This window comes from Oncorhynchus keta, unplaced genomic scaffold (genome assembly GCF_023373465.1).
Source record: "Oncorhynchus keta strain PuntledgeMale-10-30-2019 unplaced genomic scaffold, Oket_V2 Un_contig_5909_pilon_pilon, whole genome shotgun sequence".
Lineage (NCBI taxonomy): Eukaryota > Metazoa > Chordata > Actinopteri > Salmoniformes > Salmonidae > Oncorhynchus > Oncorhynchus keta.
This window is the reverse complement of record NW_026288578.1, coordinates 1,028-145,206: the sequence shown is the minus strand read 5'-3', so window position 1 is coordinate 145,206 and position 144,179 is coordinate 1,028. Positions and strand designations below refer to the sequence as shown.

The 144,179-nt window shown below is 43.3% G+C and overlaps 2 long non-coding RNA genes and 1 pseudogene across 2 annotated transcripts; 1 reads left to right on the top strand and 2 right to left on the bottom strand.

Annotated features, from left to right (window-relative positions):
- Positions 1-53,240: 53,240 nt before the first annotated feature.
- On the bottom strand, positions 53,241-54,168 carry LOC127925598 (uncharacterized). The gene is made up of 3 exons (XR_008121513.1): positions 54,055-54,168; positions 53,839-53,946; positions 53,241-53,600 (listed from the first exon to the last, which is right to left on the bottom strand). It is a non-coding gene; the product is annotated as an uncharacterized LOC127925598 (long non-coding RNA).
- Positions 54,169-63,627: 9,459 nt separating this feature from the next.
- Positions 63,628-67,528, bottom strand: LOC127925597 (uncharacterized). Its single transcript, XR_008121512.1, has 2 exons — positions 67,268-67,528; positions 63,628-64,539 (listed from the first exon to the last, which is right to left on the bottom strand). It is a non-coding gene; the product is annotated as an uncharacterized LOC127925597 (long non-coding RNA).
- Positions 67,529-68,063: 535 nt separating this feature from the next.
- On the top strand, positions 68,064-118,508 carry LOC127925595 (leucine-rich repeat-containing protein 4C-like; annotated as a pseudogene).
- The last annotated feature ends 25,671 nt before the right edge of the window (positions 118,509-144,179 follow it).

Here is a 144,179-nt window from a genome sequence, read left to right as displayed (position 1 = left end):
AATGTTGTTGATCCATCCTCAGTTTTCTCCTACCACAGCCATTAAACTCTGTAACTGTTTTAAAGTCACCATTGGCATCTTTGTGAAATCCCTGAGCGTTTTCCTTCCTCTCCGTCAACTGAGTTAGGAAGGACACCTGCATCTTTGTGAAATCCCTGAGCGTTTTCCTTCCTCTCCGTCAACTGAGTTAGGAAGGACACCTGCATCTTTGTGAAATCCCTGAGCGTTTTCCTTCCTCTCCATCAACTGAGTTAGGAAGGACACCTGCATCTTTGTGAAATCCCTGAGCGTTTTCCTTCCTCTCCAGTAATTGAATTAGGAAGGACACCTGCATCTTTGTGAAATCCCTGAGCGTTTTCCTTCCTCTCTAGTAATTGAATTAGGAAGGAGGCCTGTATCTTTGTAGTAACTGGGTGTATTGATACACCATCCAAAGTGTATTAAATAACTTCACAGCTCAAAGGGATGTCTGTTTTTGTTGTTGTTGTTGACCAATCTACCAATAGGTGATCTTCTTTGCTTGGCATTGGAAAACCTCCCTGGTCTTTGTGGTTAAATCTGTGTTTGAAATTCACTGAGCGACCTTATAGATAATTGCATGTGAGGGGTACAGCGATGAGGTAGTTATTTTAAAATCTGGTTAAGTGTGCCTTGAATTTTAATAAATCCCTGACGGTGTCACCAGCAAAGCACCCCAACACCATGATGTCCTGATTCACGCAGTCTCCTCTGAACAGTTGATGTGGAGATGTATCTGTTACTTGAACTCTGTGAAGCATTTATTTAGGCTACAATCTGAGGCGCTGTTAACTCTAATGAACATATCCTCTGCAGCAGAGGTAACTCTGGATCTTCCTTTGCTGTGGCGGTCTTCATGAGAGGTACTTTCATCATAGCGATTGATGGTTTTTGCGAGTGCACTTGAAGAAACTTTCAAAGTTCTTGAAATGTTTCATTGACTGACCTTGATATCTTAAAGTCGATGATGGACTGTTGTTTCTCTTTGTTTATTTGAGCTGTTCTTGCCATAATATGGACTTGGTCTTTTTCCAAATAGGGCTGGCTACCTTCTGTATACCAACTGTACCTTGTCACAACACAACTGATTGGCTCAAACGCATTAATTGAAATGCATTCCAGGTGACTACCTCATGAAGGTGGTTGAGAGAATGCCAAAAGTGTGCAAAGCTGTCATCAAGGCAAAGGGTCACTACTTTGAAGAATCTCAAATATAAAATATATTTAGATTTGTTTAACACTTTTTTGGTTACTACATGATTCCATGTGTTATTTCATAGTTTTGATGTCTCTACTATCATTCTACAATATATAAAATAGTATAAATAAATAAAAACACTTGAATGGGTAGGTGTGTCCACACTTTTGACTGGTGCTGGATATCAGACCAGGTTTTATTCTACAGTAAGTAGGGATGTAGAATGTGTCTAAATTGACAATGAGATAAAGTACAGCCTTGATATTCTTCTGAGGATATGCTTCTGCCAGCCTGGAATCATTATTTATTTAGACTGGAGAGAATCTGGTTTCTCCTCTGCATTAGACTTTCAACACTACCTGATATGTTTTAGAAGTTAGTTTTAGTTTGCTCCACAGAACGTGTAGATCAGGACTGTTTTGATCTACGTTAACTGATCTCCTACCAGATCTCCCAGGTGATAAATGAAACATTACACACGCGCCCAACACATAGGGCTGACTGTCAGTCAACCTCACAGCCAGTCGTCTCCTGAGGACACTCCCCTGTGTAGTGGCAAAATGGAAGTCCCAGCGCTCCTGCCAGCGCTGCTTCCTTTCATTTCCATCATGGAATTCCACCTTGGCCTGCGTGTGCCACGCCGCCTCCAGTAACATCAGACAGACGGTGCCTGTGGATCCCACCTCTGTGGGCGCCGCCACTCTCCTGCTCTCATCCCTGTTCATCATCACACACCAGCGGGGAGTTCTTACAAGATGCTTCTCCATAAGCCCTACTGACTTCCCTCGTCTTGTCTGCTGTGTTGTGCTGAAAATATACCACTGGATTCAGAAGATCCCCTCTGTGTTGCTTAGCTAATGCTGTTAGAAATACACATTGTGATGGGCACATCACTGCTTGAAAATCCTGAAGAAATTCTTGTTTTGACAATGTATTACACAAATGGATTTGTTAGCAATCCTTTATTCAGAAATGGTATTTTTTTTTAAAAATGTATATACAGTATGTCCATGTCCACTGCAAGAGCTACTCCTTCTTGAAAGACCATAAACAGAGTTTGAGTGAAACATTATATTTTTAGAATATGGAAAAGGCTGAATTGTTTGTCTGTCTTGGGCTCTTTGAACATGTGTGTTACAGGAGCTGAATACATTGTGGATCACCTACAGGAGGGGGTAACCTCAGTTCAGTGCTTTGTGGATCACCTACAGGAGGGGGTAACCTCAGTTCAGTGCTTTGTGGATCACCTACAGGAGGGGGTAACCTCAGTTCAGTGCTTTGTGGATCACCTACAGGAGGGGGTAACCTCAGTTCAGTGCTTTGTGGATCACCTACAGGAGGGGGTAACCTCAGTTCAGTGCTTTGTGGATCACCTACAGGAGGGGGTAACCTCAGTTCAGTGCTTTGTGGATCACCTACAGGAGGGGTAACCTCAGTTCAGTGCTTTGTGGATCACCTACAGGAGGGGGTAACCTCAGTTCAGTGCTTTGTGGATCACCTACAGGAGGGGGTAACCTCAGTTCAGTGCTTTGTGGGTCACCTACAGGAGGGGGTAACCTCAGTTCAGTGCTTTGTGGGTCACCTGGAGGGGTAACCTCAGTTCAGTGCTTTGTGGATCACCTACAGGAGGGGGTAACCTCAGTTCAGTGCTTTGTGGGTCACCTACAGGAGGGGTAACCTCAGTTCAGTGCTTTGTGGGTCACCTACAGGAGGGGGTAACCTCAGTTCAGTGCTTTGTGGGTCACCTACAGGAGGGGGTAACCTCAGTTCAGTGCTTTGTGGGTCACCTACAGGAGGGGTAACCTCAGTTCAGTGCTTTGTGGGTCACCTACAGGAGGGGTAACCTCAGTTCAGTGCTTTGTGGGTCACCTACAGGAGGGGTAACCTCAGTTCAGTGCTTTGTGGATCACCTACAGGAGGGGGTAACCTCAGTTCAGTGCTTTGTTGGTCACCTACAGGAGGGGGTAACCTCAGTTCAGTGCTTTGTGGGTCACCTACAGGAGGGGGTAACCTCAGTTCAGTGCTTTGTGGGTCACCTACAGGAGGGGGTAACCTCAGTTCAGTGCTTTGTGGGTCACCTACAGGAGGGGGTAACCTCAGTTCAGTGCTTTGTGGGTCACCTACAGGAGGGGGTAACCTCAGTTCAGTGCTTTGTGGGTCACCTACAGGAGGGGGTAACCTCAGTTCAGTGCTTTGTGGGTCACCTACAGGAGGGGGTAACCTCAGTTCAGTGCTTTGTGGGTCACCTACAGGAGGGGGTAACCTCAGTTCAGTGCTTTGTGGGTCACCTACAGGAGGGGGTAACCTCAGTTCAGTGCTTTGTGGGTCACCTACAGGAGGGGGTAACCTCAGTTCAGTGCTTTGTGGATCACCTACAGGAGGGGGTAACCTCAGTTCAGTGCTTTGTGGGTCACCTACAGGAGGGGGTAACCTCAGTTCAGTGCTTTGTGGATCACCTACAGGAGGGGGTAACCTCAGTTCAGTGCTTTGTGGATCACCTACAGGAGGGGTAACCTCAGTTCAGTGCTTTGTGGGTCACCTACAGGAGGGGGTAACCTCAGTTCAGTGCTTTGTGGGTCACCTACAGGAGGGGTAACCTCAGTTCAGTGCTTTGTGGATCACCTACAGGAGGGGGTAACCTCAGTTCAGTGCTTTGTGGATCACCTACAGGAGGGGGTAACCTCAGTTCAGTGCTTTGTGGGTCACCTACAGGAGGGGGTAACCTCAGTTGAGTGCTTTGTGGATCACCTACAGGAGGGGTAACCTCAGTTCAGTGCTTTGTGGGTCACCTACAGGAGGGGGTAACCTCAGTTCAGTGCTTTGTGGGTCACCTACAGGAGGGGGTAACCTCAGTTCAGTGCTTTGTGGATCACCTACAGGAGGGGTAACCTCAGTTCAGTGCTTTGTGGATCACCTACAGGAGGGGGTAACCTCAGTTCAGTGCTTTGTGGATCACCTACAGGAGGGGTAACCTCAGTTCAGTGCTTTGTGGATCACCTACAGGAGGGGTAACCTCAGTTCAGTGCTTTGTGGATCACCTACAGGAAGGGGTAACCTCAGTTCAGTGCTTTGTGGATCACCTACAGGAGGGGTAACCTCAGTTCAGTGCTTTGTGGATCACCTACAGGAGGGGTAACCTCAGTTCAGTGCTTTGTGGATCACCTACAGGAGGGGGTAACCTCAGTTCAGTGCTTTGTGGATCACCTACAGGAGGGGGTAACCTCAGTTCAGTGCTTTGTGGATCACCTACAGGAGGGGGTAACCTCAGTTCAGTGCTTTGTGGATCACCTACAGGAGGGGGTAACCTCAGTTCAGTGCTTTGTGGATCACCTACAGGAGGGGGTAACCTCAGTTCAGTGCTTTGTGGATCACCTACAGGAGGGGGTAACCTCAGTTCAGTGCTTTGTGGATCACCTACAGGAGGGGGTAACCTCAGTTCAGTGCTTTGTGGATCACCTACAGGAGGGGGTAACCTCAGTTCAGTGCTTTGTGGGTCACCTACAGGAGGGGGTAACCTCAGTTCAGTGCTTTGTGGATCACCTACAGGAGGGGGTAACCTCAGTTCAGTGCTTTGTGGATCACCTACAGGAGGGGGTAACCTCAGTTCAGTGCTTTGTGGGTCACCTACAGGAGGGGGTAACCTCAGTTCAGTGCTTTGTGGATCACCTACAGGAGGGGGTAACCTCAGGTGTTGTGCTTTGCAAGAGTTGTGTTCAAATAACTGAACTTAACTAATTGGGTTTGACTTTCATTTGTCATTCGTGTGCATTTTCTTCCTGCTTAGGGTCCTGAGCTATACAGCCAACCAAATATTATCTCACTGTGCAATTATCAGCAGCACACATAAAACACACATCAGACAGTTTGAAGTCTGTGATGGAACGAAACCAAACCAAATATTAATCACACTTGGCAAAATTAGCAAGCACAGGAATAATATTAATAATTCATGATTTTAGGATAATGGTTTTGCTGACAACAAATACGTTTTCATTGGCAATCATGTTTCCTTCAGACCTAGGAGCACAAGGAAGCCGTTAGCAATTACTGTGAAGCATGTTTCCTTCAGACCGAGGAGCACAGGGAAGCCGTTAGCAATTACTGTGAAGCATGTTTCCTTCAGACCGAGGAGCACAGGGAAGCCGTTAGCAATCACTGTGAAGCATGTTTCCTTCAGACCGAGGAGCACAGGGAAGCCGTTAGCAATTACTGTGAAGCATGTTTCCTTCAGACCGAGGAGCACAGGGAAGCCGTTAGCAATTACTGTGAAGCATGTTTCCTTCAGACCTAGGAGCACAGGGAAGCCGTTAGCAATTACTGTGAAGCATGTTTCCTTCAGACCGAGGAGCACAGGGAAGCCGTTAGCAATCACTGTGAAGCATGTTTCCTTCAGACCGAGGAGCACAGGGAAGCCGTTAGCAATTACTGTGAAGCATGTTTCCTTCAGACCGAGGAGCACAGGGAAGCAGTCAGCAATCACTGTGAAGCATGTTTCCTTCAGACCGAGGAGCACAGGGAAGCAGTCAGCAATCACTGTGAAGCATGTTTCCTTCAGACCTAGGAGCACAGGGAAGCAGTTAGCAATTACTGTGAAGCATGTTTCCTTCAGACCTAGGAGCACAGGGAAGCAGTTAGCAATTACTGTGAAGCATGTTTCCTTCAGACCTAGGAGCACAGGGAAGCCGTTAGCAATCGCTGTGAAGCATGTTTCCTTCAGACCGAGGAGCACAGGGAAGCAGTTAGCAATTACTGTGAAGCATGTTTCCTTCAGACCTAGGAGCACAGGGAAGCAGTTAGCAATTACTGTGAAGCATGTTTCCTTCAGACCGAGGAGCACAGGGAAGCAGTAAGCAATTACTGTGAAGCATGTTTCCTTCAGACCTAGGAGCACAGGGAAGCAGTTAGCAATTACTGTGAAGCATGTTTCCTTCAGACCTAGGAGCACAGGGAAGCCGTTAGCAATCGCTGTGAAGCATGTTTCCTTCAGACCTAGGAGCACAGGGAAGCCGTTAGCAATCGCTGTGAAGCATGTTTCCTTCAGACCTAGGAGCACAGGGAAGCCGTTAGCAATCGCTGTGAAGCATGTTTCCTTCAGACCTAGGAGCACAGGGAAGCCGTTAGCAATCGCTGTGAAGCATGTTTCCTTCAGACCTAGGAGCACAGGGAAGCCGTTACCAATCGCTGTGAAGCATGTTTCCCTCAGACCTAGGACCACAGGGAAGCCGTTAGCAATCACTGTGAAGCATGTTTCCTTCAGACCTAGGACCACAGGGAAGCCGTTAGCAATCACTGTGAAGCATGTTTCCTTCAGACCTAGGAGCACAGGGACGCAGTTATAAGTGATATAAGATACATACTTCTACAGAAAAGTACTTTCTCTGCCAGCTTTTCCCCAGTGTCATCAGCCTCCATCGTCCTCATAGACAAAAGAGAAAGGCTGGATAAATGCACTGACCAAATGAATATGCAGAGTAATCAGTATAGCCTCTAGCGGGGTGCATACTGCCATATCAACAAAGTAAATCAAGCCTTCTCTTGATGAGCTGTCTGCATAGACCAGGGGTGTCAAACAAATTTTCTCCACAGGAGCGCAATCGTTATTCCCAGAGGTCCGCATTTAAAATGTTATATTTCTTCGCTGTCAAAAACACAAAATAAAAATGTATGCTCCCTGACTGTCTAGCTTTCGTTTCTATGACTGTTAGCAAGCTGGACAGAGTGAAGAGGCTATAAATATAGGTATATTATGATTTTTACAACATTGTTCCGCAGGCCGGATTGAATGAGCCTTGAGTTTGCCACCTGGCATAGACTATCCCTTGGCTAAAGGTGAGCAGTCTGCATAGACTATCCCTTGGCTAATGATGAGCAGACTGCATAGACTATCCCTTGGCTAATGATGAGCAGACTGCATAGACTATCCCTTGGCTAATGATGAGCAGACTGCATAGACTATCCCTTGGCTAATGATGAGCAGACTGCATAGACTATCCCTTGGCTAATGATGAGCAGACTGCATAGACTATCCCTTGGCTAATGATGAGCAGACTGCATAGACTATCCCTTGGCTAATGATGAGCAGACTGCATAGACTATCCCTTGGCTAATGATGAGCAGACTGCATAGACTATCCCTTGGCTAATGATGAGCAGACTGCATAGACTATCCCTTGGCTAATGATGAGCAGACTGCATAGACTATCCCTTGGCTAATGATGAGCAGAATGCATAGACTATCCCTTGACTAATGATGAGCAGAATGCATAGACTATCCCTTGGCTAATGATGAGCAGTCTGCATAGACTATCCCTTGGCTAAAGGTGAGCAGTCTGCATAGACTATCCCTTGGCTAATGATGAGCAGACTGCATAGACTATCCGTTGGCTAAAGGTGAACAGTCTGCATAGACTATGCCTTGGCTAATGATGAGCAGTCTGCATAGACTATCCCTTGGCTAATGATGAGCAGTCTGCATAGACTATCCCTTGGCTAATGATGAACAGACTAAATAGACATCAGAGTATTAGTATGTCCTTCTGTCTCTGCCCATATCGTCTGGTTGCTTCCGGCGATGTACCATCGCTCCAGCTTTTGCCTAGTTTACGTTGCTCCAAGGTCTGGGATACCTGAGACTACTCCCCAGAGGAGACTAATAATAATAACAGAGGAGACTACTCCCCAGAGGAGACCACTGCCCAGAGTAGACTACTCCCCAGAGGAGACCACTGCCCAGAGTAGACTACTGCCCAGAAGAGACTACTCCCCAGAGGAGACTACTGCCCAGAGTAGACTACTGCGCAGAGGAGACTACTGCCCAGAGTAGACTACTGCCCAGAAGAGACTACTCCCCAGAGGAGACTACTCCCCAGAGGAGACTACTGCCCAGAGGAGACTACTCCCCAGAGGAGACTACTGCCCAGAAGAGACTACTCCCCAGAGGAGACTACTCCCCAGAGGAGACTACTGCCCAGAGGAGACTACTGCCCAGAGTAGACTACTCCCCAGAGGAGACTACTGCCCAGAAGAGACTACTCCCCAGAGGAAACTGCTCCCCAGAGGAGACTACTGCCCAGAGGAGACTACTCCCCAGAGTAGACTACTGCCCAGAAGAGACTACTGCCCAGAGGAGACTACTGCCCAGAGGAGACTACTGCCCAGAGGAGACTACTGCCCAGAGGAGACTACTCCCCAGAGGAGACTACTGCCCAGAGGAGACTACTGCCCAGAGGAGACTACTCCCCAAAGGAGACCACTGCCCAGAGTAGACTACTGCCCAGAAGAGACTACTCCCCAGAGGAGACTACTGCCCAGAGGAGACTACTGCCCAGAGGAGACTACTGCCCAGAGGAGACTACTCCCCAGAGGAGACTACTGCCCAGAGGAGACTACTGCCCAGAGGAAACTACTCCCCAGAGGAGACTACTGCCCAGAGGAGACTACTCCCCAGAGTAGACTACTGCCCAGAGGAGACTACTGCCCAGAGGAGACTACTGCCCAGAGTAGACTACTGCCCAGAGTAGACTACTGCCCAGAGTAGACTACTGCCCAGAGGAGACTACTGCCCAGAGGAGACTACTCCCCAGAGGAGACTACTGCCCAGAGGAGACTACTCCCCAGAGAAGACTACTCCCCAGAGTAGACTACTGCCCAGAAGTGACTACTCCCCAGAGGAGACTACTGCCCAGAAGAGACTACTCCCCAGAGGAGACTACTGCCCAGAAGAGACTACTCCCCAGAGGAGACTACTGCCCAGAAGAGACTACTCCCCAGAGTAGACTACTGCCCAGAAGAGACTACTCCCCAGAGGAGACTACTCCCCAGAGGAGACTACTGCCCAGAGGAGACTACTGCCCAGAGGAGACTACTCCCCAGAGAAGACTACTCCCCAGAGTAGACTACTGCCCAGAAGTGACTACTCCCCAGAGGAGACTACTGCCCAGAAGAGACTACTCCCCAGAGGAGACTACTGCCCAGAAGAGACTACTCCCCAGAGTAGACTACTGCCCAGAAGAGACTACTCCCCAGAGGAGACTACTCCCCAGAGGAGACTACTCCCCAGAGGAGACTACTCCCCAGAGGAGACTACTCCCCAGAGGAGACTACTCCCCAGAGGAGACTACTGCCCAGAGGAGACTACTCCCCAGAGGAGACTACTCCCCAGAGGAGACTACTGCCCAGAGGAGACTACTCCCCAGAGGAGACTACTCCCCAGAGGAGACTACTCCCCAGAGTAGACTACTACCCAGAGGAGACTACTCCCCAGAGTCTGGCATAACCTGGAATAGTCTGTCATAGTCTGTCATAGTCTGATATAGTCTGTCATAGTTTGATATAGTCTGTCATAGTTTGATATAGTCTGTCATAGTCTGTTATAGTCTGTCATAGTCTGATATAGTCTGTCATAGTTTGATATAGTCTGTCATAGTCTGATATAGTCTGTCATAGTCTGCCATAGTCTGATATAGTCTGTCATAGTCTGATATAGTCTGATATAGTCTGTCATAGTCTGATATAGTCTGATATAGTCTGTCATAGTCTGATATAGTCTGTCATAGACTGTCATAGGCTGATATAGACTGTCATAGTTTGATATAGTCTGGCATAACCTGGAATAGTCTGTCATAGTCTGTCATAGTCTGATATAGTCTGTCATAGTTTGATATAGTCTGGCATAACCTGGAATAGTCTGTCATAGTCTGATATAGTCTGTCATAGGCTGATATAGTCTGTCATAGTTTGATATAGTCTGGCATAACCTGGAATAGTCTGTCATAGTCTGATATAGTCTGTCATAGTCTGATATAGTCTGTCATAGGCTGATATAGTCTGCCATAGCCTAATATAGGCTGTCATATCTGATATAGTTTGTCATAGTTTGATATAGTCTGTCATAGTCTGATATAGTCTGTCATAGTCTGATATAGTCTGATATAGTCTGTCATAGTTTGATATAGTCTGGCATAACCTGGAATAGTCTGTCATAGTCTGATATAGTCTGTCATAGTCTGATATAGTCTGTCATAGGCTGATATAGTCTGCCATAGCCTAATATAGTCTGTCATATCTGATATAGTCTGTCATAGTTTGATATAGTCTGGCATAACCTGGAATAGTCTGTCATAGTCTGATATAGTCTGTCATAGTTTGATATAGTCTGGCATAACCTGGAATAGTCTGTCATAGTCTGATATAGTCTGTCATAGTCTGATATAGTCTGTCATAGGCTGATATAGTCTGCCATAGCCTAATATAGTCTGTCATATCTGATATAGTCTGTCATAGTTTGATATAGTCTGTCATAGTCTGATATAGTCTGTCATAGTCTGATATAGTCTGATATAGTCTGTCATAAGCTGATATAGTCTGTCATAGTCTGATATAGTCTGTCATAGTCTGCCATATTCTGATATAGTCTGATATAGTCTGTCATAGGCTGATATAGTCTGTCATAGTCTGATATAGTCTGTCATAGTTTGATATAGTCTGGCATAACCTGGAATAGTCTGTCATAGTCTGATATAGTCTGTCATAGTCTGATATAGTCTGTCATAGGCTGATATAGTCTGTCATAGTCTGTTATAGTCTGCCATAGCCTAATATAGTCTGTCATATCTGATATAGTCTGTCATAGTTTGATATAGTCTGTCATAGTCTGATATAGTCTGTCATAGTCTGATATAGTCTGTCATAGTCTGATATAGTCTGTCATAGTCTGCCATATTCTGATATAGTCTGATATAGTCTGTCATAGGCTGATATAGTTTGTCATAGGCTGATATAGTCTGTCATAGTCTGATATAGTCTGTCATAGTCTGTTATAGTCTGTCATAGTCTGATATAGTCTGATATAGTCTGTCATAGGCTGATATAGTCTGTCATAGTCTGATATAGTCTGTCATAGTCTGATATAGTCTGCCATAGTCTGATATAGTCTGTCATAGTCTGATATAGTCTGATATAGTCTGTCATAGTCTGATATAGTCTGTCATAGTCTGTTATAGTCTGTCATAGTCTGATGTAGTCTGATATAGTCTGTCATAAGCTGATATAGTCTGTCATAGTCTGATATAGTCTGTCATAGTCTGCCATATTCTGATATAGTCTGATATAGTCTGTCATAGGCTGATATAGTCTGTCATAGGCTGATATAGTCTGTCATAGTCTGATATAGTCTGTCATAGTCTGATATAGTCTGTTATAGTCTGTCATAGTCTGATATAGTCTGATATAGTCTGTCATAGGCTGATATAGTCTGTCATAGTCTGATATAGTCTGTCATAGTCTGATATAGTCTGCCATAGTCTGATATAGTCTGTCATAGTCTGATATAGTCTGTCATAGTCTGATATAGTCTGTCATAGTCTGATATAGTCTGTCATAGTCTGATATAGTCTGATATAGTCTTTCATAGTCTGTCATAGTCTGATATAGTCTGATATAGTCTGTTATAGTCTGCCATAGTCTGTCATAGTCTGCCATAGTCTGTCATAGTCTGTCATAGTCTGTCATAGTCTGATATAGTCTGATATAGTCTGATATAGTCTGATATAGTCTGCCATAGTCTGTCATAGTCTGATATAGTCTGTCATAGTCTGATATAGTCTGTCATAGTCTGTCATAGTCTGATATAGTCTGTCATAGTCTGATATAGTCTGCCATAGTCTGATATAGTCTGTCATAGTCTGTCATAGTCTGATATAGTCTGATATAGTCTGATATAGTCTGTCATAGTCTGATATAGTCTGTCATAGTCTGATATAGTCTGATATAGTCTGTCATAGTCTGATATAGTCTGCCATAGTCTGATATAGTCTGTCATAGTCTGATATAGTCTGTCATAGTCTGATATAGTCTGATATAGTCTGTCATAGTCTGTCATAGTCTGATATAGTCTGATATAGTCTGTCATAGTCTGATATAGTCTGCCATAGTCTGATATAGTCTGTCATAGTCTGATATAGTCTGTCATAGTCTGGCAGAGTCTGGCATAGTCTTGTCACAGTCTTTCATAGTCTTTCGTAGTCTGGCATAGTCTGGCAGAGTCTGGCATAGTCTTCTCAAAGTCTTTCATAGTCTTGTCCTAGTCTGGCAGTCTTTTATAGCCTTGTCATAGTCTGGCATAGTCTTGTCATAGTCTGGTATATTCTTGTCATAGTCTGGTATATTCTTGGTGTAGTCTGGTATATAGTATTGGCATAGTCTTTTATAGCCTTGTCATAGTCTGGTATATTCTTGTCATAGTCTGGTATATTCTTGTCATAGTCTGGTATATTCTTGGTGTAGTCTGGTATAGTATTGGCATAGTCTTGTCATAGTCTGGCATAGTCTGGTATATTCTTGTCATAGTCTGGTATATTCTTGGTGTAGTCTGGTATAGTATTGGCATAGTCTTGGCATAGTCTTGTCATAGTCTGGTATATTCTTGGTGTAGTCTGGTATAGTATTGGCATAGTCTTGGCATAGTCTGGCATAGTCTTGTCATAGTCTCGTCATAGTCTTTCATTGTCTTGTCATATAATGGTATGGTTTATCTACTGTATAGTAGGGTATGGTGTACCGTCTTGGCCAAAAGTTTTGAGAATGACACAAATATTAATTTTCACAAAGTCTGCTGCCTCAGTTTGTAAGATGTCAATTTGCATATACTCCAGAATGTTATGAAGAGTAATCAGATGATAATAATTGCAAAGTCCCTCTTTGCCATGCAAATGAACCGAATCCCCCCCAAAACATTTCCACTGCATTTTAGCGCTGCCAGAAAATGACAAACTAACATCATGTCAATGATTCTCTCATTAACACAGATGTGAGTGTTGACGAGGACAAGGCTGGAGATCACTCTTTCTTGCTGATTGAGTTTGAATAACAGACTGGAAGCTTCAAAAGGAGGGTGGTGCTTGGAATCATTGTTCTTCCTCTGTCAACCATGGTTACCTGCAAGGAAACACGTGCCCTCATCATTGCTTTGCACAAAAAGGGCTTCACAGGCAAGGATATTGCTGCCAGTAAGATTGCACCTAAATCAACCATTTATCGGATCATCACGAACTTCAAGGAGAGCAGTTCAATTGTTGTGAAGAAGGCTTCAGGGCGCCCAAGAAAGTCCAGCCAGCACCAGGAATGTCTCCTAAAGTTGATTCAGCTGCAGGATCGGGGCACCACCAGTACAGAGCTTTCTCAGTAATGGCAGCAGGCAGGTGTGAGTGAATCTGCATGCACAGTGATGCGAAGACTTTTGGAGGATGGCCTGGTGTCAAGAAGGGCAGCAAAGAAGCCACTTCTCTCCAGGAAAAACATCAGGGACAGGCTGATTTTCTGCAAAAGGTACAGGGATTGGACTACTGAGGACTGGGGTAAAGTCATTTTATCTGACAAATCCCCTTTACGATTGTTTGGGGCATCCGGAAAAAAGCTTGTCCGGAGAAGACAAGGTGAGCGCTACCATCAGTCCTGTGTCATGCCAACAGTAAAGCATCCTGAGACCATTCATGTGTGGGGCTGCTTCTCAGCCAAGGGAGTGAGCTCACTCACAATTTTGTCTATGAACACAGCCATGAATAAGGAATGGTACCATCACATCCTCCGAGAGCAATTTCTCCCAACCATCCAGGAACAGTTTGGTGACGAACAATGCCTCTTCCAGCATGATGGATCACCTTGCCATAAGGCAAAAGTGATAACTAAGTGGCTCGGGGAACAAAACATCGATATTTTGGGTCCATGGCCAGGAAACTCCCCAGACCTAATACCATTGAGAACTTGTGGTCAATCCTCAAGAGGCGGGCGGACAAACAAAAACCCACAAATCCTGACAAACTCCAAGCATTGATTATGCAAGAATGGGCTGCTATCAGTCAGGATGTGGCCCAGAAGTTAATTGACAGCATGCCAGTGCGGATTGCAGAGGTCTTGAAAAAGAATGGTCAACACTGCAAATATTGACTCTTTGCATCAACTTCATGTAATTGACACTTATGAAATGCTTGTAATTACACTTCAGTATTCCATAGTAACATCTGACAAAAATATCTAAAGACACTGAAGCAGCAAACTTTGTGGAAATTAATATTTGTGTCATTCTCAAAACATTTGGCCACAACTGTATCTACTGTATAGAAGGGTATGATTTATCTACTGTATAGTAGGGTATGGTATATCTACTGTATAGTAGGGTATGGTATATCTACTGTATAGTAGGGTATGGTGTATCTACTGTATATTAGGGTATGGTATATCTACTGTATAGTAGGGTATGGTATATCTACTGTATAGTAGGGTATGGTGTATCTACTGTATAGTAGGGTATGGTATATCTACTGTATAGTAGGGTATGGTGTATCTACTGTATAGTAGGGTATGGTGTATCTACTGTATAGAAGGGTATGATTTATCTACTGTATAGTAGGGTATGGTGTATCTACTGTATAGTAGGGTATGGTATATCTACTGTATAGTAGGGTATGGTGTATCTACTGTATATTAGGGTATGGTATATCTACTGTATAGTAGGGTATGGTATATCTACTGTATAGTAGGGTATGGTGTATCTACTGTATAGTAGGGTATGGTATATCTACTGTATAGTAGGGTATGGTGTATCTACTGTATAGTAGGGTATGGTGTATCTACTGTATAGAAGGGTATGATTTATCTACTGTATAGTAGGGTATGGCGTATCTACTGTATAGTAGGGTATGGTGTATCTACTGTATAGTAGGGTATGGTATATCTACTGTATAGTAGGGTATGGTATATCTACTGTATAGTAGGGTATGGTGTATCTACTGTATAGTAGGGTATGGTGTATCTACTGTATAGAAGGGTATGATTTATCTACTGTATAGTAGGGTATGGCGTATCTACTGTATAGTAGGGTATGGTATATCTACTGTATAGTAGGGTATGGCATATATACTGTATAGTAGGGTATGGTATATCTACTGTATAGTAGGGTATGGTATATCTACTGTATAGTAGGGTATGGTATATCTACTGTATAGTAGGGTATGGTGTATCTACTGTATAGTAGGGTATGGTATATCTACTGTATAGTAGGGTATGGCATATATACTGTATAGTAGGGTATGGTATATCTACTGTATAGTAGGGTATGGTATATCTACTGTATAGTAGGGTATGGTGTATCTACTGTATAGTAGGGTATGGTGTATCTACTGTATAGTAGGGTATGGTGTATCTACTGTATAGAAGGGTATGATTTATCTACTGTATAGTAGGGTATGGTATATCTACTGTATAGTAGGGTATGGTATATCTACTGTATAGTAGGGTATGGTGTATCTACTGTATAGTAGGGTATGGTGTATCTACTGTATAGTAGGGTATGGTATATCTACTGTATAGTAGGGTATGGTATATCTACTGTATAGTAGGGTATGGTATATCTACTGTATAGTAGGGTATGGTATATCTACTGTATAGTAGGGTATGGTATATCTACTGTATAGTAGGGTATGGTGTATCTACTGTATAGAAGGGTAAACTGTTTTCCTCAGTCTTTTCACTATTTTCTCATTCCTCAGATAGGCCCTTCTGACTGTCGTCTGGGATTTAGTTAGAAACAATATTCATCTTGACACTCAATTGTGATGTCATGCGCCTGGTGTTTTCTGGTGTCGCGTCAGACTGCATTATCCTGTGAACAGTGTGAGCATGTTAAACGTTAAAGGGGCACTCTGCAGTTGAAACAATAACAAAACGATGAGGGATGTGGCTGGAGAAATATAACCACTTTCAAAATTCATAGACAGAGCGATGGATGCAAGGACCGACCATCCATGATACCAACATCTTCATTTTAGCCATGTTTTGAGTACAATGTTAGTTTAAAATGACTTTATTCACAAACAATGGCGTTAAACAAGCTCATATTCTTGGTTCTGATGCGGTACGACAATTGAACTAAGCTCATGAGGCATCAATGAGGTATAATATCATCAATTTAAAAGTCAAAACATTGTATGCAGCAATCAAAGATTTCCCCTTTATGGTTGAAAGTGAATCTGAATCCAACCAGATTCAGTCCTTCTGAGATTCTGTGTGCTGTGCAGCACCTCTAGTGAGACTCTTTTTACAACACCCCACCTCATTGCTTTTTCATGAGGGAGAAGTAGAAGACTCAGAGGCCCTAACCTCTACAAAGTGCTGTAGGAACACCCAGGTGGTATTGCATGGAGAGTGAACTGGAGACTTGGAGCAGCATCGTTTTCCTGGTCTACTGCCAAGGCTTGGCCCGATGGATGACACTGTTGGAGGACAAATTCACTTCTCACTGTGCTGTATGACAATAACTGTGCCAAAACACGTATCTTGTTCTAAAAACAGGACAGTTTCAAAGTACGCCTCAATGATTTGGTTTTACAAGAAGAAACACGTGTTACTACATAAGTACTGCGGTGTGAATTTGTTGGAGTTGTAACCTCCAGTCTAGGTAGGACCAAAACCAATTAGCCTCTACATTAGGACCAAAACCAATTAGCCTCTACATTAGGACCAAAACCAATTAGCCTCTACATTAGGACCAAAACCAATTAGCCTCTACATTAAGACCAAACCAATTAGCCTCTACATTAGGACCAAAACCAATTAGCCTCTACATTAAGACCAAACCAATTAGCCTCTACATTAGGACCAAAACCAATTAGCCTCTACATTAAGACCAAACCAATTAGCCTCTACATTAGGACCAAAACCAATTAGCCTCTACATTAGGACCAAAACCAATTAGCCTCTACATTAGGACCAAAACCAATTAGCCTCTACATTAAGACCAAACCAATTAGCCTCTACATTAGGACCAAAACCAATTAGCCTCTACATTAGGACCAAAACCAATTAGTCTCTACATTAGGACCAAAACCAATTAGCCTCTACATTAAGACCAAACCAATTAGCCTCTACATTAGGACCAAAACCAATTAGCCTCTACATTAAGACCAAACCAATTAGCCTCTACATTAGGACCAAAACCAATTAGCCTCTACATTAGGACCAAAACCAATTAGTCTCTACATTAGGACCAAAACCAATTAGTCTCTACATTAGGACCAAAACCAATTAGCTTCTACATTGGGACCAAAACCAATTAGCCTCTACATTAGGACCAAAACCAATTAGCTTCTACATTGGGACCAAAACCAATTAGCCTCTACATTAGGACCAAAACCAATTTTCCCCTCTTGCTGAATGCCGTCCCTCCCTATGGTTTAAAAAATATATATATTTAGTTACATAAATTGACAAGTTCATCATCAACTAACAATTTGTTAATCAAATGTCACATATGTTGTCCAGCAACAAGAAATCAAGCCAAGACTTTTATGACCTTTTATCTTTCAAAATACCACATAGATGATTTCCCAATCTCAAACCATTACCAGTCCCTTGATGACTGGCTTCATTACTAATTATGCATTAGATCAGTTGATTAGAAATGCAGGAAAGGTTAATTGGCTGTGCTTAATAAATCTAGCGTGAGACGCGTGGAAACCACAGAGCCTCAGTGGTGCCGCTCAGCCAGTGAATTATGGGTAAGTCGTGTGGAAGGGTTTGTCATCCAGACCTCAGGGGAGAAGGAGCACTCATTGCTGTGTCATATTTTTTGGAAGTATTGATTATGAGGTAAATGTGTTTATGATTTTTAGGTTCAGTAAAAGCATCCTGACAGGCCAAATGGTGATATAAATTAATGTTTACGACGATCAGACACACACACACACACAGGCTCCCTTTCTCACACACACACACACAGGCTCCCTTTCTCACACACACACACACACACACACTCTTCAGGCTGACTGATGTATTAGTAAGTTATGTTATTTCTTCATAAGTCACTGTTTAGAGAGGTGTGATAGACCAAATACTGTAGTGTGGTACCTGTTTAAATCAAGCCGTGTGGTGTGTAGTTGTACTTATTCTTCATTTGACAGATCTTAGACCAGTTCAAAATACAAGATCTTCAATCTAAGACCATTTCAAAATACAAGATCTTTGTCACACCCTGGCCTTAGTATTTTGTGTTTTCTTTATTATTGTGGTTAGGCCAGGGTGTGACATGGGTGATTATGTGTTTTTCTTGTCTAGGGGTTTTGTAGATTGATGGGGTTGTGTTCAGTGTAGTATTCTAGGTAAGTCTATGGTTGCCTAGAGTGGTTCTCAATCAGAGGAAGGTGTGTATCGTTGTCTCTGATTGTGAACCATATTTAGGCAGCCATATTCTTTGAGTATTTTGTGGGTGATTGTTCCTGTCTCTGTGTTTTGCACCAGTTAGGACTGTTTCGGTTTTTCTAAGTTTTCTTGTTTTGTATATGTAAACTGTTCACGTTATCATCTTTATTAAAGATGTTCAACCATAACCACGCTGCATTTTGGTCCTCCTCTCCTTCCCAGGAAGAAAACAGTAACAATCTTCAATCTAAGACCAGTCCAAAATACAAGATCTTCAATCTAAGACCAGTTCAAAATACAAGATCTTCAATCTAAGACCAGTTCAAAATACAAGATCTTCAATCTAAGACCAGTCCAAAATACAAGATCTTCAATCTAAGACCAGTTCAAAATACAAGATCTTCAATCTAAGACCAGTTCAAAATACAAGATCTTTAATCTAAGACCAGTTCAAAATACAAGATCTTCAATCTAAGACCAGTTCAAAATACAAGATCTTCAATCTAAGACCAGTTCAAAATACAAGATCTTTAATCTAAGACCAGTTCAAAATACAAGATCTTCAATCTAAGACCAGTTCAAAATACAAGTCCTTCATTCTAAGACCAGTTAAACATACAATAAATCATGACGAGAGCCACTGAGTTCTCTATACTACCCACATGACTTGCTTTTTGCAGGCACGTCTACTCCAGAGTTGTCTCACTCACTCAAATAAAGCACATTGCAACTTCCAGCTACAACGCCTGTTGCCATGGTGAACATGTGAAATGTTTAGTTGAGGCTTTTCGATGCCCAGAGTTTTCAATTATGAATGAGTGGAGGTAGATCCTGCACTGGCGTGGGTATTTCAGTGGCTAATTGTTGATTGTGTGATTCCTACACTGGGCGTGGGTATTTCAGTGACTAATTGTTTATTGTGTGAATCCTGCACTGGTGTGGATATTTCAGTGACTGATTGTGTGAATCCTGCACTGGTGTGGATATTTCAGTGACTGATTGTGTGAATCCTGCACTGGTGTAGATATTTCAGTGACTGATTGTTGATTGTGTGAATCCTGCACTGGCGTGGGTATTTCAGTGACTAATTGTTTATTGTGTGAATCCTGCACTGGTGTGGGTATTTCAGTGACTAATTGTTGATTGTGTGAATCCTGCACTGGCGTGGATATTTCAGTGGCTAATTGTTGATTGTGTGAATCCTACACTGGTGTGGATATTTCAGTGACTAATTGTTGATTGTGTGAATCCTGCACTGGCGTAGATATTTCAGTGACAAATTGTTGATTGTGTGAATCCTACACTGGTGTGGGTATTTCAGTGACTAATTGTTGATTGTGTGAATCCTGCACTGGTGTGGATATTTCAGTGACTAATTGTTGATTGTGTGAATCCTACACTGGCGTAGATATTTCAGTGACTAATTGTTGATTGTGTGAATCCTACACTGGTGTGGATATTTCAGTGACTAATTGTTGATTGTGTGAATCCTGCACTGGCGTGGGTATTTCAGTGACTGATTGTGTGAATCCTGCACTGGCGTGGGTATTTCAGTGACTGATTGTGTGAATCCTGCACTGTTGTGGATATTTCAGTGACTAATTGTTGATTGTGTGAATCCTACACTGGTGTGGATATTTCAGTGACTGATTGTTGATTGTGTGAATCCTACACTGGTGTGGATATTTCAGTGACTGATTGTTGATTGTGTGAATCCTGCACTGGCGTGGATATTTCAGTGACTAATTGTTGATTGTGTGAATCCTACACTGGTGTGGATATTTCAGTGACTGATTGTTGATTGTGTGAATCCTACACTGGTGTGGATATTTCAGTGACTGATTGTTGATTGTGTGAATCCTGCACTGGTGTGGATATTTCAGTGACTGATTGTTGATTGTGTGAATCCTGCACTGGTGTGGATATTTCAGTGACTGATTGTTGATTGTGTGAATCCTGCACTGGCGTGGATATTTCAGTGACTAATTGTTGATTGTGTGAATCCTGCACTGGCGTGGATATTTCAGTGACTGATTGTTGATTGTGTGAATCCTGCACTGGCGTGGATATTTCAGTGACTGATTGTTGATTGTGTGAATCCTGCACTGGTGTGGATATTTCAGTGACTGATTGTTGATTGTGTGAATCCTGCACTGGTGTGGATATTTCAGTGACTGATTGTTGATTGTGTGAATCCTGCACTGGCGTGGATATTTCAGTGACTAATTGTTGATTGTGTGAATCCTGCACTGGCGTGGATATTTCAGTGACTGATTGTTGATTGTGTGAATCCTGCACTGGCGTGGATATTTCAGTGACTGATTGTTGATTGTGTGAATCCTGCACTGGCGTGGATATTTCAGTGACTGATTGTTGATTGTGTGAATCCTGCACTGGTGTGGATATTTCAGTGACTGATTGTTGATTGTGTGAATCCTACACTGGTGTGGATATTTCAGTGACTGATTGTTGATTGTGTGAATCCTGCACTGGTGTGGATATTTCAGTGACTGATTGTTGATTGTGTGAATCCTGCACTGGTGTGGATATTTCAGTGACTGATTGTTGATTGTGTGAATCCTGCACTGGCGTGGATATTTCAGTGACTAATTGTTGATTGTGTGAATCCTGCACTGGCGTGGATATTTCAGTGACTGATTGTTGATTGTGTGAATCCTACACTGGTGTGGATATTTCAGTGACTGATTGTTGATTGTGTGAATCCTACACTGGTGTGGATATTTCAGTGACTGATTGTGTGAATCCTGCACTGGTGTGGATATTTCAGTGACTGATTGTTGATTGTGTGAATCCTGCACTGGTGTGGATATTTCAGTGACTGATTGTTGATTGTGTGAATCCTGCACTGGTGTGGATATTTCAGTGACTAATTGTTGATTGTGTGAATCCTGCACTGGTGTGGATATTTCAGTGACTGATTGTTGATTGTGTGAATCCTACACTGGTGTGGATATTTCAGTGACTGATTGTTGATTGTGTGAATCCTACACTGGTGTGGATATTTCAGTGACTGATTGTGTGAATCCTGCACTGGTGTGGATATTTCAGTGACTGATTGTTGATTGTGTGAATCCTGCACTGGTGTGGATATTTCAGTGACTGATTGTTGATTGTGTGAATCCTGCACTGGTGTGGATATTTCAGTGACTGATTGTTGATTGTGTGAATCCTGCACTGTTGTGGATATTTCAGTGACTAATTGTTGATTGTGTGAATCCTACACTGTGTGGGTATTTCAGTGACTAATTGTGTGGGTATTTCAGTGACTGATTGTTGATTGTGTGAATCCTGCACTGGTGTGGATATTTCAGTGACTGATTGTTGATTGTGTGAATCCTACACTGGTGTGGATATTTCAGTGACTGATTGTTGATTGTGTGAATCCTACACTGGTGTGGATATTTCAGTGACTAAATGCAACAAAAAAAAACATTTAAAATGCAGATAAAATTTCCAGTTGATTAGTGTATGTTCATGATTCATTATTTATTTTAAATTCAGTATGCAAGTAAGGAAGACTGTTATTATAGTTTGTCTACATAGTCATGGACTCACAGTCAAACTGTCAAGTGTCTGTGTTCAGCGGGTAGGACGGAGTCAGACGCAGGACACAGAACTGAGTAAAAACGTACTTTAGTCGAAATAAGGCAAAAACTAATTCCATACAAGGGAATAACGATCCAGCTCTACACAAACAACCGAACACTCAACAAAGAACAAACACGCACAAAACCTTGTGGGAACCAGAGGGTTTAATAAACGGAATAAATTATAACCTAGTGGAAACCAGGTGTGTACAATCAAGACAAAACAAATGGACAAAGAAAAGTAGATCGTGGCAGTTAGAAAGCCCGTGACGTAGACCGCCGAACGCCGCCCGAACAAGGAGAGGCACCAACTTCGGTGCAAGTCGTGACAGTACCCCCCTTTCCTTGTGACGGAGGAAGATCCGTCACAAAATCCACCGATAGGTGTGACCACGGCCGTTGTGGAATGGGTAGGGTTTGTAATTTCCCTCTGGGCAGGTGTCTAGGTGCCTTGCACTGGGCGCACACCGAGCAGGAGGAAACATAAACCCTCACGTCCTTAGCTAAAGTGGGCCACCAGTACTTCCCACTAAGACGGCGCACTGTCTGACCGATACCAGGATGACCTGAGGAGGGTGACGTGTGGGCACAACAGATCAAACGAACATCGCGGACATCAAGACAAAACAAATGGACAAAGTAAAGTAGATCGGTGGCAGCTAGAAAGCCGGTGATGTCGACCGCCGAATGCCGCCCGAACAAGGAGAGGCACCAACTTCGGCGGAAGTCGTGACACAAACAAACTAAAAGTGGCCTCAATGGTTGGCAGCGCCATTAAAGATCCCGTTGGCCCAAATGACATTCCTACATTTTGCATATGACAAATATTGTAACCACCATAGTAGATGTTGTTTTTCAAAGGTTTCAGAAGGCATCAGAGACACTGTAAGCTTGTCGGGGTGAAATGTCATGCTAGTTGTCTGTAACAATGGGCAATGTCAGGTGGACCCTCTAGAGACCAAAGTGGTTTGACCACGCTAGGTAAAATGGAGACCATTACTGCACAGCAGACCTGTAATTACTGTGGCCTGCCTCTAACACTCCTGCCAGTCCGTCAGTCATTGAAAAAGCAGCTATCCTCACTCAATTTGAACCATTTTTGTCATGTATTAGTAGTACTGCTACGATTGCCTATAGCACCTGCTATACTCTCCTTGTGCAATTGATGTGAGGCTATGGAAAGCTTTATTCAAAGGCATGACTGAAAGCGCTCATATCAAATCCATCAATGTGACTCTTGTTAGATATATCTGAATGTGGTACATCACAAGATGCTCCGTTTCAATTTGTGACTCCCTGGAGGAGGTTCCAGAGAAAGCTCAGTTCAAACATGGCAAGTTCATTACCGCTGTGTCTCTCAGTTCAAACACGGGGAGTTCATTACCACTGTGTCTCTCAGTTCAAACACGGGGAGTTCATTACCACTGTGTCTCTCAGTTCAAACACGGGGAGTTCATTACCACTGTGTCTCTCAGTTCAAACACGGGGAGTTCATTACCACTGTGTCTCTCAGTTCAAACACGGGGAGTTCATTACCACTGTGTCTCTCAGTTCAAACACGGGGAGTTCATTACCACTGTGTCTTTGTTCAAACATGGGGAGTTCATTACCACTGTGTCTCTCAGTTCCTGGGCAGACCCTCTCTGTTTACTACTGTCTGTTTCCAGAGGGCTCCAGGGCCTGGGCAGATCTTCATTCAAAGAGATGACAGGATGTGGATTTCACTCTTTGAAAGGAGTCAGCGTTTCTCAAAATGGTTGTGGAGCTCTGACATTGCATAGTATATAGATGCGCCTCGTGAGCTCTGACATTGCATAGTATATAGATGCGTCTCATGAGCTCTGACATTGCATAGTATATAGATGCATCTCGTGTGCTCTGACATTGCATAGTATATAGATGCGTCTCGTGAGCTCTGACATTGCATAGTATATAGATGCATCTCATGAGCTCTGACATTGCATAGTATATAGATGCGTCTCGTGAAGTCACATGTGCAAAGTTGTCATTATGGAAAAGTTGAGCACCACCATGTGGGACATGAAGAAAAGCACTTATTTCTTCCTTCAGTGTTTATGGTATTGAATAGTTTTGGTCTTGTAGTGGTTTGCTAGCTCTGACATTTTGCATAGTCTTGTATATAGATGCTCTGCATGAGCTCTGACTTGTATTTGCATAGTATATAGATGCTATAGTCTCGTGAGCTCTGACATTGCATAGTATTGTAGATTTGCTATAGTCTTGTGTGCTCTGACATTGCATAGTATTAGATAGTCTGAGCTCTGACATTGCATAGTATATCTCGTGGTTTGCTATAGTCTGACATTGTGGTTTGCTATAGTCTTGTAGTGGTTTGCTATAGTCTTGTAGTGGTTTGCTATAGTCTCTGACAGTGGTTTAGATAGTCTCGTAGTCTGTTTGCTATAGTCTTGTAGTGGTTTGCTATAGTCTTGTAGTGGTTTGCTATAGTCTTGTAGTGGTTTGCAAAGTAGTGTCATTATGGAGTGGTTTGCTATGAGTCTTGCAAGTGGTTTGCTGTAGTTGAATAGTTTTGGTCTTGTAGTGGTTTGCTATAGTCTTGTAGTGGTTTGCTATAGTCTTGTAGTGGTTTGCTATAGTCTCATAGTGGTTTGCTATAGTCTTGTAGTGGTTTGCTATAGTCTTGTAGTGGTTTGCTATAGTCTTGTAGTGGTTTGCTATAGTCTTGTAGTGGTTTGCTATAGTCTTGTAGTGGTTTGCTATAGTCTTGTAGTGGTTTCTGCTATAGTCTTGTAGTGGTTTGCTATAGTCTTGTAGTGGTTTGCTATAGTCTTGTAGTGGTTTGCTATAGTCTTGTAGTGGTTTATATCTATAGTCTTGTAGTGGTTTGCTATAGTCTCGTAGTGGTTTGCTATAGTCTTGTAGTGGTTTGCTATAGTCTTTTGCTATAGTCTTGTAGTGGTTTGCTATAGTCTTGTAGTGGTTTGCTATAGTCTCGTAGTGGTTTGCTATAGTCTTGTAGTGGTTTGCTATAGTCTTGTAGTGGTTTGCTATAGTCTCGTGTAGTGGTTTGCTATAGTCTTGTAGTGGTTTGCTCTAGTGGTTTGCATAGTCTTGTAGTGGTTTGCTATAGTCTTGTAGTGGTTTGCTATAGTCTAGTGGTTTGCTATAGTCTTGTAGTGGTTAGTGGTTTGCTATAGTCTTGTAGTGGTTTGCTATAGTCTTGTAGTGGTTTGCTATAGGCTTGTAGTGGTTTGCTATAGTCTCGTAGTGGTTTGCTATAGTCTTGTAGTGGTTTGCTATAGTCTTGTAGTGGTTTGCTATAGTCTTGTAGTGGTTTGCTATAGTCTTGTAGTGGTTTGCTGTAGTCTTGTAGTGGTTTGCTATAGTCTCGTAGTGGTTTGCTATAGTCTTGTAGTGGTTTGCTATAGTCTTGTAGTGGTTTGCTATAGTCTTGTAGTGGTTTGCTATAGTCTTGTAGTGGTTTGCTATAGTCTTGTAGTGGTTTGCTATAGTCTTGTAGTGGTTTGCTATAGTCTTGTAGTGGTTTGCTATAGTCTTGTAGTGGTTTGCTATAGTCTTGTAGTGGTTTGCTATAGTCTTGTAGTGGTTTGCTATAGTCTTGTAGTGGTTTGCTATAGTCTTGTAGTGGTTTGCTATAGTCTCGTAGTGGTTTGTTATAGTCTTGTAGTGGTTTGCTATAGTCTCGTAGTGGTTTGCATAGTAGTCTTAGTCTTGTAGTGGTTTGCTATAGTCTCGTAGTGGTTTGCTATAGTCTTGTAGTGGTTTGCTATAGTCTTGTAGTGGTTTGCTATAGTCTTGTAGTGGTTTGCTATAGTCTTGTCTTGTAGTGGTTTGCTATAGTCTTGTAGTGGTTTGCTATAGTCTTGTAGTGGTTTGCTATAGTCTTGTAGTGGTTTGCTATAGTCTTGTAGTGGTTTGCTATAGTCTTGTAGTGGTTTGCTATAGTCTTGTAGTGGTTTGCTATAGTCTTGTAGTGGTTTGCTATAGTCTTGTAGTGGTTTGCTATAGTCTTGTAGTGGTTTGCTATAGTCTTGTAGTGGTTTGCTATAGTCTTGTAGTGGTTTGCTATAGTCTTGTAGTGGTTTGCTATAGTCTTGTAGTGGTTTGCTATAGTCTTGTAGTGGTTTGCTATAGTCTTGTAGTGGTTTGCTATAGTCTTGTAGTGGTTTGCTATAGTCTTGTAGTGGTTTGCTATAGTCTCGTAGTGGTTTGCTGTAGTCTCATAGTGGTTTGCTATAGTCTTGTAGTGGTTTGCTATAGTCTTGTAGTGGTTTGCTGTAGTCTTGTAGTGGTTTGCTATAGTCTTGTAGTGGTTTGCTATAGTCTCGTAGTGGTTTGCTATAGTCTTGTAGTGGTTTGCTATAGTCTCGTAGTGGTTTGCTATAGTCTTGTAGTGGTTTGCTATAGTCTTGTAGTGGTTTGCTAGTGGTTTGCTAGTCTTGTAGTGGTTTTGCTATAGTCTTGTAGTGGTTTGCTATAGTCTTGTGGTTTGCTAGTCTCGGTGGTTTGCTATAGTCTTGTAGTGGTTTGCTATAGTCTCGTAGTGGTTTGCTAGTAGTCTTGTAGTGGTTTGCTATAGTCTCGTAGTGGTTTGCTATAGTCTTGTAGTGGTTTGCTATAGTCTCGTAGTGGTTTGCTATAGTCTCGTAGTGGTTTGCTGTAGTCTTTGTAGTGGTTTGCTATAGTCTTGTAGTGGTTTGCTATAGTCTTGTAGTGGTTTGCTATAGTCTTGTGGTTTGCTAGTGGTTTGCTATAGTCTTGTAGTGGTTTGCTATAGTCTTGTAGTGGTTTGCTATAGTCTTGTAGTGGTTTGCTATAGTCTTGTAGTGGTTTGCTATAGTCTTGTAGTGGTTTGCTATAGTCTTGTAGTGGTTTGCTATAGTCTTGTAGTGGTTTGCTATAGTCTTGTAGTGGTTTGCTATAGTCTTGTAGTGGTTTGCTATAGTCTTGTAGTGGTTTGCTATAGTCTTGTAGTGGTTTGCTATAGTCTTGTAGTGGTTTGCTATAGTCTCGTAGTGGTTTGCTATAGTCTTGTAGTGGTTTGCTATAGTCTTGTAGTGGTTTGCTATAGTCTCGTAGTGGTTTGCTATAGTCTCGTAGTGGTTTGCTATAGTCTTGTAGTGGTTTGCTATAGTCTTGTAGTGGTTTGCTATAGTCTTGTAGTGGTTTGCTATAGTCTTGTAGTGGTTTGCTATAGTCTCATAGTGGTTTGCTGTAGTCTCATAGTGGTTTGCTATAGTCTTGTAGTGGTTTGCTATAGTCTTGTAGTGGTTTGCTATAGTCTTGTAGTGGTTTGCTATAGTCTTGTAGTGGTTTGCTATAGTCTTGTAGTGGTTTGCTATAGTCTTGTAGTGGTTTGCTATAGTCTTGTAGTGGTTTGCTGTAGTCTTGTAGTGGTTTGCTATAGTCTTGTAGTGGTTTGCTATAGTCTTGTAGTGGTTTGCTATAGTCTTGTAGTGGTTTGCTATAGTCTTGTAGTGGTTTGCTATAGTCTTGTAGTGGTTTGCTATAGTCTTGTAGTGGTTTGCTAGTCTTGTAGTGGTTTGCTATAGTCTTGTAGTGGTTTGCTATAGTCTTGTAGTGGTTTGCTATAGTCTTGTAGTGGTTTGCTATAGTCTTGTAGTGGTTTGCTATAGTCTTGTAGTGGTTTGCTATAGTCTTGTAGTGGTTTGCTATAGTCTTGTAGTGGTTTGCTATAGTCTTGTAGTGTAGTGGTTTGCTATAGTCTTGTAGTGGTTTGCTATAGTCTCGTAGTGGTTTGCTGTAGTCTTGTAGTGGTTTGCTATAGTCTTGTAGTGGTTTGCTGTAGTCTTGTAGTGGTTTGCTATAGTCTTGTAGTGGTTTGCTATTGTCTTGTAGTCTTGTAGTGGTTTGCTATAGTCTTGTAGTGGTTTGCTATAGTCTTGTAGTGGTTTGCTATAGTCTCGTAGTGGTTTGCTGTAGTCTTGTAGTGGTTTGCTATAGTCTTGTAGTGGTTTGCTATAGTCTTGTAGTGGTTTGCTGTAGTCTTGTAGTGGTTTGCTATAGTCTTGTAGTGGTTTGCTATAGTCTTGTAGTGGTTTGCTGTAGTCTTGTAGTGGTTTGCTGTAGTCTTGTAGTGGTTTGCTATAGTCTTGTAGTGGTTTGCTATAGTCTTGTAGTGGTTTGCTATAGTCTTGTAGTGGTTTGCTGTAGTCTTGTAGTGGTTTGCTATAGTCTTGTAGTGGTTTGCTATAGTCTCGTAGTGGTTTGCTATAGTCTCGTAGTGGTTTGCTATAGTCTTGTAGTGGTTTGCTATAGTCTCGTAGTGGTTTGTTACATTTACATTTACATTTAAGTCATTTAGCAGACGCTCTTATCCAGAGCGACTTACAAATTGGTGCATTCACCTTATGACATCCAGTGGAACAGCCACTTTACAATAGTGCATCTAAATCTTTTAGGGGGGTGAGAAGGATTACTGATCCTATCCTAGGTATTCCTTAAAGAGGTGGGGTTTCAGGTGTCTCCGGAAGGTGGTGATTGACTCCGCTGTCCTGGCGTCGTGAGGGAGTTTGTTCCACCATTGGGGGCCAGAGCAGCGAACAGTTTTGACTGGGCTGAGCGGGAACTGTACTTCCTCAGTGGTAGGGAGGCGAGCAGGCCAGAGGTGGATGAACGCAGTGCCCTTGTTTGGGTGTAGGGCCTGATCAGAGCCTGGAGGTACTGAGGTGCCGTTCCCCTCACAGCTCCGTAGGCAAGCACCATGGTCTTGTAGCGGATGCGAGCTTCAACTGGAAGCCAGTGGAGAGAGCGGAGGAGCGGGGTGACGTGAGAGAACTTGGGAAGGTTGAACACCAGACGGGCTGCGGCGTTCTGGATGAGTTGTAGGGGTTTAATGGCACAGGCAGGGAGCCCAGCCAACAGCGAGTTGCAGTAATCCAGACGGGAGATGACAAGTGCCTGGATTAGGACCTGCGCCGCTTCCTGTGTGAGGCAGGGTCGTACTCTGCGGATGTTGTAGAGCATGAACCTACAGGAACGGGCCACCGCCTTGATGTTAGTTGAGAACGACAGGGTGTTGTCCAGGATCACGCCAAGGTTCTTAGCGCTCTGGGAGGAGGACACAATGGAGTTGTCAACCGTGATGGCGAGATCATGGAACGGGCAGTCCTTCCCCGGGAGGAAGAGCAGCTCCGTCTTGCCGAGGTTCAGCTTGAGGTGGTGATCCGTCATCCACACTGATATGTCTGCCAGACATGCAGAGATGCGATTCACCACCTGGTCATCAGAAGGGGGAAAGGAGAAGATTAATTGTGTGTCGTCTGCATAGCAATGATAGGAGAGACCATGTGAGGTTATGACAGAGCCAAGTGACTTGGTGTATAGCGAGAATAGGAGAGGGCCTAGAACAGAGCCCTGGGGGACACCAGTGGTGAGAGCGCGTGGTGAGGAGACAGATTCTCGCCACGCCACCTGGTAGGAGCGACCTGTCAGGTAGGACGCAATCCAAGCGTGGGCCGCGCCGGAGATGCCCAACTCGGAGAGGGTGGAGAGGAGGATCTGATGGTTCACAGTATCGAAGGCAGCCGATAGGTCTAGAAGGATGAGAGCAGAGGAGAGAGAGTTAGCTTTAGCAGTGCGCAGCGCCTCCGTGATACAGAGAAGAGCAGTCTCAGTTGAATGACTAGTCTTGAAACCTGACTAGTCTTGAAACCTTGTTCCCATGACATCCTTGCTCACCACATATCAGAGAAACAGACATTTCTGGGAGACCGAAGTGGTTTTTGAGTTTGTATCAATCCAGCATCCAAGGAGACAACCAAACTCTCTGGGTGTCCCTGAAGTGACTCTCCATATCCTTTGAATAAATACTATAATCCAGGTACCTCCTACAGCATTCTCCCAGACAACTCTTTCAAGACATGTGTCAAAGTGTCTGGAAGGTATCAGGTGTGTTTGTAAGTCTGAAAGACGTGACCCTGGGATTGTATTGTGATCCCCATTAGCTGTTGTCATAGCAGCAGATACTCTTCCTGGGGTCCACACAGAACATGAAACATGACAATACAGAACATGAATAGACAGCTAAAGGACAGAACTTACATACATTTTAAACGTCACACGTAGCCTACATATGAATACAATGAAACAACATATCAAGGTCAAATAGGGGAGAGGCGTTGAGCTCGTCAGGTGTTGCTTTATGGTTTTTTAAAACCAGGTTTTCTCGTCACTTGAGCAATCTGAGATGGGTTGAATAGAACCCAAAGAACCAGATAAAAAGGCCATGCACTTCATACTGATTATATACTATCAGTAAATGACTCAATGTTATGAGAACACTTCATACTGATTATATACTATCAGTAAATGACTCAATGTTATGAGAACACTACATACTGATTATATACTATCAGTAAATGACTCAATGTTATGAGAACACTTCATACTGATTATATACTATCAGTAAATGACTCAATGTTATGAGAACACTACATACTGATTATATACTATCAGTAAATGACTCAATGTTATGAGAACACTACATACTGATTATATACTATCAGTAAATGACTCAATGTTATGAGAACACTACATACTGATTATATACTATCAGTAAATGACTCAATGTTATGAGAACACTACATACTGATTATATACTATCAGTAAATGACTCAATGTTATGAGAACACTACTTACTGATTATATACTATCAGTAAATGACTCAATGTTATGAGAACACTACATACTGATTATATACTATCAGTAAATGACTCAATGTTATGAGAACACTACATACTGATTATATACTATCAGTAAATGACTCAATGTTATGAGAACACTACATACTGATTATATACTATCAGTAAATGACTCAATGTTATGAGAACACTACATACTGATTATATACTATCAGTAAATGACTCAATGTTATGAGAACACTACATACTGATTATATACTATCAGTAAATGACTCAATGTTATGAGAACACTACATACTGATTATATACTATCAGTAAATGACTCAATGTTATGAGAACACTACATACTGATTATATACTATCAGTAAATGACTCAATGTTATGAGAACACTACATACTGATTATATACTATCAGTAAATGACTCAATGTTATGAGAACACTTCATACTGATTATATACTATCAGTAAATGACTCAATGTTATGAGAACACTACATACTGATTATATACTATCAGTAAATGACTCAATGTTATGAGAACACTACATACTGATTATATACTATCAGTAAATGACTCAATGTTATGAGAACACTACATACTGATTATATACTATCAGTAAATGACTCAATGTTATGAGAACACTTCATACTGATTATATACTATCAGTAAATGACTCAATGTTATGAGAACACTACATACTGATTATATACTATCAGTAAATGACTCAATGTTATGAGAACACTACATACTGATTATATACTATCAGTAAATGACTCAATGTTATGAGAACACTACATACTGATTATATACTATCAGTAAATGACTCAATGTTATGAGAACACTACATACTGATTATATACTATCAGTAAATGACTCAATGTTATGAGAACACTACATACTGATTATATACTATCAGTTATGAGAACACTTCATACTGATTATATACTATCAGTAAATGACTCAATGTTATGAGAACACTTCATACTGATTATATACTATCAGTAAATGACTAATCAGTAAATACTCAATGTTATGAACACTACATACTGATTATATACTATCAGTAAATGACTCAATGTTATGAGAACACTTCATACTGATTATATACTATCAGTAAATGACTCAATGTTATGAGAACACTACATACTGATTATATACTATCAGTAAATGACTCAATGTTATGAGAACACTACATACTGATTATATACTATCAGTAAATGACTCAATGTTATGAGAACACTACATACTGATTATATACTATCAGTAAATGACTCAATGTTATGAGAACACTTCATACTGATTATATACTATCAGTAAATGACTCAATGTTATGAGAACACTACATACTGATTATATACTATCAGTAAATGACTCAATGTTATGAGAACACTACATACTGATTATATACTATCAGTAAATGACTCAATGTTATGAGAACACTACATACTGAACACTTCATACTGATTATATACTATCAGTAAATGACTCAATGTTATGAGAACACTTCATACTGATTATATACTATCAGTAAATGACTCAATGTTATGAGAACACTACATACTGATTATATACTATCAGTAAATGACTCAATGTTATGAGAACACTACATACTGATTATATACTATCAGTAAATGACTCAATGTTATGAGAACACTTCATACTGATTATATACTATCAGTAAATGACTCAATGTTATGAGAACACTACATACTGATTATATACTATCAGTAAATGACTCAATGTTATGAGAACACTACATACTGATTATATACTATCAGTAAATGACTCAATGTTATGAGAACACTACATACTGATTATATACTATCAGTAAATGACTCAATGTTATGAGAACACTACATACTGATTATATACTATCAGTAAATGACTCAATGTTATGAGAACACTACATACTGATTATATACTATCAGTAAATGACTCAATGTTATAAATGACTCAATGTTAGAACACTACATACTGATTATATACTATCAGTAAATGACTCAATGTTATGAGAAACACTACATACTGATTATATACTATCAGATTATATACTATCAGTAAATGACTCAATGTTATGAGAACACTACATGACTCAAAAGTATGTGGACAAACATCTCATTCCAAAATCATGGGCATTAATATGGAGTTTGTCCCCCCTTTTCTTCTATAACAACCTCCACTCTTCTGGGAAGGCTTTCCACTGGATGTTGGAACATTGTTGTTGGGGACTTGCTTCAATTCAGCCACAAGAGCATTAGTGAGGTCAGGCACTGATGTTGGGCGATTAGGCCTGGCTCGCAGTCTGCGTTTCAATTCATCCAAAAGGTGTCCGATGGCGTTGAGGTCAGGGCTCTGTACAGGTCAGTCAAGTTCTTCCACACCAATCTCGACAAACCATTTCTATATAGACCTCGCTTTGTGCACAGGGCATTGTCATGCTGAAACAGGAAATCGGGCCTTCCCCAAACTCTTTCCACAAAGTTGTAAGCACAGAATTGTCTAGAATGTCATTGTATGCTGTATACGTTAAGACTATCAGTAAATGACTATCACTTCATACTGATTATATACTATCAGTAAATGACCTTCACTGGAACTAAGGGGTCTAGCTCAGTAAATGAACAATGAAAAACAGCCCCAGAACATTACTCCTCCTCCCCAAACTTTACAAACTTTACAGGCACTAAGCATTGGGGCAGGTAGCGTTCTGCTGGCATCCACCAAACCCATATTCGTCCGTCGGACTGCCAGGTGGTGAAGCGTGATTAATCACTCCAGAGAATGCATTTTCAATGGCTGCGAGCTTTACTAAGCCGGTTATGATTTGGAACTCAGTAGTGAGTGTTGTAACAGAGGACTGTCAAGTTTTACGTGCTACGCTCTTCAGCACTCGGCGGTCCCATTCTGTGAGCTTGTGTAGCCTACCACTTAGCAGCTAAGCCGTTGTTGCTCCTTGATGTTTTCAAGCCTACCACTTCACGGCTGAGCCGTTGTTGCTCCTAGATGTTTCCACTTCACAATAACAGCACTTACAGTTTACCTGGACAGCTCTAGAACGGCAGAAATTTGACAAACTGACTTGTTGGAAAGGTCATCCTATGACCGTGCCACGTTGAAAGTCACTGAGCTCGTCAGTAAGGTTATTCTACTGTCAATGTTTGTCTCTGGAGATTGCATGGCTGTGTGCTCGGTTTTATACACCTGTCAGCAACAGGTGTGGCTGAAATATCCAAACCCACTCATTTGAAAGGATGTCCACATGCTTTTGTAAAAATAATGTATCTAGCTGTAGTCTACATACAATCTACAGAAAGCCTTCTCATGTATAGAAAGACAGCATGTTCTCTTATGGTATTATTACCGTACTGTGTTTTGGGCCTGATTGGGCCTGATTGGGCCTGTCACAGGGTTAAAGAGTGATGTCGTTCACAGAGCCTGGGATAACCTCTTTTTTGAAATAATGAATGTTCAGCTACCCGACCATGAAGCCGCTGTGTGTTGGCACAACACAAGAGAAGCCATAATTGAAGTGCCTGCCTACCTTTCATTTGGCTTTGTGAAAACTAATAAAAAAACGACACACTTCTGAACCATCATAAGAATCCTCTCCTCCTGGCTGGTTCCTTTATGTTTCATAAGAATCCGGTCTATCTGTCTGGTTCCTTTAGGTTTCATAAGAATCCTCTCCTCCTGGCTGGTTCCTTTATGTTTCATAAGAATCCTCTCCTCCTGGCTGGTTCCTTTATGTTTCATAAGAATCCTGTCTATCTGTCTGGTTCCTTTATGTTTCATAAGAATCCTGTCTATCTGGCTGGTTCCTTTATGTTTCATAAGAATCCTGTCTATCTGTCTGGTTCCTTTATGTTTCATAAGAATCCTCTCCTCCTGGCTGGTTCCTTTATGTTTCATAAGAATCCTCTCCTCCTGGCTGGTTCCTTTATGTTTCATAAGAATCCTCTCCTCCTGGCTGGTTCCTTTATGTTTCATAAGAATCCTCTCCTCCTGGCTGGTTCCTTTATGTTTCATAAGAATCCTGTCTATCTGTCTGGTTCCTTTATGTTTCATAAGAATCCTGTCTATCTGGCTGGTTCCTTTATGTTTCATAAGAATCCTCTCCTCCTGGCTGGTTCCTTTATGTTTCATAAGAATCCTGTCTATCTGTCTGGTTCCTTTATGTTTCATAAGAATCCTCTCCTCCTGGCTGGTTCCTTTATGTTTCATAAGAATCCTCTCCTCCTGGCTGGTTCCTTTATGTTTCATAAGAATCCTGTCTATCTGTCTGGTTCCTTTATGTTTCATAAGAATCCTGTCTATCTGTCTGGTTCCTTTATGTTTCATAAGAATCCTCTCCTCCTGGCTGGTTCCTTTATGTTTCATAAGAATCCTGTCTATCTGTCTGGTTCCTTTATGTTTCATAAGAATCCTGTCTATCTGGCTGGTTCCTTTATGTTTCATAAGAATCCTGTCTATCTGTCTGGTTCCTTTATGTTTCATAAGAATCCTCTCCTCCTGGCTGGTTCCTTTATGTTTCATAAGAATCCTGTCTATCTGTCTGGTTCCTTTATGTTTCATAAGAATCCTGTCTATCTGTCTGGTTCCTTTATGTTTCATAAGAATCCTCTCCTCCTGGCTGGTTCCTTTATGTTTCATAAGAATCCTCTCCTCCTGGCTGGTTCCTTTATGTTTCATAAGAATCCTCTCCTCCTGGCTGGTTCCTTTATGTTTCATAAGAATCCTCTCCTCCTGGCTGGTTCCTTTATGTTTCATAAGAATCCTGTCTATCTGTCTGGTTCCTTTATGTTTCATAAGAATCCTCTCCTCCTGGCTGGTTCCTTTATGTTTCATAAGAATCCTGTCTATCTGTCTGGTTCCTTTATGTTTCATAAGAATCCTCTCCTCCTGGCTGGTTCCTTTATGTTTCATAAGAATCCTGTCTATCTGTCTGGTTCCTTTATGTTTCATAAGAATCCTTTATGTTTCTCTCTCTCCTGGCTGGTTCCTTTATGTTTCATAAGAATTCTCTCCTCCTGGCTGGTTCCTTTATGTTTCATAAAAATCCTGTCCATCTGTCTGGTTCCTTTAGGTTTCATAAGAATCCTGTCTATTTGTCTGGTTCCTTTATGTTTCATAAGAATCCTGTCTATCTGTCTGGTTCCTTTAGGTTTCATAAGAATCCTCTCCTCCTGGCTGGTTCCTTTATGTTTCATATGGATCCTGTCTATCTGTCTGGTTCCTTTAGGTTTCATAATAATCCTGTCTATCTGACTGGTTCCTTTAGATTTCAGAGTAATCCTGTCTATCTGTCTGGTTCCTTTAGGTTTCATAATAATCCTGTCTATCTGACTGGTTCCTTTAGGTTTCAGAGTAATCCTGTCTATCTGTCTGGTTCCTTTAGGTTTCATAGTAATCCTGTCTATCTGTCTGGTTCCATTAGGTTTCATAATAATCCTGTCTATCTGTCTGGTTCCATTAGGTTTCATAATAATCCTGTCTATCTGTCTGGTTCCATTAGGTTTCATAATAATCCTGTCTATCTGTCTGGTTCCTTTAGGTTTCATAATAATCCTGTCTATCTGTCTGGTTCCATTAGGTTTCATAAGAATCCTGTCTACCTGTCTGGTTCCATTAGGTTTCATAAGAATCCTGTCTATCTGTCTGGTTCCATTAGGTTTCATAAGAATCCTGTCTACCTGTCTGGTTCCATTAGGTTTCATAAGAATCCTGTATTTAATAATAATAATAATATATGCCATTTAGCAGACGCTTTTATCCAAAGCGACTTACAGTCATGTGTGCATACATTCTACGTATGGGTGGTCCTGGGAATCGAACCCACTACCCTGGCGTTACAAGCGCCATGCTCTACCAACTGTGCTACAGAAGGACTGTCTGGTTCCTTTAGGTTTCATAATAATCCTGTCTATCTGACTGGTTCCTTTAGGTTTCAGAGTAATCCTGTCTATCTGTCTGGTTCCTTTAGTGTTTCATAAGAATCCTCTCGCCCTGGCTGGTTCCTTTAGGTTTCTGAGCACGTGCCTCAATCAACTCCCCCTCAATTGGCACCCTCTCCGGCTCATGGCTTTGGCATATGAAGGCGCTTTTTGCTAAATAAAATATGAATGGATGGGAGGGGATGACAGCCTCTCCTTAGTGAATGGATTCACCAGGGACCTCGTTCCACTAAGTGTTGTGCTACTGAGCATGTTCATCAGCTCGACAAACGTACATGAGAGACCTAAGATCCAATCAGCTGCAGCATTAGCTCTCTGGTATTGATGACGAGTCTATGAAAGATGTACTAATGATGACAGCTCATATCAAGCTGGTATCATGGATGATTATTTATAAAATCCCTATGTTAGACTGCCTGACCTCCCCAAGACAAGGTCATGGTGGACACTTCTATTATACAGATAGGTGCCGACTTTGCTTCCTGTTTCCTGTCTTAGCAACTTTGACTGGCAAAGCTTAGGTCCTTTATCGCTCTGTCCCCCTGTCTTTCTGCCTCTGCAGAACAAGGATCACTTAGAGACTGACACACACACACACACACACACACACACACACACACACACACACACACACACACACACACACACACACACACACACACACACACACACACACACACACACACACACACACACGTTGAGAAACACAGGTTCAACAGCAGTGCAGAGCTCCTATTGGGGAGCAGTTGTGGGGTCTTAAGTGCCTTGCTCAAGGGCACAAAGGCAGAAGATAGTAGATGAGATCAGAGACCAGCAGCCTTCCAGTTGTCAGCTCAGTTCCATTCCCATTGTTATGTTACCCGGCCCGGAGCTTTAACCAGCAACCTTCCAACTGTCAGTTCAGTTCCATTCCCATTGTTATGTTACCCGGCCCGGGGCTTTAACCAGCAACCTTCCAGTTGTCAGCTCAGTTCCATTCCCATTGTTATGTTACCCGGCCCGGGGCTTTAACCAGCAACCTTGTTGATACTGGTCCGCCTCTCTAACCTCCAGGATCAGCGTACCTTCCCCCATTCCTGACCTTAACTTTGGAAGTGGTCCAAAAGGCAGCTTCCTCCTACTCCCCCGCAGAAAGCCTGAGAAGTATCTGTCATAGTGTAGCAGAGAACATCGTATTACATTTAACCTTCTCTTCACCTGTTGGACAAGCTGTTACAAGGCCTGAACTTGATACAGGGACGGACCGAGGCGCTGAAGCTCAGCTACCCCTGGCACGCTATGCGGGTACTCAATGTAGCAACAGAAGTGTAACCATTTCCTCAAGGCAGAGGTGGTGTTACGTATTCAGAGACTTTGGTGTTTATTATGCAATGAAGCCTTGACCTTGCTGGTGGTTTTAGTCACTACATTGTTATTCAAGGCTGTAGAGATCAAGTGCCAGAGTAGCAGAATCCCAGTGACAGTGTGGCTGAACATTCCCACCTTTTGTTTAAAAAAAAGAAGATTGGCTGTTGGTTCTATTACCCAGAGATGCTTTGCCAGCAGTTTCTACAGGTCCATGGCCAATGGCTAGGATTATGTGTGGGATCATAACAGATAATTACAAATGAATATTCATAGTTATTTGCACAGTCGGTGTTTCCTTATGGGGGTGCCCGTGCTAATATGTTGGTGGTCATGGTGAGTGGTGCCCTGATTGGCGATAGCCCCCTACCTCCAGGAATGCTTGTAATTACAATCCAAAAGAAATTCATCCAGTAGATTAAAATACAACTTGCCAAGAGTTTAGACTGTTTCCAGTACAAGGAAAGGGAAAATGGGATACCTCATCAGTTCAAATGTGTCTTCCACATTTATCCCAACCTCTCTGAATCAGGAGGTTGCCTTAGAGGTAAATGCCTCTCAGAATACAGACGAATGAAGGGAGACCTGTGCATTAAGACTACCAGTACATGTTATATTAATTCACCTCATTAAAATAAAATATTTGTATTTTTTTTTACATAAAAACATTATGATTCTTTTGAAAGCAATGATTGCAAAGTACTTTTAATTGGTAAAGCTTAATCACTAATCCACTGAACTACCAAGTAGGTACAGACTAAGTAATGACAGATATTTAAATGACCTTTTAGATGTTTATATATAATGAGTACATGAGGGATATTCAGTCAGGCTCCGACCTCTGGCTGACTAAGGCTGGGCCCCAGTGTGGCAGGTAGCCGAGCATTTAAAAGTGTTGGGCCAGTAACCTCTGGAAAGGGGTCTGCTGGTTCTCTCTGAATCCCTGAGCTGACTAGGTGAACAAATCTTCTGATATGCTGTTGAGAAAGGCACTTAACCCTAATTGTTCCTGTAAGTCTCTCTGGATAAGAGTGTCTGCTAAATGACTAACATTTACATTTAAATGACTAACATGTAAGTCTCTCTGGATAAGAGCGTCTGCTAAATGACTAACATGTAAGTCTCTCTGGATAAGAAATGACTAACATGTAAGTCTCTGGATAAGAGCGTCTGCTAAATGACTAACATGTAAGTCTCTCTGGATAAGAGCTGCTCTGCTAAATGACTAACATGTAAGTCTCTCTGGATAAGAGCGTCTGCTAAATGACTAACATGTAAGTCTCTCTGGATAAGAGCGTCTGCTAAATGACTAACATGTAAGTCTCTCTGGATAAGAGTGTCTGGATAAGAGTGTCTGCTAAATGACTAACATGTAAGTCTCTCTGGATAAGAGTCTGCTCTGTAAGTCTCTCTGGATAATGACTAACATGTAAGTCTCTCTGGATAAGAGTGTCTGCTGAAATGACTAACATGTAAGTCTCTCTGGATAAGAGCATCTGCTGAATGACTAACATGTAAGTCTCTCTGGATAAGAGCGTCTGCTGAATGACGAACATGTAAGTCTCTCTGGATAAGAGCATCTGCTGAATGACTAACATGTAAGTCTCTCTGGATAAGAGCGTCTGCTGAATGACTAACATGTAAGTCTCTCTGGATAAGAGTGTCTGCTAAATGACTAACATGTAAGTCTCTCTGGATAAGAGCGTCTGCTGAATGACTAACATGTAAGTCTCTCTGGATAAGAGCGTCTGCTAAATGACTAACATGTAAGTCTCTCTGGATAAGAGCGTCTGCTGAATGACTAACATGTAAGTCTCTCTCTCTAGAAGCACTGGTTTGACTGCAACCTTTATGTGTTCACTAATTAACTACCGTTGTATAATTCTCCATTTCCTTGTGCCAGGATGTCTCCACACTGTTGTATTTTGGTCTGTGCAGCTGGCCTACTTTTCCCTGCACTAAGCTGGCATACATAAACACCCACTCCACTCTAGCCCACAGAATGAGGCATAGGGTTGGGTGACATGGCCTAAAAATCTGATCTCCATTTTTTTCTAACTTATGGGCGATTCACTATATATATATATATATATATATATATATATATATTATATATATACATACACACATATATATTTATATATACAGTTGTTTTTTAAATGTTTTCTCTCAATAAGCTTTGTTGTACAATTAAAAGGTCAAATACACAGCATTTCAAACAATCAGCAATAATCTAATGGATTCAGGGCTTGTGAAGTTATACCTAGTTTAAATATAAGCCTTCCACAATCATAAGACTCACTAATCATTTAATGTAAATTATACCTAGGCTAAATATAAGCCTTCCACAATCATAAGACAAACTAATAATAATAAAATATTTTTTTCAAATTAGTGTAACCAGTTTTTTTTGTTGCAATAATCACTGATCTTGCTTTCAAGCCTGGCGATGAAAATACCCTTTTTGTTACAAGCAGAACCACACATAATGCACGTTGTCACGTTCTGACCACGTTCACTTGTTGTAGCAGGCATTATAGAACACTAACACAGGGCTCATAAAGGATCTCTCCAAGCACAAGCCCACACGCTAGTGAGAAACCAGATAATCTTTTATAGGAATCTTTAGATTTCAACTTCGGTCAACTTGGATCTATTAGCTAGTCAATAGGTTGAGCAGTTGAATTGTTATGGACACACTTCTGTCTGTCTCCAACTGTTTAAACTGCATGTCAGTCTGTCCACTTTGTTCAGAGGTTGAAGTCAAGTGGCCTAGCTTATTTCTGAGAATGAGAACGAGTTGCCAATTCCTTATATAATTGTGTTTTACGCTTATTGCACCTTTATAAAACACAGACTAGACAGCTAGTAGTATAACAGTGTTTGGCTGAAATGCTGCTAGCGGTACGTGGCAACCCCATGACTCACGTCACAAACTAAGCATTACTTTTACAGAATCAATATTTTGATATTGATATTGATACTCCTGTTTTGGTAGTGTCTTCTCTGCGCACAATTTGATTCGTTGAGACATGAAAAGGGTGTGGTTAGAAAGGTTATCTTCTCCTCTATTACAGTAAAATAATGCCTCCATGTGTTGTGGTGTCAATATGACACATTCTGTTGGACCAAACCCGAAATGCAAATAGGGAGTTGAAACTGCTTGTCAGAGAGGAAGAAGCGATCTCTCAACTTTGTTGTTGTGAGTGGCAGGGAGAGAGGTGTGTGTCCGTGTGTGCTTGTCTGTGTGTACTATAGAGGGAGAAGCAAAGCGAGAGGTTTCACTCTTGCTAAAATCTGTCCAAAACAAGCCAAATGCATTTCTGTTGGCTTGTTTTGAGCCTAAGCTTGTCGCCTGCTTTCCCGTCTTCGGAACAACAACTCCCATTGTCAGGGCGGAGACATGAGCATCTCCTCATTACAGATCTCTGGTGTAAATGGGAAAGTGCAATGAGAACAAGAGTGAAACACAAAAAACAGACACAGATTTTAAATGAGATATGTCTCCCAGCCCTAGTTAGGAGGGTCTTGTGTCTCGCCTACAAGACAACATGAGAACAGCAGGATGAGTTCAGGAATGATTTTCTAATGAGTGGCAACAGAACACAAGACACATGAGTCTAAAAACACAAGACAGACGGATGAGTCTACAGAACACAAGACAGATGGATGAGTCTCGCCTACAGAACACAAGACAGATGGATGAGTCTACAGAACACAAGACAGATGGATGAGTCTACAGAACACAAGACAGATGGATGAGTCTACAGAACACAAGACAGATGGATGAGTCTACAGAACACAAGACAGATGGATGAGTCTACAAAACACAAGACAGATGGATGAGTCTACAGAACACAAGACAGATGGATGAGTCTACAGTACACAAGACAGATGGATGAGTCTACAGAACACAAGACAGATGGATGAGTCTACAGTGCAAATCACAGATGGATGAATTTACTGTACAAATCACAGATGGAATAGTCTACAGAACACAAGACAGATGGATTAGTCTACAGTACACAAGACAGATGGATGAGTCTACAGAACACAAGACAGATGGATGAGTCTACAGTACACAAGACAAATCACAGATGGATGAATTTACTGTACAAATCACAGATGGAATAGTCTACAGAACACAAGACAGATGGATGAGTCTACAGAATGCAATACAGATGGATGAGTCAGATGGATGAGTCTACAGTACACAAAGACAGATGGATGAGTCTACAGTACACAAGACAGATGGATGAGTCTACAGTACACAAGACAGATGGATGAGTCTACAGTACACAAGACAGATGGATGAGTCTACAGTACACAAGACAGATGGATGAGTCTACAGAATGCAAATACAGATGGATGAGTCAAATACAAATGGAATAGTCTACAGAACACAAGACAGATGGATGAGTCTACAGAACACAAGACAGATGGATGAGTCTACAGTACACAAGACAGATGGATGAGTCTACAGTACACAAGACAGATGGATGAGTCTACAGTACACAAGACAGATGGATGAGTCTACAGTACACAAGACATATGGATGAGTCTACAGAACACAAGACAGATGGATGAGTCTACAGAATGCAATACAGATGGATGAGTCTACAAAACGCAAGACATATGGATGAGTCTACAGAACACAAGACATATGGATGAGTCTACAGTACACAAGACAGATGGATGACCGGTGTTGAGGTAATTGAGATAATTATGTACATGTAGGTAGAGTTATTAAAGCGGCTATGCAAAGATAATAAAAGAGTAGCAGCAGCGTGCAGGGGGTGCAATGTAATAAGTTTATAAAGCCCTTTTTACATCAGCCGATGTCACAAAGTGCTATACAGAAACCAAGCCTACAACCCTAAACAGCAAGCAATGCAGATGTAGAAGCACGGTGGCCAGGAAAAACTCCCTAGAAATGCAGGAACCTAGAGGAACCAGGCTCTGAGGGGTGGTCAGTCCTCTTCTGGCTGTGCCGGGTGGAGATTATAACAGTACATGGCCAAGATGTTCAAATGTTCATAGATGACCAGCAGGGTCAAATAATAATAGTTGTAGAGGGTGCAACAGGTCAGCACCTCAGGAGTAAATGTCAGTTGGCTTTTCATAGCTGATCATACAGAGTTAGAGACGACAGGTGCGGTAGAGAGAGAGTTGAAAACAGCAGGTCTGGGACAAGGTAGCACATCCGGTGAACAGGTCAGGGTTCCATATCCGCAGGCAGAACAGTTGAAACTGGAGCAGCAGCACGACCAGGTGGACTGGGCACAGCAAAGAGTCATCAGGCCAGGTAGTCCTGGAGCATGGTCCTCGATTAACCTGTACCCATGCACATTGACTCGGTACCGGTACCCCCTGAATATAGCCTCGTTACTGTTATGTAAATGTAATGTTACCTATTGATTGATTTGATTTTTTTTTTACTTCAGTTTATTTAGTAAATATTTTTTCTAACTCTATTTCTTGAACTGCTGTTAAGGTTTTCTTCCGGTGAAGGAGAGGCGGACCAAAATGCAGTGTGGTTATTTCGATACATGTTTAATAAAAGATAAACACGAACAATACAAAACAATTAACGTGAAAACCTAAACAGCCTTATCTGGTGCAAACAAACACTGAGACAGGAACAATCACCCACCAAAACACTCAAAGAATATGGCTGCCTAAATATGGTTCCCAATCAGAGACAACGATAAACACCTGCCTCTGATTGAGAACCACTCTAGGCAACCATAGACTTACCTAGACAAGTATACTACACCACAATCCCATAACCTACAAAACCCCAAGACAAAACACACCACAATAAATAACCCATGTCACACCCTGGCCTGACCAAAATAATAAAGAAAACACAAAAACTTAGACCAGGGCGTGACAACTGCATTGTTGGTTAAGGGCTTGTAAGTAAGCATTTCAGAGTAAGGTCTATTGCAGTTGTTGTATTCGGTGCATGTGACAAATACGATTTGATTTGACAGGGAACAGAACAATCCTCATAGCTCTGTACTGTACAGAGGGAGCATACTTCAATTCACACAGGATACCAGATAAGACAGGAGAATGACACCAGATATAACAGACTGACCCTAGTCCCCTGGCACATAGACTATTACAGCATAGATACTGGAGGCTGAGACAGGGGTGGGGCTTAGGACACTGTGGCCCCGTCTGACGATACCCCCGGACAGGGCCAACCAGGCAGGATATAACCCAGCCCACTTTGCCAAAGCACAGCCACCACACCACTAGAGGGATATCAACAGTCCACGAAATTACTACCCTGAGACAAGGCTGAATATAGCCCACAAAGATCTCCCCCACCGCATAAGCCTGAGGGAGAGCAAAACCGGACAGGAAGATCACATCTGTGACTCAACCCTCCTAGGGACGGCATGGAAGAGCACTAGTAAGCCAGTGACTCAACCCCCTTAATAGGGTCAGAGGCAGAGAATCCCAGTGGAGAGAGGGCAGCCGGCCAGGCAGAGACAGCAAGGGCGGTTCGTAGCTCCAGTGCCTTTCCGTTCACCTTCACACTCCTGGGCCAGACTACACTCAATCATATGACCTACTGAAGAGATGAGTATTCAGTAATGACTTAAAGGTTGAGACCGAGTCTGCGTCTCTCACATGGATAAAAATGGAGCTCTATAGGAGAAAGCCCTGCCTCCAGCTGTTTGTTTAGAAATTCTAGGGACAATCAGGAGGCTTGGGCCTTGTGACCGTAGCGTACGTGTAAGTATGTACCACAGGACCAAATCGGAGACATAGGTGGGAACAAGCCTTGAAACCTTGAAATCAACCCGAGCCTTAACAGGAAGCCAGTGTAGAGAGACTATCACTGGAGTAATATGATCAAATATTTTGGTTCTAGTCAGGATTCTAGCAGCCATGTTTTGCACTAACTGAAGTTATTTAGTGCATTATCCAGGTAGCCAGAGAGTAGAGCATTGCAGTAGTCTAATTTAGAAGTGGCAAAAGCATGGATTAGCTTTTCTGCATCGGTTTTGAGCAAAATGTTTCTGATTTTAGCAATGTTACGAAGATGGAAAAAAAGCTGTCCTTGAAGTCTTATTGATATGTTCGTGAAAAGAGAGATCAGGGCCCAGAGTAACGCCGAGGTGCTTCAGTTTTATTTTAAACAAATGTACAACCATCAAGATTAATTGTCAGATCCAACATTCGATATCTTTGTTTCTTTGGACATAGAACTAGCATATTGTCACGGTTTTCATATGGTGAAGGAGAGTCGGACCAAACTGCAGCGTGTATATTGCGATCCATGTTTAATCAAACAACGTAAACACGAATAAACACAAACACTACAAAACAATAAACTAAACGAAAACCGAAAACAGCCTATACTTGTGTCAACTAACACAGCACAAGGACATCAAGACACTCAGGACAATCACCCACAATACAACCAAAGAATATGGCTGCCTAAATATGGTTCCCAATCAGAGACAACGATAAACACCTGCCTCTGATTGAGAACCACTTCAGACAGCCATAGACTAACCTAGAACACCCCACTAAGCTACAATCCCACTATCTACACACCACATACAAAAACCCATGTCACACCCTGGCCTGACCAAATACATGAAGAAAAACACAAAATACTACGACCAGGGCGTGACACATATCTGTTTTGTCAGAGTTTAAAAGTAAAAAAATTGCCGCCGTCCACTTCCTTATTTTGGAAACACAGGCTTCCATGGTAGGTCATTTTTGGGCTTTACCATGTTTAATCGAAATGTACAGCTGTCTGTCATCCATATTATGTTTCTGAGTGACATCACCAAGAGGGAGAATATATAGTGAAAGCAATAGTGGTCCTAAAACGGAACCTTGAGGAACGCCTAAATGGAAATTGATCTGTCAGAGGACAAACCATCCACAGAGACGAACTGATATCTTTCCAACAGATAGGAACTTGTCCATGTAGACCAATTAGGGTTTCTAGTCTCTCCAAAATAATGTGGTGATCGATGGTGTCAAAAACAGCATGAAGGTCTAGGAGCACAAGGACAGATGCAGAGCCTTGATCTGACGCTATTAAATGTCATTTACCACCTTGACGAGTGCAGTCTCAGTGCTATGATGGGGTCTAAAACCAGACTGAAGCATTTCATATACATTATTTGTCTTCAGGAAGAAAGTGAGTTGCTATGCAACAGATTTTTCAAAAAAGGGTTAGAGGAACTGGAAATCGTTTTTGACATTTTTCTGGTCAAGGTTTGGGGTTTTCAAGAGAGGCTTTATTGCTGCCACTTTAAGTGAGTTTGGTTGAGTCTACAGTACACAAGACAGATGGATGGATGAGTCTACAGTACACAAGACAGATCTCTTACAGACCTCCGTTGAGTCTTCAGTAGTGAAAACTTGATAAGCTAAGGGAGCAGGTCTCCCCAGACCAGATGGTAGGTGAGGGGGAAGGGACTGTAACAAAGGCAAAGACATTGAGCGCATTAAACCGATTGGGAATTTAAACCGGTTTGTCAGCGCAGTTCAATACCTTGTTAGCCCTCTGAGCTAAAGCCTATAGGCATTCAACATGATTCTTACAGTACTCATGAGAATACGTTATCTCAGCCTCTCTCTCAGTTGGCTAAGTGATTTTACACTGCATTCATCATTTGCTGTTGTATTTCAAGCCACCCAACCTGCTGAAAGGCACCGTACATACATGTGCAAATCTAACAATAATGATATCCACCACCTGCAGGATTCAGTGTAAGCTAAGCCTACAGGTACAATGTTAGTTGGCCTGGTCGGGGAGGGACTTGGTCAGGCCAGCTCATCATTTAGACACACTGCCTGTCGACAGATCGCACTGTGCTCTGAGGAAGCTGAACACTTCCTCATTCATCATGCTATCATCCCCGCATCCCCCCCCCCCATCCTCTCTCCATCCTCCCCCGCCCGGTCTGACTCTCTCCCCTCCCAACGTTGCTTAAATGATGGATGAGGTGAACATCCACAAGCCTTACTCTCTCGTCAAAGGCCAAAAGACACAGACAGAGAGTTCATGCCCAGGCAATGGGTCACTTTTTATGGCTGGCAAGGGAAGGTCTACGTAACGTAGCTGCAGAGCCTTTGTAAGGGGCAATTCTGAAGGAAATTATATGCTGCTAGGTACCACTTGACAGTGAGTGCCCTTAATACCTGTGTCTTTTCATGGTAGTTACCATGGCACACTCATTCTTACATACTGTAGTACTTTTAGGGTGAGATGTTCAGCCATCATTTTCAGTTAATCTACAAATCTAATGCACGTGAAAAATGTCATGTGAAATGTCAAAAGGAAACTTATAACTTATTAAAATAGATACATGGTTGTTCCATTTGATATCAATCTCTTTTGACCTGAACCTTTTTGATGAGAACCAAACTTTCCATATGTAGTATATACATATTATATATATATTATATACGTATTATATACATATTATATACCTATTATATACATATTATATGCATATTATATACATATTATATTATATACATATTATATACGTATTATATACGTATTATATACATATTATATGCATATTATATACATATTATATACCTATTATATACATATTATATGCATATTATATACATATTATATACATATTATGTACATATTATATTATATACGTATTATATACCTATTATATATATATACTTATTATATTATGTACATATTATATACATATACTTATACTTATTATATACATATTATATACATATATATATTATATACATATATATTTATATACGTATTATATATATTATATAATACGTATATATATATATATACATATTATATACATATTATATACATATTATATACATATTATATACATATTATATACATATATATATACGTATTATATACATATTATATACATATTATATATGTATTATATATACATATTATATTCGTATATATATGTAATATATACATATTATATACATATTATATATGTAATATATACATATTATATACATATTATATACATATTATATACATATTATATACATATTATATACGTATTATATACTTATTATATATATAGTATATACATATTATACACATATTATATACATATATACATATATACATATTATATACATATTATATACAGCGAGTACCAGTACCAGATCAATGTGGAGCTATATACAGGGAGAACCAGTACCAGATCAATGTGGAGCTATATACAGGGAGAACCAGTACGAGATTAATGTGGAGCTATATACAGGGTGTACCAGTACCAGATCAATGTGGAGCTATATACAGGGAGTACCAATACCAGATGAATGTGGAGCTATATACAGGGAGAACCAGTACCAGATCAATGTGGAGCTATATACAGGGAGAACCAGTACCAGATCAACGTGGAGCTATATACAGGGAGAACCAGTACCAGATCAATGTGGAGCTATATACAGGAAGTACCAGTACGAGATCAATGTGGAGCTATATACAGGGAGTACCAATACCAGATTAATGTGGAGCTGTATACAGGAAGTACCAGTACCAGATTAATGTGGAGCTGTATACAGGGGGTACCAGTACCAGATCAATGTGGAGCTGTATACAGGAAGTACCAGTACCAGATCAATGTGGAGCTATATACAGGGAGTACCAGTACCAGATTAATGTGGAGCTGTATACAGCGGGTACCAGTACCAGATCAATGTGCAGCTAAATACAGGGAGTACCAGTACCAGATCAGTGTAAAGCTATATACAGGGAGTACCAGTACCAGATCAATGTGGAGCTATATACAGGGAGTACCAGTACCAGATCAATGTTGAGCTATATACAGGGGTGTAAAGCTATATACAGGGAGTACCAGTACCAGATCAATGTGGAGCTATATACAGGGAGTACCAGTACCAGATCAATGTTGAGCTATATACAGGGGGTACCAGTACCAGATCAATGTGGAGCTATATACAGGGAGTACCAGTACCAGATCAATGTGGAGCCATATACAGCGAGTACCAGTACCAGATCAATGTGGAGCTATATACAGGGAGTACCAGTACCAGATCAATGTGGAGCCATATACAGGAAAGTATTCAGACCTCTTGACTTTTTCCACATTTTGTTACATTACAGCCTTATTCTAAAACGTATTAAATGACAAAGCAAAAACAGGTTTTTAGAAATGGAAATATCACATTTACGTAAGTATTCAGACCCTTCACTCAGTACTTTGTTGATGCACCGTTGGCAGCGATTACAGCCTTGTGTCTTCTTCAGTATGATGCTACAATCTTAGCACACCTGTAAATGGGGAGTTTCTCCCATTCTTCTCTGAAGATCCTCTCAACCTCTGTCAGGTTGGATGGGGGAGCATTCCTGCACAGCTATTTTCAGGTCTCTCCAGAGATGTTCGATCGGGTTCAAGTCCGGGCTCTGGCTGGGTCACTCAAGGACGTTCAGAGACTTGTCCCAAGGCCACTCCTGGGTTGCAGTGGTTGTGTGAAGAATCTCAATTATAAAATGTAGTCACTTTTTTGGTTACTACAATGTAGAAAATAATAAAAATAAAGAAAACCCCTAGAATGAGTAGATATGTCCAAACTTTTGACTGTTGGAAGGTGAGCTGTTCTTGCCATGATATTTTTTATTTATTTCACCTTTATTTAACCAGGTGGACTTGGTCTTTTACCAAATTGGGCTATCTTCTGTATACCACCCCCACCTTGTCACAACACAACTGATTGGCTCAAACGCATTAAGAAGCAAAGGAATTCCACAAATTAACTTTTAGATGTGTAGATGTGTCCAAACCTTTGACGTGTACTGTACATGAAGGCAGGGTAAAGTGACTAGGCATCAGGATAGATAATAATAAGGTATTTGAGGTAGATATGTACATGAAGGCAGGGTAAAGTGACTAGGCATCAGGATAGATAATAATAAGGTATTTGAGGTAGATATGTACATGAAGGCAGGATAAAGTGACTAGGCATCAGGATAGATAATAATAAGGTATTTGAGGTAGATATGTACATGAAGGCAGGGTAAAGTGACTAGGCATCAGGATAGATAATAATAAGGTATTTGAGGTAGATATGTACATGAAGGCAGGATAAAGCAGGCATAATAGTGACTAAGGCATCAGGATAGATAATAATAAGGTATTTGAGGTAGATATGTACATGAAGGCAGGATAAAGTGACTAGGCATCAGGATAGATAATAATAAGGTATTTGAGGTAGATATGTACATGAAGGCAGGATAAAGTGACTAGGCATCAGGATAGATAATAATAAGGTATTTGAGGTAGATATGTACATGAAGGCAGGGTAAAGTGACTAAGGATCAGGATAGATAATAATAATAAGGTATTTGAGGTAGATATTGTTGGTTCCGTTTTTCTGGGCTCCGTTTTATTTACTTAACAAATAAGGAACACTCAAAATGTGCACTTATAAATCATAATAATTTTAATCAAAATACAGCTGTAGACAGAAGTCAAAGATCAAACATCAGACATACAACTAATGTCTCACCTGAGTTCTGCCAAATAGGAAAAGTCCCAAGTTATTTTATTAAGCCCGAAGTCCAGCCCTAGTGATGTCACTGCATATGTCATTACCTTCTACTCATCAGACTAAGCCCATGCATGCACAGCTATACAAACTTGCAAGAGAGATACAATAGTTCCAGCATTTTCTAAGGGCTCAGCAGTAAATGTCCCCAAGTTGATTTATAGAGGTATGTCTGACTAGTCTCTTATCTCCCCTGCAGGGTTATGTATTTATATTTGAGATGCTTTTCTCACAGACCGTTTCTTTATAGGAGGCAGAGACTAGAAAAGAACTGTGAGACAATGTTAAACCTTATAATGTATATATATATTCTTAATCAGTAGTCTAGGACCCTATACATGTAATGTGGGAGGGTATTATAGCCCTTCCCCTTCTATTAATACAACATAAGCATAATCAATTATAATAATACATCACACATTTGGTGCAGCCCCTATCATGACCCCAATTTGACCCCATCAATATGTACGTACATGAAGGCAGGGTAAAGTGACCAGGCACCAGGATATATAATAATAAGGTATTTGAGGTAGATATGTACATGAAGGCAGGGTAAAGTGACTAGGCATCAGGATAGATAATAATAAGGTATTTGAGGTAAATATGTACATGAAGGCAGGGTAAAGTGACTAGGCATCAGGATAGATAATAATAAGGTATTTGAGGTAAATATGTACATGAAGGCAGGGTAAAGTGACTAGGCATCAGGATAGATAATAATAAGGTATTTGAGGTAAATATGTACATGAAAGCAGGGTAAAGTGACCAGGCATCAGGATAGATAATAATTAGGTATTTGAGGTAAATATGTACATGAAGGCAGGGTAAAGTGACTAGGCATCAGGATAGATAATAATTAGGTATTTGAGGTAAATATGTACATGAAAGCAGGGTAAAGTGACCAGGCATCAGGATAGATCATAATAAGAGAAAACTAAAGAACAGAGTAGCAGCAGAATATGATGAGGGTAAAGGTGTGTGTGTGTTTGTTGTGTTGTGTGTGTGTAAGTGTAGTGTGTGTGAGTGGGTGATTGTGTATGTATAGTGTCTACACTAATTTTACAAAACATCCTCTTTCCATGACCAGGTGAATCCAGGTGAAAGATATGATCCTTTATTGATGTAACTTGTTAAATCCACTTCAATCAGTGTAGATGAAGGGGAGGAGACAGGTAAAATAAGGATTTTTAGGCCTTGAGACAATTGGGACATGGATTGTATATGTGTGCCATGCAGAGGGTGACTGGGCAAGACAAAATATTTAAGTGCCTTTGAACGTTGTAGGGCAGTTGGTGCCAGGCGCACCGTTTTGAGTGTGTCAAGAACTGCAACGATGCTGTGTTTTTCACACTCAACAGTTTCCCTTGTGTTCCACTACCCAAAGGACATTCAGCCAACTTGACACAACTGTGGGAAGCATTGGAGTTAACATGGGCCAGCATCCCTGTGGAATCCCTTTTGACCCCTAATAGAGTCCAAGTCTCGACGAATTGAGGCTGTTCTGAGGGAAAAGGGGGGTGCAACTCAATATTAGGAAGGTGTTCCTAATGTTTTGTACACTCAGTGTATAGTCGTATGTGTGTTCATAGAGTCAGTGCAAGATGGGGTAGCTGCAGATAGTCCGTAATCGTTTAAGGAACAATTTAGCAGTCTTATGGCTATTTCGCAGTTTTATGGCTTGGGGCTTGAAGCTGTCTGGGAGCCTGTTGGTCTGGGAGCCAATGCTCCAGGACCTGTTAGTCGGATGGTAGCAGAGTGAACAGTCTTATGGCTTGGGGCTTGAAGCTGTCTCAGAGCCTGTTGGTCTGGGAGCCGATGCTCCAGGATCTGTTAGTCGGATGGTAGCAGAGTGAACAGTCTATGGCTTGGGGCTTGAAGCTGTCTCGGAGCCTGTTGGTCTGGGAGCCGATGCTCCAGGATCTGTTAGACGGATGGTAGCAGAGTGAGCAGTCTTATGGCTTGGGGCTTGAAGCTGTCTCAGAGCCTGTTGGTCCGGAAGCCAATGCTCCAGGACCTGTTAGTCGGGTGGTAGCAGAGTGAACAGTCTATGGCTTGGGTGGCTGGAGTCGTTGGCAATTTAGAGGTACTGGATGGCAGGGAGCTCGGTCCCAGTGATGTACTCGGCTGTCCGCACCACCATCTGTAGAGCTTTGCGGTCGAGGGCGGTGCATTTGCCATACCAAGAGGTGATGCAGCCAGACAAAATGCTCTCGAAGGTGCAGCTGTAGAACTTTTTGAAAATCTGATGACCCATGATAAATCTTTTCAGCCTGACTGTGTGTGTGTGTGTGTGTGTGTGTGTGTGTGTGTGTGTGTGTGTGTGTGTGTGTGTGTGTGTGTGTGTGTGTGTGTGTGTGTGTGTGTGTGTGTGTGTGTGTGTGTGTGTGTGTGTGTGTGTGTGTGTGTGTGTGTGTGTGTGTGTGTGTGGACCATGTCCTTAGTGATGTGGACGCCAAGGAACTTGATGCTCCCTTCAGACCACTTCAATTTAGCTGGTACATCATTGACATTTAAATTGAATTGACATTTTTACTTTCAATTACTACTACAAAGATGGCCGCCGGTCCACCCACCATCAAATGTCAATTTAAATAGGAATGTCTATTCTGTTATCTACAGTTCTGATTTCAATAGTTTTCCAATGGAAGATTGACAGTCTAATGTAAAACCAATATTAGGAAGGTATTGATATTGATATTCTTAGTCGACATTCTCTGATGTGTGGACCTCCAACCATCTTCGTCCCACCATAGTCAAGTCGACATTCTCTGATGTGTGGACCTCCAACCATCTTCCTCCCACCATAGTCAAGTCAACATTCTCTGATGTGTGGACCTCCAACCATCTTCGTCCCACCATAGTCAAGTCGACATTCTCTGATGTGTGGACCTCCAACCATCTTCGTCCCACCATAGTCAAGTCGACATTCTCTGATGTGTGGACCTCCAACCATCTTCGTCCCACCATAGTCAAGTCGACATTCTCTGATGTGTGGACCTCCAACCATCTTCGTCCCACCATAGTCAAGTCGACATTCTCTGATGTGTGGACCTCCAACCATCTTCGTCCCCACCATAGTCCCACCATAGTCAAGTCGACATTCTCTGATGTGTGGACCTCCAACCATCTTCGTCCCACCATAGTCAAGTCGACATTCTCTGATGTGGACCTGGAGTCAAGTCTCCAACCATCTTCGTCCCACCATAGTCAAGTCAACATTCTCTGATGTGTGGACCTCCAACCATCTTCGTCCCACCATAGTCAAGTCAACATTCTCTGATGTGTGGACCTCCAACCATCTTCGTCCCACCATAGTCAAGTCGACATTCTCTGATGTGTGGACCTCCAACCATCTTCGTCCCACCATAGTCAAGTCGACATTCTCTGATGTGTGGACCTCCAACCATCTTCGTCCCACCATAGTCAAGTTGACATTCTCTGATGTGTGGACCTCCAACCATCTTCGTCCCACCATAGTCAAGTCAACATTCTCTGATGTGTGGACCTCCAACCATCTTCGTCCCACCATAGTCAAGTCGACATTCTCTGATGTGTGGACCTCCAACCATCTTCGTCCCACCATAGTCAAGTCAACATTCTCTGATGTGTGGACCTCCAACCATCTTCGTCCCACCATTTGAAAGTTGACATTTCAATCATACAGCTGTTTTAGTACATTTATCAGCCAAAACATGACACCCAGCCTGTATTCAAGAGTATGCTGTGTTTCAACCGATGGTCTACACAACACAAACACCTCAAATGATGTCAAATAGGGTCAAAGCTACAACATATGTGGAGGAAAAATGTTGTTTGCATTTAAAAAAAAAAATGTTTTGTTAAAGGTAAAAAATAAAAAAATTTCCATTAAACTTTTAAATAAATATTGTTTGACAAACCTGTTTGTAAGGTTTTAAATGATATCAACCTCAACCGTTTATATTTTCTAGTGATGAAGACATGGATGTCTCATGGTGGGGTATGCAAAATGGTCAACATTGAGCACCTCTATCTCCTAAATGTTTTGTCATTTATGTCCAAAAATATACTTCTGATCACTTCTACCCCGGGCAAATACATATTGAACATTTGGTGGAAACCAAAAGGAGTGCTGTCAAAAAGTGATTGAAATCAATGGAATGACCCTGTAATAGTTGTGATTTCCGTGCAACACTGTCTGTCTCTACACTGTAATTACACTGCCGTTGTACCTGCCAGGTAAATACTAAAGTATTACGGACATTTGTTAGTTAAAGTGGGACTCCTCTATGTTTTAATAGTGAACAGCTAAGAGTTTCATCAGATCATGTTTCCCATCACTCCAAGCTGAGTAATGACTGTGAAGAGTACTGTCCATCAACCAGTACTCTGAACTCTATCTTTATTCATTGACTTCTGACTTAAAATGAAGGTAGCTTGAAATGTTGTCATTTAGCGGTGTTGAAAGGCCACTTCAATGAGAAATTAGTCATCATTGTTTACAGTTATTCACCCAGAAGCTTTCATTAAAAAAGCCTGGAAGTGTGCAACAGCAAAACTGTGAAGCGTGCAACAGCCAAACTGTGAAGTGTGCAACAGCCAAACTGTGAAGTGTGCAACAGCCAAACTGTGAAGCGTGCAACAGCCAAACTGTGAAGTGTGCAACAGCCAAACTGTGAAGTGTGCAACAGCCAAACTGTGAAGTGTGCAACAGCCAAACTGTGAAGTGTGCAACAGCCAAACTGTGAAGTGTGCAACAGCCAAACTGTGAAGTGTGCAACAGCCAAACTGTGAAGTGTGCAACAGCCAAACTGTGAAGCGTGCAACAGCCAAACTGTGAAGTGTGCAACAGCCAAACTGTGAAGTGTGCAACAGCCAAACTGTGAAGCGTGCAACAGCCAAACTGTGAAGTGTGCAACAGCCAAACTGTGAAGCGTGCAACAGCCAAACTGTGAAGTGTGCAACAGCCAAACTGTGAAGCGTGCAACAGCCAAACTGTGAAGTGTGCAACAGCCAAACTGTGAAGTGTGCAACAGCCAAACTGTGAAGTGTGCAACAGCCAAACTGTGAAGTGTGCAACAGCCAAACTGTGAAGCGTGCAACAGCCAAACTGTGAAGTGTGCAACAGCCAAACTGTGAAGTGTGCAACAGCCAAACTGTGAAGTGTGCAACAGCCAAACTGTGAAGTGTGCAACAGCCAAACTGTGAAGTGTGCAACAGCCAAACTGTGAAGTGTGCAACAGCCAAACTGTGAAGTGTGCAAACTGTGAAGTGTGCAACAGCCAAACTGTGAAGTGTGCAACAGCCAAACTGTGAAGCGTGCAACAGCCAAACTGTGAAGCGTGCAACAGCCAAACTGTGAAGTGTGCAACAGCCAAACTGTGAAGTGTGCAACAGCCAAACTGTGAAGTGTGCAACAGCCAAACTGTGAAGTGTGCAACAGCCAAACTGTGAAGCGTGCAACAGCCAAACTGTGCAACAGCCAAACTGTGAAGTGTGCAACAGCCAAACTGTGAAGTGTGCAACAGCCAAACTGTGAAGTGTGCAACAGCCAAACTGTGAAGTGTGCAACAGCCAAACTGTGAAGTGTGCAACAGCCAAACTGTGAAGTGCAACAGCCAAACTGTGAAGTGTGCAACAGCCAAACTGTGAAGTGTGCAACAGCCAAACTGTGAAGTGTGCAACAGCCAAACTGTGAAATGTGCAACAGCCAAACTGTGAAGTGAAGCCAAACTGAAGCAACAGCCAAACTGTGAAATGTGCAACAGCCAAACTGTGAAATGTGCAACAGCCAAACTGTGAAGTGTGCAACAGCCAAAGTGTGAAGTGTGCAACAGCCAAACTGTGAAGTGTGCAACAGCCAAACTGTGAAGTGTGCAACAGCCAAACTGTGAAGTGTGCAACAGCCAAAGTGTGGAGTGTGTGTCTGGACTGCTGCATTTTTTTGGAGTGAGACAGTTTTTTTTTGTCAGGTTCATAATTTGAACTTAAAGATGGAACTCGAGGAAACAGCAGCATGTTCGCCCCGACGCCTTTGTTCGAGTTTTGGTTTTGATGATGTAACGGAGGAGAAACGGAGGAGAAACGGAGGAGAGGAACGTGATAAGCATGGTTACATATTCTGCTGTTCTATGGAGCGTGCAGTGATGTCCGAGGGGGAAACCGTTTGTTGTCTCTGTAACTTATTTGTTGTTGTAATGTCCCAAACGGACGTGTGGTTCCACCAAATAAGGATTGTAGCTGTAAGCAGCCAAAACAGCTATTATATGTAGTCAAATATCAACATGTTTTTGAAGTGGCCAGATCTATCTGCAGTAAGCTACTCATTTTACAGTAAGCAAACCACCCAGCAACAGCAGTTATCATTTCATCTTCATGTGTCAAACAGAGGTTTTCTAACAAAGTCTTTGACACAGTCGACACAGCCCCTGACACTCGCCCTGACATTAGCCCACTGGCCCTGACACTAGCCCTGACATTAACCCACTAGCCCACTAGCCCTCACACTAGCCCACTAGCCATACCACTAACCCTGACATTAGCCCACTAGTCCTGATCTTAGCCCACTCGCCCTGACATTAGCCCACTGGCCCTGACACTAGCCCTGACATTAGCCCACTAGCCCACTAGCCCTCACACTAGCCATACCACTAACCCTGACATTAGCCCACTAGTCTTAGCCCACTCCCTGACATTAGCCCACTTTCCCTGACATTAGCCCACTGCCCTGACATTAGTCCACTAGCCCTGACATTAGCCACTTTCCCACTGCCCTGACATTCGTCCACTAGCCCTGACATTAGTCCACTAGCCCTGACATTCGTCCACTAGCCCTGACATTAGCCCACTCCCTGACATTAGCCCACTAGCCCTGACATTAGTCCATTAGCCACTTGACATTAGCCCACTAGCCCTGAAACCATTAGCCTTGACTCTCCAAACCGTTTGCATGAATTTAGTTTAATTCATTTTCTACTTCTATTTAGCCAGGGAGTCTTACCCATCAGCTAACTGAATAATATGGGCTCCACCTTTCCAGCTTGCAAATTTACTTCATTAACATAAGAGCCAAGCGAGTGGCATCCGTCCATTTTGGGCATTAGTGGCATCAGTCCATATAACAAGATAATGGTATGGGTGGAGATGTGAGGTATGAAGCCAAATATATGATCTCTCTGCAAACAGGCAGCAATGAATGGATGATAGTCTAGGTATTGAAACTACAGGTTTATAACACAAGTTGCATTGTTCCCTGGAGTCTATGTGAACAGTTGTGTTCCTCTGCAAGAATCTATTGGAATCAATAAGACCAGATTCAAGGTCAAATGCAAAAACTGTATCTAAAAATACAGTCACAAAGAGAAAGCCAACTGTATGAACGGTGTTGGTTATTAACACCAACTGTTTCAGTCTGCTTTTTGTGCTACACCAAGTATAAGACTTCACATCCCTCTAGTGCTTCAGTGCCGGCCTTCTTGTTGATTTCATGATTTTGTGCTGATCCGCGTATTGATTGGCTGGTCCCGGGAGCAGCAGAGGCAGGCAGGTTGGTGGGCGCGTGGGCGTTTTATGATCTGTCCTCATCCTCTTTCCATCCTGTAAAGTGCTTAACCACAATCAATCTTTACGCCGCTCTTCAGAGATAGTGTTGGCTGCGAGGGCTGGTATTGATCAGCAAAGTCTCCAGGTAATCTTTACTCAAAATACAAACTTCACCTTTTCCCTGACTGAGGAGAAAGCAATGTAAAAAGAGCTGTATAACAGTCCGGTGCAATGATATATACAAGACATTCTACCACCATCTCTGGTTAGGTCCTCTTAGTGGAGTATCAAGACCTAAACCATCTGTAAGAGTCAAGGCCTGAATCATGACTCCACCAACAATAAGAAACGCTATCAACAGAGGTAGGCCTTCTAGGTGAAACGCTGATTTCAGTTCAGTAGTGAGATGACCTTTCTTTGTTCCCTCCCTTTGTTTTCCTCTCCTCTGTGTTGAAGGGAGGTCAAAGTTCAGTTCAGTAGTGAGATGACCTTTCTTTGTTCCCTCCCTTTGTTTTCCTCTCCTCTGTGTTGAAGGGAGGTCAAAGTTCAGTTCAGTAGTGAGATGACCTTTCTTTGTTCTGTACCTTTGATTTCCTCTCCTCTGTGTTGAAGGGAGGTCAAAGTTCAGTTCAGTAGTGAGATGACCTTTCTTTGTTCCCTCCCTTTGTTTTCCTCTCCTCTGTGTTGAAGGGAGGTCAAAGAACAGAGATCGTTGCAAGATGAAACCTGACAGACAGAACGAGTCCATTCCGTGTTCAGGAAGGCCTTGGGGTGACCGTCACTGACAGACATCGGGATAAGTGTCAGGTCTTTGTTCGGAGACCTGCTTTTCTTCTGTTTGTCATCCTCCACCAAACTGACAGGAACGCTGAGGTCATCCTATAACTTGTCATCCTCCACCAAACTGACAGGAAGGCTGAGGTCATCCTATAACTTGTCATCCTCCACCAAACTGACAGGAACGCTGAGGTCATCCTATAACCTGTCATCCTCCACCAAACTGACAGGAACGCTGAGGTCATCCTATAACCTGTCATCCTCCACCAAACTGACAGGAACGCTGAGGTCATCCTATAACTTGTCATCCTCCACCAAACTGACAGGAACGCTGAGGTCATCCTCCTGTCATCCTCCACCAAACTGACAGGAACAGAGGTCATCCTATAACTTGACATCCTCCACCAAACTGTCAGGAACGCTGAGGTCATCCTATAACTTGTCATCCTCCACCAAACTGACAGGAACGCTGAGGTCATCCTATAACTTGTCATCCTCCACCAAACTGACAGGAACGCTGAGGTCATCCTATAACTTGACATCCTCCACCAAACTGTCAGGAACGCTGAGGTCATCCTATAACTTGTCATCCTCCACCAAACTGACAGGAACGCTGAGGTCATCCTATAACCTGTCATCCTCCACCAAACTGACAGGAACGCTGAGGTCATCCTATAACTTGTCATCCTCCACCAAACTGACAGGAACGCTGAGGTCATCCTATAACCTGTCATCCTCCACCAAACTGTCAGGAACGCTGAGGTCATCCTATAACCTGTCATCCTCCACCAAACTGTCAGGAACGCTGAGGTCATCCTATAACCTGTCATCCTCCACCAAACTGACAGGAACGCTGAGGTCATCCTATAACCTGTCATCCTCCACCAAACTGACAGGAACGCTGAGGTCATCCTATAACTTGTCATCCTCCACCAAACTGACAGGAACGAATCCTATAACTTGACATCCTCCACCAAACTGACAGGAACACTGAGGTCATCCTATAACCTGTCATCCTCCACCAAACTGACAGGAACGCTGAGGTCATCCTATAACTTGTCATCCTCCACCAAACTGACAGGAACGCTGAGGTCATCCTATAACCTGTCATCCTCCACCAAACTGACAGGAACGCTGAGGTCATCCTATAACCTGTCATCCTCCACCAAACTGACAGGAACGCTGAGGTCATCCTATAACCTGTCATCCTCCACCAAACTGACAGGAACGCTGAGGTCATCCTATAACTTGTCATCCTCCACCAAACTGACAGGAACGCTGAGGTCATCCTATAACCTGTCATCCTCCACCAAACTGACAGGAACGCTGAGGTCATCCTATAACTTGTCATCCTCCACCAAACTGACAGGAACGCTGAGGTCATCCTATAACCTGTCATCCTCCACCAAACTGACAGGAACACTGAGGTCATCCTATAACCTGTCATCCTCCACCAAACTGACAGGAACGCTGAGGTCATCCTATAACTTGTCATCCTCCACCAAACTGACAGGAACGCTCATCCTATAACTTGTCATCCTCCACCAAACTGACAGGAACAGGTCATCCTATAACCTGTCATCCTCCACCAAACTGACAGGAACACTGAGGTCATCCTATAACTTGTCATCCTCCACCCTGACAGGAACGCTGAGGTCATCCTATAACTTGTCATCCTCCACCAAACTGACAGGAACGCTGAGGTCATCCTATAACCTGTCATCCTCCACCAAACTGACAGGAACGCTGAGGTCATCCTATAACTTGTCATCCTCCACCAAACTGAAGGAACGCTGAGGTCATCCTATAACCATCCTCCACCAAACTGACAGGAACACTGAGGTCATCCTATAACTTGTCATCCTCCACCAAACTGACAGGAACGCTGAGGTCATCCTATAACCTGTCATCCTCCACCAAACTGACAGGAACGCTGAGGTCATCCTATAACCTGTCATCCTCCACCAAACTGACAGGAACACTGAGGTCATCCTATAACTTGACATCCTCCACCAAACTGACAGGAACACTGAGGTCATCCTATAACCTGTCATCCTCCACCAAACTGACAGGAACACTGAGGTCATCCTATAACTTGTCATCCTCCACCAAACTGACAGGAACGCTGAGGTCATCCTATAACTTGTCATCCTCCACCAAACTGACAGGAACGCTGAGGTCATCCTATAACCTGTCATCCTCCACCAAACTGACAGGAACACTGAGGTCATCCTATAACTTGTCATCCTCCACCAAACTGACAGGAACACTGAGGTCATCCTATAACTTGACATCCTCCACCAAACTGACAGGAACGCTGAGGTCATCCTATAACTTGTCATCCTCCACCAAACTGACAGGAACGCTGAGGTCATCCTATAACCTGTCATCCTCCACCAAACTGACAGGAACGCTGAGGTCATCCTATAACTTGTCATCCTCCACCAAACTGACAGGAACGCTGAGGTCATCCTATAACTTGTCATCCTCCACCAAACTGACAGGAACGTCATGAGGTCATCCTATAACCTGTCATCCTCCACCAAACTGACAGGAACGCTGAGGTCATCCTATAACTTGTCATCCTCCACCAAACTGACAGGAACGCTGAGGTCATCCTATAACCTGTCATCCTCCACCAAACTGACAGGAACGCTGAGGTCATCCTATAACCTGTCATCCTATAACCATCCTCCACCAAACTGACAGGAACGCTGAGGTCATCCTATAACTTGTCATCCTCCACCAAACTGACAGGAACGCTGACATCCTATAACCTGTCATCCTCCACCAAACTGACAGGAACGCTGAGGTCATCCTATAACTTGTCATCCTCCACCAAACTGACAGGAACACTGAGGTCATCCTATAGCTTGTCATCCTCCACCAAACTGACTGAGGTCATCCTATAACTTGTCATCCTCCACCAAACTGACAGGAACGCTGAGGTCATCCTATAACTTGTCATCCTCCACCAAACTGACAGGAACGCTGAGGTCATCCTATAACTTCCCTCCTCTGTCATCACGGCCCTGAAGCATGATCACTCATCTTCACCGCTCTCTTGTTTGATTTTGCGTGCAGCAAGTTCAAGTAGGATGGCAATGGAATGAAACTGGAGGAACTTAGCCAGAGGTGGGCGAAACATGCCAACCCAAATCACAGAAGTAGTATAACTCATAGTGTACAACAGGGAGAGCCTCTCTTCTTCTTCTCTCTCTTCATGTTTATGCTAATGAGCCTCATTACCATGCTTTGTAGAAATCTGGGGCTGTACTGGAAGTCATGTGATCAGCACTCAGTACAGTTTTTGGAGGTCATTCAAATCCAATGGGGATCCAGTGCAATTAATCAAAATAATGTATTCGGGAAAAACAACGCAGTAGGACAGCAAAGTTCACCGTCGATGGGAGGTGGAGTGTATTTGACGGCGCGCCAGGTATTGGCATGGAGACCGAGGGAGTTTTGGATAATTCTTCATGTACATTGTTTGACTTCTCCTTGCCTATCCCAGAGAGGCCAAGAGAAGAGTAAAATAATTCAGATGCTGGAATACTTCATCTTAAAGAGTATTTTCATGTTGTCTGGATATTGCCTGTGTGTTGAAGAGTGAAGTGATTGAGTGGAAAATATGTAGAAAGCACAGGATGTTGGGTCATTGAATGAGGGCCTGGGGTGTCTTTGTGAGTTACAGCGGCTGTCATGTAGTCTGGCTGACACGAGCTCTCTAAGTCTTCTTGCTGTGTGGTCACGTGGGGAGGGCGTCCGTCAGGCTAGATGTCATGAAGCTTAGCGCAAATAATGATAAGGATTCTGTTTAAGAATAACAAGTAAATGATGATAAGGATTCTGTTTATGAATAACAAGTAAATGATGATAAGGATTCTGTTTATGAATAACAAGTAAATGATGATAAGGATTCTGTGTAGGAATAACAAGTTAATAAGGATTCTGTTGAGGAATATGATAAGGATTCTGTTTATGAATAACAAGTAAATGATGATAAGGATTCTGTGTAGGAATAACAAGTAAATTATGATAAGGATTCTGTTGAGGAATAACAAGCAAATGAGGAAAATTGTTTAGGATTTACTCATACACGTATGCTCAAGAAAGACGCAAGCTCAAGGATGTCACGTGCTCAATGATGACAAGGTGCTTTACATAAAATATGTGAGTTTTGTATAGGACAAGGGCCTCACAACCTGAAGTATCGGTGTGTTCAGTGGAATAGGAAAAAAGGAGAGTGAATAAGGGTCTACCCATCAAGTCAGTTCAATTCCTACTTAATTGCCAATAAGTAATGTTTAATTTAAAAAAAAATATATCCTCTATTCAAATCAATCAAATCAAATGAAATGGTCAAGTAAATGAAAGGGTAAATATGCTGTTATGTTTCTACCTTTATACGAAGGCTGTAAAACGACTAAAACATATTGAATTAATTGCATGATTTGCTCTGATTATCGGGACTAATCTCAAATTCAGAATTTGCTCGAATTGAGCTGTAATTTTAAGATTTTTTTATACAGAAAAAGCATTATAAGAATATTGACAACTTGATTTTGTCCAAACTCAAGAAACGGTTCGCAAAATCTGGTGAATTGATAAAGTAACCCTTTCTTTAACTTTAATGTCAACTTATTTTGATAATGCTTTGTTGTTTTTACCTGTACTGAGTATGTACTAAAAAATTGTGCACTAAAATGACAAAAAAGTGCATTTGAATTGACTGATGATGTCACGGCTGTTGAAGGAGGAGGACCAAGGTGCAGCGTGGTGAGGGTACATATTCTTTATTTAAGATGACGCCGACAAAAACAATAAACACTACAAACAAACCGTGAAGCTAAAGGCTCTGTGCCCTAAACAAAGCCAACTTCCCACAAAGAAAGGAGAGAAAAAGGGCTACCTAAGTATGGTTCCCAATCAGAGACAACGATAGACAGCTGTCCCTGATTGAGAACCATACCCGGCCAAAACATAGAAATACAAAATCATAGATAACAAAACATACAATGCCCACCCCAAATCACACCTTGACCAAACCAAATAGAGACATTAAAAGGCTCTCTAAGGTCAGAGGTTGACAGATGAACTCTTGACAGCCCCACGTTATACACTACTGGTCAGTGGATTCAACTGCTTTGTCCTGTAGACTCATAGACTACACTTAAGAGTTTTTTTCTGTTATCTTTCTGGGTTTTGCATCCTTTCAAACCACTAAATAGTTTAAAACCACCACAAACTCAGACAGAAATAGGCATCGCCCTACTTCTGGGACATGGAGGCGCAGACACTCTCCACATTACCTGGGACATGGTAATAGCGCCGCCTCGCTCCTCCCTCCTAAGAGAATTTAGCCCAGATGTGACAGGCATTCTCTGCAGTTGCGTTGAAAGGCTCGGCTTCGTCTTCTGCTGGGACTCAGGGAGAGGAGTTGATGCCGACTCAGCCTTTAGTCTCTGCATGGGCCTCATCTTATGGATCTCTTATGTTGGGGGTGGCCACTTAAAATGCAATCAAGGCTGGGAGAAGAAGTGCATTGGGGGTAGCCATCTTAATAATTGAAGGACAGCCTTGGTACAGTAGCTATGGAAAATCCTTGGAAGTTTTTTTTCTTCTGGCTCTTGAAGTTTGTCCCAGAAAGCTGTGAGACTTGTTTTTTTCAAGACAGCTGATCCCAAACTCCCTATAGGCAGATATAGAAAGAGATGAACGAGGAAGAAACAGACAATGCATTGGCCAACATAAAATACAGTGTGACAGTGCAGTGGCTGTGGGCCAAACTGAAGGAGATTAACCAACGGAAGGCATTTTACCTCAGGGATTTGTTAACACTTGTCGCTTTCCTCCGTGTCCTTCAATTTATTTGGCAGTTTACTGCTTCAGGTATTTAAAGGTTCTGAAAATTACATTTGGCTACCTTCCAGGAAGCTTGAAAAGACAGGCTGAGTGGGCGGGGAGCTTATATTCATGAATTCGCCTTGACTGACAGCTCTTTGAAACGCCTATTTCAAGCAGTGAGCAATGTTACAGTTAAATCATCTCAAGCTAATTTGGTGAAACACAAAGCAACTCAAACAACATTGAAATTGCGTCAATGATATCCATTTATTTTATATTAATCTCCCATTTGGCATGTCTCTTGGGATGCGGTTCACAGCACCACTGACTGATGTGTTGACTTGACAACTGCGTCTGTGTTTTGAATGACCCATCGCCTCCTTTTGTTTCATGCTGTCTGAAGACCGTGCTAGCCAGCAACGTGCTAACACCAGACGCAGAGGAAAGGGGTGACAAATAAATATATTTGCCATAGATGAATATAGGGTAAACTTTGAGTTATATTTGCTGACACTCTACAGTAAAATTTGGGAACCAGTAGAGTTGCTATCTATCCATATATACCACGCCCCTCTGCAGGCGTGCCTTCTCCGATATTGGTTACAAGGCCGTACTTATTTAAATTAGGTAAGAGAATGACGTTACCATTGGTGTATTAAAATGAGCGTCAAGGTGATGTCACCTTGTCCCCTTAATAATGAATCCAGTTGTTTGACATGGGGGAGGGGACCAGTAACTTTATGATCAAACTTTATCAATGTAGAAGCAACAGTCATGTTTCATACTTTAGTCATCATACTTTGATCTGTTTTCATCAAAATATCATCAATTTCCTGAAAAACATGATTTTGACATGGTCATGATGCACCAGGCTTGTCATTGGCGTCGCATGAACCACAGTTAAGGATTTTATTTTATTTTATTTTATTAGGATCTCTTTTAGTCCACATTTGGACTAATCTTCCAAGAGTCCTTAACATTAAAATACAATTTATAATACAAACACACTTTCACATATAACACACTATTACAAACATACATAATACGCTAGCATAATGAGCCAATAAATACTCAATCTAAAAAAATATTGATTCTTCATCTACTATAGTCCCACAACATTTCTATATACTATATTTAAATTGTTTTAAAATCATGTTTAAACTTATATAGTGAAAGGTTTCTAGTTTGCTCAGTTCATTTATTCCATTTCTTTATTGCGCTAAATCGAAATGTTATTTTGCCCATTTCTTTTTTCTGTCTGGATAACGCATAGAAGGATGAACTGACTAAGCAATTCCCCAAAATAAAAAGGTTCGGTGCTTGATGCCACGATGTGACCTAGAACACATTCCCATTCGGGTCCCAAACTAACGAAAACGTATTACATCTTTATAGAGTGTTCATAAAGTCTTCATAAGCACTACACATATTATTTATAAATACTTTAGAAGCAGTCACTGCCACTTGATAAAGTACATAGAAGATCCATTAAAGTGGGTTCTTTGGCACCCTAGCATGGATTTTGCCAAGACCCGTAAAGCCTCATTTAAAACCTCATTTAAAACCTCATTAAAAGTTTTTTTTGTTTAAAGTAGGAGCCAAATATTTAATGTTGGCTGTCATGTCAGGTGGAATTTCTATGATGTTTAATTTGACCATGTAACTAAATCAATGGAAGTATTCGGAGCAAAACTGTTGACATGGAAGTAGCTTGTAGTTTTTATTACAGTGTTCTACTACAGTACTTAGATGTATTCAGAAGAATACTTGCTGCAACTAATCACTTTTACAACGTCACATTTCATCCATCCCTCCCTTCAACCATCCCACTGATATAGTTTTAGATTTATTTTCGGCTCTCAAAGACATCTCTCCGAATTTAAATTCATGTTTCATCAAAGCCTGTATAAAATGCTGATTACAGAAAATATATCAAAATGAATCCGCCGTGTCTGAAGATGAAAGTGTTCTAATCTTTCATGGTTATGTGACCATTACGTCATTACTGTGACTTACTTTATATATTTAAAAAAATCAGTTTTACATTAAAGGAAAGTATATGCAATTATGACCACCTTAACATTGTTCTAAACACTTCTCTCCCGGCACGTGTTGATGAATCCAACTTACAGTATATTTATGACGTGTAGTGTAATCTAATGTAATACAATAGTTGGTGAAATTAAATATTGTTGGTTTGTGTGCTAGTGTTCAGCTTTTCCTTGTACGCCACAACTGGATCTAACCATTTAAACCGGTTGTGTGGACTCTTTGAAAAATGACATTGATCAGTAAGGCTAAGAAGAAAACATAACAATACACTGGGTGCTATAAGACTTAATAAGACCCTCTGTGTTGCTGTTACTCCCATAACTAGGCCTTCTTTAAGATTGCCAGCCCTTTCATGTATTTTAATCTAACCATGCTGAGATCACGATCTCTTTCGCAGACGAGCCCTGCATCAACACATCAATAAACAATTAGTACACTATACATACCTATATAGACATAAATTACACAAAACACTAAAAGCAAAGCACAAGCATATATAACATCAGGCTTCTAGGACTGACCGTAGTCTTGCGGTGCTGAATTTCAAAATTCAGATTCCGTCGCTGTCCTTTTTCAGTCGGTGCTGAATCGCCTGAACGCGTGTGCGTGTGCCCGCGCCTGCGCCTGTTTCTCTATGTGTTTGTGTCAGGTTACGACGATACATTTTCACCGCAACGATGAGCACCAAATGGTTTCTAGTAACAATGTAGAGCTGTTGAATTGCATGTGGCCTAGACCAGAGCAATACATGTGTTGTACGTATGGCTCTGGCCTCTGCTCGATCCATTCAACTCTACACAATGCATCCAGTCAAACAGCCTACAGTCATTGCCGTCTCATTTCTATGAAGCTTCTCACAAAGTGCCACATGTCTGAGGTCACACCGGAATCGGACGTCCTGTTACGTGCTCAGACATCCTTGTAAGTCACTGAAAATGCAACTACCTATAATGTAGAAAGGTGCAGATGCAGGTGATTTAAACACTACTGAAGTGTATCATTTTGATTAGGCAGGACACCCTGTGAAATGACTGATTATTGTCAATATTTGAATTGAGAGGGGCAAACGCCTGTAGGTGGCAACCCTGCCTCATCAAGTAAACACACACACACACACACACACACACACACACACACACACACACACACACACACACACACACACACACACACACACACACACACACACACACACACACACACACACACACACACACACACACACACACCCCCTCTGGCCTTTATGTGTTAATGCTATTGATCAGTCAATAATTAATGAGTTCAGAGATATGTAACCCAAATGGAAGGTCGGTAGAATGAGACGATGGATTGTAGGCGAATACTAGAGAGGTTGCAGTCTATAGCATACCACACACGGCAGTGGTATTTTTTACATCGCTGAGCTCGGACCATGCAGTCTAATGAATTCCATGTGCTCCCTCCCTATTCGAGCCATGGACTGCAGCAAGCGCAAGAGCGATTAGAACACAGTGGCTCTCCGGTGGATATGGAACACACGGAATATTGATGGTGCTGATATTACACGGATCCCATAAATCCCCCTGACAACGCAAAAATTGTTATCAATAGTTACGCTTATGTTAAATAGGTGGCCTACCGGACTGCATCGAAAACCAGCTTCTGGTGGATATTTAGTAAATACAGAGCGCATATAGGCTACATTCCGCGCGCTCATATGCCATTGGTTTGCGTATTAGGCTCTGCGTTATTTCCCAGGGAATCAAGTTGATGGATTGGCTATGGATGCATTGGGTGGTTGTTTGACGAATCTGGATCAGAACATTCGAATAAGAATGGCTGCGTCCTTTTGAGACATGTATGTACACACCTCGACTGCATCCGTGCATATACTTCTATATTTTTTTTATTCTACGCTTGCTACATCGATCATGTTCGGGAATATTGCCTGGACATGTGACCCTTTATGATAACTGACATTATACCTCTGCAAATCCTCCAGTAGTCTATCAGAGAACTGCACCAATAAGGGATGAACATCAATCGAAATGTGGATAGTCCATTTCAATCTCGGTTTATGGCATTAACTGTGTGCGCTCAAGAATAATTTCACTGAGAAATCCTATATAGGGCACCACGTTCAGTTCCACTGGAAAGGGCTATATGAAGAAATAGCCACAGACTTATCGCTCTCTCACAAACTCGGCAGCATTTCCTCCCATCGGAATACAAAGTCAAAAGCTACCGGCACCCCGCGGGTTTTCTCCACTGTGGCCACAGGAATGGTGGATTCATCCCAATTTCATGCACCTCTTTTTGATCATTTGTATATATTTTTTTATTGCGTTCGAGGTTCGTTTTCTTACGTTTTTGATTCTGCTGCTGTCGATGTAGACTACGTGTGGTTGCCTCGAATCCTTTCACATGGGTGAGAATTGTGCATCGCTCTTACAGCCAATCCAATCGGATACCTTGGCCCTGGTGTGTTTCATTTTTTTGCTTCATTTTGAGCACAAGCCCATATCTTCGAGAAAATGCGTAAGTATCTTTTATTTGATTTATTCACCTCTTATATCTACATTAAGTTAGGCACTTTAATCTTTCTTATCCATCTCGGCTACTCTTCACGACAGAGTGGTCATTCGGGTGTTCAACACGACACCGTTTTCCGCTATAGACTAATGTCGCTATAATGTCGCTTTAGGCTACATGTGCAATAGTTGATGTTAATTCACATTTTTAAAGACATAATTAAACCATGTGAAGCTCTCTCTCGCGCGCGCTTGCGTGTGTGTATATGTGCATGTGTGTTTAAGAGAGAGAGAGAGAGAGAGAGAGAGAGAGAGAGAGAGAGAGAGAGAGAAAGATACATAGTAAGTGGTTAGATAAATATATACGTAAAGATAGGCTTTATTTATTTAATGATGGGGTATGGCCTAAACCGTTTGGTGAGACAGTGTGTTTAGGTAGATTCGGGATTCTGTAAATCCCTGTATAGCCATTATACCAATGTTGCTAGAATACGTCATATGGTCATTCATATTCAGCTCAGGTGTGGTTCGTCATGCCGCTTAGTAATGACACATTTGCAGCACGGGGGCCACCAGATTGACCCACCAAATTCTTCAGGTGAGTTCTACAATAAGGTTTCTTTGATTTAGGATGTTTTGAGATATATCTCTCAACTGACTCGGCCCCCCAATTAGCTAATAACCACTAACTCTGTATCCGTGCATGTTAAATCCACCGTGATATTTATGACGTTCAAAGCAATTGACTCGAGCAGAGTGTCAGGCCACATGAGACTGCTTGTGTCTCAACCCCAGTGGTCTTCCGGTGGCACAGCTGCTAATGGAATGTGATGGAGGTGCATTAGTGTTGATTTCCCCCAATCGGATTCCCGAGCACTGTTGACCAGAAGGAGCATGATGTCTAACCAGGAGTTATGTAATTTGGTGCTGATTCAGATTCTAAATAGTGGGTGTTATATTATAGCTGCGGTGCCTCAACAGGGCGTCACGCTTGGGTGAGTTACATGTTGATGTGAGCTGTCCATTGGAAGGTGGTGCTGAAAATACTACCCGCGTTAGGATACTGGAGGGCGATACCTTGTTAGGCCTCCTATATAGATTTACCCGAGCATGAAAGCATATTCCCTAGAACATGAAAGCACATTTCTTTAGATAGTAATACTGTGTTCATGTAAGTTTCTTCATTATAAATAACCATTAACCTGTATGTCATGTTCATTAGCAGGTTTTAAGGCAACTGTGCATTGAGAAAACATGAATGTTTCAATTGGCATGGACTTTCATTTCAATGGTTTCTCACTGTAAACATTGTTTCTTCAGAACATTCATTCAAATATGCATGAAGTATATTATCTCTTCACATGTTGTTGCATATTCACCATTTGCCAAAAGACCAGCAGCTCAAGAAAAATGATATTTACTTTTTGTCTCATGCTGGTAATAGGAAACCCCTGTCATGTTTTGCCAAAGGCAAACATTACCTTAAATCCCATTTATATTTTGTTCAATAATGGCATGTCTGCTGTATGCGTAATATACCACTTTAAATTAGTCATGTTCAACTAATCACTATGATGGAAGCTGTTTGGTCTTCTTCTTGAATTACTTCAACCTGAAACTGACTGTTACTATTCCATAGCACTGAATATGTTTAGCAGTGCAAAGCATGGAAGCAGATTGCACTCATGGTGTGAAGTGACACGTCTGTTGGGTCCTGTGAGCATGGAATCAATACAATGTTACATTTCACAGTCTAATGCCTTGATTTATCGACTTAAATCACAGTCTAGGTTTCTCACTGACTTCTGGCCTTAAGCATCTTCAAATATATTAAGTATCAAGGTCTGGCTTGAATGAGTTGCCAAGAGTTTGGTTTGGATGACATAGAAATTCATATAAATGTTGTGTGATGTTCTCATTTCTCAAAAGAGTTCTCGGGTCGAGCTGAGTTGGTATTCCACACCTTCTGTGGTCTAGATCACATGATATTCATTTAGAGAAATGTCCACGCCTCAATCCTAAATGAGTCAGAAAGATTGATACCATCTAATAATGTGGTGCCAATCTTCTCCCCCCCCAATCTTTCTTCGTCATTTGTTATTGAGAGGATGAACTTTCTTTTAAAGGTCATTCATTAACATTGGACTATCAGTGTCCTCCAGTGGAGGCTTGTGAAGATCTCAGTCAGCATTGTTCAGTGATAATACTGTAGATTACATGGGGGGCTAAATGACCACACTGGGGCTAAATGCACCCCGGGCAGCCTAAATTCACACTGGGGGGCTGTGTCAGAATGTAACTATTACCTACAGTTTACTGAAGGTATTTTTTACAGTATTGTACTAACAATACTGCATGCTGTTTAGAAAAATATATGCAATAATTACAATATGACCATGCTATGTCTCATTCATACTGAGGAGTTGAAATAAGAGGAAGTAGACACATGGGCCTCCACTGTCTCATACTTCTACTGTAGTCCATACACTGCCTCATACTTCTACTGTAGTCCATACACTGCCTCATACTCTACTGTAGTCCATACACTGCCTCATACTTCTACTGTAGTCCATACACTGCCTCATACTTCTACTGTAGTCCATACACTGCCTCATACTTCTACTGTAGTCCATCCCCTGCCCTCATACTTCTACTGTAGTCCATCCCCTGCCCTCATACTTCTACTGTAGTCCATACACTGCCTCATACTTCTACTGTAGTCCATACACTGCCTCATACTTCTACTGTAGTCCATCCCCTGCCCTCATACTTCTACTGTAGTCCATCCCCTGCCTCATACTTCTACTGATACACTGCCTCATATTCTACTGTCGTTGATAGATTGACTGTTACTTCTACTGTAGTCCATACACTGCCTCATACTTCTACTGTAGTTGATACACTGCCTCATATTCTACTGTAGTCAATACACTATCTCATATTTATACTGTAGTCCATACACAACCTCATACTTCTACTGTCGTTGATTCACTTGCCTCATACTTCTACTGTCATCAATACACTGCCTCATACTTCTACTGTAGTCCATACACTGCCTCATACCTCTACTGTAGTTGATACAATGCCTCATATTCTAAAGCAGTTGATACATTGCCTCTTACTTTTACTTTAGTCGATGCATTGCCTCATGCTTCTACTATAGTCGATATACTGCCTCATACTTCTACTGTAGTCAATATACTGTCTCATACTTATACTGTAGTCAATATACTGACTCATACTTCTACTATAGTCAATATACTGACTCATACTTCTACTATAGTCAATATACTGACTCATACTTCTACTATAGTCAATATACTGTCTCATACTTCTACTGTAGTCAATATACTGTCTCATACTTCTAATGTAGTCAATATACTGTCTCATACTTCTACTGTAGTCAATATACTGTCTCATACTTCTACTGTAGTCAATATACTGTCTCATACTTCTACTGTAGTCAATATACTGACTCATACTTCTACTATAGTCAATATACTGACTCATACTTCTACTATAGTCAATATACTGTCTCATACTTCTACTGTAGTCCATACACTGCCTCATACTTATACTGTAGTTGATACATTGCCTCATACTTCTACTGTAGTTGATACACTGCCTCATATTCTACTGTAGTAAATACACTATCTCATACTTATACTGTAGTTGATACACTGCCTCATACTTCTACTGTAGTTGATACACTGCCTCATATTCTACTGTAGTCAATACACTATCTCATATTTATACTGTAGTCCATACACAACCTCATACTTCTACTGTCGTTGATTCACTTGCCTCATACTTCTACTGTCATCAATACACTGCCTCATACTTCTACTGTAGTCCATACACTGCCTCATACCTCTACTGTAGTCAATATACTGCCTCATACTTCTACTGTAGTCAATATACTGTCTCATACTTATACTGTAGTCAATATACTGACTCATACTTCTACTATAGTCAATATACTGACTCATACTTCTACTATAGTCAATATACTGTCTCATACTTCTACTGTAGTCAATATACTGTCTCATACTTCTACTGTAGTCAATATACTGTCTCATACTTCTACTGTAGTCAATATACTGTCTCATACTTCTACTGTAGTCAATATACTGTCTCATACTTCTACTGTAGTCAATATACTGTCTCATACTTATACTGTAGTCAATATACTGTCTCATACTTCTACTGTAGTCAATATACTGTCTCATACTTCTACTGTAGTCAATATACTGTCTCATACTTCTACTGTAGTCAATATACTGTCTCATACTTCTACTGTAGTCAATATACTGTCTCATACTTCTACTGTGGTCCATGCCTTTAAGATTATTTATTTAGTTTTGTTTTCACCTCATTTTAACATTCTGTCGTAAAAAATGTCATTCATTCTGTCGTTAACTTCTTCGGGATCGGTATCCCTTCCACAGGACGGTTGAGCTAACGTAGGCTAATGGGATTAGCATGAGGTTGCAAGTAACAAGAACATTTCCTAGGACGTAGACATATATGATATTGGCAGAAAGCTTAAATTCTTGTTAATCTAACTGCACTGTCCAATTTACAGTGAATGAATACCATGTTATTGTTTGAGGAGAGCGCATAATTTTCAACATGAAGAATTATTAATAAACAAACTAGGCACATTTGGGCAGTCTTTATACAACATTTTGAACAGAATTAAAATTGGTCCCTCGGATCAGTATGACAAGTTGCACATAGACTGCTAGTGGCCAAAATCTAAATTACACCTGGGCTGGAATAATACATTATGGCCTTTCTCTTGAATTTCAAAGATGACGGTACAACAAAAAATAGAAAAGAACGTTGTTTTTTTCTTTGTATTATCTTTCACCAGATCTAATGTGTTATATTCTCCAACATCCCTTTCACATTTCCACAAACTTCAAAGTGTTTCCTTTCAAATGGTACCAATTATATGCATATTCTTGCTTCAGGGCCTGAGCTACAGGCAGTTAGAGTTGGGTATGTCATTTTAGGTGAAAATTGAAAAAAGGGGGCGTATCCATTTTTTATGTTAAAAAACTAGTTTCCCTATCTCAAGAGGTTAAATCAAAATGACTATATTAAGTGCCTATTAAGTGCCAAATAAAGTAACAGGGTTGACCGTAACAGAGTTGACGATTTCATCTTTAATCAGCCATAAATCCCCTTGTGACAGGATGAATGGAAGCTTGTAACAAAAAAAGAAAGAAATTGTTTATTTTTTTTTGCCTGTCTGTCTACGAGTAATAGGGTTGCTGTGTTATGCTCGACCCGTTCTGTTTTACACCAGAAAATGGTGCTCGCCAGGTTTTACACTATTAGATGTTCAATACTTATCTTGAAAAAAATATTTATTTAAAAAGGAATAGTTTCACCATATTAAAAAGAGAGTTCAGTTTACAGAACAGGGTTGACCTTAAAACGAGGGCCGGATTGTTGTTTTTTTTACCCTAAAATGAATCACTAATCACATGAAATACAGTGAGGCTCCAAAACTATTGGGACAGTGACACATTTGTTGTTGTTTTGGCTCTGTAATCCACCACTTTGGATGATACAATATGATACAATATATTCTAACTTCCCTGTGAGATTAGCATGTCTTGTTATTTAAAATGCTAATGGTGAATGCTGTGAGATTAGCATGTCTTGGGGGTATGATTTAAAATGCTAACTTCCCCGGTTATTGTAATGGTGAGAGATTAGCATGTCTTTGGGCTAACTTCCCGGTTATTGTAATGATTAAAAAAAAATGCTAACCTCCCCTGTAATTGTAATGCTGAGAGATTAAATGCATGTTTTGGGGTTATGATTTAAAAAAATGCTAACCTCCCCTGTAATTGTCATGGTGAGAGATTAGCATGTCTTGGGGTTATGATTTAAAATGCTAACCTCCCCGGTTATTGTAATGCTGAGAGATTAGCATGTCTTGGGGTTATGATTTAAAATGATAACCTCCCCTGTAATTGTAATGCTGAGAGATTAGCATATCTTGGGGTTATGATTTAAAATGCTAACCTCCCCTGTAATTGTAATACTGAGAGGTTAGCATGTCTTGGGGGTATGATAAAAAATGATAACCTCCCCGGTTATTGTAATGCTGAGAGATTAGCATGTTTTGGGGTTATGATTTAAAATGCTAACCTCCCCAGTTATTGTAATGCTGAGAGATTAGCATGTCTTGGGGTTATGATTTAAAATGATAACCTCCCTTGTAATTGTAATGCTGAGAGATTAGCATGTCTTGGGGGTATGATAAAAAATGATAACCTCCCCTGTAATTGTAATGCTGAGAGATTAGCATGTCTTGGGGGTATGATTTAAAATGCTAACCTCCCCTGTAATTGTAATGCTGAGAGATTAGCATGTTTTGGGGGTATGATTTAAAATGCTAACCTCCCCTGTAATTGTAATGCTGAGAGATTAGCATGTCTTGGGGGTATGATTTAAAATGCTAACCTCCCCTGTAATTGTAATGCTGAGAGATTAGCATGTTTTGGGGGTATGATTTAAAATGCTAACCTCCCCTGTAATTGTAATGCTGAGAGATTAGCTTGTCTTGGGGTTATGATTTAAAATGCTAACCTCCCCTGTAATTGTAATGCTGAGAGATTAGCATGTTTTGGGGGTATGATTTAAAATGCTAACCTCCCCTGTAATTGTAATGGTGAGAGGTTAGCATGTCTTGGAGGCATGATATTTGTGCCTCTAACTTTCTCACTCATCGTTATTCACGATTCATTCAGGACTATCCGTAATCATAGTAGCATCCACATTCATGTAGAAGTGTTTAGAAACATGTTATATTCTTATTTACAATAAATGTGACTCCAAAATGACACAATACATTATTAAACATTAATTTCTATTGGGCACAACATCATCTGAAACACAACCAAAACTAACAGTAAATGCATCCAACAGGTTTGTGTAGTCAATGCATGCTAGGAATATGGGAACACATTCAACATTTTTGACTACTTAAATACACATATGTGAATTTGTCCCAATACTTTTAGTCCCCTAAAATGGGGGAACTATGGTACATACAGTGCTGTAATTTCGGTTCCCCTGATATTGATGAAAATACCCTCAAATTAAAGCTGACAGTCTGCACAGTCATTGTATAATTTCAAATCCAAAGTGCTGGAGTACAGAGCCAAAACAAAAACAAAAAAATGTCACGGTCCCAATAATTTTGGAGGTCAAATAATCATCTTCAGGAAATGACTTTATCAAAGAAACAACATAACTAGGCTTTACAACGATGGTGAAAACCTGGAGAGATGTTATGGTTCAGTAGGTTACAGTCTTACTGGAGGTTACAGAGGGTGCATGGAGGGACATTTCAAAATTGCTGAAGTCATTACCAAGTGTTTATTCATATAAAAAAAGTCAAATCTATTAAATTCTCCATGTGGTGTTTATTAAAGGGCATTTCGTTGAATATAACAGGCTTTTCAAATCCAATATTGGTGCACAATTTCTACTTAAAATATCAAAGGGATGCAAAGGGCACTCATTTAGTGGAACGACCCAGTAGAGAAAGTGCCTTTGGTTCCATCTTGCTCGATTAAAAGACGATACATTTTTTGAGCGTGTCAATCCTGCAGCAATCAGCCCACTTACAGTGTCCATCCAGTGCATGTCCGGAATACAAGCTTTCTTATCTGCCCCCTACAATTTGACCAGGCATAATATTGACAATCTTTCCAAATTAATCATATATATATATTATATATTAATCTTGTAAAAATGGTGCATATGTTGATATAGCCATGGATGGTTACAGTATATGAGCCTTGCTGTCAGACAGCCACTGTTAGGGTCCTTTAATGTGAAAACAGTCACTGCTGATTTTCATTGTTCCCCTCTGATCAGGAATAGATTTAGACCTGGGACACCAGGACACTAGGTGAGTGCAATTAATTATCAGGTAGATAAGACAACTAGCAGTACATCGGACCTCCGGGCTCGGATTTAAACACCTTTGACTTAGATAAACCTTTGGTGACTATATAGACTAGATGTTTAAACCACACTGGAATGCTGCAGTGTTCAGTGGTGTAACCAGGCTATTGACATGCATCACTTAAATGTCTCCCAGCTCTGCTTCCAGTAGGCAGCTGCTGCCTGCTTCCATTGAGTGTTATACGACTGCAAGCCAAGGAAATAAAATGTTCACGAATGTCCATTTCTGACTGTCTTGGACTGTTGTCAACGGCAAACATGCTGATCCATTTGTTCAGATCATTATCTTCCCTGTTGTACTCGTACTGTTACAGGATTGATGTTCAATAGTGTTTCAGTTGAGGGATCTACTGAAGAGAAAGTCCACAGGGAGACACATTCCACAGTATGTGTGTGCGTGAGTGTCTGTCTGTGCATGTTTATGAGTGTCTGTGTATCTGTGTGTGTCTGTTTGTCTGTGTCCCTCCTTTCTAGTAAACAACGATCTCCCTCACCTTGTGTCTCCTAGTAAAAACCCTACTCCGCTGTTCTGTCCTTCTGAAGTGGTGCTTCCCCAACATCACAGAGCACCGAACCTGATTTAGCCCCTATCTTCCTGCCCATCCAGTCTTGGTGGATGGTTACTGAACCACCCTCCCCCTGATGAAACATATGTTTGTGTCCGGTCTGGAGACAGCTAGCCATATCTCGATGAAGTTGACTGCTTGTGAATGAGTTCGACCAACGTATCAGCCTGGCCAGACCGATGGAACTCTTCTCAGTATTCCAGCCACTGTGGCAGTCAGGATCGTCATGGTTCCGTGCTCCTGAAAGAGGATTATTCAGCCTGTTCCGCAGCCTGTCACTCTGCAATCCTGACATTTAAATCAAAGTTAGCATGCGAAATGTGAAGAAGCCAGGCCTGTCCCGTTGTCTGTGATGTTGGCTTTCTGTCTAATGTGGTTTAAACTTTACAGATGGCTTCTTATCCCAGAGAGGGACACAGTTCAGAGGGTTGTTGACAAGGACCGGAAAATACTATGGTAACGCTTTTTCACGTAGAACCAGCAGGTAGATTGTTTGTCATAATGCGTTAAAACTTTTCACAGGAACGTAGTATATGAACCAGGATATAGAATGAGACTTTTCACAGGAACGTAGTATATGAACCAGGATATAGAATGAGACTTTTCACAGGAACGTAGAATATGAACCAGGATATAGAATGAGACTTTTCATAGGAACGTAGAATATGAACCAGGATATAGAATGAGACTTTTCACAGGAACCAGTAGTATATGAACCAGGATATAGAATGAGACTTTTCACAGGAACGCAGTATATGAACCAGGATATAGAATGAGACTTTTCATAGGAACGTAGTATATGAACCAGGATATAGAATGAGACTTTTCACAGGAACGTAGTATATGAACCAGGATATAGAATGAGACTTTTCATAGGAACGTAGTATATGAACCAGGATATAGAATGAGACTTTTCATAGGAACGTAGTATATGAACCAGGATATAGAATGAGACTTTTCACAGGAACGTAGTATATGAACCAGGATATAGAATGAGACTTTTCATAGGAACGTAGTATATGAACCAGGATATAGAATGAGACTTTTCACAGGAACGTAGTATATGAACCAGGATATAGAATGAGACTTTTCACAGGAACGTAGTATATGAACCAGGATATAGAATGAGACTTTTCACAGGAACGTAGTATATGAACCAGGATATAGAATGAGACTTTTCACAGGAACGTAGTATATGAACCAGGATATAGAATGAGACTTTTCACAGGAACGTAGAATATGAACCAGGATATAGAATGAGACTTTTCAGTAGAACGTAGAATATGAACCAGGATATAGAATGAGACTTTTCACAGGAACGTAGTATATGAACCAGGATATAGAATGAGACTTTTCACAGGAACGTAGTATATGAACCAGGATATAGAATGAGACTTTTCACAGGAACGTAGTATATGAACCAGGATATAGAATGAGACTTTTCACAGGAACGTAGTATATGAACCAGGATATAGAATGAGACTTTTCATAGGAACGTAGTATATGAACCAGGATATAGAATGAGACTTTTCATAGGAACGTAGTATATGAACCAGGATATAGAATGAGACTTTTCACAGGAACGTAGTATATGAACCAGGATATAGAATGAGACTTTTCATAGGAACGTAGTATATGAACCAGGATATAGAATGAGACTTTTCATAGGAACGTAGTATATGAACCAGGATATAGAATGCAAGCGCGTTTTGCGTCAGAACTGCCCCACGCCTCCGACCATTGATGTTTATTTTTGAGACTCTGGGAAAGTCTAGGTCAGAGAAACGCTAAACTTCCTCCTCTCTCTCACTGATTCCGTGGATGGAACCTCAAGGGCTCATCTAATGAGTGTGTTCCAAAAACACAGAGTCTACAGTATGCAGGCCTGAGGAGTTTAGAAGATCATCATATCATATTGATGTGCTTCCTGATACTTCAAACATTTCTCTAATTACTGCAAACATCTGATGACCTGCGCAGACCTGCGTAGAATGTGTGCATCTGAAACGCACCCATTCACTGAGTCACTGCAGGTAAAGAATCTTCCTCTGTATGGCAGAGCTTTGACCAATAAGTGTAGCTACAGTGTAAACCAACCACCCACCAACAAGCCCTGGTTGGCACCTTTCTGCCTACCTAATCACACTCCTACACATGACAGAATCCAACAGTGCTCCAGATAAAATACAGCTATTTCAGTAGAAGGTGCCTCTGATAAAATACAGGTATTTCAGTAGAAGATGCCTCTGATAAAATACAGCTATTTCAGTAGAAGATGCCTCTGATAAAATACAGGTATTTCAGGAGAAGATGCCTCTGATAAAATACAACTATTTTAGTAGAAGATGCCTCTGATAAAATACAGCTATTTTAGTAGAAGATGCCTCTGATAAAATACAGGTATTTCAGTAGAAGATGCCTCTGATAAAATACAGCTATTTTAGTAGAAGATGCCTCTGATAAAATACAGCTATTTCAGTAGAAGATTGTCGTGGAAATTTCCTCTATTTACCAAATAATGGGAGCAAACCACACACACACAAGTCAGAGTTAGTTATCAAAGTCCATCTTTAATTATATGAGCTCTATCACAATCGTGTGACTCTCAGGTAATTCAGTGTCTCTCAATGAATTCTCTGAGAGCCCCTTCTGCATTGCAACTGCGATCCTTTATAGCAAAGATACACAGGATAAGACAGCATCGGCATAATTCATTGTTCAGCTTTGTCTCTTTCTCAAACTCAAACTCAGAACCATAAACCAATCCTCCATATCAACAGGCATATATCAAATTGTCATTTAGATACAACCAATTCTAAATACAACCAATCCTGGACAAGCTCATGGAGAGGAGATTGAGGCTATAGGTTAAGATAAAAGGGAGCATGAGAATGATTCCAGACACTGCCATCCTCCTTTTCCCCGATGGGAAAAGTAGGGAGTAACTGGCACACACACAGTGGAGCAAAAGATATGTTTACACATGATGACACTTTGACCTCTCCCCTCTCTGCGGCCCATGCAACTTAGTCTCGACATAGAACAGATAACTGCAACCTCGCCACAGTATTATACAAAAATACCATTCTGATGAGAAGTAACTTACACACATATGATGAATATAAAACATCTTACCTATGTTTCCACCAATTCTGATTATTCCCTAACAAGATGCCTCTGATAAAATACAGCTATTTCAGTAGAAGATGCCTCTGATAAAATACAACTATTTTAGTAGAAGATGCCTCTGATAAAATACAACTATTTTAGTAGAAGATGCCTCTGATAAAATACAGGTATTTCAGTAGAAGATGCCTCTGATAAAATACAGCTATTTCAGTAGTAGATGCCTCTGATAAAATACAGGCCTCTGCTTAAAAACTGCTAATGCTAAAGAGCTCAAAGGGGCTTTGCCACGAAGCGTCTGCATATCTCATCTGGTAATATCCGGAGGAAGCCTTTGAACACACTCCTTCTTACCAGGAAAACCCTTTAGAAATTCTTAGTAATAACTAAAGCGATGATAGATTGTCATGTTGATGGAGGAAGCTGATCTTCGTTCACTCACTCCTTTTATTTCATAAATCCCACCCTGCTTTCTTTACCTCTACTCTACTCTCTCCATCTCCTTTTCTCTCTCTCCTTTTATTGTCTGTTTACCTAACTCTTAAAGAGATGGTCGTGATAACTCCACTCCAGTGAACATGCAGATATTCCCTTACAGTCATTCATCATGAGGAAATGGAGTCAGTCATTTGTGGTCTATAGTGACCAATCAAATGTGGAGTGAATTACTAACTTTATTCATGTTTGTCCTCTGAAAAGACAAATCCGACAGGTCTCACTGACATGCTTTGCATCTTCTGACTAAAGAAATGGGGCTACTGTATGCTGCTTGAGCTAGTCTTGTCCTTGGAAGGTTACCTCATCAGTCATATGGTTCTGTTCAGCGTAGGTTGGTTAGAAACTGCAGCAGTCTTGTCCTTGGAAGGTTACCTCATCAGTCGTATGGTTCTGTTCAGCGTAGGTTGGTTAGAAACTGCAGCAGTCTTGTCCTTGGAAGGTTACCTCATCAGTCATATGGTTCTGTTCAGCGTAGGTTGGTTAGAAACTGCAGCAGTCTTGTCCTTGGAAGGTTACCTCATCAGTCATATGGTTCTGTTCAGCGTAGGTTGGTTAGAAACTGCAGCAGTCTTGTCCTTGGAAGGTTACCTCATCAGTCATATGGTTCTGTTCAGCGTAGGTTGGTTAGAAACTGCAGCAGTCTTGTCCTTGGAAGGTTACCTCATCAGTCGTATGGTTCTGTTCAGCGTAGGTTGGTTAGAAACTGCAGCAGTCTTGTCCTTGGAAGGTTACCTCATCAGTCATATGGTTCTGTTCAGCGTAGGTTGGTTAGAAACTGCTGCAGTCTTGTCCTTGGAAGGTTACCTCATCAGTCATATGGTTCTGTTCAGCGTAGGTTGGTTAGAAACTGCTGCAGTCTTGTCCTTGGAAGGTTACCTCATCAGTCGTATGGTTCTGTTCAGCGTAGGTTGGTTAGAAACTGCTGCAGTCTTGTCCTTGGAAGGTTACCTCATCAGTCATATGGTTCTGTTCAGCGTAGGTTGGTTAGAAACTGCAGCAGTCTTGTCCTTGGAAGGTTACCTCATCAGTCATATGGTTCTGTTCAGCGTAGGTTGGTTAGAAACTGCAGCAGTCTTGTCCTTGGAAGGTTACCTCATCAGTCATATGGATTCTGTTCAGCGTAGGTTGGTTAGAAACTGCTGCAGTCTTGTCCTTGGAAGGTTACCTCATCAGTCGTATGGTTCTGTTCAGCGTAGGTTGGTTAGAAACTGCTGCAGTCTTGTCCTTGGAAGGTTACCTCATCAGTCATATGGTTCTGTTCAGCGTAGGTTGGTTAGAAACTGCAGCAGTCTTGTCCTTGGAAGGTTACCTCATCAGTCATATGGATCTGTTCAGCGTAGGTTGGTTAGAAACTGCTGCAGTCTTGTCCTTGGAAGGTTACCTCATCAGTCATATGGTTCTGTTCAGCGTAGGTTGGTTAGAAACTGCAGCAGTCTTGTCCTTGGAAGGTTACCTCATCAGTCATATGGTTCTGTTCAGCGTAGGTTGGTTAGAAACTGCTGCAGTCTTGTCCTTGGAAGGTTACCTCATCAGTCATATGGTTCTGTTCAGCGTAGGTTGGTTAGAAACTGCAGCAGTCTTGTCCTTGGAAGGTTACCTCATCAGTCATATGGTTCTGTTCAGCGTAGGTTGGTTAGAAACTGCAGCAGTCTTGTCCTTGGAAGGTTACCTCATCAGTCGTATGGTTCTGTTCAGCGTAGGTTGGTTAGAAACTGCAGCAGTCTTGTCCTTGGAAGGTTACCTCATCAGTCGTATGGTTCTGTTCAGCGTAGGTTGGTTAGAAACTGCAGCAGTCTTGTCCTTGGAAGGTTACCTCATCAGTCATATGGTTCTGTTCAGCGTAGGTTGGTTAGAAACTGCAGCAGTCTTGTCCTTGGAAGGTTACCTCATCAGTCGTATGGTTCTGTTCAGCGTAGGTTGGTTAGAAACTGCAGCAGTCTTGTCCTTGGAAGGTTACCTCATCAGTCGTATGGTTCTGTTCAGCGTAGGTTGGTTAGAAACTGCAGCAGTCTTGTCCTTGGAAGGTTACCTCATCAGTCATATGGTTCTGTTCAGCGTAGGTTGGTTAGAAACTGCAGCAGTCTTGCCTTATATTTCCTATTGCTGTTATATCTTGTGTGCTAATCTTACATTGTAGAATAATTCACGATCGGATAAATGTAATCTTTTAATACCATATTTACCATGTTATTTGAAACCAAGCTTTAGTGCAGTGGGAAACATGTTAGTCTTACCAGAAAACTTCCCAATATCACTTTGATTGAATAGTCCTTCAATCATATGGCCAGGTTGCTCTATTCCTTTAGGACACACTTAGCCCTCCACTCTGTTGCTCTAGAGTAGCCATGCTACGGTACATATGGCCAGGTATTCCTTTAGGACACACTTAGCCCTCCACTCTGTTGCTCTAGAGTAGCCATGCTACGGTACATATGGCCAGGTATTCCTTTAGGACACACTTAGCCCTCCACTCTGTTGCTCTAGAGTAGCCATGCTACGGTACATATGGCCAGGTATTCCTTTAGGACACACTTAGCCCTCCACTCTGTTGCTCTAGAGTAGCCATGCTACGGTACATATGGCCAGGTATTCCTTTAGGACACACTTAGCCCTCCACTCTGTTGCTCTAGAGTAGCCATGCTACGGTACATATGGCCAGGTATTCCTTTAGGACACACTTAGCCCTCCACTCTGTTGCTCTAGAGTAGCCATGCTACGGTACATATGGCCAGGTATTCCTTTAGGACACACTTAGCCCTCCACTCTGTTGCTCTAGAGTAGCCATGCTACGGTACATATGGCCAGGTATTCCTTTAGGACACACTTAGCCCTCCACTCTGTTGCTCTAGAGTAGCCATGCTACGGTACATATGGCCAGGTATTCCTTTAGGACACACTTAGCCCTCCACTCTGTTGCTCTAGAGTAGCCATGCTACGGTACATATGGCCAGGTATTCCTTTAGGACACACTTAGCCCTCCACTCTGTTGCTCTAGAGTAGCCATGCTACGGTACATATGGCCAGGTATTCCTTTAGGACACACTTAGCCCTCCACTCTGTTGCTCTAGAGTAGCCATGCTACGGTACATATGGCCAGGTATTCCTTTAGGACACACTTAGCCCTCCACTCTGTTGCTCTAGAGTAGCCATGCTACGGTACATATGGCCAGGTATTCCTTTAGGACACACTTAGCCCTCCACTCTGTTGCTCTAGAGTAGCCATGCTACGGTACATATGGCCAGGTATTCCTTTAGGACACACTTAGCCCTCCACTCTGTTGCTCTAGAGTAGCCATGCTACGGTACATATGGCCAGGTATTCCTTTAGGACACACTTAGCCCTCCACTCTGTTGCTCTAGAGTTGCCATGCTACGGTACATATGGCCAGGTATTCCTTTAGGACACACTTAGCCCTCCACTCTGTTGCTCTAGAGTTGCCATGCTACGGTACATATGGCCAGGTATTCCTTTAGGACACACTTAGCCCTCCACTCGGTTGCTCTAGAGTAGCCATGCTACGGTACATATGGCCAGGTATTCCTTTAGGACACACTTAGCCCTCCACTCTGTTGCTCTAGAGTAGCCATGCTACGGTACATATGGCCAGGTATTCCTTTAGGACACACTTAGCCCTCCACTCTGTTGCTCTAGAGTTGCCATGCTACGGTACATATGGCAGGTTGGAGTTCTGCCATGGTTCGGCTTCAGGGCAGGGGTTGGGTGGAGAGCATCCTCAAATCAAACTGAGTTTTATTTGACAAATGCTCCGAATACAGCAGAGACCTTACTGTGAAATGCTGATGGACAAGCCCTTAACCAACAATTTCCTCCCAAAAAAGTCAGACAAATCTGCTAAATAAACTAAAGGGAAAATAGTAACACAATAAAATAACAGTAATGAGACTATATACAGGGGTAACGGGACTGAGTCAATGTGCGGGGATACAGGGTAGTCCAGGTAATTGAGGTAATATGTACTATACATGTAGGTAGGGGTAAAGTGACTACGCATAGATAATAAACAGAGAGTAACAGCTGTGTGTGTGTGTCACTGTAGTATGTGTGTGTGTGTGTGCCAATGTGTGTCAGTGTGGTGTGTGTGAGTGTGTGGTTAGAGTCCAGTGAGTGCACATCGAGCCTGTGTACGAGGCCTGGATGAGGAGTGCATAGTATTTTGGTGTCACACATTTCTTAATTAGATCTTCAGCTAATTTAGATTTTAAATTCCGACCTTGCGAAGGGTTTAGAAATCCGTTTTTTTATGGGGTTGTCACTAAACCATAGAATCCTATTCACATGATTGTGACAGATGGAATTCATGTAGTGTTTGAAAGTCCATTTACCAGGTAGGCTACCATGAGCTGTCGCATGTGTGTTCTATAAGCACTAACACACCTGATTCACCTGGTCAACTCATTCTTCAAGCCCTTGATTAGCTAGATCAGGTGTGTTCTATCAGCCTAACACACCTGATTCACCTGGTCAACTCATTCTTCAAGCCCTTGATTAGCTAGGTCATGTGTGTTCTATCAGCCTAACACACCTGATTCACCTGGTCAACTCATTCTTCAAGCCCTTGATTAGCTAGATCAGGTGTGTTCTATCAGCCTAACACACCTGATTCACCTGGTCAACTCATTCTTCAAGCCCTTGATTAGCTAGGTCATGTGTGTTCTATCAGCCTAACACACCTGATTCACCTGGTCAACTCATTCTTCAAGCCCTTGATTAGCTAGATCAGGTGTGCTAGTGCTGGGATTTAACAAATATGTGCAACAGTCTACGGCTGGGGTCCCTGAGGAGTGGATTGGTCAATACTAATCTTGCACGGTGGTTTGAGAGACATGGATTGGTCAATACTAATCTAGCACGGTAGGTTTGAGAGACATGGATTGGTCAATACTAATCTAGCACGGTAGGTTTGAGAGACATGGATTGGTCAATACTAATCTTGCACGGTAGGTTTGAGAGACATGGATTGGTCACGACTGATCTAGCACGGTAGATATGGGAGACATGGATTGGTCAAGACTGATCTAGCACGGTAGGTATGGTAGACATGGATTGGTCAATACTGATCTAGCACAGTAGGTTTGGGAGATTATTATCATTAGATCATTAGATGACAGATGAACATGAATGCAATTAAAAGTAGACATGAAAAGGCACGGATTACAATGCATGTATACATACATATTGGCTCTACCATAGCAATAGCAAGTCAGCAACAATGGTTGTGATCAGACTAATACACAGGAGAGAGAGAGAGAGAACCGGGCCTCATATCTAGAAATCCACTAGCAGACGTTGACTTAATTGTTGATTACGGGGACTCCCAGTCCCGGCGATATCATATTCATGAGCCAAATGGTGCATGTTGTAATATGCATGAGCATATTAGATGTGTGAAGAACAAGAGGAGGCTGCTACAAATGCACCGGGATTCAAAAACACTACTTTGATGCTTTTTTTCTGCCATAATAAATTGATGAAAATGTTGTTTTCTTGTATCATTGATCCAGTTACTATGTTTCCTGCAGCAATGCAGTCACTTTCTCATATATGGGGATTTATCAGAGAAAAGGAAATGGAGGGTGTCTTTGTGGGGCCATATTATCTGAGTCGTATTCATTAGGGAACACGTAGCAAAACTTTTTACAACAGAGAACAAAAACTAGCATCTCTCATTGGACTGCCTCTGGTATTCGCTTCCTGTTTCAGTCCGTTTTCTTCCATTCGGTGCCAAATGAATACAACCCTGATAGCCTGGGCTGGAGAACATAACGGTGTCTAATTAAACAGAGCTGTGTTTAAAGGTCCCTCTTCAGATGAGGCTGTGTTCATGACCCAGGATCAAGGAGAGCAACATGGAGCCAGCAGCTCTGAGGGCCACGAGGGACGTGCGCAGGAGAAAAGATGACTGTATCTTATAAAGATAACACTTGTGGACGATGTCAGAGGAGAGAAAACTTTTACACAGATTTTATTGGAGGGTTTGCTATGAAATTCTAATAAGTTACAAATCAGGCATTGTTGAGCACTTGTCAAATATTACTGTAGTTAATACTTAATTCTTGCAATGCAACAAGCTTAAGCTGCAATGCCGAATAAGGCACCTATAACCTCTGCAAATAGCATATATGACGCATAGAAGTGCATAAGTCATGTGGACGCTGAAAACTAAGGTGTTACATAAACAAAGGCTCATTTCACACTTCATAGGCTGGGGGCTTGGCTGCTGGGGCGCTCCAGCTTACAGTGCCTTCAGAAACCATTACACACTTCATAGGCCAGAGGGCTTGGCTGCTGGGATGCTCCAGCTTACAGTGCCTTCAGAAACCATTACACACTTCATAGGCCAGGGGGCTTGGCTGCTGGGGAGCTCCAGCTTACAGTGCCTTCAGAAACCATTTTACACTTCATAGGCCAGGGGGCTTGGCTGCTGGGGAGCTCCAGCTTACAGTGCCTTCAGAAACCATTTCACACTTCATAGGCCAGGGGGCTTGGCTGCTGGGGCGCTCCAGCTTACAGTGCCTTCAGAAACCATTTTACACTTCATAGGCTGGGGGGCTTGGCTGCTGGGGCGCTCCAGCTTACAGTGCCTTCAGAAACCATTTTACACTTCATAGGCTGGGGGGCTTGGCTGCTGGGGCGCTCCAGCTTACAGTGCCTTCAGAAACCATTACACACTTCATAGGCTGGGGGGCTTGGCTGCTGGGGCGCTCCAGCTTACAGTGCCTTCAGAAACCATTTCACACTTCATAGGCTGGGGGGCTTGGCTGCTGGGGCGCTCCAGCTTACAGTGCCTTCAGAAACCATTTCACACTTCATAGGCTGGGGGGCTTGGCTGCTGGGGCGCTCCAGCTTACAGTGCCTTCAGAAACCATTTCACACTTCATAGGCTGGGGGGCTTGGCTGCTGGGGCGCTCCATCTTACAGTGCCTTCAGAAACCATTACACACTTCATAGGCTGGGGGGCTTGGCTGCTGGGGCGCTCCAGCTTACAGTGCCTTCAGAAACCATTACACACTTCATAGGCTGGGGGGCTTGGCTGCTGGGGCGCTCCAGCTTACAGTGCCTTCAGAAACCATTACACACTTCATAGGCTGGGGGGCTTGGCTGCTGGGGCGCTCCAGCTTACAGTGCCTTCAGAAACCATTTCACACTTCATAGGCTGGGGGGCTTGGCTGCTGGGGCGCTCCAGCTTACAGTGCCTTCAGAAACCATTACACACTTCATAGGCTGGGGGGCTTGGCTGCTGGGGCGCTCCAGCTTACAGTGCCTTCAGAAACCATTTCACACTTCATAGGCTGGGGGGCTTGGCTGCTGGGGCGCTCCAGCTTACAGTGCCTTCAGAAACCATTACACACTTCATAGGCTGGGGGGCTTGGCTGCTGGGGCGCTCCAGCTTACAGTGCCTTCAGAAACCATTACACACTTCATAGGCCAGAGGGCTTGGCTGCTGGGATGCTCCAGCTTACAGTGCCTTCAGAAACCATTTCACACTTCATAGGCCAGAGGGCTTGGCTGCTGGGGCGCTCCAGTTTACAGTGCCTTCAGAAACCATTACACACTTCATAGGCCAGAGGGCTTGGCTGCTGGGGCGCTCCAGCTTACAGTGCCTTCAGAAACCATTACACACTTCATAGGCTGGGGGCTTGGCTGCTGGGGCGCTCCAGCTTACAGTGCCTTCAGAAACCATTACACACTTCATAGGCTGGGGGGCTTGGCTGCTGGGGCGCTCCAGCTTACAGTGCCTTCAGAAACCATTACACACTTCATAGGCCAGAGGGCTTGGCTGCTGGGGGCTCCAGTTTACAGTGCCTTCAGAAACCATTACACACTTCATAGGCTGGGGGGCTTGGCTGCTGGGATGCTCCAGTTTACAGTGCCTTCAGAAACCATTACACACTTCATAGGCTGGGGGGCTTGGCTGCTGGGGTGCTCCAGCTTACAGTGCCTTCAGAAACCATTACACACTTCATAGGCTGGGGGGCTTGGCTGCTGGGGTGCTCCAGCTTACAGTGCCTTCAGAAACCATTACACACTTCATAGGCCAGGGGCTTGGCTGCTGGGATGCTCCAGCTTACAGTGCCTTCAGAAACCATTACACACTTCATAGGCTGGGGGGCTTGGCTGCTGGGATGCTCCAGCTTACAGTGCCTTCAGAAACCATTACACACTTCATAGGCTGGGGGGCTTGGCTGCTGGGGCGCTCCAGCTTACAGTGCCTTCAGAAACCATTACACACTTCATAGGCTGGGGGGCTTGGCTGCTGGGGCGCTCCAGCTTACAGTGCCTTCAGAAACCATTACACACTTCATAGGCTGGGGGGCTTGGCTGCTGGGGAGCTCCAGCTTACAGTGCCTTCAGAAACCATTACACACTTCATAGGCTGGGGGGCTTGGCTGCTGGGGCGCTCCAGCTTACAGTGCCTTCAGAAACCATTACACACTTCATAGGCTGGGGGGCTTGGCTGCTGGGGCGCTCCAGCTTACAGTGCCTTCAGAAACCATTACACACTTCATAGGCTGGGGGGCTTGGCTGCTGGGGAGCTCCAGCTTACAGTGCCTTCAGAAACCATTACACACTTCATAGGCTGGGGGGCTTGGCTGCTGGGGAGCTCCAGCTTACAGTGCCTTCAGAAACCATTACACACTTCATAGGCTGGGGGGCTTGGCTGCTGGGGAGCTCCAGCTTACAGTGCCTTCAGAAACCATTACACACTTCATAGGCCAGGGGGCTTGGCTGCTGGGGAGCTCCAGCTTACAGTGCCTTCAGAAACCATTACACACTTCATAGGCTGGGGGCTTGGCTGCTGGGGAGCTCCAGCTTACAGTGCCTTCAGAAACCATTACACACTTCATAGGCTGGGGGCTTGGCTGCTGGGGCGCTCCAGCTTACAGTGCCTTCAGAAACCATTACACACTTCATAGGCCAGGGGGCTTGGCTGCTGGGGAGCTCCAGCTTACAGTGCCTTCAGAAACCATTACACACTTCATAGGCTGGGGGGCTTGGCTGCTGGGGAGCTCCAGCTTACAGTGCCTTCAGAAACCATTACACACTTCATAGGCCAGGGGCCTGAATTCAAAATGTATGGGGCGCTCCAGCTTACAGTGCCTTCAAAAACCATTACACACATAATGACAAAGGCCAGTTTTGCTGGAAATCTCAGTGAATGTAGAAAAATATATACATACATCTAATTTACATAAGTATTCAACCCCAGAGTCAATACTTCAGAAACCATTACACACTTTGGTGGCTATTACAGCTTTGAGTCGCTTTTGTCTGTATCAGCTTTGAGTTGTCTATGGGATGTATCAGCTTTGAGTCATCTTGGGGATGTCTGGATCAACTTTGAGTTGTCTAGGGTATGTCTGTATCAGCTTTGAGTCGTCTAGGGTATGTCTGTATCAGCTTTGAGTCCTCTAGGGGATGTTTGGATCAGCTTTGAGTCGTCTAGGGTATGTCTGTATCAGCTTTGAGTTGTCTAGGGTATGTCTGTATCAGCTTTGAGTCATCTTGGGGATGTCTGGATCAGCTTTGAGTTGTCTTGGGGATGTCTGGATCAGCTTTGAGTCATCTTGGGGATGTCTGGATCAGCTTTGAGTCGTCTTGGGGATGTCTGGATCAGCTTTGAGTCATCTAGGGTATGTCTGTATCAGCTTTGAGTCATCTTGGGGATGTCTGGATCAGCTTTGAGTTGTCTTGGGGATGTCTGGATCAGCTTTGAGTCATCTTGGGGATGTCTGTATCAGCTTTGAGTCATCTTGGGGATGTCTGGATAAGCTTTGAGTCATCTTGGGGATGTCTGTATCAGCTTTGAGTCGTCTAGGGTATGTCTGTATCAGCTTTGAGTTTTCTAGGGTATGTCTGTATCAGCTTTGAGTTGTCTTGGGGATGTCTGGATCAGCTTTAAGTTGTCTAGGGTATGTCTGGATCAGCTTTGAGTTGTCTTGGGGATGTCTGGATCAGCTTTGAGTCGTCTAGGGTATGTCTGTATCAGCTTTGAGTCATCTTGGGGATGTCTGGATCAGCTTTGAGTCATATTGGGGATGTCTGGATCAGCTTTGAGTAATCTTGGGGATGTCTGTATCAGCTTTGAGTCATCTTGGGGATGTCTGGATCAGCTTTGAGTTGTCTTGGGGATGTCTGGATCAGCTTTGAGTCATCTAGGGTATGTCTGTATCAGCTTTGAGTAATCTTGGGGATGTCTGTATCAGCTTTGAGTCATCTTGGGGATGTCTGTATCAGCTTTGAGTCATCTTGGGGATGTCTGTATCAGCTTTGAGTCATCTTGGGGATGTCTGTATCAGCTTTGAGTCATCTTGGGGATGTCTGTATCAGCTTTGAGTCATCTTGGGGATGTCTGGATCAGCTTTGAGTCGTCTTGGGGATGTCTGGATCAGCTTTGAGTCATCTTGGGGATGTCTGGATCAGCTTTGAGTCATCTTGGGGATGTCTGGATCAGCTTTGAGTCGTCTTGGGGATGTCTGTATCAGCTTTGAGTCATCTTGGGGATGTCTGTATCAGCTTTGAGTCATCTTGGGGATGTCTGGATCAGCTTTGAGTTGTCTTGGGGATGTCTGTATCAGCTTTGAGTCATCTTGGGGATGTCTGGATCAGCTTTGAGTAATCTTGGGGATGTCTGTATCAGCTTTGAGTCATCTTGGGGATGTCTGGATCAGCTTTGAGTCATCTTGGGGATGTCTGGATCAGCTTTGAGTCATCTTGGGGATGTCTGGATCAGCTTTGAGTTGTCTTGGGGATGTCTATATCAGCTTTGAGTCATCTTGGGGATGTCTGGATCAGCTTTGAGTAATCTTGGGGATGTCTGGATCAGCTTTGAGTCGTCTTGGGGATGTCTGGATCAGCTTTGAGTTGTCTTGGGGATGTCTGGATCAGCTTTGAGTCATCTTGGGGATGTCTGGATCAGCTTTGAGTTGTCTTGGGGATGTCTATATCAGCTTTGAGTCATCTTGGGGATGTCTGGATCAGCTTTGAGTAATCTTGGGGATGTCTGGATCAGCTTTGAGTCATCTTGGGGATGTCTGTATCAGCTTTGAGTCATCTTGGGGATGTCTGGATCAGCTTTGAGTTGTCTTGGGGATGTCTGTATCAGCTTTGAGTCATCTTGGGGATGTCTGGATCAGCTTTGAGTAATCTTGGGGATGTCTGTATCAGCTTTGAGTCATCTTGGGGATGTCTGGATCAGCTTTGAGTCATCTTGGGGATGTCTGGATCAGCTTTGAGTCATCTTGGGGATGTCTGGATCAGCTTTGAGTTGTCTTGGGGATGTCTATATCAGCTTTGAGTCATCTTGGGGATGTCTGGATCAGCTTTGATGTCTGTCAGCTTTGAGTCGTCTTGGGGATGTCTGGATCAGCTTTGAGTTGTCTTGGGGATGTCTGGATCAGCTTTGAGTCATCTTGGGGATGTCTGGATCAGCTTTGAGTCATCTTGGGGATGTCTGGATCAGCTTTGAGTCATCTTGGGGATGTCTGGATCAGCTTTGAGTAATCTTGGGGATGTCTGGATCAGCTTTGAGTCATCTTGGGGATGTCTGGATCAGCTTTGAGTTGTCTTGGGGATGTCTGTATCAGCTTTGAGTCATCTTGGGGATGTCTGGATCAGCTTTGAGTAATCTTGGGGATGTCTGGATCAGCTTTGAGTTGTCTTGGGGATGTCTGGATCAGCTTTGCACATCTGGATTTGGGGATTTTCTCAAGCTCTGTTCAGTTAGATGGGGAGCGGCAGTGAACAGCAATCTTGAAGTCTTTCCACAGATTTTCAAGGGGATTCAAGTCTGGGATTTGTCTGGGCCACTCAAGGACTTTCACATTCTTGATCTGAAGCCATTCCAGTGTTTCTTTGGCTGTATGCTTGGGGTCATTGTCCTGTTGGAACGTAAATCCTCTCCCCAGTCTAAGGCCATTTGCACTCTGAAGCAGGTTCTCATCAAGGGTTTGCCTCTGTGTGGCATCATTCATTGTTCCCTCTATCCTTACCAGTCCCCCAGTCCCTGCCACTGAAAAGCATCAACATGACATGATGCTGCCACCACCATGCTTCACAGTAGGGATGGTGTTAGATGGGTGATGTGCTGTGCCTGTCTTTTCCAGGCATAGCGCTTTGCATTCTGGCCAAATAGTTCAATTTTTGTCTCATCACACCACAATATTTTGTCTTATGCTCTGAGTCCTTCACGGGCCTTTTTGCAAACTCCAGGAATCCTGTAATGTGCCTTTTTCTCAGAAGTTGCTTCCATCTGGCCACTCTCTCTGCTATAGAGACTGTTGTCCTTCTGGCAGGATCTCCCATCTCAGCCAAGGAGCTTCGTAGTTCTGTCAGAGTGGTCATTGGGTTCTTGGTCACTTTCCTGACCAACGTCTTTCTTGCCAGGTTGCTCAGTTTGGTAGGACTGCCAGCTCTAGGCAGATTCTGGGTATTCCCCCAAAAAAAATAATTAACCAATGATTGAGAACACTGTGCTCTTGGAAACGTTCTACACTCGAGAAATTACACCCTTCCCCAGATATCTGCCTATCATCACAATTCTATTTCGGAGATGGTATAGCTTCTGCTCTGACATGCACTGTCAGCTGTGAGAACTTATAGTGGGACCATATATAGACAGGTGTGTTTCTTTATAAATCATGTCTGAACAATTGAATTTATCACAGGTGGACTTCAATCAAGTTGTGGTGACATCTCAAAGGATAATCAAAAGAAATTGGATGCACCTGAGCTCAATTTGGAGTGTCATAGCAAAGGGGTGTGAATAATTATGTAAATTACATTTCTGTATTTCATTTTCAAATAAATGTGCAAACATTTGTAAAAAACATGTTTTTATGGGGTATTGTGTGTAGATGGGTGAGAGAGAAAAATCAATGTAACCCACGTTGAATTCAGGCTGTAACAACAACAACATGTAGAATAAGTCAAGTGGTATGAATACTTTCTGAAGGCACTGTAGGGGCTTGGCATGGCAAGGCATTGGAGCTGGACTCTGGCTCTCTGGCCGTTCCAGCCACCAGCACGTCAGTGCATCTCAGCTCTTTACAAGATTGCTTGTGTAATGCCATCTGTATTCAGGGGATGAGTGCCTACATTTTGCACCCAGGCAAAGAGAGAGAGAGAGAGAGGGAGAGAGGGAGGGAGAGAGACAGACGCAGAGAGAGAGAGAGAGAGAGAGAGAGAGAGAGAGAGAGAGAGAGAGAGAGAGAGAGAGAGAGAGAGAGAGAGAGAGAGAGAGAGAGAGAGAGGGAGAGACAGACGCAGAGAGAGAGAGAGAGAGAGAGAGAGAGAGAGAGAGACACACGCAGAGAGAGAGAGAGAGAGAGAGAGAGAGAGAGAGAGAGAGAGAGAGAGAGCTCCTGTCCAGCAGCCATAAATCCACATTGCTTTTTCTCTGCTCTCACTCTACCTCTTGTCCTTCTCGTAAAGGAAAACAAATGCACCAATGTGATGTTACAGTACAGATATGTGAATTGGGTGAAGATTCCAAAAAGAGAATCAATTCAACACCACGGAGATCTCTTACTATTGTTGATTTTTCTTTTGACATTTTCACACAATCCTTCCATTTACAAGTGTTCACATTTATGAGTATTCATCTGGAAGTACTGCTATATGCTAAATTAATCACAAAGTCTGAGGCTTGATTGCACTGATTGAAACAGCAATCTCTTTAGAATGATGTGGGAAAAATCCATTGTTACCTATAATAGCACTTTCCATTTTGGACCGAGCTGTGTTTTTAATTACTATACATGGTGAATTAGCTAATGAATAATGAATGGTATTCCACACGCTAAGTGCTCCGACTGCTAATGCACTGAACCTTTCTTTTCTCTCCATCTCTCCTCCTCTCTCTCTGTCTCTCTCGCTCGCTCTCCCTCGCTCTCCCTCGCTCTCAGTTGATTAGGTTTCCCTCTGTAAGGCATTATCTAGTGTGTTGAAGAGATAGTTCCAGTCCTCCTTCTCTATCTATGTACCTGGTTTGTATTGAACAGTAATATATGACTGCTGGCTGGGCGGGCAGCAGCAGCAGCATAGACACAGCATGAGGTCCATCAGTATTGTGGAGATAGATGGCATGTCAAAAGACAACATATGTAATCCTCCACCACTACAGAGATGACAACGTTTCTATGAGAAGGGTTTTGTGCACACGCACACACACACACACACACACACACACACACACACACACACACACACACACACACACACACACACACACACACACACACACACACACACAGAGACACATGCTTTGAAGCGCAGACACACACAACACACACATGGTGTCACCCTCAAAGAGGTTTAATCTCTCCCCCGCTCTCTCCCGCGTCCCCCTGGACTTCCAGACCTCAATCTTCTTGCTTTAAGACCCCCCCCCCCACTGAGCTTCATGTGTTTCCGGCAGAAATATCAAAGCAGATTACTATGAAGAAAGGAGAATAGAAAACCACAAATTCACACTGCTGAGACGTTTCCTAATTCTTTATTCATTCAGCCCAAATATATTTGATGGTTTAGTTTTTTACTGATTCTTTAATCCTCTGTTCAACCTTCATAATAGTGAAGATAATTATAGTTGTCTGCTTGAGGTGAATTGAATTTCTTTGCTGAAAGTGACTGTAGGTCGTAGGTTGAGGTGTGCTGGAAGACGATGAGGCTCGTGTCTGGGGTGGAGTGGAGATGTGCTGAGCTATAGTTTATAGCTAACAACGTCGTAGCCGCGGTGCTGACTGGTAATTTATGCATTGGAACATGGTGCACTAAGATCAGCAACGATTTTTTAATCACCTCATAATTACTTTTCGGTTTCTCAGGGAATCATTGTAACAAGTACTATGTGCCATTTGGTAACAAGCTGTTGTGATGAGTTATTCCTCTCTGGTTGACTACAGTACCAAGAGGTGGTTTTGATATCTCTACTCCAATCTGATATTCAGTGTCCACATGGGGCAAACAACAGGGGCTATACATTTGATGTGATAATGCCATGTAGGTGGATATTTTTTCTCTCAGATATTGTATGAATGGAATCAACCTCTCTGGTATGCTTGGTAAGGATCCGATGTGTAACGGCAGACACACTGTATCAGGCATTAACATCCTACAGCAAATAGCATCTGTTTTGATTATCCTGCAGTCTAATGTTGGTTCGTCACAGCACAGCGACAGAATGCTACTGTCCTTTTCATCTCCCTGCACACCGATGGTCTGAATGCATAGCCAAACAGCTGTGACAGGGCAGAAGACAGGATACACCCTAGTGAACTAATCCCTCTCTCAAAATGTGCATTTTACATGCTGTAGTCAGTGGTATCCTGCCAAGATGGCCGCCGAGGCGCTCGCATTGTGCTGTTTGACTTTCATTTAGAATCTCCCTCAACACCCTCTGACTGACTGATTGACTGACCGACCGACCCTCTGACTGACTGATTGACTGACCGACTGACTGACGAACAGACTGGCCGACCCTCTGACCGACTGGCCGACCCTCTGACTGACTGACTGACCCTGACTGACTGACTGACTGACTGACCGACCCTCTGACTGACCGACTGACTGACGAACTGACCCGACCCTCTGACCGACTGGCCGACCCTCTGACTGACTGACTGACCGACCCTCTGACTGACTGGCCGACCCTCTGACCGACTGGCCGACCCTCTGACTGATTGACTGACCCTCTGACTGACTGACTGACCTCTGACTGACTGGCCGACCCTCTGACCGACTGGCCGACCCTCTGACTGACTGGCTGACCCTGACTGACTGGCCGACCCTCTGACCGACTGGCCGACCCTCTGACTGATTGACTGACCCTCTGACTGACTGACTGACCCTCTGACTGACTGGCCGACCCTCTGACCGACTGGCCGACCCTCTGACTGACTGGCCGACCCTCTGACTGACTGGCCGACCCTCTGACTGATTGACTGACTGCGACTGATCTGACCGACTGGCCGACCCTGGCTGACTGACTGGCCGACCCTCTGACTGATTGACTGACTGACTGACTGACCAACCGACTGACTGACTGACCAACCGACTGACTGACTGACCAACCGACTGACTGACTGACCAACCGACTGACTGACTGACCAACCGACTGACCGACCAACTGACTGACTGACTGACTGACTGACCAACCGACTGACTGACTGACCAACCGACTGACTGACTGACCAACCGACTGACTGACTGACCAACCGACTGGCCGACCGACTGACTGACTGACTGACTGACTGACTAACTGACCGACATGGTGCTTGGGACACGTGGGTTTATTGTGGTGAAGTCAGATTCTCAATTGTTTAATCGATGAATTAAAGGTGCTTTTCATTACCAGTCTTTTAAATGTTAACAAGTCCCTCCTCTCTGACGTCCTCAAGCTTTCTGTCTTGGCAGATGTGTTGGTCTTCAGACCAATTGCAGGTCAGTTTGCATAAAGCATTTGTAAATCCTTCACAGTGATGATGTGTCGGATATGTGAAAGTCCTTCATATTGTCTTCCTGAAGATACACTTAGAGGTCATCATAAACAATCTGCCATCATCATCATTGGCTCATCCCAGATTGGCCAATCATGTCAGTCCTAGAAGATTTGCATATTGCTGATGTGGCTGTCTGGAAGTGGAAGGTTGACCTGTTGTTTATGAGGATGTCACCTTGCTGAATGTATATATATGTTTTATAGCCAGATGAGACTGCATTATGTAAGACTCTATTCTAACCATTGTGTTGCACCACAAGGTATTTATCTGGTCATTCGATGTCATTTACACACACTTTACTATTCTATAGTAAAATACCAGGAGCTAATGAATCGTTTAGCCTAGAATGCTAATAGGTTGCATCCTTAGATACACAGATGATTCATGCAGTGCTTTATCATGCCCTACTCTTGCTTTCAAGTGTGATCTGTTCAGTAGCAGTCATGTGGTGGGAGTAGATCTGTGTTGCTCTGACCTGTGACTAGAATACTAACGCTTCTCCAACATTCAGACACAAAAACAGCCAACCCAACCCAGCCCGCCCCTCCCCGCCACCCAGGGCGTACTGTCTGATCCCACTACACTCACACACACACACACACACACACACACACACACACACACACACACACACACACACACACACACACACACACACACACACACACACACACACACACACACACACACACACACACACACACACACACACACACACACACACACACACACACACACACACACACACACACACACACACACACCACACTGATGCCCCCACAGGGACAGAGACAGCCCCCAAACACAGAGAGATCTCAGCAGATTATTTATCCCTGCAATTATCCTAATGGAGCATCGGCATTAGGTCATATGTGGCCAGATTGAATTATCACTGGTAGCTGTGAGTCTCCCTTTATCTCAGTCTTATTCAACACTAGAACACAGAAAGAACCGACTTCCACACAGAACAATGTACCAAACCATACACCGCAGTACCTGTATCTCTGTCCTTGTTCTTGTCTATTCAAGTTCTGTGTTATGTCACGTTTCATGTTTTGATTGGACCCCAGGAAGAGTAGCTGCTGCGTGAGAAGCAGCTTAATGGGGATCCTAATACATGAAATCATAAAGAAATATCAGCCTGTATCACAATACAACACCAGCATACAGTGGGAGTCTCCTTTATGCAGCAACACGCGCACAACATGAGCTAATGCAGTGTGGCTGTGAACGTGCCACTTCCCAGACATTATCTTGCCATTGATGAGGTCTGTCTGGGATGAACTGAAAGGGAAACTCCATGTGAAGGCTACAGTGGGAAGTTGAGCTCGCTTCGTTGTGACCTTTACAGGGTTTTACCCGTTGTCTGACTTTCTGCTGTGACCTATATCAAATGACGGCGGTTGGATTTTGCCCTCGTTGCCGTCCTCTATTTCAACGTGATTACAGATTCTGGTTTGATTGCCCTTCGTTTTAATTTCCAAAGCTAATACGCTTACGCCATCTGGGATTGGTTTAGTCTGCTTTAGGATTGGGTTCATGCCAGGTCTGGTCAGAGAATCAATCCGTACATTACCATCCAGTAATAAACTGATGATGTTTACCATGTGACCAACGATAGATCTCACTGCTGAGCGTGAGCCTAGTTCATGATAAGGAGCCTTATTAACCCAGTTCACAAAAGAACAAACAGATCAAAATGACTCTCGTCTTACTGAGGGAATGACAATGCTTCACTTACTGTCTGGAAAAGAATGAGAGTCTTACAGTACATTTTTCATAGGTTTTTCAGCATTTGCCTTTCCTCAGAATGATCACTTGAATACAGGAAAAATAGCTAATGTTCAAATGTGCAAACGCTTCAGTCTGCTGAGCTTCAGCACGACATATGTGGCAAAGAATTCACATTCATCTTGTTCAGTTATAAATGCTTTGCAGATCCATCCTCCTGAACAGGTCACTGGACTAAAACGGTAGCATGCAAGCAAGTTGTGTGTTTCTGCCTGAGGTTAATAAATGTCTAACAGTGATGCAAGCCTTTATTTGATGTATTTCTTATTCATATTTATTTTTTTAGACTATATTTCCCATCTTTATAATTGACCCCTAACCCTACTACCCCTCCCCTAATAGGAGTAAACTCATTAAATATATGTTCCTTCTTTATAATTGACCCCTAACCCTACTACCCCTCCCCTAATAGGAGTAAACTCATTAAATATATGTTCCTTCTTTATAATTGACCGCTAACCCTACTACCCCTCCCCTAATGGGAATAAACTCATTAAATATATGTTCCTTCTTTATAATTGACCCCTAACCCTACTACCCCTCCCCTAATAGGAGTAAACTCATTAAATATATGTTCCTTCTTTATAATTGACCCCTAACCCTACTACCCTCCCCCTCATTAAATATATGTTCCTTCTTTATAATTGACCCCTAACCCTACTACCCCTCCCCTAATGGGAATAAACTCATTAAATATATGTTCCTTCTTTATAATTGACCCCTAACCCTACTACCCCTCCCTAATAGAGTAAACTCATTAAATATATGTTCCTTCTTTATAATTGACCCTAACCCTACTACCCCTCCCTAATAGGAGTAAACTCATTAACTATATGTTCCATCTTTATAATTGACCACTAACCCTACTACCCCTCCCCTAATAGAGTAAACTCATTAAATATATGTTCCTTCTTTATAATTGACCACTAACCCTACTACCCCTCCCCTAATAGAGTAAACTCATTAAATATATGTTCCTTCTTTATAATTGACCCCTAACCCTACTACCCCTCCCCTAATAGGAGTAAACTCATTAAATATATGTTCCTTCTTTATAATTGACCCCTAACCCTACTACCCCTCCCCTAATAGAGTAAACTCATTAAATATATGTTCCTTCTTTATAATTGACCCCTAACCCTACTACCCCTCCCCTAATAGAGTAAACTCATTAAATATATGTTCCTTCTTTATAATTGACCCCTAACCCTACTACCCCTCCCCTAATAGAGTAAACTCATTAAATATATGTTCCTTCTTTATAATTGACCACTAACCCTACTACCCCTCCCCTAATAGAGTAAACTCATTAAATATATGTTCCTTCTTTATAATTGACCCCTAACCCTACTACCCCTCCCCTAATAGGAGTAAACTCATTAAATATATGTTCCTTCTTTATAATTGACCCCTAACCCTACTACCCCTCCCCTAATAGGAGTAAACTCATTAAATATATGTTCCTTCTTTATAATTGACCCCTAACCCTACTACCCCTCCCCTAATGGGAATAAACACATTAAATCAGTATCAGACACATCAAACATAAAACATAAAGAAAACCACGTTTGACTCCATTCCATTCCAGCTATTACAATGAGCCCATCCTCCTATAGCTCCTCCCACCAGCCTCCCCGAACCCCAGAGAACTGTTTTCTATTATCCACTTGTCCCCATACCCATGTCTGCCCCTGACTGAGAGAGTGCTACTCCGACATGGCCCAGATAATGTGTTTCCCACTTCTTATAGAACAGGTTTCACACACTAAACCCCCCACAAAGATTACGTTACTCACTGTGATATTGATTTTTTAAAAATGGTTTCTAGGGTGTTTTAAGGAATATTCTATAAAATGTCAATCTTGAAACAGATTACACTGTAATCCAATCCAGTTTATCCTCTTACGCATTTAGAGAACCCACACTCTTAGTTAACCCATCCAGTTTATCCTCTTACGCGTTTAGAGAAGCCACACTCTTAGTTAACCCATCCAGTTTATCCTCTTACGCGTTTAGAGAAGCCACACTCTTAGTTAACCCATCCAGTTTATCCTCTTACGCGTTTAGAGAACCCACAATCTTAGTTAACCCATCCAGTTTATCCTCTTACGCGTTTGGAGAACCCACACTCTTAGTTAACCCATCCAGTTTATCCTCTTACGTGTTTAGAGAACCCACACTCTTAGTTAACCCATTCAGTTTATCCTCTTACGCGTTTAGAGAACCCACACTCTTAGTTAACCCATTCAGTTTATCCTCTTACGCGTTTAGAGAACCCGCACTCTTAGTTAACCCATTCAGTTTATCCTCTTACGCGTTTAGAGAACCCACACTCTTAGTTAACCCATTCAGTTTATCCTCTTACGCGTTTAGAGAACCCACACTCTTAGTTAACCCATCCAGTTTATCCTCTTACGCGTTTAGAGAACCCACACTCTTAGTTAACCCATTCAGTTTATCCTCTTACGCGTTTAGAGAACCCACACTCTTAGTTAACCCATTCAATTTATCCTCTTACGCGTTTAGAGAACCCACACTCTTAGTTAACCCATCCAGTTTATCCTCTTACGCGTTTAGAGAACCCACACTCTTAGTTAACCCATCCAGTTTATCCTCTTACGCGTTTAGAGAACCCACACTCTTAGTTAACCCATCCAGTTTATCCTCTGACGCGTTTAGAGAACCCACACTCTTAGTTAACCCATTCAGTTTATCCTCTTACGCGTTTAGAGAACCCACACTCTTAGTTAACCCATCCAGTTTATCCTCTTACGCGTTTAGAGAACCCACACTCTTAGTTAACCCATTCAGTTTATCCTCTTACGCGTTTAGAGAACCCACACTCTTAGTTAACCCATTCAGTTGCAATCGGCTGCACCGTTCTTGGTTGCTATCTTCGCTAGAGGGGCCCTTTTGACAGAGATGCAGGATGTCAACCCTGGCCTCAGGCCCCAACCTTATCTGTTCTTCTACAATTGGAGAAATAGGTGCTTTTATGACGTGGATACAGTACCACTGGAAGCAACAGCAAACAGAACTCTTAACCTAGTTCTATAATATACAACATGTGAAAATTATGTCCTTTATGATGTGAATCGACAAGCATCCACAAACAACACTCTTAACCTAGTTCTATAATATACAACATGTGAAAATTATGTCCTTTATGATGTGAATCGACAAGCATCCACAAACAACACTCTTAACCTAGTTCTATAATATACAACATGTGAAAATTATGTCCTTTATGATGTGAATCGACAAGCATCCACAAACAACACTCTTAACCTAGTTCTATGAAGCAGTGAGAAGCACATAAAGGTAAATTATTTGTAATTTTAATCTGTAATGTTTTAGACTGCAAGGGCAACACGTACGGTATTTTAATCTAAAGAATTTCCCTAACAGATGCTCACGTACTTCTCTTTAGTGAATATTCAACACGTTCAAATGTATTTTGACATTGCAAGTTGAAAGCACCGATCCACCCTCTTACTGATGTCCATATTTAGGAGACTGGTGGGTCAGAAAGAATAAAACAGGACCAAAATGGGTATTGTAGTGCGGAGAACACAGTAACCCTGAGGCCCCTATCACAACACTGCGTGACATAAGAGCACTGCATCACTCTGAATACTACTCACTCACCGGTCCAGTTACCATGACACATCCCACACTTCCCTCCATGTCTGAGCCCATTTGAGCTTCTCCTTCATTCCTTGTGAAATGAAATGCAAAACATGATTGATTTGGCACATTAGCTTTTGTATTAGCAGACCGGGTCTTGCTACATGGTAGAAACAGGGATGGTATTGTTTGATAAAGCATGTATGTCTATCATTAGCATCGAGACAAGAGGACTGTGTGTGTAGTGAACTTACACCTGAATGAAAATTAGACCATATTATACACTGAGTGGACAAAACATTAGGAACACCTGCTTTTTCCACGACAGACAGGTGAAAGCTCTTATTGATGTCACTTGTTAAATCCACTTCAATCAGTGTAGATGAAGGGGAGGAGATGGATTAAAGAAGGATTTTCAAGCCTTGAGACAATTGAGCCATGGATTGTTTATGTGTGCCATTCAGAGGGTGAATGGGCAAGACAAAATATTTAAGTGCCTTTGAACGGGGTATGGTAGTAGGTGCCAGGTGCACCGGTTTGTGTCAAGAACTGCAATGCAGCTGGAGTTTTCACGCTCAACAGTTTCCTGTGTGTATCAAGAATAGTTCACCACCCAAAGGACATCCAGCCAACTTGACACAACCGTAGAAAGAGTCAACATGGGCCAGCATCCCTGTGGAACGCTTGGCTTGGAGTCCATGCCCTGACCAATTGAGGCTGTTCTGAGGGCAAAAGGGGGCCACATAATGTTCCGTACACTCAGTGTATACACACTATGATACATGAAACTTATCTGCCTTCATGTTGGTATAAATGAGGCTAATTTGGATGTAGATTCTACTGAAGTTAGTTGGTGGTACTGAAAAGTCAGGCGATAACTGTAAGCTTTTCTGAGTGACAGACACAGTGATATTTTCACAGACTCCCACCACACATACATAATCAGATTTCCCTCAACTAGGGTGTTGTGTTCTACCAAATCCATCTAGGGTCCTGTGTTCTACCCAATCCATCTAGAGTCCTGTGTTCTACCCAATCCATCTAGAGTCCTGTGTTCTACCCAATCCATCTAGGGTCCTGTGTTCTACCCAATCCATCTAGGGTCCTGTGTTCTATCCAATCCATCTAGAGTCCTGTGTTCTACCCAATCCATCTAGGGTCCTGTGTTCTATCCAATCCATCTAGAGTCCTGTGTTCTACCCAATCCATCTAGGGTCCTGTGTTCTACCCAATCCATCTAGAGTCCTGTGTTCTACCCAATCCATCTAGAGTCCTGTGTTCTATCCAATCCATCTAGTGTCCTGTGTTCTACCCAATCCATCTAGAGTCCTGTGTTCTACCCAATCCATCTAGGGTCCTGTGTTCTACCCAATCCATCTAGGGTCCTGTGTTCTACCCAATCCATCTAGAGTCCTGTGTTCTACCCAATCCATCTAGAGTCCTGTGTTTTACCCAATCCATCTAGAGACCTGTGTTCTACCCAATCCATCTAGTGTCCTGTGTTCTACCCAATCCATCTAGAGTCCTGTGTTCTACCCAATCCATCTAGAGTCCTGTGTTCTACCCAATCCATCTAGAGACCTGTGTTCTACCCAATCCATCTAGAGTCCTGTGTTCTACCCAATCCATCTAGAGTCCTGTGTTCTACCCAATCCATCTAGAGTCCTGTGTTCTGTCCTAGAGTCATGTGTTCTACCCAATCCATCTAGAGTCCTGTGTTCTACCCAATCCATCTAGAGTGTGTTCTACCCAATCCATCTAGAGTCCTGTGTTCTACCCAATCCATCTAGAGTCCTGTGTTCTACCCAATCCATATAGAGTCCTGTGTTCTACCCAATCCATCTAGTGTACTGTGTTCTACCCAATCCATAGAGTCCTGTGTTCTACCCAATCCATCTAGAGACCTGTGTTTACCAATCCATCTAGAGTCATGTGTTCACCCAATCCATCTAGAGTCCTGTGTTCTACCCAATCCATCTAGAGACCTGTGTTCTACCCAATCCATCTAGAGTCCTGTGTTCTACCCAATCCATATAGAGTCCTGTGTTCTACCCAATCCATCTAGAGTCATGTGTTCTACCCAATCCATCTAGAGTCCTGTGTTCTACCCAATCCATCTAGAGTCCTGTGTTCTACCCAATCCATCTAGAGACCTGTGTTCTACCCAATCCATCTAGTGTCCTGTGTTCTACCCAATCCATCTAGGGTCCTGTGTTCTATCCAATCCATCTAGAGTCCTGTGTTCTACCCAATCCATCTCCTGTGTTCTATCCAATCCATCTGTCATCTTCTACCCAATCCATCTAGAGTCCTGTGTTCTACCCAATCCATCTAGAGTCCTGTGTTCTACCCAATCCATCTAGAGTCCTGTGTTCTACCCAATCCATCTAGAGTCCTGTGTTCTATCCAATCCATCTAGAGTCCTGTGTTCTACCCAATCCATCTAGAGTCCTGTGTTCTACCCAATCCATCTAGAGTCCTGTGTTCTAATCCATCTAGAGTCATGTGTTCTAAATCCATCTAGGGTCCTGTGTTCTACCCAATCCATCTAGAGTCCTGTGTTCTACCCAATCCATCTAGAGTCCTGTGTTCTATACAATCCATCTAGTGTCCTGTGTTCTACCCAATCCACCTAGAGTCCTGTGTTCTACCCAATCCATCTAGAGTCCTGTGTTCTACCCAATCCATCTAGAGTCCTGTGTTTACCCAATCCATCTAGTGTCCTGTGTTCTACCCAATCCATCTAGAGACCTGTGTTCTACCCAATCCATCTAGAGACCTGTGTTCTACCCAATCCATCTAGAGTCCTGTGATCTACCCAATCCATATAGAGTCCTGTGTTCTACACAATCCATCTAGAGTCCTGTGTTCTACCCAATCCATCTAGAGTCCTGTGTTCTACCCAATCCATCTAGAGATCTGTGTTTAACCCAATCCATCTACAGACCTGTGTTCTACCCAATCCATCTAGAGTCCTGTGTTCTACCCAATCCATCTAGAGTCCTGTGTTCTACCAAATCCATCTAGAGTCTGTGTTTAACCCAATCCATCTAGAGACCTGTGTTCTACCCAATCCATCTAGAGTCCTGTGTTCTAGAGTCCTGTGTTCTACCCAATCCATCTAGAGTCATGTGTTCTACCCAATCCATCTAGAGTCCTGTGTTCTACCCAATCCATCTAGAGTCCTGTCCTGTTTCTACCCAATCCATCTAGAGACCTGTGTTCTACCCAATCCATCTAGTGACCTGTGTTCTACCCAATCCATCTACAGACCATGTGTTCTACCCAATCCATCTAGAGTCATGTGTTCTACCCAATCCATCTAGAGTCCTGTGTTCTACCCAATCCATCTAGAGATCTGTGTTTAACCCAATCCATCTACAGACCTGTGTTCTACCCAATCCATATAGAGTCCTGTGTTCTACCCAATCCATCTAGTGTCCTGTGTTCTACCCAATCCACCTAGAGTCCTGTGTTCTACCCAATCAATCTAGAGTCCTGTGTTCTACACAATCCATCTAGAGTCATGTGTTCTACACAATCCATCTAGAGTCATGTGTTCTACCCAATCCATCTAGAGTCCTGTGTTCTACCCAATCCATCTAGGGTCCTGTGTTCTATCCAATCCATCTAGAGTCCTGTGTTCTATCCATCTAGAGACCTCATGTGTTCTACCCAATCCATCTAGAGTCCTGTGTTCTACCCAATCCATCTAGAGTCCTGTGTTCTACCCAATCCATCTAGAGACCTGTGTTTATCCATCTAGTGTCCTGTGTTCTATCCAGAAGTCCTGTGTTCTACCCAATCCAATTAGAGTCTGTGTTCAAAAATCCATCTAGAAATCCATCTAGAGTCCTGTGTTCTACCCAATCCATCTAGAGTCCTGTGTTCTACCCAATCCATCTAGAGACCTGTGCTTGCCCAATCCATCTAAAGGTGTTCTACCCAATCCATATAGAGTCCTGTGTTCTACACAATCCATCAGAGTCATGTGTTCTACCCAATCCATCTAGAGTCCTGTGTTCTACCCAATCCATCTAGAGATCTGTGTTTAACCCAATCCATCTACAGACCTGTGTTCTAAATCCATGATTACCTGTGTTCTAAAATCATCTAGTGTCATTATTTTAATCATTGAGTCCTGGCATTCTAGAGTCCTGTGTCTACACAATCCATCTAGAGTCATTGTTCTTAATCTTGTTTCATGTGTCATATCTAGTCCTGTGTCTACCAATCCATCATTATATTATTCACGCAATCCATCTAGAGTCAGCTGAATTGCTCCTGTTTTATCCATGCTCTTGTGATCACAGCATCCATCTAGAGTCTGTGTTCATGTCAATCCATGAGTACATCCTGTGTTGTCTACAGCAGGGTTCGGCTGATTTAGAGACCTGTGTGATCCCAATCCGTCAGTGTCCTGTGTTTATTTTAGCTAGTTGATCCCTGGTTTTACAATCTGAGATTACATGTACTGAAATCGGCCTCGGGTTGAATCTAGTTGATCCCTGGTCTAAACAGTCTGAGATCATGTACTTTAATCGTTGGAATTCGGGTTGAATCTAGTTGATCCCATGGTCTACAGTCTGAGATCATTATATTATTCACGGCCCTCGGGCTGAATCTAGTTGATCCCTGGTCTCTTGTATACATGTCTGAGATCATGAGTACATTCCGCCCTCAGGGGTTGAACTGAATCTAGTTGATCCCTGGTCTACAGTCTGAGATCATGTACTGACGGCCCTCGGGTTGAATCTAGTTGATCCCTGGTCTACAGTCTGAGATCATGTACTGACGGCCCTCAGGCTGAATCTAGTTGATCCCTGGTCTACGGTCTGAGATCATGTACTGACGGCCCTCGGGCTGAATCTAGTTGATCCCTGGTCTACAGTCTGAGATCATGTACTGACGGCCCTCGGGCTGAATCTAGTTGATCCCTGGTCTACGGTCTGAGATCATGTACTGACGGCCCTCGGGCTGAATCTAGTTGATCCCTGGTCTACAGTCTGAGATCATGTACTGTATGGTCTCTCAGTAATGTTTTGGTTTTCACATTGATTACATTGCTGAACTTTTGACCTTGCTTTCTGTGCCAAACAAATACTGTATGTTGGTCTGTAATTGAAATCAAGCACACAAGTGTATACATTGACTGTAGACGTACACAGTTACACAGTTTCTCACAGCAGGAAAATAATCCTGCATCAACAGGAAATATAAATTATGTGGATTATAATTCAGGGATATTTTTGAAAAAGGTTGATGCATTTTTAGTTAGGATAGATGAAGTCTGATACTTTAAAGTGGAAATTACAAACTTTAGAAGCCCTTTTTAAATCTGGAATTTGCATTTCCTGTTGCCCAGGAAAATGATCTGTGACAACACAGTGATCAAATGAAGAGAGCACCTCTCTATTAGACCATGTAACTTTCAGCATCTTAAAATAGATCACCTTACCTCCCGTCCCGACAAGCATTAAAAACACCTGTTCCTCGCTAAATGTTCAGTGTTTTTCAATTCATTATTAGAACAATTGTAAAAACCTTTTCATAGTGAGTGTGAGAGATTTGTTTTCATTCACGACAATATACAGTGGATTCCAAAATAATTGGATCCCTTGGATAAAGATGATAAAAATAGACTGTATGAAATAAATTATACAAATACTGAGCTACACTACATGGCCAAAAGTATGTGGATTCAACTACACCTGTTGCTGACAGCGTATAAAATCGAGCACACAGCCATGCAATCTCCATAGACAAAAACATTTGAAGTTGAATGGCCTGTGCTGAAGAGCTCAGTGACTTTCAACGTGACACAGTCATAGGATGCCACCTTTCCAATAAGTCAGTTCACATTTCTGCCCTGCTAGAACTACCCTGGTCAACTGTAAGTGCTGTTATTATGAAGTGGAAATGTCTAGGAGCAACAACGGCTCAGCTGTGAAGTGGTAGGCCACACAAGCTCACAGAACGGGACCGCCGAGTGCTGACGCGCGTAGTGCGTAGGAATCGTCTGTCCTGGGTTGCAACACTCACTACCGATTTCCAAATTATCTCTGGAAGCAACTTCAGCACAATAACTGTTTGTCGAGAGCAATGTTCCCTCTGATTCTTTCCAGCACTGAGCAAATTTCAGGTCTGCTGAGTGCAAACTTCTAGCTTAGCATTTACTGTGAACACTGAGGCTGTCCCTGCTCTCTGTTACAGGAGCCATGTAGCCATGTAGGCTACTGTGGCTATTTGATCATACTGTAGGCCTACCAGAATGGCCCACCATCAAAAACAATGGAGAAAATGAATCCCATAATGTTTTAACATGGAAATAGCTGTTCTATCATTCAGCCTACAGTAGCACCCAATGTGTTGTGTTCAATGTAGACCTACGTTCCATGATACCCGCAGGGCTTGACATGAACCTGTTTATCAACTTGTCCTTCAGTAGAAGCAGCTTGTATGTGAGTGGGTGTGTGTAGAGTCAGTGTAAATGTATGTGCATATTATGTGTGAGAGATAAAATGATGGAGTGCGTGAGTTTGTAGGGCCCTGTGAGTGTGTATAGAGTCAGTGTAAATACTGAAATAAAATGTCAATAAAGATATAAGGTAAACTTCTGTTGTTCGATGCAAGAAACCCCTTAACAAAATAAAATACATTATTATTCTCTTACCATTATTAGATAGAATCAGACAAATGATGCTACCCTCTGCCTATTGGCCACTTATTCGAGCCTGTCTCAAAATGCAACAATGCTCCTTTAAGACAAAAAAAAGCTCTTTACCTGACTCACTTTTCAAATATGCCTAGAAATGTATACATTTTGTGCTCTTGTAGGAAGCAATCACTCCCCTATTGCTGACTACAAATGATCTATAACTGGGCTAATAACTCACTAACTAGCAGAGGATATCAATAAAATGTACAGTTGTGGCGACATTCAGCTCTTGTGTTGATTGGGGGAAAAAAGAGCATCTACTCATGACTGCTCATGCTGTAAACACAGTCCAGTTCAAAGTAAATGGCCCAGATTCATATATGGCAATGGTCTATTTGCATATAGGCCTACTGCAGGTCTGATTGTTTATGCCGCGCTGGTCTGTGAAGAGTACGGGCTGAGTAGTGCGTGTCAATGTAATAGAATCCTACTCCGATACGTTCTGCCTACAACAAAATCTCTTGCATAGTTTGTTTTGTTTCGGTATGTTGCATTGAAAGTGGCTAATATTGCGTTGATTCGATCACAATTGCCACAGTAAAGGGAAATGTTGATAGTGTTAACAGGGAAAGCTCTAGAACAGTGGTCACCACCCTTTTCTGAGTCAAGGTCACTTTCTGAGTCAAAATGCAAGCCGAGAACTACCGCTCAGATTTTTTTTAACATGACTTAAAAAACGTAAGCCTCCCAAGTGGTGCAGTGGTCTAAGGCACTGCATCGCAGTGCTTGAGGCGTCACTACAGACCCAGGTTCGATCCCAGCCTGTGTCAACCAGGAGATCCATGAGGTGGCCTTTGCTTTTTATTTTTTTATTTCACTGGGCTGATGGTGCCTGCATCTGATGGTCAGTCTCAGTGAAGAGAAAGAGCAGCAGACTGAGGGTCAGTCTCAGTGGAGAGAAAGAGCAGCAGACTGAGGGTCAGTCTCAGTGGAGAGAAAGAGCAGCAGACTGAGGGTCAGTCTCAGTGGAGAGAAAGATCAGCAGACTGAGGGTCAGTCTCAGTGGAGAGAAAGAGCAGCAGACTGAGGGTCAGTCTCAGTGGAGAGAAAGAGCAGCAGACTGAGGGTCAGTCTCAGTGGAGAGAAAGAGCAGCAGACTGAGGGTCAGTCTCAGTGGAGAGAAAGATCAGCAGACTGAGGGTCAGTCTCAATGGAGAGAAAGAGCAGCAGACTGAGGATCAGTCTCAGTGGAGAGAAAGAGCAGCAGACTGAGGGTCAGTCTCAGTGGAGAGAAAGAGCAGCAGACTGAGGGTCAGTCTCAGTGGAGAGAAAGAGCAGCAGACTGAGGGTCAGTCTCAGTGGAGAGAAAGAGCAGCAGACTGAGGGTCAGTCTCAGTGGAGAGAAAGAGCAGCAGACTGAGGGTCCGTCTCAGTGGAGAGAAAGAGCAGCAGACTGAGGGTTAGTCTCAGTGGAGAGAAAGAGCAGCAGACTGAGGGTCAGTCTCAGTGGAGAGAAAGAGCAGCAGACTGAGGGTTAGTCTCAGTGGAGAGAAAGAGCAGCAGACTGAGGGTCAGTCTCAGTGGAGAGAAAGAGCAGCAGACTGAGGGTCAGTCTCAGTGGAGAGAAAGAGCAGCAGACTGAGGGTTAGTCTCAGTGGAGAGAAAGAGCAGCAGACTGAGGGTCGTCTCTCTCCCTCTGCTCTCCCTTTCCTCCACTGACACTGAACACAAAGAGACACCGTGTTTCAGCTGATGGCCAAACTGGAGTCGCACCGCATTATTTCTGCCTCATGTACAAATTCATGTTGTTCCTCTTATGAACAGAGAAAGTGAAATATTCCTTGGTGTAAAAAAAAAACCAAACTGCTAAAAAATAACAAGAAGGCAAGCCTATAGACTTTCCTACTCATTCATTACTGCTGCAGTGCTTGTTGTAGCGCTGAGTGGAAATAGGAAGAACTCACGTGTGGCTTATAAAAGTGTTGAATTCAAAGTGTTGACAGTGCTGAGTAAGAACTGAAACGTGAACTCAGGCATAAAAACAGCATCTCTTTGCTGTAGCTTTCTTTTATGCCTGCTACGTTACTGCAGACATGGTAATCTGAGCCGTCCGATTGGCCAGCGGTAGGACTATAGTGCACTTGATTTGCTCTCTGGGCCCCCCCGGAAGACAGAGTTTGTACCTTCAGCCCGAGACAAATAAAAAATATTGGATCACAAGGTTTTATTGTTTAGTTTTCTACAGAAATGTTTGTCGATCAACTAGGAATGCCTTGGTGGCCACTGCTCTAGAATGCCTTGGTGACCACTGCTCTAGAATGCCTTGGTGGCCACTGCTCTAGAATGCCTTGGTGGCCACTGCTCTAGAATGCCTTGGTGACCACGGCTCTAGAATGCCTTGGTGACCACTGCTCTAGAATGCCTTGGTGACCACTGCTCTAGAATGTCTAGAGTGTAGTTCAATCTTATGCTTCTCTCTGTGGGCTGATATTTCTGTGTCTTTTAGAGGGAACTTTGGTCAGGAGCTTCATGAAATTGGTATCCATGGCTGGAGTGGTATAAAGCTCGCTGGAGCAGTGGAAACGCCTTCTCTGGAGTGATGAATCACGCCTCACCATCTGGCAGTCCCATGGACAAATCTGTGTTTGGCGGATGCCAGAAGAACACTACCTGCCCCAATGCATAATGCCAACTGTAAAGTTTGGTGGAGGATGAATAATGTTCTGGAGCTGTTTTTCATGGTTCAGGCTGCTCAGTTCCAGTGAAGGGAAATCTTAACGCTACAGCATACAATGACTTTCTAGACAATTCTGTGCTTCCAACTTTGTGGCTACAGTTTGGGGAAGGCCCTTTCCTGTTTCAGCATGACAATACCCTCATGCTCAACATGAGGTCCATACAGAAATGTATCAAGTACCAGGACATTTTAGCCAACAACCTGGTTGCCTCTGCCAGGAGGCTGAAACTTGGCCGCAAGTGGATCTTCCAGCAAGACAATAACCCCAAGCGCACATCAACATTTTATTTTGGCACTTACCTGTATATTATTACCCAACAGAAACTATTCTGAGTCAATGCTTTTGTCACCATTCATGTTTTTCCATAGGCTTTCCTCCCTGCAACCAGCCATTTAAAGAGATGAGGCTGCTATGCAGAGTGGATTTAGCGTAATGCCCGGCTTGACAAAACTAACCCCTGCCTGATTCTGTCTGTCATGCAGTTAACCAAACACCACAGCATCAACATAAGAACCTACATTGTTACCCAACAGAAACGATTCTGCGTCAATGCTTTTGTCACTATTTGTGTTTTTCCATAGGCCTCCTTCCCTGCAATCAGCCATTAAAGAGACGGGGCTGCTATGCAGAGTGGTTGTAGCGTAATGCCGGCTTGACAAAAGGAACCCCTGCTAGGCCGTGGCCTGATTCCGTCTGACGCCCCCAGTGGAAGTGTCTCTTGGCGGGCTTCTCACACCGCTCTGGAGTGGCATCTCTGCTGGTGCTAACCACTTTCACAGGGGCATATTTAGAGATTCATTTCCCACTGATTAAATCACCCACTCGGCCAACGCTGGAAAACGCATTTCCACATCGCTTCACAATTTTCACCGTTTAGAAAACACCTGTCAAAACAGAGTCGTTTTCTATGCCTCCGGGTCCCTCTGAAAGAGACGATTGCTGATATGACTTGAGTTAGAGAAGCTGAGGAGAGATGAGAATGTTAAAGGGCCTTGAAAAACCTTGTTCACTTTTATATTTGACATAATGAGCATTGCTCGTTTATTGTGAGTAGAAACATGTTTGGTATGTGCTAATATATTTCACTCTACATCTCTATCTATTATATTACACATTTTACTCTCTCATGGTAAATGATGCTGTTATATCAGGAGAATATTAGACATAGTTTCTTATGGTGAAAAACAGTGCATTCGGAAACTATTCAGACCCCTTGACTTTTTCCACATTTTGTTACCTTACAGACTTATTCTAAAATAGATTAAATATTGTTTTACCTCATCAATCTAAACACAATACCCATAATGACATAGCGAAAACAGTTTAGACATTTTTGCAAATTAAATTTATAAAGAAAACTAAAATGTTAAATTTACATAAGTATTCAGACCCTGTACGCTGTATGTTGTTGAAGCACCGTTGGCAGCGATTACAACCTTGATTCTTCTTGGGTATGATGCTACAAGCTTGGCACACCTGTATTTGGGGAGTTTCTCCCATTCTCTGCAGATCCTCTCATGCTGTGTCAGGTTGGATGCGGAGTGTTGCTGAACAGCTTTTTTCAGGTCTCTACAGAGATGTTCGATCGGGTTCAAGTTCAGGCTCTGGCTGGGTCACTCAAGGACATTCAGAGACTTGTCCCGAAGCCACTCCTGTGTTGTCTTGACTGTGTGCTTAGGGTCGTTATCCCGTTGGAAGGTGAACCTTCGCCCATGTCTGAGGTCCTGAGTGCTCTGGATCAGGTTTTCGTCAAGGGTCTCTATGAACTTTGCTCCGTTCATCTTTCCCTCGATCCTGAATACTCTCCCAGTCCCTGCCTCTGAAAAATATTCCCACAGCATGATGCTGCCACCAACGTGCTTCACAGTAGGGATGGTGCCAGGTTTCTTCCAGATGTGAGGCTTGGGATTCAGGGCAAAAAGTACAATCTTGGTTTCATCAGACCAGATCATCTTTTTCTCAGAACTAAGCCATGAGGTCGAAGGAATTGTCCATAGAGCTTCGAGACAGGATTGTGTCGAGGCACAGATCTGTAGAAAGGTACCAAAATATTTTTGCCGCATTGAAGGTCCCAAATAATGCAAAAATATTTTGGTACCTTTCTACAGATCTGTGCTCTATGGACGACACAATCCAACTATGTCTCCTTTGCAAATCATGCTCTATGGACATCATTTTGAGTCCATTCTTATATTATATATGACCTCATGGCAAAAATGTAGTTCTGAGAAAAAGAAAATGATCTGGTCTGAAAAAGGGAAGGGGTGAAACCAAGATTGTACTGAATTTTAGCCCTGAATCCCTGAATCTCCTCTAAAAACACTTATTGTGAGAAGTGAAATTCATCTACGTTTTGAGACTGAAAAAACAGTCAGTTTTGTGACAAATCAATTAATGAAATGAAGTATACAACAAGAGAAATCAACTGTCTGGTTTCATTGTCTTACTTACTTTTTTTTACCTTTATTTAACCAGGCAAGTTAGTTAAGAAAAAAATCTTATTTTCAATGAGGGCCTAGGAACAGTGGGTTAACTGCCTGTTCAGGGGCAGAAAGACAGATTTGTACCTTGTCAGCTCAGGGTTTGAACTTACAACCTTGCGGTTACTAGTCCAACACTCTAACCACTAGGCTACCCTGCCGCCCCAAATGTACAGATGAATAATTAACTTCCCGGGTTAGGACATAAATGACAACGATTTGTATTTATTTATTGATGAGAGAGTAAAGTTCATATGGGGAGTCCTGTCCTGGGGAGTCCTGACATCCCTGACTGCTCTAATGCTCCACAGATGAACAGTGTTTATGATGACTATCTAGGATGAGTGAACATCCATCCATCCCCAATGATAAGGCAACTACATTTCACCATCTCTCTTCCTCATGTAGGTCATTATCCCAGGCATGTGCATTGAGCACAGACAGTATGGTGTCCCTTCAATAGATGTTATACACATAAAAATAAGTGGCATTACCCATAATTACCTTCTGTTCTGCATCTAGTTTTCTTTGCTTGTCTTATATTGTTCCACTGCCTAATCTGTTGTACATTTCTCTCTTCTCTTTACAATATTTCAGAGAGGACCACCAGTCACTGAACTATGAATGCTGATCACAATGATCTCCTCCCTCCAGCGCCAGACAATGAGAGATCCTAGGCTGAGGGGGGGCTCGGTCCTACCCCCCTCTTCGTGCTACTGTTGGCCCTCCAGATCCTGGCGGTGGCCGGCCTGGTGCGTGCCCAGACCTGCCCCTCTGTCTGCTCCTGCAGCAACCAGTTCAGCAAAGTGATCTGCACCCGCCGGAGCCTGCGCGATGTCCCCGACGGCATCTCAACCAACACACGTTACTGAATCTGCAGGACAACCTCATCCAGGTGATCAAGGTGGACAGCTTCAAGCATTTACGGCACCTGGAAATCCTGCAGCTGAGCAAGAACCACATCCGCAACATCGAGATTGGCGCCTTCAACGGCCTGGCCAGTCTCAACACCCTGGAGCTGTTTGACAACCGTCTCACCACCATCCCCAATGGGGCGTTCGAGTACCTCTCCAAGCTCAAGGAGCTGTGGCTGAGGAACAACCCCATTGAGAGCATCCCGTCGTACGCCTTCAACCGGGTCCCCTCGCTGCGAAGACTGGACCTTGGAGAGCTCAAGCGGCTCTCCTACATCTCAGATGGAGCCTTCCAGGACCTCAGCAACCTGCGCTACCTGAACCTGGGCATGTGCAACCTCAAGGAGATCCCCAACATCCTACCCTTGGTCAGGCTGGAGGAGCTAGAGATGTCAGGGAACCAGATCTCTGTCATAGGGCCTGGCTCTTTCGCAGGGCTGGCGAACTTGCAGAAGTTATGGATGATGCACGCTCAGATCCAGACCATCGAGAGGAACTCCTTTGACGACCTCCAGTCCCTGGTGGAGCTCAACCTGGCCCACAACAACCTCACCCTGCTGCCCCATGACCTCTTCACCCCCTGCACCGCCTGGAGAGAGTCCATCTGCACCATAACCCCTGGAACTGTAACTGTGACATCCTGTGGCTTAGCTGGTGGCTGAAGGAGACAGTGCCTGCCAACACCAGCTGCTGTGCCCGCTGCCACACCCCAGCCAGCTACAGGGGTCGCTACATCGGCGAGCTAGAGCACAGCTACTTCCAGTGCGACGTGCCTGTCATCGTGGAGCCGCCGGCGGACCGCAACGTCACAGAGGGCATGGCGGCTGAGCTCAAGTGCAGAACGAGCTCGTTGACCTCGGTCAGCTGGCTCACCCCCAACGGGTCTCTGGTGACCCACGGGCGTACAAGGTGCGCCTGGCCGTCCTCAACGACGGGACGTTGAACTTCACCACCGTCACCATGCAGGACACGGGGACTTACACCTGCATGGTGAGCAACACGGCGGGCAACATCTCTGCCTCTGCCGTGCTCAACGTCACCTCGGTGGAGAACAGCGGCGTCACCTACTTCACCACAGTCACCGTGGAGACCACAGAGACAGTCGACGACAGCCAGACTCCTGCTCTTCCACCGATTGGCTGGGTATCATCTTCGACCACCAGGGGGCCTCCAGTCCAGACCAGGACCACAGAGCGGACCTACACCGTCTCTGTTCTGGACCTGGACGGGGAGGGGGACCGCGGCTTGGAGGAGGTGATGAAGACCACCAAGATCATCATCGGCTGCTTCGTGGCCATCACGCTCATGGCGGCCGTCTTGCTGGTCATTTTCTACAAGATGAGGAAGCAGAACCACCAGCAGGACCCCGATGGCCCCGCCTCCTCCATGGAGGTCATCACAGTGGAGGAGGAGCTTGCCGGTGTCGCTGCCATGGAGACCCACTTACACCTGCCCCCATTGGAGCATTACAACCATTACAACACTTACAGGAGCACCTACCACCACTCCCACACACAGGAACCTTTACTGATTCAAGCCAGCTCAAAAGACAATGTGCAAGAGACCCAAATCTGATTGAGATTCGTTAGAGGAATCCGATATCAGCTGTCTCATACAGGAAGTATCATGGACAGAATGGTAAGGGTTAGTGAGGGAATGACTTGACACTGACTTGACTGATGATGTTAACGATCAAATGGATCAACATCTTTCAAAATGGATGTTCTATTTGAAAAAGTGTCTTTACAAAACAGAAATTATTTATTTAAAAAATATATGTCTAGTGGCTAAATCAAGAAAAACAAATCTGAATGAGCTTTTTAGCTCCAATTTTTATTTAACCTCTGTGTGATGTTGGGGGAAGAATGGTTCACTGCAAACTCATCTACGTAAATGAATTCTCTACATTCAAACCATGTTCAAATCGTTTCCAAATATGAGTGCAGCAACAGAATAGATGAACAAAGCTTCCATTTGACGATAGGGTCATTTCACATGAAAATATAATACTGCCTTGTTTGAGAATTTTTATCAAAATGTTTGAAGGTCATTATAATATCCCAGATGCCCTGGTGTTTCCTGATTCCTTTGGATATATTCACAGCCCTCGAATATTATCACAGTTACATTACATAAAACTGATGAAGAGGGAGGATCGTCGTATTACACTGTACCCTTCCTGTCACTCAAGTTAGATGAGATACAGATGTCCCCATGACTTGGCTGTTAATGAAATGAGCAGTGAGGCCAACATGCCTCGGGAACCAGACGGCCAAATGACTGAACATGCATTTTCCCGGCTCCTAATCAACACTATACATCCTTCACTTAAATTAAGATGAAGGCTTCCCTCCCTCCCTCCCTCCCTCCCTCCCTCCCTCCCTCCCTCCCTCCCTCCCTCCCTCCCTCCCTCCCTCCCTCCCTCCCTCCCTCCCTCCCTCCCCCCTGTCCTATCACACTCTCGCTCTCTTCTCTCTCTCCCTCCTCTCACACTGTATCTCTTTCACTCTATCACTCTCCCCCTCATACCCCCTCTCTCTTTTCTCACCGCTCTCTCTCTCGCTCTCATTCTTCCAACCCCTCTCCTTCACCTCTCATCCTACTCTCCGTCCCCCTTTCTCCTTTGCTCATCCTCCTCTCTTACACTCTCCTCTCTCTTCTCCTCTCTCTCTCTTCTCTGGCACATTCGTCTCTCCTCTCGACATATCTCATTTGTCTCTCTTTAGACATGGGGGAATGGCAGTGCAGCAGAAGATGTGGGAGAATGAAGGGGAGGCTCCACAGCCCTACAGTAATGTGTTAATGATCTAGATCAGCAGCACTGTCGCGTTACCTTGGTATCACTAGGGTCACAGACGCTCGGGGGCTGATAGCCCGTCTGTTAGCGCAGATAAAGCTTGCATGTAATTCAGCGTGACCCTGGTCGGCCAACACAGGAGGCTAACCGTCTGTACTGTCAGTCTGTAGTAAACAGGGAGGTGTAATTGCTCATTAAACTGCATCAGCAGTCCATTGGTAGGCTTCTAGATGAGCTAGAGGAGAAGTTGATCCAGCAAGCAGCTTGAAAACTCCAACCCGTATCCCTTTACACAGCAGCTAATGGAGGAGCTAGTCTTCTGATTTCTGAGAGGCTCCTACTCTGATCTTCTCGGCCATGTTTGTCAGGGAAAATACACAACCCAAGGCCTTTTGGTGGCGCCTCTCTCATCGTCCATTTATCACAACACCGCCTTGTCCTTTCTCTACTCTGTTTACACGGCGCATTTCATTTGGTAGTTGAGTGAAGGAGGGAGGAAGGGAGGGAATGAGGACAGGAGGGAGGGGTTTTGGCCCAACGTGGCCATAGGGGCAGATATTGAAGATGTGACGCAATAGCAGTGAAAAACAGATAAGGAATGAGGAGCGCAGAAATAGCCGAAGGACTGTCGCCATGGAAACACGGACCTTGTGCTGAGCGTGAGGAGGAGCAGATATGCCAGGGCTGTTGTCCCGGAGCTAACAACTGCCGCTTAACTTTACAATACAATTCCCCAAAATCCACTGTTAGATTGCAGGCTAAAGTGCCTCGGTGAATTACAGGGGCAGGGAGTTATGCTTCAGTTGTATCCACTGAGTTAACACAACTGTGTTGACGGAGAGAATGTTTGGTACGACAGGCAGCACTTTACCAAAGTGGCTACTTAGGGACACATTTGGTTTGCATCAAAGCAGGGCACAGCCAGCTGTCATTAGCTGACATACAGTAAGCGGCCACGACTGCTTGTGTCATGCTTATGACAATACGAAGATAAGGAAAGTCTCACACTCCATATTATGCTCCCGACAACTGAATGGGTAAACGTGACCTTTTCAATATCAGGTGGTGCTGTGGCTCAGGCACTAGAGCATGGCGCTCGCAACACACCAAGGTTCTAAGTTTGATTCTCGCTGGTGCCACCCATATGTAAAATGTATGCAAGTCCCTCTGGGTAAAAGTGTCTGCTAAACGGCATAGATCACTATTGTGTTAGTATCTCCAACTGGCATCCAAATAGACTGAGTTGACTCAATACGGACATTAGTGCTCAGTGTGAAAGTCATAGGCATTTGAGTTATGGGTATATGAGCCTGTTGTTTAGTATGTACTGAGCATTACGCCAGTGGTTCATAATAAAGAAATTGCATATACAGAAGCATTCATTCACTTAAGCATCCATACTCATAAAACATGTATTTCTGACAAGTCCATTCTGATCTATTCACTGGTTACGTCTGTATATAACTTGTAGCCTGCGGTCGTCAAACAGCACATGGACACAGCAGCAGTAGCTTCTGTTCTGGTCCGGTCCGGTCCAGTCTCACATGCAGGGGATGTTCATATCATCTATAGCCAAGGTTGACCATTCTTTCCCCTTCTAGTGATTCCTTTTCAATGCTTTCAATTCCTTTTCAATGCTTTCAATTCCTTTTCAATGCTTTAGGTGGCTGAATGCTTGACCTTTGACAGTATAGTCTACAGCCAATAAGGCTGTGAGAGATTCATTTCTATGTGGAGCTGGTGATTGGTTTATTGTGTGTTGTTCTGCCAACTGGCCATCTATGGGAGGTTACTGTATTGGGGGTTTTGTCCCTTCTCTCACTTTCTGAGACAATGCTCCTCAAGTGGTACATTTATACGAGACGTATTTTCAAAATAACATGCAAAAAAAAAAAAGATTTTCACATCAAAATTTTACATGTGCTTATGGATTCAAATGTAAAAGAGAGTGAATGTGAGAGACTGAGGAGTCAAACGGACATCTCCGTTAGCCTCCTTCCCATACCTCTCAAGGAATACAGCGTACATTTATTGATACCAGAGATTGTAGTTCATACCCAAACACCAATAAAACATGGCTGTTTTTCCAGTATCTTGTGCAGTGCTTTTCATCTCATCATATGCTGCACTGTAAAGGAAAGTGTACACTGTTGCTACGACACATTCCCACCAAGGTGCATGAATGTAGGAACAGACTGGAAACTGTACTGTGGGAGGCATTCAGCCGCTTCCATGGGAAATGATTCTGTATTGTCAGAAATCGACACAGCAATACAGCTTTCATCAGGGTACGTGTTGTGTATTGTTAAACCACCCGGCTGAAGGCTGTGATGCAGAAAGACAAACATTTTCTATTGAACTTCCATTGTCCTTCAAGAGGGGCTGAATATGTGTCACACACACCCATGATATGCCTTGACACAGGCAAATCAGCTTCTCTCTCTCTATCTTTCTCTCTTCACTCACTCTCCCGCACTCTCCACACACACACACACACACACACACACACACACACACACACACACACACACACACACACACACACACACACACACACACACACACACACACACACACACACACACACACACTCACACACACACACACACACACACACACACACACACACACACACACACACACACACACACACACACACACACACACACACACACACACGATATACCTTGACACAGGAAAATCAGCTTCTTTCTCTCTTCACTCTCCCTCCCACACACACACACACACACACACACACACACACACACACACACACACACACACACACACACACACACACACACACACACACACACACACACACATATACCTTGACACAGGAAAATCAGCTTCTTTCTCTCTTCACTCTCCCTCCCACACACACACACACACACACACACACACACACACACACACACACACACACACACACACACACACACACACACACACACACACACACACACACACACACACACACACACACACACACACACACACACACACACACACACGATATACCTTGACACAGGAAAATCAGCTTCTTTCTCTCTTCACTCTCCCTCCCGCACACACACACACACACACACACACACACACACACACACACACACACACACACACACACACACACACACACACACACACACACACACACACACACACACACACACACACACACACACACACACACACAAACACTAATTTGCAGCTCCTTGAATTTGGTCGATTTATAGTGGGAGCGTGCTGATGCAGAATTTAATTAGAGAAAAATGAATTGGAAAGAATAATTCCTCGCACCGGAGGAGCTTGTTTTATGAGGTCACAGGAAGGATGCAGATCGTATTAATAGAAAGAGGAAGTGCTCTTTTGACAGTGTTGCCAAATATAGACGCTTTCACTCCCTCCATTGGCTAATTCTTCTCCATCTGAGAGGCACATTCTCCTGTAACTGGCTGACTATGTCTTCACTCTGCCACACTATAGAATACTTCTCCGCTGTTTTACACTTCGGCATCACACAGTATTACTACAGGTCTGATGTGCTGCCACTTTGATTAGGGTGAGTATTGGTGAAGTGGGATACTTTCTGAAAATGTGCTTTCTGGGAAAACACTGGGAAACACATTTGGTAATAAGACACTGAATATCCTTTTTCTTAGTCTTTTTCACAACCTTAAAAAGGTCCTGCACAGTCATCTTATTTCCCAAGTTAAAATAGCCTTTGAATGACCAAAACATCCACCATAATTATTTTAGGCTATTAAAATGCTTAGAACTGAAGAAATTTGACCTTTTATCTCATCGCTAGCTATTAGAAAGCCTGAAAGAACAGGCTGAGTGGGCGGGGAGCTTACATTCATGAGCTTGCCTTGACTGACAGCTATTTTAAACACCCGTGTGGTCATTGCCAGGTAACAAGGTAAACAATGGACCACATGTCATTGATGACAAGTTAGACAATGGGCCATGGCATTCCAAGCTGAAAAAGGTACGCCTCAACCCATCTCCTCTGCTAAATGCTCTCATGGTCAACAGAGCTGATCGTGGCCTGTTGGATGTCAGAGAAAACAACAACAACACAACTGTATTTCTGTCGTTGTGTAACTAATTACACAATACAGTTGACTGATACACTTCTGCTCAAGACTGAGTAAAACTTGAGTCACCTGAGAAGCTTAGACAATGACAGAATGTACTGGACCTGGTGCCTCTGCATAAGCAATGACCAATATGTTCACAACTGTATGTATTGATCATACATTTATTTGATCATTTACAATATACCAGCATAGTCAGAATATTGATCAACATGAACAGTCATGAGAAATGAAGGTGAGAAATAATGGTGAGACATCAATTTACCCCCCAAATATATTAGAGCCATAAGTCTAATATAGGCACCCGGCCACCATCCGATGTGCAGGACACACTGATATGTACAATTGGTAACACTCACCTCCCGTCCGAATGCTGAAAAAAACAGTACAAAATAACAACGTGATGTCATATCATGGAAAAGTGACTTAGTCTAGGAAACGCAACCAACTACAGAGAACGTAATTATACAGTCGTGGCCAAAAGTTTTGAGAATGACACAAAAATTACATTTTCACCAAGTCTGCTGCCTCAGTTTGTATGATGGCAACTTACATATACTCCAGAATGTTATGAAGAGTGATCAGATGAATTGCAATTAATTGCAAAGTCCCTCTTTGCCATGCAATTTAACTGAATCCCCCAAAAACATTTCCACTGCATTTCAGCCCTGCCACAAAAGGACCAGCTGACATCATGTCAGTCATCATGTCAGTGATTCTCTTGTTGACACGGGTGTGAGTGTTGACAAGGACAAGGCTGGAGATCACTCTGTCATGCTGATTGAGTTAACAGACTGGAAACTTCAAAAGGAGGGTGGTGCTTGGAAACTTTGTTCTTCCTCAGTCAACCATGGTTACCTGCAAGGAAACACGTGCCATCATCATTGCTTTGCACAAAAAGGGTTTCACAGGCAAGGATATTGATGCCAGTAAGATTGCACCTAAATCAATCATGTATCGGATCATCAAGAACTTCAAGGAGAGCGGTTCAATTGTTGTGAAGAAGACTTCAGGGCGCCCAAGAAAGTCCAGCAAGCGCCAGGACTGTCTCCTAAAGTTGATTCAGCTGTGGGATCGGTGCACCACCAGTACAGAGTTTTCTCAGGAATGGCAGCAGGCAGGTGTGAGTGCATCTGCATGCACAGTGAGGCAAAGACCTTTGGAGTATGGCCTGGTGTCAAGAAGGGCAGCAAAGAAGCCACTTCTCTCCAGGAAAAACATCAGGGAGAGACTGATATTCTGCAAAAGGTACAGGGATTGGACTGCTGAGGACTGGGGTAAAGATGAATCCCCTTTCTGATTGTTTGGGGCATCCGGAAAAAGCTTGTCCGGAGAAGACAAGGTGAGCGCTACTATCAGTCCTGTGTCATGCCAACAGTAAAGCATCCTGAGACTATTCATGTGTGGGGTTTCTTCTCAGCCAAGGGAGTGGGCTCACTCACAATTTTGCCTCAGAACACAGTCATGAATAAAGAATGGTACCAACACATCCTCCGAGAGCAACTTCTCCCAACCATCCAGGAACAGTTTGGTGATGAACAATGCCTTTTCCAGCATGATGGAGCACCTTGCCATAAGGCAAAAGTGATAACTAAGTGGCTCGGGGAACAAAACATTGATATTTTGGGTCCATGGCCAGGAAACTCCCCAGACCTTAATCCCATTGAGAACCTGTGGTCAATCATGAAGAGGCGGGTGGACAAACAAAACCCCACAAATTCTGACAAACTCCAAGCATTGATTATGCAAGAATGGGCTGCCATCAGTCAGGATGTGGCCCAGAAGTTAATTGACAGCATGCCAGGGCGGATTGCAGAGGTCTTGAAAAAGAAGGGTCAACACTGCAAATATTGACTCTTTGCATCAACTTCATGTAATTATCAATAAAAGCCTTTGACACTTATGAAATGCTTGTAATTATACTTCAGTATTCCATAGTAACATCTGACAAAAATATCTAAAGACACTGAAGCAGCAAACTTTGTGAAAATGTATATTTGTGTCATTCTCCAAACTTTTGGCCACGACTGTATATGTAAAAACAATTGCAAAGCATGCTGAGTATTGTTCTAATACACTCCGCCCCCAAACAAGGCCAATAATAACACCCAGTGTGCTTTGTAGTTCATTTAAGTATATTCATTTTTACATACACTACGGTTCAAAAGTTTGGGGTCACTTAGAAATGTCCATGTTTTTTTTTAAATAAAAGCTCATTCTTTGTCGATTAAAATGACATCAAATTGATCAGAAATACAGTGTAGACGGTGGAACAAACTCCCTCACGACGCCAGGACAGCGGAGTCAATCACCACCTTCCGGAGACACCTGAAACCCCACCTCTTTAAGGAATACCTAGGATAGGATAAAGTAATCCTTCTCACCCCCCTTAAAAGATTTAGATGCACTATTGTAAAGTGACTGTTCCACTGGATGTCATAAGGTGAATGCACCAATTTGTAAGTCGCTCTGGATAAGAGCGTCTGCTAAATGACTTAAATGTAAATGTAAATGTAGACATTGTTAATGTTGTAAATTACCATTGAAGCTGGAAACGGCTGATTTTTATGGAATATCTACATAGGCGTACAGAGGCCCATTATCAGCAACCATCAGTCCTGTGTTCCAATGGCACATTGTGTTTATCATTTTAGGACCTGTGAGGCGTCTGTTTCTCAAACTAGACACTCTAATGTAAATGTCCTCTTGCTCAGTTGTGCACCAGGGCCTCCCACTCCTCTTTCTATTCTGCTTAGAGCCAGTTTGCGCTGTTCTGTGAAGGGAGTTGTACACAGCGTTGTATGAGATCTTCCGTTTCTTGGCAATTTCTCACATGGAATAGCCTTCATTTCTCAGAACAAGAATAGACTGATGAGTTTCAAAATAAAGGTCTTTGTTTCTGGCCATTTTAAGCCTGGAATCGAACCCACAAATGCTGATGCTCCAGATACTCAACTAGACTAAAGAAGGCCAGTTTTATTGCTTCTTTAATCAGAACAACAGTTTTCAGTTGTGCTAACATAATTGCAAAAAGGTTTTCTAATGATCAATTAGCCTTTTAAAATGATACACTTGGATTAGGTAACAACGTGCCATTGGAACACAGGAGTGATGGTTACTGATAATGGGCCTCTGTACACCTATGTAGATATTCCATTAAAAAAACAGCCGTTTCCAGCTACAATAGTCATTTACAACATTAACAATGTCTACACTGTATTTAATGGACCAAAAGATGTGCTTTTCTTTCGACAACAAGGACAATTCTTTAAGTGAACCCAAACCTTTGAACACTTTCGTGTGCATTTCCATTTCAGCAGACACTCTTATCCAAAGTGACCTGTAGTCAGTGCATTCAACTAGGGTAGATAAACAACAACATGTCCCAGTCACAGCAAGTCAGACGTTTCTGCAACCGTTACTGAGAATGTGGTGCCTGTATGGACCACTTACTTATATAATTATTTCGTAGTTTGTTTTTGATATACTGATCTTTAGGATATTTTGTCATTGTATTTTGTCATTTTTGCCCATCCCACAGCAAGAGAGGAGGTGGACCTATGTACCCTGACTTCAATCAAGCAGGTTTCAGTCACCCACTTGGTTTCAGTCACCCACTTGGTTTCAGTCACCCACTTGGCTTCGGTCATACACTTGGTTTCAGTCACCCACTTGGCTTCGGTCATACACTTGGCTTCAGTCACCCACTTGGCTTCGGTCATACACTTGGTTTCCGTCACACACTTGGCTTCAGTCACCCACTTGGTTTCAGTTACCCACTTGGTTTCGGTCACCCACTTGGTTTCAGTCACCCACTTGGTTTCCGTCACCCATTTGGCTTCAGTCACCCACTTGCCAGGCCTCTCACAATGGGCAGACAGGAGTCCTTGGATGGACAGATCAGGCCTCTCTCACTGGGCAGACAGGGGTCCTGAGATGGACAGATCAGGCCTCTCACACTGGGCAGACAGGAGTCCTTGGATGGACAGATCAGGCCTCTCTCACTGGGCAGACAGGGGTCCTGGGATGGACAGTTCAGGCCTCTCTCACTGGGCAGACAGGGGTCCTGGGATGAACAGACCAGGCCTCTCTCACTGGGCAGACAGGGGTCCTGAGATGGACAGACCAGGCCTCTCTCACTGGGAAAACAGGGGTCCTGAGATGGACAGATCAGGCCTCTCTCACTGGGAAAACAGGGGTCCTGAGATGGACAGATCAGGCCTCTCTCACTGGGCAGACAGGGGTCCTGAGATGGACAGATCAGGCCTCTCTCACTGGGCAGACAGGGGTCCTGGGATGGGCAGCTCAGGCCTCTCACACTGGGCAGACAGGGGTGCTGGGAGGGACAGACTAGGCCTCTCTCACTGGGCAGACAGGGGTCCTGGGATGGACAGACCAGGCCTCTCTCACTGGGCAGACAGGGGTCCTGGGATGGACAGACCAGGCCTTTCTCACTGGGCAGACAGGAGTCCTGGGATGGACAGACCAGGCCTCTCTCACTGGGCAGACAGGGGTCCTGGGATGGACAGACCAGGCCTCTCTCACTGGGCAGACAGGGGTCCTGGGATGGACAGACCAGGCCTCTCTCACTGGGCAGACAGGGGTCCTGGGATGGACAGACCAGGCCTCTCTCACTGGGCAGACAGGGGTCCTGGGATGGACAGACCAGGCCTCTCTCACTGGGCAGACAGGGGTCCTGGGATGGACAGACCAGGCCTCTCTCACTGGGCAGACAGGGGTCCTGGGATGGACAGACCAGGCCTCTCTCACTGGGCAGACAGGGGTCCTGGGATGGACAGACCAGGCCTCTCTCACTGGGCAGACAGGGGTCCTGGGATGGACAGACCAGGCCTCTCTCACTGGGCAGACAGGGGTCCTGGGATGGACAGACCAGGCCTCTCTCACTGGGCAGACAGGGGTCCTGGGATGGACAGCTCACACTGTTTCCCCTCATATGGCGCTGGATCCAGGGTGCCTTCGTTGAAGAGGAGATCCTGTCTGAGTAGCCTATAATGTTTTTTTGAAAAGGGAAATGTGTATTTAATTTCCTGTAATTTCCTGTTCTGTGTTATGACAGTACCAATCTGTTGATGTAGTGATCTACACATTCTACAGTGTTTTCTGGTGTTTTTGAAGTATTCCATTTTAAATATGCACTATTTGGTCCTGTGCTTTTTTGTATTTCAATAGTTAGTGAGCCTGAAATGCTCAATTGACGCAGATTTGAAGTGAATAACAATGACATACCATATGTTGAATCTGTCTTCACAGGCTTCACAGCATACCCTCTCTTCTTTGTCTTGGGAAAGTTGATTTTGTATCACAGCATTCCTGCTGTGATAGTTGCCTGGGAAGCTGTGCAGACAGTAGATGTTGAATGTTCTAAAATGTCTATCATTACTGCTTGATGGTAGTGGAAAGATGAAAGGGGATGGAATGTGAAATGATAATAATCATCATGATGAGCCCCAATGACACAAGCTGCATCTACTGTAAGACAAAAGCCCAAACACAATGGAAAGGCAGAATAGACATTTCAGAGGTAAATTACAAATACAATACACACAGCAACTCCTTTTGTGGACAACATTCCTCCGTGCTCGCTGTGCTCTGGCAGGTCTCAGACTCAACGTAGGGGGCTTAGTGATGGAAGAACAGCCATATAGTGACTATCAGGTGTGTTACAGAAAATGTACCATTCACAAGACAACGCAGCCACATTATGTAACGTTAGGCCCCCCTCTCCCCGACCCCTCCAAAATGTTGGCTACCATGTCAGACTCATCAAATTCTGGTATTATGGTCAGCGCTTGCAAGAGCCACTGTCATTGATGGTACAGCATCTGTCTTCATGGATTAGCTTCCTGGCAAGACCCACTGTCAGTGAAGGTACAGCATCTGTCTTCATGGATTAGCTTCCTGGCAAGACCCACTGTCAGTGAAGGTACAGCATCTGTCTTCATGGATTAGCTTCCTGGCAAGAGCCACTGTCAGTGAAGGTACAGCATCTGTCTTCATGGATTAGCTTCCTGGCAAGAGCCACTGTCAGTGAAGGTACAGCATCTGTCTTCATGGATTAGCTTCCTGGCAAGAGCCACTGTCAGTGAAGGTACAGCATCTGTCTTCATGGATTAGCTTCCTGGCAAGAGCCACTGTCAGTGAAGGTACAGCATCTGTCTTCATGGATTAGCTTCCTGGCAAGAGCCACTGTCAGTGAAGGTACAGCATCTGTCTTCATGGATTAGCTTCCTGGCAAGAGCCACTGTCAGTGAAGGTACAGCATCTGTCTTCATGGATTAGCTTCCTGGCAAGAGTCACTGTCAGTGAAGGTACAGCATCTGTCTTCATGGATTAGCTTCTGGCAAGAGCCACTGTCAGTGAAGGTACAGCATCTGTCTTCATGGATTAGCTTCCTGGCAAGAGCCACTGTCAGTGAAGGTACAGCATCTGTCTTCATGGATTAGCTTCCTGGCAAGAGCCACTGTCAGTGAAGGTACAGCATCTGTCTTCATGGATTCGCTTCCTGGCAAGAGCCACTGTCAGTGAAGGTACAGCATCTGTCTTCATGGATTAGCTTCCTGGCAAGAGCCACTGTCAGTGAAGGTACAGCATCTGTCTTCATGGATTAGCTTCCTGGCAAGACCCACTGTCAGTGAAGGTACAGCATCTGTCTTCATGGATTAGCTTCCTGGCAAGAGCCACTGTCAGTGAAGGTACAGCATCTGTCTTCATGGATTAGCTTCCTGGCAAGAGCCACTGTCAGTGAAGGTACAGCATCTGTCTTCATGGATTAGCTTCCTGGCAAGAGCCACTGTCAGTGAAGGTACAGCATCTGTCTTCATGGATTAGCTTCCTGGCAAGAGCCACTGTCAGTGAAGGTACAGCATCTGTCTTCATGGATTAGCTTCCTGGCAAGAGTCACTGTCAGTGAAGGTACAGCATCTGTCTTCATGGATTAGCTTCCTGGCAAGAGCCACTGTCAGTGAAGGTACAGCATCTGTCTTCATGGATTAGCTTCCTGGCAAGAGCCACTGTCAGTGAAGGTACAGCATCTGTCTTCATGGATTAGCTTCCTGGCAAGAGCCACTGTCAGTGAAGGTACAGCATCTGTCTTCATGGATTCGCTTCCTGGCAAGAGCCACTGTCAGTGAAGGTACAGCATCTGTCTTCATGGATTAGCTTCCTGGCAAGAGCCACTGTCAGTGAAGGTACAGCATCTGTCTTCATGGATTAGCTTCCTGGCAAGAGCCACTGTCAGTGAAGGTACAGCATCTGTCTTCATGGATTAGCTTCCTGGCAAGAGCCACTGTCAGTGAAGGTACAGCATCTGTCTTCATGGATTAGCTTCCTGGCAAGAGCCACTGTCAGTGAAGGTACAGCATCTGTCTTCATGGATTAGCTTCCTGGCAAGAGCCACTGTCAGTGAAGGTACAGCATCTGTCTTCATGGATTCGCTTCCTGGCAAGAGCCACTGTCAGTGAAGGTACAGCATCTGTCTTCATGGATTAGCTTCCTGGCAAGAGCCACTGTCAGTGAAGGTACAGCATCTGTCTTCATGGATTAGCTTCCTGGCAAGAGCCACTGTCAGTGAAGGTACAGCATCTGTCTTCATGGATTAGCTTCCTGGCAAGAGCCACTGTCAGTGAAGGTACAGCATCTGTCTTCATGGATTCGCTTCCTGGCAAGAGCCACTGTCAGTGAAGGTACAGCATCTGTCTTCATGGATTAGCTTCCTGGCAAGAGCCACTGTCAGTGAAGGTACAGCATCTGTCTTCATGGATTAGCTTCCTGGCAAGAGCCACTGTCAGTGAAGGTACAGCATCTGTCTTCATGGATTAGCTTCCTGGCAAGAGCCACTGTCAGTGAAGGTACAGCATCTGTCTTCATGGATTCGCTTCCTGGCAAGAGCCACTGTCAGTGAAGGTACAGCATCTGTCTTCATGGATTAGCTTCCTGGCAAGAGCCACTGTCAGTGAAGGTACAGCATCTGTCTTCATGGATTAGCTTCCTGGCAAGAGCCACTGTCAGTGAAGGTACAGCATCTGTCTTCATGGATTAGCTTCCTGGCAAGAGCCACTGTCAGTGAAGGTACAGCATCTGTCTTCATGGAGTAGCTTCCTGGCAAGAGCCACTGTCAGTGAAGGTACAGCATCTGTCTTCATGGATTAGCTTCCTGGCGAGAGCCACTGTCAGTGAAGGTACAGCATCTGTCTTCATGGATTAGCTTCCTGGCAAGAGCCACTGTCAGTGAAGGTACAGCATCTGTCTTCATGGATTAGCTTCCTGGCAAGAGCCACTGTCAGTGAAGGTACAGCATCTGTCTTCATGGATTAGCTTCCTGGCAAGAGCCACTGTCAGTGAAGGTACAGCATCTGTCTTCATGGATTAGCTTCCTGGCAAGAGCCACTGTCAGTGAAGGTACAGCATCTGTCTTCATGGATTAGCTTCCTGGCAAGAGCCACTGTCAGTGAAGGTACAGCATCTGTCTTCATGGATTAGCTTCCTGGCAAGAGCCACTGTCAGTGAAGGTACAGCATCTGTCTTCATGGATTAGCTTCCTGGCAAGAGCCACTGTCAGTGAAGGTACAGCATCTGTCTTCATGGATTAGCTTCCTGGCAAGAGCCACTGTCAGTGAAGGTACAGCATCTGTCTTCATGGATTAGCTTCCTGGCAAGAGCCACTGTCAGTGAAGGTACAGCATCTGTCTTCATGGATTAGCTTCCTGGCAAGAGCCACTGTCAGTGAAGGTACAGCATCTGTCTTCATGGATTAGCTTCCTGGCAAGAGCCACTGTCAGTGAAGGTACAGCATCTGTCTTCATGGATTAGCTTCCTGGCAAGAGCCACTGTCAGTGAAGGTACAGCATCTGTCTTCATGGATTAGCTTCCTGGCAAGTCCCATCAAATGTTCTCCCCAATTGATAAAACAACTTCACCTGAAATGTGACCTGACAACTTGATCAATCAGCCAGACAGTCACTTGTCATGCTTGAGTCACCCTACTTTGAACCGATGTCATTCAAATATTATCCAATTTGATGAAAACCATGATTTTCACTGTTGGGGAACTTTAACATTGTTTTCCTCGGGAAGGCTATGTCATTTTGACTTACCGTTATGCTTCGTCCACAATGATGTTATTTTGACTGTCATTACCTGCCATGCCCACAAGGATGACGTCATACCCATTAGAAAGCTTAAATATCCAACAAAGTTGGGACACACCTACTTATTCAAGGGTTTTTATTTATTTTTACTATTTTCTACATTGTTGAATAACAGTGAAGACATCAAAACTTTGAAATAACACATGAAATCATGTACTAAGCAAAAAAAGATAAACAAATCAAAATATATTTCATATTTGAGATTCTTCCAAGTAGCCACACTATGCCTTGATGACAGCTTTGCACACTCTTGGCATTATCTCAACCAGCTTCATGAGGTAGTCACCTGGAATGCATTTCAATTAACAGATGTGCCTTGTTAAAAGTTAATTTATATTTTGGGGAATTTCTTTCCTTCTTAATGCGTTTGAGACAATTTGTTGCATTGTGACAAGGTAGGGTTGGTTTTCAGAAGAAGCCCTATTTGGTAAAAGACCAAGTCTATATTATGGCAAAAACAGCTCAAATAAGCAAAGAGAAACGACAGACAGTAAATCATTAATGACTTAAATTACTTTAAGACAAAGGTCCAGTCGCAAAAACCATCAAGCGCTATGATGAAACTGGCTCTCATTAGGACCACCACAGCAAAGGAAGACAAAGAGTTACCTCTGCTGCAGAGGATATGTTCATTAGAGTTACCAGACCCCCAAATTGTGGCCTAAATAAAGTCTTCACAGAGTTCAAGTAACAGACACATCTCAACTGCGTGAATCAGGACTTTGTGGTCAAATTGTATTAAACAAACACTACTAAAGGACACCAATTAGAAGTAGACACTTGCTTGGGCCAGGAAACACAAACAATGGACTTTAATTTTTATTTTATTAGGCAAGTCAAATTATTTTTTTCAATGACAGCCTACAAACAGTGGGTTAATTGCCTGTTCAGGAGCAGAATGACAAATTTGTACCTTGTCAGCTCAAGGGTTTGAACTTGCAACCTTCCCGTTACTAGTCCAATACTCTAAGCACTGGGCTACCCTGCCGCCCCAGTGCACCAGTGGAAATCTGTTCCTGGGTCTGGTGAGTCCAAATTTGAGCTTTTTGGTTCCAACTGCGAACCGCCATGTCTTTGTGAGATGCAGAGTAGCTGATCGGATGATATCCGTATGTGTGGTTCCACCGTGAAGCATGGAGGAAGAGGTGTGATGGTGTGAGGGTGATTTGCTGGTGGCACTGTCAGTCATTTATTTAAAATCAAGGCACACTTAACCAGCGTGGTTACCACAGCATTCTGCAGCCATACACCATCCCATCTGGTTTGCGCTTAGTGGGGCTATCATTTGTTTTTCAACAGCACATTGACCCAAAACACACCTCCAGGCTATGTAAGGGCTATTTGACCAAGAAGGATAGTGATGGAGCGCTGCACCAGATGACCTGGCCTCCACAATCACCCAACCTCAACCCAAATGGGATGGTTGGGATGAGTTGGACCACAGAGTGAAGGAAAAGCAGCCAACACTGAGACATCATTTACAGATAGCCAGGGGAACACTCCAACACTGAGACATCATTTACAGATAGCCAGGGGAACACTCCAACACTGAGACATCATTTACAGATAGCCAGGGGAACACTCCAATACTCCGACGTCATTTACAGATCGCCAGGGGAACACTCCAACACTGTAACTCTGACGAGAAAATACTTTAAAGTATTTTTAATTAAGTACTTTACACCAGTGTATGGGTCAGGGTCAATTTAACCTGTCATTTCAGGATATTGACCCCATTGATGTTGGACGGGGTGTAACGGCTGTCTGTGGTGGAAGAATGTGAGGACCAATGCGCAGCGTGGTAAGTGATCATATTCTTTAATAGAACTCAGAACACTAAAATACAAAACCAACAAGAGAACGAAATGAAACCGAAACAGTTCTGTCTGGTACAGATACGAAACAGAAAATAATCACCCACAACTCAAGGGTGAAAACAGGCTGCCTAAGTATAGTTCTCAATCAGGGGCAACCAGGCTGCCTAAGTATGGTTCTCAATCAGGGACAACCAGGCTGCCTAAGTATAGTTCTCAATCAGGGGCAACCAGGCTGCCTAAGTATAGTTCTCAATCAGGGGCAACCAGGCTGCCTAAGTATAGTTCTCAATCAGGGGCAACCAGGCTGCCTAAGTATGGTTCTCAATCAGGGACAACCAGGCTGCCTAAGTATAGTTCTCAATCAGGGGCAACCAGGCTGCCTAAGTATAGTTCTCAATCAGGGGCAACCAGGCTGCCTAAGTATAGTTCTCAATCAGGGGCAACCAGGCTGCCTAAGTATAGTTCTCAATCAGGGGCAACCAGGCTGCCTAAGTATGGTTCTCAATCAGGGACAACCAGGCTGCCTAAGTATGGTTCTCAATCAGGGACAACCAGGCTGCCTAAGTATAGTTCTCAATCAGGGGCAACCAGGCTGCCTAAGTATAGTTCTCAATCAGGGGCAACCAGGCTGCCTAAGTATAGTTCTCAATCAGGGGCAACCAGGCTGCCTAAGTATGGTTCTCAATCAGGGACAACCAGGCTGCCTAAGTATAGTTCTCAATCAGGGGCAACCAGGCTGCCTAAGTATGGTTCTCAATCAGGGGCAACCAGGCTGCCTAAGTATAGTTCTCAATCAGGGGCAACCAGGCTGCCTAAGTATGGTTCTCAATCAGGGACAACCAGGCTGCCTAAGTATAGTTCTCAATCAGGGGCAACCAGGCTGCCTAAGTATGGTTCTCAATCAGGGACAACCAGGCTGCCTAAGTATGGTTCTCAATCAGGGACAACCAGGCTGCCTAAGTATGGTTCTCAATCAGGGGCAACCAGGCTGCCTAAGTATGGTTCTCAATCAGGGGCAACCAGGCTGCCTAAGTATAGTTCTCAATCAGGGGCAACCAGGCTGCCTAAGTATGGTTCTCAATCAGGGACAACCAGGCTGCCTAAGTATGGTTCTCAATCAGGGACAACCAGGCTGCCTAAGTATGGTTCTCAATCAGGGACAACCAGGCTGCCTAAGTATGGTTCTCAATCAGGGACAACCAGGCTGCCTAAGTATGGTTCTCAATCAGGGACAACCAGGCTGCCTAAGTATGGTTCTCAATCAGGGACAACCAGGCTGCCTAAGTATGGTTCTCAATCAGGGACAACCAGGCTGCCTAAGTATGGTTCTCAATCAGGGACAACCAGGCTGCCTAAGTATGGTTCTCAATCAGGGACAACCAGGCTGCCTAAGTACGGTTCTCAATCAGGGACAACCAGGCTGCCTAAGTATGGTTCACAATCAGGGACAACCAGGCTGCCTAAGTATGGTTCACAATCAGGGACAACCAGGCTGCCTAAGTATGGTTCACAATCAGGGACAAACAGGCTGCCTAAGTATGGTTCTCAATCAGGGACAATGATTGACAGCTGCCTCTGAAACATAGACTGCCCACCCAACTCACGCCCTGACCATACTAAAACAAAGACATCGCAAAGGAACTAAGTTCAGAACGTGACACGGGGTATTAAAAACCATAAGAGATTGATTACCATGTTCTTCATTGTTCACATGAAGTTCACAACTGCAAATCTAGCTGAAAACTATCATTTCTAAAGGCCTATATGTACCCTGATATCTCAAAAAGCATCTGTTACTCATGCTAAATGACACAACATGATATAAAGCTAATCAAAGCTTGGAGGAAAAGACAGCCTACCTTCACCTCTGGTACCACTTCCTATGGTTGTACAGAATATGCTACCAGGCAGTCCTAACACGCTTTATATTATCTGATGAAAAGCCTACCTCTGGTACCACTTCCTATGGTTGTACAGAATATGCTACCAGGCAGTCCTAACACGCTTTATATTATCTGATGAACAGCCTACCTTCACCTCTGGTACCACTTCCTATGGTTGTACAGAATATGCTACCAGGCAGTCCTAACACGCTTTATATTATCTGATGAACAGCCTACCTTCACCTCTGGTACCACTTCCTATGGTTGTACAGAATATGCTACCAGGCAGTCCTAACACACTTTATATTATCTGATGAACAGCCTCCCTTCACCTCTGGTACCACTTCCTATGGTTGTACAGAATATGCTACCAGGCAGTCCTAACACACTTTATATTATCTGATGACAAGATTACAATATTAATACAGTATCCATGAAAGCATTTTGAATTATGATGGATATCAAATGGAATTGGTTTCTCAGTATTAATCTGTCCCATGAAGCTGTGTGTCATTGGAAGACATACAGCAGGCAGGTATTCAAAGCCAGATTCTAAACCAATTCCTCAGACCATTCTTCTACCCTCTGGAGGATCTGAAAAGGGTGGACAAGACAGTGGTAATGAATATGGTAGACATGAGACTATAGGTGATGTTATTTCCGTATGGCTGTCACCAGCCAGAGGGCCTCAACACAAGGACCTACCTAATGTATAGCGGAGATGAATTGTTTTGGAATCGTGCCCAAGTTAGAGGGAGGGTTTGCAACATGAGCTTTCTTTCCTAGAACTTGTAATAAGCACTTTGCTTGTTGTGTTAGATGATGGAAACAAGCCAAGCTTTAACCAATAACCTCAATCACCTTTTGAAAGGATTACATGCATCAACATTTTGTCATTTCTATCCACAAACTACATCTGTCTTTCTGGCGTATGGGCTAGCTATCTGGCGTATGGGCTAGCTATCTGGCGTATGGGCTAGCTATCTGGCGTATGGGCTAGCTATCTGGCGCCTGGATACGCCAGTAAAGGGCTTTTCCAAATACAATTGCCACCAATAGGAAAGACAGTATTGGTTTGCAGGATTTGCAGTCTAATCAATGCAATTAGCTGCACAGGTCTGATACAATAACTCAGTTTATTTTATTACAGTGAAAATGGTATTCCATTATTCCATTAGATATGATTTTCCAGATATCAAAGTAAAACCTGTTAACTACTGTATATAGTATCAAAACGGTATATTCCTGTTTGAGATGAATCCATACTGAACATTGGAAGACTAGGCTACTCCTGAGACCATCAATCCATTTCTTAATTTTATTATGTCAATCAATAATTTTTATTTGTTCAATTTGTTTTAACAACTTTATTGATCCCTCATGGTATGCTATTATTGATCCCTCATGGTATGCTATTATTGATCCCTCATGGTATGCTATTATTGATCCCTCATGGTATGCTATTATTGATCCCTCATGGTATGCTATTATTGATCCTCATGGTATGCTATTATTTTATTTTAATTTATTTTATTTATTTTTTTACCTTTATTTAACTAGGCAAGTCAGTTAAGAACATATTCTTATTTTCAATGACACCCTGGGAACAGTGGGTTAACTGCCTGTTCAGGGGCAGAACGACAGATTTGTACCTTGTCAGCTCGGGGGTTTGAACTCGCAACCTTCCGGTTACTAGTCCAACGCTCTAACCACTAAGCTACGCTGCCGCCCCATTATTGATCCTCTGAGAGCTCACAGGAAATATAGTCTCTACTATACACACGGCTGCCTGCACACTTCTAGACTTTGCTTCTCATCATTTTCAAGAGCTCATAATAGTTTATTTCATGTAATATCCTTCGTCTACTTAGTTTCAATTAAAGGGAAATGACTTTCAGAAGAAATAAATGTGGTGTTATTGTACTTGTTAACCACGGAGTTAGTCACAGCTGTTACATTTTCACATCCAGGTCCGATATTCACCAAGCAATGCTGGAATTCAATCTTCCCGTCTTTCAAAGGTAATAGAGCATCTAAATGAATAGCTAAATTGATGCGTTGGCATGGAGGCCCACACACTGCCAAATGAGGGAAAAACCCAAATTCACATGCATTCATCTGACCACATAACACCCCAGTCACTCGCTTCGTGTAAACAAGGTGTTTTTCTGAGCCAACATACCAGCTAAAATAAGACTGTAATAAATAGAATGAAACATCACAGTAACAAAAGGTAGTACTGAGCGTAGACAAGTGGATAACCATTTACTTGATAAAGGCTGCAGGAAGTGTCCGAAAGGAACTTTTTGGCTCCCTGCCAAGGGGACGGGTAGATGAAAATAATCCACCAACCAAAGCATAGTTTTTACCGGACAAAAAAATTAACTGCCTTTTTGTGTCACATATACATTCATTTCAGTACATTTCATTGAGATAATAAGGTATTAATTCTCAAAGTATAAAAAGAAGATCATGAACCTGAACCCAAACTGACTGTCCTGTAATACAACACATAATGTAACCTGACTCTCCTGTAATACAACACATAATGTAACCTGACTGCCCTGTAATACAACACATAATGTAACCTGACTGTCCTGTAATACAACACATAATGTAACCTGACTGCCCTGTAATACAACACATAATGTAACCTGACTGCCCTGTAATACAACACATAATGTAACCTGACTGCCCTGTAATACAACACATAATGTAACCTGACTGCCCTGTAATACAACACATAATGTAACCTGACTGTCCTGTAATACAACACATAATGTAACCTGACTGCCCTGTAATACAACACATAATGTAACCTGACTGCCCTGTAATACAACACATAATGTAACCTGACTGTCCTGTAATACAACACATAATGTAACCTGACTGTCCTGTAATACAACACATAATGTAACCTGACTGCCCTGTAATACAACACATAATGTAACCTGACTGTCCTGTAATACAACACATAATGTAACCTGACTGCCCTGTAATACAACACATAATGTAACCTGACTGCCCTGTAATACAACACATAATGTAACCTGACTGTCCTGTAATACAACACATAATGTAACCTGACTGTCCTGTAATACAACACATAATGTAACCTGACTGCTGCATCTCCTGACTCTGGCCAGTTGGTGAATCTGACCAGCTTGGTGACACACAGTACCTCTACACTGGTGAAGCTGACCAGCTTGGTGACACACAGGACCTCTACACTGGTGAAGCTGACCAGCTTGGTGACACACAGGACCTCTACACTGGTGAAGCTGACCAGCTTGGTGACACACAGGACCTCTACACTGGTGAAGCTGACCAGCTTGGTGACACACAGAACCTCTACACTGGTGAGTCTGACCAGCTTGGTGACACACAGGACCTCTACACTGGTGAAGCTGACCAGCTTGGTGACACACAGGACCTCTACACTGGTGAAGCTGACCAGCTTGGTGACACACAGGACCTCTACACTGGTGAAGCTGACCAGCTTGGTGACACACAGGACCTCTACACTGGTGAAGCTGACCAGCTTGGTGGCACACAGGACCCCTACACCGGTGAAGCTGACCAGCTTGGTGACACACAGGACCCCTACACTGGTGAAGCTGACCAGCTTGGTGACACACAGGACCTCTACACTGGTGAAGCTGACCAGCTTGGTGACACACAGGACCTCTACACTGGTGTCCTGGAACCTGTCAGTCATACTCTCCACGAGCCTGTCAAGCATTTTGTCCTGTGAGCTGACGGGGGTCTTGTTGTCACCTCTGGTCAGTGAAATTCCCTCATATCTGTTGGCCATTATGGCCTTCATCATGGGTCCTTCTCTGATGACAACAGGCTCATCTTACCATCCTTTCAGAATGTTCCTTTACAACACAATCTCACTCTCACTCTCTCTCCCTCTCTGGTTGACGTAATCCTTTCTCTTAATTCTCTTCAGGTACCTTCTTATTGCAGCTTAAATAAACAGACCTGGCTTTGTACTTCTTAAGTACTGCCTGTGTTGAGCACAAGGAGCTGTGGGCTTCTGCTATGGTGATGGTGGACCTCTGCAGACAGGCGGACAGGTTGCTATGGTGATGGTGAGCCTCTGCAGACAGGTGGACAGGTTGCTATGGTGATGGTGGACCTCTGCAGACAGGCGGACAGGTTTCTATGGTGATGGTGGACCTCTGCAGACAGGCGGACAGGTTGCTATGGTGATGGTGGACCTCTGCAGACAGGCGGACAGGTTTCTATGGTGATGGTGGACCTCTGCAGACAGGCGGACAGGTTGCTATGGTGATGGTGGACCTCTGCAGACAGGTGGACAGGTTGCTATGGTGATGGTGGACCTCTGCAGACAGGCGGACAGGTTTCTATGGTGATGGTGGACCTCTGCAGACAGGCGGACAGGTTGCTATGGTGATGGTGGACCTCTTCAGACAGGCGGACAGGTTGCTATGGTGATGGTGAGCCTCTGCAGACAGGTGGACAGGTTGCTATGGTGATGGTGGACCTCTGCAGACAGGCGGACAGGTTTCTATGGTGATGGTGGGCCTCTGCAGACAGGTAGACAGGTTGCTATGGTGATGGTGGACCTCTGCAGACAGGCGGACAGGTTGCTATGGTGATGGTGAGCCTCTGCAGACAGGCGGACAGGTTGCTATGGTGATGGTGGACCTCTGCAGACAGGCGGACAGGTTGCTATGGTGATGGTGGACCTCTGCAGACAGGCAGACAGGTTACTCATGTGTGTCAGTGTGTCATGCAGGAAGCCACAGAAGTGGATAACAACAGCCTTCCTCGCAGTACTGTAGTATTTCCTGGCCTTGGCCTGCAGGACACCTCAGACATTTTGGGCATCAGCAGATTGAATCTGAAATACATCCAGAACAAAGACATACAAATAGACAATCAATTGCTGTCCAAAACATATATATTAGATATGACACATTTTATCAGTGCATAAAGCATTGAAACATGACGTTACCAGAAGTAACTGTGTTTGTTGTTATTTACAGGACATCACATATTGATGATGAATTTTGGAGTACTTAACATAGCAATCTAGAGTCACTACCTGTTCCATGTGCTGGACAAGCCCCTGGTAACCTCGCAGGAAGTGGTCCAGTGTACGCAATAGGTGTCCTACCCATCGGGTCCCGCCAATTCTGGTGAGCACCAGTGGTGTGTGCCCAAGAGCCTGGAAGCTGTTTACCAGGTTTGCCCTGTTCAGCGGACTGGTGTGGTAGAAGGTGTAGAACCCACTGAGGAGGTCTTCTACTTTCTGAAACATCACGTTGGACCGGATGGCATCAGAAAAGGTCAGTTCAGGGCGGTTTGCCATACAGTGGATGCTGATGATGTAGGCCCTGCCCCCTTCAGCCAGCTGACCACACCATTCTTGGCTCCAATCATCACAGCAGCTCCATCTGTTCCCAGAGCGACCAACTTGCTCCCCACTCATCACACACTCCCTCCATGATGGCACTGATGGCCCCACTCATCACATACTCCCTCCATGATGGCACTGATGGCCCCACTCATCACACACTCCCTCCATGATGGCACTGATGGCCCCACTCATCACACACTCCCTCCATGATGGCACTGATGGCCCCACTCATCACATACTCCCTCCATGATGGCACTGATGACCCCACTCATCACACACTCCCTCCATGATGGCACTGATGGCCCCACTCATCACACACTCCCTCCATGATGGCACTGATGACCCCACTCATCACATACTCCCTCCATGATGGCACTGATGACCCCACTCATCACATACTCCCTCCATGATGGCACTGATGACCCCACTCATCACATACTCCCTCCATGATGGCACTGATGACCCCACTCATCACACACTCCCTCCATGATAACACTGATGACCCCACTCATCACATACTCCCTCCATGATGGCACTGATGACCCCACTCATCACATACTCCCTCCATGATGGCACTGATGACCCCACTCATCACACACTCCCTCCATGATGGCACTGATGACCCCACTCATCACACACTCCCTCCATGATGGCACTGATGACCCCACTCATCACACACTCCCTCCATGATGGCACTGATGACCCACTCATCACACACTCCCTCCATGATGGCACTGATGACCCCACTCATCACATACTCCCTCCATGATGGCACTGATGACCCCACTCATCACACATTCCCTCCATGATGGCACTGATGACCCCACTCATCACACACTCCCTCCATGATGGCACTGATGACCCCACTCATCACACACTCCCTCCATGATAACACTGATGGCCCCACCCCTCATCACATACTCCCTCCATGATGGCACTGATGACCCCACTCATCACACACTCCTCCATGATGGCACTGATGACCCCACTCATCACATACTCCCTCCATGATGGCACTGATGACCCCACTCATCACATACTCCCCACTCCATGATGGCACTGATGACCCCACTCATCACACACTCCCTCCATGATGGCACTGATGACCCCACTCATCACACACTCCCTCCATGATGGCACTGATGACCTCACTCATCACACACTCCCTCCATGATGGCACTGATGACCTCACTCATCACACACTCCCTCCATGATGGCACTGATGACCCCACTCATCACACACTCCCTCCATGATGGCACTGATGGTGTTGGTTATGTGTGCCATGTCTGCCTTCTCCACCGACCTGATGCCAACAAACTTTGACACGAATCTTGCCCTTGTGACAGAATCTGACATAAACTCCCTCCTCCTCGTTCACAGAACTGTCTGTGGAGCCATCTGACATGATGGAGAGAAATGTGATGTTTTTCAGATTCTCTCTGATGTTGTTTCTCTCCACATCTGCAATAGGGTGCATAAACTCTTTGTCCTGCTTCTCATTTCTATATGTTGAACCCACAGCGATTCCTTTTTTCTTTCATCCAAATTGCAAAAATAAAACATCAAATTAATTAAATAATAATTAAATATACAATCATGTTATCCAATATAGCTGGCAGTTGATTGTGCTAAATTAGCCTTCTACACTTTGTTTATTTAAGGATCAACACTATAAGGCAGGTGAAGGCAATTGTGTCACAATGCTTTAAAATGTAAACAGCATCTGGAGACGAACATTAAAATAGAATGTCACAGAGCCATAGGACAGCATGGAGAGCCATGTCAGCATCAGTAGGCCTATAATGTTATGGTATTTATACACTATTTTAAGGTGAACCAAAGCTTATCAAGAGCTGAGAAATAACCTACAATACTGGACCACGTCTGCTATTTAGACTTGAAAAAAATAGCTACAAATGTACTAGTCTATCTACAAGAGTAACAACATTTTCACTTACTCACACATCCACTCCAAGTCAGAAAGTGGTCTCGCCTTCTGGCCAATGGCATGTACAGTCCTAAACAGTATGTTCCTCTTTGTGCTGGTCTGCTCTGACATTAGTGCCATCACAGAGGGTGTCAAGAGGAGAGGCTGCGATTGAACCCGGGACACAGAGACTCGCAGGCAATGTGACACTTGCTGTGTTCATGGTCATGAATGTTCTCCAGCTTCATCGTTTTATTTCCAATGACAAATGAGTTGTTTCTGACTTGGTGAACCCCAGCCAATTAGGTGAAAACTCTGTCAACGTGCTCTTGAGAAAGGCAGTTAGGTCTAGTTGCTCTAGATAAAAGCATCTGCTAAATGATGTAGATGTTTTATAACTTTATGTCGTTGTCTTATGATCATCTCTTAATGATCTGGACAGAATAACACCCATTTAGACTCTTATGATAACTGTTCCCCGGTTAGGCCGTCATTGTAAATAACAATTTGTTCTTAAACTGACTTGCCTTGTTAAGTAAAGGTTACATTTAAAATTGAAAGTGTTACCTACAAGTGCTTTTGGCAGCGATAGGAAACGTCCATGTGAAAGTGTGAGAACTGAAGTCCTTCTTCTCCACATTGATTAAATGAAGGCGGTGAGGGCAAATGGCCGCCTAACTGACCTACAACATTTTGATCTCACGTCGCAAAGACAGAGTTTATTTTCAGCACTTCCCCTTGAGTTATGGGCTGTGGCAGCAGCTAATCCATGGGCCTGACGTTGTCACCTCTAGTGGAGGCCCAGACACTGCAGTCTGCTGTAATTTATGGCATCATTTCATTATGTGTGTGTTCCCTGGTGATGGATGCAGCATGGACCGTAGCGGACGGAAGTCCATCAGTTCATTCATTTAGCCTGGGAGAC